Raw genomic sequence first — 118,738 nt, forward strand, 5'->3', positions numbered from 1 at the left:
GGGTGAGCGGGGCAGCAGCTGGGGAGCAGCACCCTGTGCTCTGGGATGCTGCCCTTCCCATGGGCATCTTCCTATTTATTTCCCCTTTCTTGTGGCTGAGTCAGTCCCTGTGCAAGCCTGGCACGATGACAGTGAACCAGGCACGTGAGCTCCTGCACAGGGCCTGCAGCCCTGCGGGAAGTGCCTCGGGGCTGGGATGGGTGACAAGCCTTTTTGGGGCACAAGGGAGCAAGCTGGGACACAAGCGATGCTGGATGCGCAGCCTCGGGTGGCCACACAGTTTGGTCCCCGCTCTGTGGATGGGCAGCCCGTGCTCTGCTTCTGCGTGAGGCTCTGCTTGGGGCGGTGGAAAGAGGCATTTGGGATGCTGAGCAACCCATGCATTTGCTGGGGTGAATGTGGCCAAGGCAGGAGCAAAGGGCTGGAGCAGGGTGGCAGCCCAGGGGTACTGCAGTTCAGCCTGGCTGAGGAGATCACCATTCCCCAGCCACCAAGAACAGCTTCCACAAGCTTTTTGGTGATCCACAGGCACAAATATGTCCCAGCCTCCTTCCAAGAGTATACAATTAAAAAGCAAGTTTGCAATTAGGTAATTCGTAGAGAAGAAATTAGTTGCTCCTTTGGAGCACCACCTCTCAGAGTGCTCACGTTCCCTCTCTCCATCCCAGTGCTTTGCATGCAGGCAGGTTTTGGGTGGTGGCTCCTGTGCTTTTAAGCACATGTGGAGGAAGCAGGAAAGGCTTATCCGCCTCTCCTGGGGGTGACAGGCAGCCATCGTCCCCACCCAGCAGGAACCAGCCCCACAACCCACCTCCATCTCTGCTCTGTTGGGTGCTGCCTTGGTGCAATGGCTGGACAGCCCACGGGGAGCAGGTCGGTGCCCATCCCGGTGGAGCAGTCAGTGGGTTGGAAAGCTGCACGCTGCGAAACCTGGAAATGGTGGGCCAGGAGCAGCGTGTGCAAATAGAAACCCTAGAGCGTGGCTGGGAGCTGCCCTAGCACGTGTCAGCCAGCTCCCCAAAGCTGCGGCCTGGAGATGGTACAGGTCTGTGCAGCACGAGCTTCTCGAGTGATGAGGCAGCTGCAGAAATAAAGACTGGGATAAAAGACTGAGTTTATGACAAACTGCATGTACATCAGGAGCCCACAGGATTGATGAAAGAAGCAGTGAGCAAATGAAGAAATCTCTGCATGTAAATCTCTGCAAATAAAAAGGCAGAGGGTGACAAATCATGTGGGCAACAACCCAGAAAAGAGAGGTATTTGATAAATATTTCTGTTCAGCATTTGGGAGGCAAAAGCCAAACGATGCAGCTTGTTATAAAATAAAATCCAATCATTACAAAACACTTTCTAACCTATGAGGGCTGCAGGAAGATGTTAAACAATAGCCACTGAGGTTAGATTTTTAAGCGGCAGGTCTGACACATTGGTGAGTGTAAAGGAGCTGGGTAAGGAGCTGCCTAATGAGCTCCTGCAGGTCCCTGGGACTTCCCCAGGGTCCCAGCACTGGCACGCTGCCGTACCTCCATGGAGTAAACAGGATGTCCCAGGACAGTCCAGCTGACATCAGTCCTGTGCTGCGGGGTGAAACGGCCACGGCCAGGTTCAGCCGGTAAAGGTTTGAAGTGGGGAAGCATCATTAGTGTCAAATAACACCATTTTATGGAAAAGAGATCTTGGCACACGTACGTTCTTGAGATTGCCCCTATCAGCCAGGCTTGTGACAGGGCTGATGTAAGAAGCTTGCGTAAGGCTTTTGGCACTTCCAGCAAGGAGTTAGTGCATTGGAAATCCAGACACTCCAGCGGTTCCCGAGCCTTGCTGCAAACACGGCACTGCCGCTTAGCCGAGCTGTTTTCAGGGGCCTTCGGCAGGGATTAATTCTCAGCCCTCCATTATTTAACACCACCTCGGCTTCTCAGCAGAGGCAGAAGATGCCCACGCTCTGTTGAAGTGGTCCTGGCACTGATACATCCCAGGGGCAGGCTGTACCCCTAGCACAGCTCCTAGCGAAGGGGGGCTGCACCCAGGGAGGCTGGGACCCCCCAAAACAAAGATACCTCCCTAAGGAAGGGCTTGAACACAGCCCCACAGGAGGGGCATTCAGCCCCCTGTGGGGCAGTGCCCAGTGTGGGTCAGCATTTCAGGAAGAGGCAGGAAGCTGGATAAAGTCCAAGGAGGAAGACAAGGAGCAATGGAGGAATGGGAAGACAGACTTTTCATGGAAAGGAGTTCCCTGGACACCATCCGTGTGGGCCAGAAAAAGAGGTTAAAGGGCTAACTTGATCCCGGCTTATTAAAGCTCTTTCTGATGTGATTAAATCTTTGGCAGTGCCTCTGTTTGGCAGACAGGGATGAAAGAAGGCTGTGGTTGGAAATAAAGCATGGATTTCAATGTGTGAAGGTACCTAGCCCCCAGAATGCTCTGCCAAAGCCTGTGGTGAGTTGCCCATCCCTGGCAATGCTTTAACCAAGGTTTGGGTGGGCTCAGCCTGGGTGCCGCTGACCTGGCTGTCCTGCTGGCTCGTCTCTGTGCATGAGACAGGTCTGATCAGAAACGGGGCTTGGACTCCAGAGCTCCCTTCCAACCCCCTCGATTCTGTGGGTCTGTGAAATCAGGTGTGAGTCCGTTTCCCCCACCCGGGGCAGCCAGTGGTGCCTGAGCAGGCCCAGCCCCCAGGGACGTCCCACTCAGGGCTCGGGCACTGCAGCTTGGATGAAAGCTCTGGCCTGTTGTCGCACCAGGGACGCAGCTGTTTCCTTGGGGATATATTGCATCCGTGTGCTGGGTGATGCGGCCGGAGGGCAGGACCACGGCTGATGTGGGTGCAGTCACCAACACCGGGGCACCATAGGAAGGTGAAGCAACCAGACGTGCACAGCGATGAGCTCCCGGGAGACGTGACACCTCTTCCCTGCACCACAGTGGCCCCCAGCATGACTGCTGTCATGGGGCTGAGCTTAGGTTAAACTGGGATGCACGTGTTTCAGGTGGGGCAAGGAGGGTGGCACAGCCCTGCAGCTCCGCTATGGACAAAATCTGTGCTTACAGACCGGTGTCCTGCCCTGGGCCTTGCCGGTGCCAGCACTGCTTGGTGGGGGGCACCAGGGCTGCAGGAATGCAGAGAAGCTGTTGATGGGCTTGCGTAAATACTGGCATAAAGACAGCCTCAGGGAGGGTCACGGGTTTATGGCTGGCCTCTCCCTGCCTGGCTGAGCCCGTCCTTCATCATTTACCTGGTGCAAAACCCCACGGTCCCTGTGAGCTTGTCGCTTGCTGTTTTTTATGGATGCCTCTCCCAGGCACAGCCAGGTGAAAACACCTGGTGGCTCCTTTTTGGAAGATATTTTACTGCTGACAAGAAGCAGTAAAGAAAACTTGGCTGATTAATAGACTGTCTTCCTTGACATGCGTGCTAGAAATAGAGGAGTGGATAAAGTGGTCGTGATAAGCAGCACGATTAGAGACCCACGAGGGGAAATGAGCACATACTTCAAATTGGAGGCAGCAGAGCCAAACACCTGAGCCGCGATTAAAGATGGATCTGTCAATCTGTCCTCATGAGGAGGTCACCGGCTTCTCTCTAATTTCGGCATTCAATTGGAGTAATTACTCAGAGCTCCCCCTTAGGAGCGTGGTGGAACACCGGGTCAGGTTGTTTCTCTGGTGATGCCGCAGCTCCTCGCAAAGAGCTCTGAAGTACAGGGTGTGATGCTGAAGCTGCTGGCCGCAGGCAGGGCAGCCCCATGCCACTGGGGCCACAGCTGAGCAGGGCTGTGCTGGCCTCTGCACCCAGGCTGTGAGAATGGAGCAGGAATCCCTCAGCCCAGAGCACTTGGCAGCAGCGGTTGTGCCCAGAAATCAATTGCCCAGCAATCATTTAATTCATGCTCCTCTTTCCCCCTCAATCCTCCACATCAGCACCTCTCAGCAGGCTGCCCTGCCCGTAATCCCTGCTCAGAGCTGCGGCTAATCCTTTCCAGCAGGCAGTCCCCAGTGCACACAAAGGGCCGCAGCCCCGTCCCCCAGCACAGCACCATGGGGGAATCCGCACCCTGGCCAAGGGAACAGAGAGAGGTTTACTTGCCCCCTTGGGAACATCAGCTGAGGAGTGTGCTTTGCAGGAGGCTCTGGGCAGGTCTGACCACTGGCAGCATGGAGGATGCAATGGCTGGCAGGGATGTTTCTGCCTGCCCGCAGTGACTGCAGCTGGGGCTTTGTCCACACCATGAATCCAGTGGGACAGTGAAGGGACAGTGAAGCAGGAACAGAGGGACCCGGCCCAGGTCTGTTCAGGCCTGCTCCAGCACAAACCAAGAGCAGCACTGACAGGATGAGGATGTGGGAGATCCCAGGAGGACAGGAGGGTGCTGTGCGTGTTTTGAAACTCAAAGGGTGGAAGACTGCTCCACAGCAACAGGGCACCGGCCATGACCCAGTTTCAGTGGCTCCTCTTCCCAATGGAGGAGCTCTGCAGCACTGGAAATCAGACTGTGACATTATGCAAGAGTTGTTCAGGGCTGCTTATCACCTCTTAGAAATACATAGCAACCCCACTCCCTGCGCCCCATAGTGTAGCCTGCTGAAAAGCATGTGTGCTGCAAACCATGAGGGCTCTCCCCCCCATGGCTGCTGCTCCGGGGGCACTTGGGACATCACCCTGCAGCAGGCACAGAGCCTGCTCGCAAAGTGGAGCTCACTTGGCCGGAGCTGATGGTGCTTCCCAGCACCGGATCAAGCGCAGAGCCCGTTTTCCTGGCTGTGGCGGTGCTCTGCCGGGAGGTGTTGATTAGCTTGGCTGGTTGCTAATTGCCAGGAAGGGCCTGGCACTGAGGTCTGCACGGGAAGAGGGAGGCCAGGGCAGCCCCCGTGTGGGACCAGCTCAGTTAAGCAGGTGGGCCCTGTATGGTGGGAAGGGGTCCCACCAGTGCCAGGGCTAGAAAAACCCTGCTGCTGGAGGATAGCTCCCTTCTAAACAACACGGATTGATAAAACACAGCCAAACCCTTCAAGATTTCCATCTGCATCTCACCTCACATCCGCACCTCCCATGCTGGAGGAAAACAAAGCCCTCAGTATCCAAGGTGCATTGAGACAGCACGGCCACATCTGCGTGGTGAGCTGCTGCTTGCCCCTGTGCATAACGGTGGCTGCCACCTCCTTTCTCCGCCTTATTTATCTATCCCCCCCCCAGTCACCTGCAGCTCTGCCCTAGGGCTCCTGCCTCAGCTTCCACAGAAAAACATCTGCACACGCACACACAAACACCCACTGTTGTGCTGCAACGCAGCCACATGTGCCCCTGTGCGAGGAGAAGCACCCTCCCACCCTCCCCTGCCTGCGCGTTAAAGGCTGGAGGGGTTGACATTAGAATGCACTCGCTCCGCTTTGCCAAGTGCCCCACAGTGCGGATAAAAGGGACACCCTGCGCTTTGGGCTGGGTGTTGAATGAAGCTGGTCTATGAGAGACGGTGAGAGCGTTTCAAGCTCTTTACGTATGATGTCTAGTAACGATAAGCCTCCTAAAAAGATGAAAGATGCCTTTTGGTGCACTTTGGAAGCAATAATAAGGCAGGAAGGAACGCCAGCCTTAAATTACTGTGAAAGCTGACGCCACCTTTTAACATTCAATGTGCAAAAAGCCTGTGTCCCTCTTGCGTTATAAGTGTGAGCAATAATGACTGGAGATACTCGGTGCTTCCTCCTGGCAGGTGCAAAAGCTGCCAACAGATATTGTCTTTCATGCTACCGTTTTTCTCTCTGGAGGCATAGGTTTGCAAGGTGTGGATGTAAATCCGCACAGAAAGCCTAGCTGATGTTATCCTAATGCAGCATATACAGCAGAGAACAGAAGCCACTGAGAATTCCCAGCCTGGCCTGGGAGCAAGGAACAGCCAATGTTTAGGGCTGTCACCCGACCAGGCAGAATAAAGCACCACATCTTGATTCATTTTGCTTTTTGATTTATAGCCAAGGCTCGTGCTGCGAAGTCTCCCATGCAACACACATGGGAAGTCTTTCTCCAGGGCTAAAATTGTTTACTGGACTTAATACAACCAGCAACAGCTTTTTAGTTTCCTCCCGGGATCTCAAGGCTTTGAGGACATCACGGTGGGCAGGTATTTTCACCTGGCATTGTTCTGAAAGAAGAAAAATAGCTGAGGCCTGAGGGATTAACCGCCCTTCCGCCCTGCCTCTTGGAAGCATTTATCACTGTTCATACAGCTCTCCTCTATCTTTATTTCTATCAAACGCCTGTGACCAAAGATCCCTGCCCTATCTGAAAGCATTTCTTCCCCATCAAACACAGATCGTGTGATGCTCCCTGGTGCATACAAATTCCATGTTGCTAGAAAATTACAGTTTCCAGATCAAGTGGACAAGGAATACTGCTGGTCCGTGTACTCTGTGGAGCACGATGTGCTGCTGCCACAGGGGAGGCTGAAGCAAGGGGAGGACACAGGGACAGCCAGGAGTGATGTCTCCATCCTCCTCTGCAGACCCCTGAGGGGCCCAGCTCCAGGAGAAGGGTCCTCAGCCTGGGTTTGCAGCCCTCCACAGCAAGATCCATGCCATGGGCCAGGAGGGCATCGTGGGCCTTTCCAAGGCATGCTCCTGGCGATGAGGAGCCTATCTGCTCCCTTGGCCAGTAGCGGTTCTCAGGAGGGGTCCCACAGGCCTGGCGCTGGTGCCACGGGGCTGGGCATGAGCTGAAAGTGCTGAGATCAGATTTCCTCCTAAACCAGTGACCCACACACTGCCTGTTCACCAGGGGTAAGGGATGGCCGTGACCTGTGCTCCTGCCCCGTGGTGGGATGCTGCAGAGGGAAGAGAAGCAGCCCCACGGCCTTCCCCATGCCATGCCATGCCAGCCATGGGCCGTGGGCTGAACAGGTGGTGGTGGGGACCCTTTCCTCCAAATACCCCTTTTCTATAATTTGCTTTGTTTTAAGAAGGAGGAAGCTGGTGCAAGCAGAGGCCCCACCAGAAAGCAGTCCCAAACAGCACCAGGGGACCTCGCGCCTGGCGAGGGAGTCAGGCTGGAAACCCCAAACCCCTCCACACAAACCCAACGCAAACCCCAGCATCAGCTTTCCTTCTGTGTTTTCCTAAGAGCACCCTGAGCCACTCTCCACAGGGAGAGCCCATGCCGGGATGCTGTGCTCAAGATTGGGCTTACCCAGTGAGGTTACCCCAGGTCTCTGCTCTTCACGCTGCCAATCCAGACAGGGAAATGGCACGGCAAGGATTTAGATTTATTCATAACTATAGAAAAAGCATATATGTGCACTCCTAAACCTGCAGAGGTTTATCAAGGGTCTGGAAGGCAATAGTAAGCCAGGTTTTGTAGCAGCTGGTGCCTCTGGGTTGCTGTAGGAGACACTGGAGTTGAGCAGTAGACAGACATGACGTGCGTTGGATGCAATACCTTAGTTCTTCTTTCATCTGGAAAATAAACTATGAAAGATTTGCTTGAAAGGGGCATTTTCTCTGATTGCCATCGATACTTTCAGCTGTAGAAGTATCAGAGTATTTCCAACAGTTGTTTGTTATGGCAGTTTGAAAGGAGAAGAAACCATCATCTGATTATTTCCAAGGCAGCAATGAGACTGAATTAACAATATTTGGAAATATAAAAAGTAAACTACAAGCAAATGGTTCAAAATTCAACAATATTTGCAGCTGATAATGATAATGTTCAACTGGTGAGACACTACTCTAATGACACATTCACGGAAAACGAGGAATATTTGCTTCCAGCTAATTGCTCAGCTTGTATGTCATGTAATGCCACAAAGTGCATTCTAAATACATCATCATTTGATCTTGAAGGTTGTGCAACAAAACTCCTCAATTGCCTTTTCTCATCATCAAAAGAATTTTGGGATGACAGGGGAGATTTTGCTTTTCCAGCTTTGAGAACATGGAAACGCAGAGGCAAGCCCTGGCAGGATGGTTGTCTTTATGCCGTGCCATCTGCAATGATCTTGAGATGTTTTCCAGGTCAGGCCCTTCCTCGTGTGTGAAGGGGCTGCGGAGATGGTGGGGACCAGGCAGAGAAGCTGCCACTGCCTCCCCAGCACTGCAGCTCCATGCACCCCTGCCCGGAACAGCTCACGCAGGATGGCCCCCCAGCCCATTGCTAACATCCCAGAACTATCCCTGCAGCTCACAGGTGTGGGGTAGCCACAAATGTCCTTCCCTTCAGCCCAGTCCCTGCTGCTGGCCCCAGCACTGATTTAGCTTTGGTCAGGTCCATGCCTGCATTACCGAGGCTGCTATTCTGCAAGCAGCTATAAAGAGCTTGGAGAGTATCAATTATGGTTTTCAGACAACTGATCTGCAGAAAGAAAAGTTATTTTGAGAAGGATAAATGTAGCTGAGAGCATTACATATAATTCATGTCTGCCCGCAGCATTCCTGCACTGCTGGGCGCGGTGGCACTTCAGACTCCATGTCCTGTCCCAGATGTGGCTTTGAGGGCAAGGGGACTTCGCTTTCAAGTGCTGCTGCTTGAGGACTTCTGACTGCTTTCCCCTCAGAGCCCTCCCTGCCACCCTCCCATGCCACTCTGCATGCCCACCATACCTGGTGCTTTTACAGGCACATCCCCAGCACCCTGGACCATGTCCTTCCCAGTGTGAATGTGATACTCTAGGTACCTGCTGAACTGGTCCATCCCAACCACAGCAGGGTGGGCATCGCTTCTCTGTGAGGGATATGAAAATGAAACGGAGAAAAGGAGCTGCATCACCCCAGGACACCTGGTTCCCAGGTCAGCATCCTGTCTCCCCTAGTCTGGGACATCTGGGACTGGCAGCTGAAAGGACAGGCTGAAACCCCAGCAATTCCCTTCTGGTTCCATGTCAGTGGTTTCTCAGTCCCTGCTTCTTTTTCCCCTCTAAAACCAGGACAATATGGCTCCTTCAAAGGGAGGCTTGGCTAAAGAGGGGCTGCAGGAACCCATGGGCAGGAGGAGCTGCAGAACTGCAGACTGGTAACTGGGTGCTGGAGACCACAGAGCCATTTCTCAGGATCTTGATGGGATGTTACTGCACCCACTCAGCCTGCCTGATGCTGCTGCCCAAATTCAGCCGACACATTTACTCATTAAGAACCTGGTACTCTGTTTCTATGGCAAGTATATAACTGCCTTGGCACTCCCTCCTCAGCCGAGCATTGTTTAAATACTTCTATTATTATTATTACTCAGTAATGAATCTTATTACACACAGCTCTTGAGGGAAGGAGAAGACAGAACAACTCTGCATTCAGTATCCTCATTCTTTCTTGGAGAAACTTCATTGGAGCAATGACTGGCAAAAGAAATTCAGTAGCATCTGCTAAAAGATGTTTGACGTTTACAGGTATATGGCTCACGGTGGAATATCTCATGACATTTGGTTTAATAGCGCTGACTTCTTGTATTCCCTATTTTTGCAACGTCTGCTGCTTTGAAAACGCAAATCAGCGTGTGTGTGTGTCAGCACAGGCACATTGCGCTGGCCTCCAGTTTCCCACTTTGCTACCTACTGCTCCTTATCAACCACGTTTTCTGCAGTCCTTCACACTCGCTCTACATTTCCCTCTCCTGAACAGCTCAGCGTCAGTAGCAGGTTCTGCCGTGTCACCATTATCCCCCATTTTCCAGATAATGGTTTTAGACTGGTTTTGCCGCAGGACCTGTCATTGCACTGAGCATCCTTCACCTGACAGCACTCCATGCCCCTGTTCCATGGCTGAGGGGCTCAAGATCATGTTTCCTTACTGCTGCTGCTGTTGTTAAGCATTCCGTATAAAACTTGTCTCTCTCGCGAGCTCGGCAGATCTTGCTGGAAGGGCACGTCTTTGCTGTGTTCCCCAGGTAGCCAGGGCAGTCCTCCAGCATAGAAAAACGATGAGTTTGAGAGTGAAAAGCATGATGCAGGAAAAAACAACCATCTTTTCTTCCTGACACAGTGCCGAAAGCACCATGTGCCACAGGGCATCTGCAAGTGTTTTGTTCCCTAAACTGGGACTGTCCTTAGTACTTCAAAGGGTCTGTTTATCCTGACCAGCTCCAAGGAGGGGACACATTATGACAAAGGCCCCAGAACTTTCAATAGCCGCAAAATGCACTTTGAGCAAGCGGTGTGTGGGTGGTAAGTGGAGATACTTCCCGCAGTGCCTGCCGTGAACAGGGCTCTGCGTGCAGCCCGCGGCTTGCGCAGCTTTAGGATTGTCACCAGCAGGGTCACAAATTGCTGCTGTGCAATGGCCGAGCGGGAGGGGAAGGAGAAGCTGGTGCTGGTGCTGTGCGGGTGACAGCCGTCAGCAGGGACAAGCACCCTGCCAGGGCTGCAGGGGACAAAATCCATCCAGAGTGAGCTGGGAGAGAGCTCGCAGGTACCTCTTTGGAGGGGAGCTGGAGCCACGGGGCACAGTTTCCTACCTCCCACAACAGCAGTGGCATCACATCTGCCCCAGGAAGAACACTGGCTCTCAGGAGCACCCCTCAAAGCGCTGAGCATCCCCTTCCCCAGGAGGACAACACTAAAGCCTCCTGGCAGGGCCAGGCCTGCAGCCCATGCTGGCAGCTCCAGACTGCTTTGCTTCCGCTTTTTCTTCTGACAGGCAAATTGCTGACTTAACATTGAGAATTAACACTGAGGTACCACACAGCTACAATATTCCTGTGAAATACCTCAACAAGGTAATTTGCTCCCCATCAGCAGCTGGTTAGCCAATAAACGATTTCCAGAGGAGAACTGCACAAACCGAGCCCTGATGGTGCTGAAAGCACTAACAGGACCGGGCAGCAATTTGTTTGCAATTAGTGATTAAAGCCATGGAGGTTCATGATGGTCAGAGGCAGAGCTCCTGAAAACCTGGCTGAAACTCTCACAGTTCTATGGAATGTGTCCTCTGCGGCTCTGCAAGGCTTTTGAGGAAGAGCTCACCAAACAATACAGCTGCCTAATGAAAACCTTCATTAAAAGGGAAACCCATCAGTCACCGACCCATGGTCCGAACTCACTGCTCCTTTCATGCCTCTTTCTGATGCTCTGGGGGCATATGTCTGGGTGGTGCTGCCGCCTGCCCGCTCCGCTGCAGCCAGGCGTTGCTTAGCAAAGGCAAAATCACAGGTTGGCTTCTTCTGCTGTTCTGCAAAGTCGGGAACTCCATCTCAGCTCTTAAGGCTGTTGTTATGGTTTGTGTTATTCTTGGCACGCCGGCCGAAGCGCGCTCCGTATGAATAGCAGAGAGCTGAAAAGTAAATATTGTATCCTCTGGGAGCAGCAGAGAGGGGAAGGTGGGGCTATTGCTTAATGGAGCACCCCCAGCGCCTGTTTGGGTTAGGCTTACAGTAATTGCTCCCTAGGTGAGTTTATACCAACAATTGATTGTTTCAAATGGGAAAGAAGTACCAGCGAGTAAGAGAATAAACACTGACAGTGTTATGAAACGCAGGCGAGGAGAGCAAAAATCCCATGCAGCTCAAGCGTGGGGCTGAAAGCAAAGCTGGACAGAAAACAGGGGATACTGTTTGCTCTGTGTGCAATTTCTCATGAATGCTGAGTGATACAAGGAAAGAAACTGAATTTTCTACTTAAGCTCAAGCTACGGGAGCTACTTTCCACAGCCTGATCTTCCTCAAAGAGTGCAAGGAGACTCCTGTCTCCTTCTCCATTCTGGAAGAACACGGCAAGCTGTGAGCGCGTGGTGAGAAGACAAGGAGCAGGAAGCCAACAGGCGTGATGGAGCAGCTCTGGGCTGAGTAACCTCAGTATAAAACCCACTGTCCCCGGTCATGGGCCCTGGCTGGGCCACTGCAGCTCTCCCGTGGGTGCAATGCCAGTGGGGTACAGCCCCATCCCTGCAGCCAGCCTGTGCTGGCGGGGCCCTGCTCCCCCCAGCTGTGTCCCCCTGTATCACAGCAGTGTCCCCCATCTGCTGCTCGCCTTTCTCCTGCTGCATTTCCAAAAGGGCTCCAACCAGCCCAGATCTAGTCTCTGGAGTCGGCACATCCCTCTGCTAGGCAGGAGACCAGCACTGGCCCAAGCACACGGTGCCAGCCCCAAGGACTGGGATCTGTCTGTCCACCCCTGAGCTGCTGCCACAGAGTCACTGCAGCAAACTCAGTGGCAAACCAGTGCTGCTGAATCATAGAATGGTTAGGGTTGGAAAGGACCTTAAGATCATCAACTTCCAACCCCCTGCCATGGGCAGGGACACCTCACACTAGACCATGTCACCCAAGACTCTGTCCAACCTGGCCTTGAGCACTGCCAGGAATGGAGCATTTACCACTTCTTTGGGCAGCCTCTCCCGGTGCTTCACCACCCTCACAGTAAAGAACTTCTTCCTTGCATCTAACCTGAGCTTCCCCTGTTTAAACCCATTACCCCTTGTCCTATCACTGCAGTCCTTGATGAAGAGACCCTCTACCAGCATCCTTGTAGGCCCCCTTCACATATTGGAAAGCTGAGTTCTCCACACAGACTTCTCTGGGCTGAACAACCCCAACTTTCTTAGCCTGTCTTCTGAGCACCTTTTACTGTGCTTGTGCTAGTAGTAGCTAGTGCTGGTTGCAATAGTTCCAGGAGGGGATCCTCAGGTTTGACTTTGTGTGTCTGGCTTCGGAGTGTGAGGAGAGATGGGGATGAAAAGTCCCCATTCTTCCAGGAAGTCCCACTGAAGGGAGGGCATGGGATGGCTGAGCAGTCCCCAGCTGGCTGAGCACCCAGTGCAGGAATGCCAGCAAGCTCTAAGAAGGGTGCTCCCTTCGAAAAGGCTGAGCTGGCAGCCCCACAGCAGCCAGCCCCAGGCTGCCACAGCAGCTTCTGCAGCTGAGCTCATTAGTGCCTGCAATCAGCAGGGCATGAAGGGGAGGTAATTACACAGGCAGCACAGCCCAGGCTGCGTGCAGGGTCTATATATAACTCTGTGCAGGTCTACACTGCCTGTGGTGCTTAGTCATGGCCCTGGGGACTGTGTGGGTCAGGATGGGGCAGGCACTGCTGCATGGGGAGCTGCTGCGCTGGGCTGCGTGTGGAGCCTGGAGAAAACCACCCCGAGCTGAATTAAATGCTTCCCTCACTACATCTTTCCCAGCTGAAAAAGTGCTGCGAGTTTCCCAGTGGAATGCCATTTCGAACAAAAGGAAAAAGGGAATGTTTTCTGGTGTTTGCTTGCTTGTTTTAAAACCTGAGGCTACAGTGGCCGTATGAAGGTGTACCCCTCACAGCCCCCACAGAAAGGGAAAGGTGCTCCCAAGCCTATGGAGAACATCCCCCAGCCACAAGCAAAGAGTGCCTGGCACAGCTCCAGGGGTGGCTGTGGGGCAGGGGGTCACCTGCCCGGGCTACTGGGGCTAGCAGCCTTGGTGTCACCCTGTGGCAATGCCATCCCAAAACCATCACGGTGCTTTCAGGCCAGCCTCGATACCCAGTGCTACCCTAGAGCTGCTCAACTCCAGGAAGAAGGCACGGTTTGCTCATCGCCCCACTGCTCCCCAGGACCAGTGACACGAGCTGCCTGGCCTGTATTTCTAGCACCGCTGTTTCCAAACTGATGGCAAAGTCCTGCCCTGGCAGGTGACATCCCACGTGTCGCTGGTGCCACCAGTGTGCCCTGACTGACAATCGCAGGGCTGAGTCCCCACAGCAGCATCGCTGGGCACAGCAGGGGCTGTGCATGTGGGGCAGCCCCAGGAGCCACTTGGCGCAGTCACAGGGGCCTCAGGACACACCGGGGTGGTGATGAAGCACCGATGCCAACCATGGGACCGCGACACTGCACCCACCAGGAGGCCCTGCCTCCTCTCTGTTTTTCCCAGCAGTCACACAACATGGGGATGTCCCCTTCCAGCTCACACCTAAACCAGAGGAGGCGCTGGCTGAGCAGACCCTGCCTGCCTCTGGAGTGCCAGGGCACAGCAGCAGCTCTGGCTGGCCAGGCCAGTGCAAACCCTCCTTGTCCTTCAGGGTGCACCAGCACTATGCATCACCCACCCTGAATCCCGCGCTGCTGCAGCCTCTAGCAGCCTGCCTGACCGCCTTGCCTTGCACAGCACAGCCTGATCACCTTGGGCTTTGGTGAAAATGGGAATCTACTGCAGCAGGCTACTGCTTCTTTCACTCACCCTCTTATCACCTCTTCCTTCCCTGGGGATCTGAAAACACTTAAAGCTGAGCTTTTGTGCTATTTGGAAATGGACAGGCCCAGCAAATGAAAGAAGGCAGTGTCAGAGCTGCAGCCCGTGTTGCGGCCTGCTGCTCCCCTGCTATCAGTCAGAGGGAAGCCTCTCCCTCAGTAAAGATGAAGGTTCATGGGCACAGGGCAAGAGCCCAGGAAACTCCTGCCACACACTGTGAGTGCTGTTATTAGGCTAAGCCGCAGTTGGGTCCCCGTCCCTCTCTCTTGCACGTGCATATTACACAGATGCACACACAGACACACCTGGCTCAGTGTGAAAACAAGCAGGGCTGAAAGTGGGTTAATGTGCTTGTGCAGCCCCGCTGACAGAGACCTGTACAGGAGCCTGCACCCAGCAGCCACACCAGCCGAGACAGGATTTACTGAGGGAGCAGAGCGCTCTCGCCTGAAGCCCGCTCACTCACAGCAGAGGCACCTCCCAGTGCCTTCCAAACCAACCTCTGATGATCTTGGTTCAAAATCCAGTTTCTGTGCTGGCCCGTTTAATTGCATCACTCGCTGGGGACAGATGGAGGATAAGTTATGTGGGGCACCACATTCAGCTGCCCAACAGATATACATCAGCTACTGTTTAATCATGACAAGAAGAGCATGAAACCTCCCATCGCACAGACAGTTGTGCCGCAGAAAACCAGCCAAGTGTGTTTCACATATTCATCTGCAGCTTTATTCTCGTATGAAAGGTTAAAGGCAAAGCTAGAAAAATGAACCTACTGGTACACACTCACTGAACGCTTCTAAGGCAAGATGGGGAGGTAAAACTTTTATTGCTACGAAGAACCAATGGAAGGCTTTAAAGCACATCTAGTGTTCAGTTTTTATTTGTAAGTAGCCCAATTTAAAGCAGCTTTTCAGTCTTTAAAACCCTCTCACCTTTCTGGAATGCTTCAAAAGGAAGATAACCTGAGGATGGTGTCTTCTCTCCAGAGGGATCAGACAGATGCTCTGTGTGAGGTGCAGAAATGGACCACCAAGGAATGCCAAATGAAACCGCTGCCTGGCTGGGGGCTCCTGCTGCTCATTAGACAAGGCAGGGCTGCACAGCACCCTGCCATGTGCAAAAGCAGCAGTCACCTGATGGCCCCTTGGCTGTCCCCATGCCTGAGTGGCTGTGGCACAGATGGGCACCACGCACTTGGCCCAAGCAGAGCCAGGAGCTGAGCTCCAGGCACGGTGAGTGTGAAATGTCCTGCTCCAGCTACTGGACTGCACTTCCTCTCAGAGGGGTGAGGCCACAGGCAGTGAGATACTGAACATTCTTGGGATCCTAAGGGATCCCCTGGGATGCAATGGATGGGGGCTGGCCATCCTTCCCAAGGGATTGCTGGTGCCGCCACTACAGCTCTGCAGGGCTGGCTGCAGCCCGAGCTGCTCCACGGGTGGTGGTGCCCTAGTCTTCAGGGATTGGAGTGTTGCAGTTCCCATGGTAAATTTTGACCTCACCCTTGCACTGGAAGTACTGGTCGAACACGTCGCTGTATCCATGGTCCTTCCACCATGTGCAAAGCTGCCGATTCCACGTACAGTCAAGTACATGGAAAAGCTCTGGATGCTCCATCCCCACCATGGTGAAGAAATCCTGGTCCCCGAGGTGGCCCTTGAAGTGGTACTTCTCTGTCAGATTCTGCACCATGGAGGGCTCCAGCAGCTGGTTGTAGAGCTTGGACTGCCTCATGGCTTCCAGGTTCAGGAGCAGGACACCGCTGTTGAAGCCAGGCAGCCCACCAGGAGGGGGCTCCCCCACTTTGGTTTGGGGGTTCTCGCGGCGGTACTGCCAGAACGTGTGCCTGCAAAGAGAGGAAAAACAGGAACAGGGGAGTCAGGGAGTGCAGCTCAAAGAACAGCCATGTCAAGTCTGGGCAGGTCTGGATCACAGCACAGGGATCTACCACCCAAGGGATCTCGCAGTGTTTGTCTTTTGCTGGCTGAAGGCACCCAGAGCAGCCTGCTGCTTCACAGGCTGTGTCTCTCTCCAACCCCCTGCACAGGATGTCGCCCAGACCTCAAACCACTACTCTGGGTCTCTCCTAAAGCCCCTTTTGTTTCCAACAGCATCACTCTGGTGAGCCAACTGGACACAGGATCGTGTGACAGCTCACACGGCTGTGCGGGTAGACAAAACCACATCCCCAGTGCCTAGGGGGAACCACCAGAAGGGCCCCCCTAGCTGGTACATGCCAGGAAAATGTCCTGCAGTTAATGGGATCTCAGCAGCAGAGCTCACAGCATCATTATTATTTGATTACGGAGAAGCTCCAGATCAAAGATCAGCCCCAGCTTGAGGCTATGCAAAAAGGCTTGAAGTAAATCTGAGTAGCAGAAACAGTTCTTAAAAATAGAAGAAGAAATCCAATGGCAACAGGTCATTAGCTAAGCGAGCACTGCTGTAGTAGCTCTAGCAGATGCAATCTTCACTAGCTAATTTCTAGCTGCCAAGAAGAGCAGTGCAAGTATAACAATGCACAAAACTAACTCCAGAGGGTGATTCAAACGGGAAAAATTTAGACTACCTGAGCAAGCAGCCCAAAAATGTCTTTGGCTCCTTCCTCAGCCCTGGGGCAGTGAACACACCCCACCATACACACACTGGCTGCTCCCACTTGCAGGAATTGAATTCATCCCATGCTATTAACGAAGTGGCTGGGGTTGAATCTGCCCCAAAAGATCACTCCCATTCAGACTGAAAGCCTTCTGCGCCAAGCAGCACCCTTTGCTGCAAAGCTGGGCAGCTGAGAGCTGGCTGAGCCTGTGGTTCAGAGGGCAGGAGGGACCTGCAGTCCTATCTCACCATTTGACAGCCCAGGCCTGCCAGCACTGGGGTTTTCTTCCAGCCCTAACACTTCAGGTAAAGCTACCGCAGTTTTGGGTTTTGGCTTTTTGCACCTTGCTGTGAAGATGTCAGGGAGAAACACTGTTATAAAGAATAAGCCAAGCCTGGCACTGGTTCCTCTCCAAATCTGTCAGGCACTGACCAGAGTCTCCATGCATCTCCCGGGAACAAGAATTTTTTGGTACATGGCGTGAATTTAGCACCCAAAGTTTTAAAGTGTTCCCATGCTTGAAAGCTGAAGCTGTGCTAATTCAGATGTAAGAAGATGCAGGGACATTAGCTGCTGGGACCCCTCCAGAGTCGCAGTAGTCAGTCCCCCACATTTAAATTGAAATCTTTCTTGTAAGAAGCTGTGCTCAGGTCCAACAGGCACTTGCTCAGGAAATCCTACAGTTTGCACAGAGATCAGACTATTAAACCCATCCTTCTGGCCTGTCCTCTGGATCTCCAGCATAGCACTGCAAGACTGGCCAAGGTGAGAGCCAGGATTCAACAGCCACCAGCAGAACTGTCCCAGCAGAAAATGTGGGTCTATTAATGATGCCAACTACGAGCACCTCTTCTATTCCCTGATCTGGAGCACCACAACCATCAGGCAGCATTGCTTCCTTACAGCTTTCCATTTAGATGCTTTAGAATCAAACCTCTGATATTTCTCATTTCAGGAAGCATCTTAACACTGCTCCCTTTCACCCAATTCAGGACAGAAGGGTTTTTTCCAAGAGGTAGTTTTCCATGGAAGGAGGGCTCAGACTTTGAGCAGCCATCTCCAGGCCTCCCAGGGAAGGGGAGCAGAGGATGGCTGCCTCACCAGAGCCCACAGGCAGCAGCGCTCCTTTGATCTAAAGGGCAGGGAAGGGATAAAAGGGCTCTGCCTCTGCAAAGAGCAGTTATATCTTGGGGAGAGGCACCAGGTCACTGCGAAGACAACTCGTGGATGCTCATGCAAAATGGAAGGCAAAATGCTCTCCACACTGCATGAGAGGGAACCTCAACCTGCAAAGACAAGACACAGCCAGGGGCTGATCAGCCTCCCAAGGTGCTCAGGTCCAGGGGACGGAGCAGAGACTCACTCAGGCCCACCTCTGCACACCCTGCTCTTTCTGCTTCTCCCTGTCAGTGCCAGGAAAGCCATCACCATGTCCAAAAATTGATGCTGGAATCTGGCAGGAGGGAGAGTGGGAGCAGTGCTGAGGAAGAAGGCACCTTTCTACCTCCACCAGAGCAGAGCTGACTCCTTCCACGTTCTCACCTCTAAAACACGCTGCCCAAACTAAGGGATGGGATTACAGCCCCTTGCAGTTAAGACAGGAAAAATGCAAGAGCCCAAGCCCTCAGCATTGCTAGGCCATAGTGGGGTGAAGCAGATCTGTATCAAATGACTCAATTTTTCAGCAGCACTGTTCCCCAGCGGATTACTCAGTGATGGCTGATAACAAGGAGGGAGTAACGTGCCCTTTTCTGCAGGGAGAGGAGACCGACTGAGAACTAGCAATTGTTCAGTCCTTCCTCCCAGCACTGGCGTGACGGGGCCATCCTCCTCTGGCTGCGCATGGGGACCATGGGGAAGCGAGGCTGGGTGGGGAGGACGGGGATGTCCCAGGGGAGTGATGCCGGGGCAAGATTCAGGATGCGATGAGCTACGGGCGGCTCCGCAGCACCAATGGCCCTGGAGCCCGCCTGCAGCACACCGCAGCCTTGCCAGTACTGGGCTTGGGCCAGCAGAGGGAAAGGTATTCTGGCAGGGACACTGGCAGCACCTGGATTTCACTTGGCTTTTGTCCTTCTAATGGAGAGTTTTGGTGCTGTCCTTCTGCTGGGGCCAGGACAGAGAAGAGTGTCGAAAAGCACCTCCACCCATTTGGAAGTGGAAAGAGTAGCGGGTACAAGAGCATTGTTTTCTTTGGACGAGATGGAGCTGGGGAAGCACAGCAACCAGCCAAACAACTAACCCAGCCTGTGCCCTTCACTGCTCTGTCCTGCCCAACATCAGCCCCTGGCACCCACCTCAAACTGTGGCACAACATGGAGGAAAATTCCAGGGCTTGATGAGTACGCTGCCAGGATGCAGGGAGGGGGTGTCGGGGCTAGCACCAGAGACAACCATTTAGGAACTGAACCCCAATCGGATACAATCGAGATGTCTCCCTGTCCCAAGCCCCTGGAGCAGGTGGGATCTCCCTCGGGACAGGCAGTTCAGGCAGGGCAGCCTGTCACCAGCCTTGGCTCTGGGGTGCCCTCTTCCCTGCCCCCCCCGGCAGTGAAAACCAGGGCAGGAAGGCAGCCTGGAGATGCCGGGATGCAACAGGGCCGGGATGTAATGTGGCAGGAAGCTGCTGGCCGGGAGGAGGGGAGGAGAAAGGAAGAGGAGGCATTTGAGGCTTTTGTTAACCTCTAGACTGGAGGGGAAAGAGGTGACCCTGGGCTCCAGCCCCTGCAGCATGGTGTGGGGGAGCCGTGGGGGCCGCTGCCGCAAGCACCCGCCTGCAGCCCCAACGGGCTTTGCTTTGAGGAGCTGTTTATAAACAGAGCCGGCGTGTGCTAGGAAACATCTGGAGAAGAGCATTTCCAAGCATTCAAATGCCGGGCCCAGGCAGCCCAGATAAAAACCCCTTCTTCCACAGTGACTTCCCTTGCTGCGTGACGCAGGGCGCTCCTGGCACCTCCTCTGCCTCACAGCCCAGTGGCCACGAGCTCAGGCAGAGCTGCCATCGCACCCTTTAAAACAGGGGATAGCTGCCAGGGGCAGACGGGACCGCTCCAGCTGTCAGCTGTATTTTGCCTGTCCTTTCCTTGCTTTCATGCACAGCAAGACGAAAACATTGGGTGGGTGGAAGACTTTGTCCAAATCCACGGACTTGTTTATTTCAGCTCTGCGTTATGGGACAACTTCGTTGGATGACTTGGAAACTGCTGGTAAAGCAGTAGGGTGCTCTTGCTGGAAGGAAAGGTGCCACCTGAGTGACCAACAGCAAGCCTGGAGCCCTGACCCCATAGGCAGCAGACTGGGCTTTTGTGCCTGTACCCATCTGAGATGTTCAAGAAGCTGCAGCCTTGCCACATCAGCTGTACAGCTGCCACTGGCCTCGCTGATGAGGATGTGGATCCTTCCCATTGCAAGATGGGTGGTAGCAGTGAGCCAGTACTTTGAAGACACGCTTTGTTACCAAGTCCCTTTCATGGGGATCAAGGCTGGGAGACCCGGAGCCCTGTCCAGCAAGGCACAGGGCTCCTGGCACAGAAGGGAAGCATAGGCTGCCGGCCGTTCCTCTCTGCGTCACTCTGGCAGCAGCCCTGCCAGTCCAAACACCAACTAAAACAACAAGCGCACGCTCTCGCTACCTCTAAATACGCTTTTTGGTTCCTGAGCCAGAAAACAAATGTCTGGCGGCATTATCCCCAGCTGCAGCTGCTGGCAAACGCTGCTGTTCCTGTGCAACAAGCATCGAGGCGTGAGCATGCTGTGCTCCTCACTCCATGCCACTATTAGCGCTCCCCTGGGAGGGCAGGACGATGAGGCAGGTGGCTGCAGTTCTGCCGTGCATTCCCCAGCCAAGCTGCCCACCTGCTGGTGCCCGGCAAGCTGGCTGAGGCAGTGGATAGGATGGGAAGTATGCAGTGTTCTGAATGGTATGGAAGACATGGCTGAAACAGAGGAGGGAAGAGCAAACAGAAGGGGTAAATAACTGTAAAGGCTTCTGGGGTAACAGATACACACTTAAAAGCAACCTTGTTCCCTGCAACCTGGATGATGGTGTCTTCATCCAGGGGATGATGGTGGCCTTTGCCCCTAATTGTCAGCAAGAAGTAAGAGCACAGCCAAGAAATCTCCTTGTACCTTTCTCATCTTGGCTAAACCTTGCTGTGGCAGGCAGCTGCCTGCCCCTTGCCACGACTCTGCTCAACCGAGACAAACCCTTGGGAAAAGGCTGTTGTCCCTTCTTTCAGATCCCTCCAAAGGCACTGCTGCAGTGAAGATGGGCCCTTCTGACTTTCTGCCACAGCTGGAGGTAAGCAGCTCCCCCAGGGCTGCACTCAGAGTAGCATCTGATCTACACTCCCCCTTCCCACCCCAGCACTGCCCGACTCTGGCTGGGGTGAGCTCAGCCCTGCTGCATACAGAGGCTTTGCAACAAAGCGGCCCTTGTTGCTAATTGCTTATTTCCCATGTGCAAACACTAAACCCCTTAAGGAGCTGGGGTGGCAGGTTCAGTACCAGGCTGGCGCAGAGAGCCTTAGCTGAGGCTGAGCAGCTTGTGTAACCCAGGAAATCTCAGCTCTCTGCTTCCTGGGAGCAATGGCATCACCAACACAGTGATGCCCCTTGCTCTGCAGTGAAAAACATCACCATGGTGCAAACCAAACCCAATTCCCAGCCCAGGACAAAGTGCAGGATGTGTTTGTTGGTGTGCACACCAGGACCACCTTACCCTTCTCTGATGAGTTCATAGCGAGGGCCCAGCTCAGGAAGGACTCCAGCCCTCCCTTGGAAAACGCTGACAAATTGCGTTCTTCAATGAAGACATCAGTAATTCCTTAACAGATTTCTCACGTAATGCACAAATTATGTCTCTACAGCACTGCTCCCTACTACAGCACCATCTGCATGCCAAACTTTTAAAAGGCCTGTATTTGGAGCAGCAAATTGATTCTTGATGATTACATTTCTGTGTGAACTTAAAAGTCCAAAAATGGGCACACTTAAATAGATGATCAGTAGCAACTTGTGAATGCAGCTTGCACACAAACCCCTTCCTTGGGACATAGATTTACAACTCCCCCCCAGATTTTTGCACCCCATGCTAGTGCTAAAATCACTCTCTGAACAGAGGTGCGACCATAAATCCTTGTCTGGGTTGTAGATCAGTTTCCTTCCCTCTGTCAAGCATGGCACTAGTGGCAGGGGAGAATGATTGGCTGTGTGCATCAGACCCTCTGCTCCTTCAGCACTGGGGAAGGATGGGGTCAGCCTGTTCATGGGGCACTTTAAAACACTGAGCCTAATTAGTGCCGGAACAGCAGATTTCTGTTAACAACTGTGAATGGACTCTGCTCTGGCAGTGCTCTCCTGCCTGCCTCAGAGGCACAGGCAGCCTGTTCTGGGCCACCCTTCCCCACCAACAGGTCTCTTGGGAACAGGGAAGATGTTCTCCCTTCACAGATGTTCACCTGGTGCTGTGGGGAGGAGAAATAAAAGGCCTCCATCCCCCCCTGCCTGTACAGGAGACTCAGCCACGGAACGCTGTGCTGCCACAGGGGAGTTCTGGCACTGGAGTTCTGGAGGGAATTGCCACTGAGCTTCAAAGAACAAGAGAACGTTGTGGGAACCCCTCCAGAGGATTGTTGTGAGCTTCCAGCACCGTATCACTCCACGAAGCATTCCAACTATGCACCCAAAACTCTCCACTTCCTGCTGTTTGTTTGTTCCTCCATCAAAGGGCTTCAGCTCCTGGAAGCTCCTTCTCTACTAAGTGCTGGTGAGGAAGCCCTTGGCTGAGAGGCCCCATCCGCTACTCCTTGGCCCACCTCCAGACGCTCAGCCCCAGCAGTCACTTTCCAGAGTAGACTCAAGAGCTAAGCTGGGCTGGTTTGAGACCTCTGCTACCATGTCCAGCCCAGGCTCCCCCCTCCACCATGCTGCAAAACCTTCTCTAGGGTGCAAGGAGATAAGAATGCCTGCACTGCAGAGGCCACTGCCCATGAATAGCATTTTTCTTAGCAGCCCCAAAAGAGGTTGTGACCTCCTTCACAAGCATCATTGCCCAGCATAGACCTGCTCTTTTTTCAGCACATGGTTTCCCATGGCAAAATGTAACTACTGAAGCTGACAGCAGTTGTGCAAGTACCCAGCTGGATCTAACCACCGGCTCACATTGTTCAGCATGCAGAGGCTGGTGAGCTACCAGCGCAGTCAGGTATTCCAGCAACCCCAAGATGTCACCAGTGTGACACCTCCCTCTAGACACCGAAACTGAGATGTTCAGGAACTGAAACTGAGCAGCTCAGGAGTTGAAGACAAGCGCAGGTACGGTAACTGATGCATGCTCACCTCATGCACCCTGGACTTGTGTGCTACGGCCAACAAAAAACCTCAAACCAAAACAACATAGCAAAGTCACAGCAAACTTCTCAGGCAGCCCTTGCAAGTAATCCAAAGTCCTTGGAAAGAAAGCTTGAACTCATTCTTGGAGAGACCTGACTGCCTCAACCAAACACACAAGGGTGTCTTGGCTACTGGAAAAAAATCGTGGCTGTAATGTCCAATATGTCCAAAGGGACAGTTAATAGTATTATCAATAGTATTCATGCTAATCGATGCATAGTTGTGGTTGTCAGATCTTGTCCGATTTATTAATTGGTTTAAAATGACATTTCAAGTTTGCTTGGTAATGGCAGTAAGTGCAACGGGTCCTATATATTTCTGATGTGCAGAGATGTAAACAACAAAACCCCTCACCTTTTTCTTTAAATTTTTTTAATCAGAAATGCCGCGTTCCTGAAATCAGTTCTGCTGCCAGTTCTTTACAGGTTCCGCTTGTTCCCTAATTTTGGCTGCTTCTTGGTAGCCATTGCCAAAGAATTCCTAGAACGGTTCCTTGTGCATCAATCAGCAGCACTTGCTACAAATGAAGTCAAAGCCTTGAAATGGTTTCAAATCCAAAGTGCGCAGGGTCTGGCTTGCAGGGCTGTGGGCAGACAGCACTGGCATCACCATGCCTGGTGGGGCACAGGCAAGGCAAATTCCCCTGCCTTCAGACTGAGGGGCTTGGGAAACAGCCTGTCATGACAGGCAGCTCCCTGTTCCCCAGGGGAGAAGCATTTGGGAAAACAGCAGTCTCCACATTAGGGCAACGTGCCTGCAAGAGGAGCTGTGAAACCAGGAGAACTCAGGCAGCAAGACCTGCCTGCTGGAGATGGTTATCTCCAACTCCAGAAAGCTCCATCCCAGGCAGCAGCCCACCTGCACTGCTGTATTGTACAAACACCACCCCTGCCTCAGCTGGTACTCAGGGAATCCAGCTGCTCCCCTTGCCTGCAGCTGTCTGCAGCACTCTGGGTTTTATTTAGATCCCAAGAGAAGGTACAGGACGTACTGTCTGAGCCCAGACATGCCGAGAGCCCTGCCTTGCCGTGGATTCAGCATTAGCCTGCTCGCAGCCCAGGATAATTCCATTCCTCTTCCAAACATGTGACAAACTGACTTAGCACCGCTGCTACTGAGCTCCCAGCAAACACTGAGTACTGAAAGTACCGTGCCTCTGGATCCGCAGGTTGCGCAGGCTTGCTTCCACTCATTAATGGACTTCTCTGGGTTATTTTCGCAGCGCTCAAACGAACAAAACCCATGCGACAGAGCACACAGCACACCTACAGGAGCTCTCACATGATCACAAGCAGAAACAAAGCTTTTCCTTTCACAAGATAATGTCTCATGCAAGCTCTCCCTAGGTTTTAGGCAGAAGCAAACGCAAATGGCCTTGCAGCCATACAAGGACCAAAGTGTTTCTCCTTTGTAGTCTGTAGCTGTCTCTTTGATGTAGATATCCTTTCCTGCAGGACAAACTTACATCAATTCCAGCACTGTGCATTCCCAAGATGCCTCTAGTTTTTATTAGCTTCTTGTCACGCGGGCAGCTGTGAAAATCTCTCCCAACATCAGGAATGGAGGCTGCAGCCACCCTTCCAGCCCCAGCTATGTTCATCCTTGGACCTGAGAAGGTCTGAGACCTCTCCTGAGGTCCACCATCACAGCAGTACCTTGCTCCAACCTGGAGCAAGGGGGTAAAAGCAACCACCTGAGGACCTCCTATGCTTTCTGTTGCCAGCAGACCATTCCTCTCCAATGAGAACTCCAAGGGAAGCAATGCAAGGGCAGCACTGATGGCCCTAGGTGGTACCAGCACTAGCAGGAACCCAGAGTTCACCACCACACGGCAATGCCAGTAACACCACCGGCATCACGTAGGAAGTGAAGAGGCCAGGATGGCACTTGGTATGGGATGGGGAGCATGGGAGGGCACACTGGTCTAGGGTCAACCTCAGGCTGCCAAAAGCAGCTGTGCAATCACTGTTCTGCTTCCTCTCACACACCACCAATGTGACCGGAAGGATCTATAACCAGGAAACCCGGTGAGAAACTCGGTAAAGAATAGGGGTTAAGCTCTGTCTTCTGTAATCGGAGAGTTTCCAGGACATTTCTGGGAGTGCCACAGTATTTCCCCTCTCTGTTCATCTCAGCCGTGGGACCGCTTTGAAATGGGCATGCTTCTCCCTTTAACACCTGGCAGTGCTGAGCTCCTGTGTCCGGGGACAAGTGCTGAGCCAAGCCAGGCTGGCAAGGAGACTGCCAGGGAGGTCTGCGCTGCAGCAGCATCTGCATGAGGATGCCCAATGGAGACCTCTGCTGTGCCTGGGGCACAGCCCCTGCTGCTCACGCCTAGTCAGGAGGCTGACCTGCAGCACGCTGTGTTTCACTTGGCCATCACCCAGCTCCACTGGAGGGGTGAGCATGGCCAAGCCACTCTCCAGGCCAGACACACACCCTGAATGCACACTGAGGACAGTGAGCTGCCTGCTTGCCTGGTAACAGGCTGGCAGGCTGCATCTGCAGTGCATGTTTCTTAGCAGGGCTAATTGCACAGGAGGACCTGGACGTCTCCATTTGACCAGGATCTGGCATGGAAGGCCCAATGCAACATGAATATTTACAGAGCATCATCACTCACCCTCTGTAGCCTGGACACTGCCAGCACTCCTGAGTAGTTGAAATGCTGCAGGGGACAACAGGATTTTTAATTAAGGTTACGACTCTGCACAAGCACTTCATACCACGGAAAGCCTTTTGGACCAAGCAAACTCAGATGAAGATTTTAATCTTTCCATCAAAATCATTCTCACTGAAGCAGGAGCTTCCAGTCTTGGCTGTGTGTGGATCCTGTGCAAGCAGACACACGAGGAACCATATGTCAGTGCTGGGAAGAGGCTCTGCCTGCAGGCCAGCATGCAAACATCAACCTGGCAGGAGGCATCCAGTGCTGCCATGGAAAGCCCACAAGTGTCTATGACCCTAGTGCATAGTACCAGTGACCCCAACAACCCTGGCAGTGGGGCAGCCTGCCTGTAACTCCATTCACAGAGGTGTTGACCATAACTGATGCAACACATCATATCCAGAAGCTGCAGGAAGGACAATACACCTGACCCATGGACAGAGTGCCGCTGCCCCCACTGCAGCTGAAGAGAAGCAAGCCTGATGCCAATGGCCTTGGGCCTCAGAGCAACTCCTGCACCTGCCATGGGCTCCTGCAACCTTCCCCTCCATACCCAGGACCCTTGCCAGACATCAGCCTGTGGGACATGGCCAGGAGGCTGATCCACAGGGCCATCCACATACAGCTTCAGCAGGAGCTACTGCTCTCCACAGGCTGCTCCAACCCACCCTGAGCAACCCCACAGGCTGTGCAACAGTTAAACCCCAGAGTTTGCCTTGCAGGAGGGCCAGGAGATCCTGTTGCTCAGAGAAATGCATCTGTCCAAGACAAACAGTGGCCAGGCATTGTTTCAGCATGAGTCAAATGAGTGGAAATGCTCCCTTGCCATCCTGTTTTGCTGTTTGGAGGTTTCTCCCTACCTTCAGGATGTGCAAGCAGGCTCCGGGATGTTTCCTATTTGCTGTTCTCTTACTCCTCCGTTTCCTGTAAGCATTTGCGCTCAGTACTGCTCAGTGCACCAGTGCAGCAGCATGGGCCTAGTGCAGTCCCAGCCTGTGCTGGGAAAGTCCAGCCTAAAGCCAGATAGCCAGCGAGCTTCTGCTGAGGACAGCACTGCCTCCCAGAAAACAGTGCATTGTCTACAAAATTTGCTGTTCTGCACTTATTTACCTTCTCTGATGTGCCAAGTAGGTAGCAGAGATCCAGCACAGCCAAGTGGACTGACCTCAATGCATCTTCTCCATTGCTATAGAGAGGGGACCCAGGCGTTTCTCACCCACCAGCTTACCCTGTCCTGAGGGTGCGAGTCCACAGTGCTGTGCGCAACCTCAAGAAAGGTCTGACGGCTCATCCCAAGCCTCTGGGGCAAAGTTTGTACTTCAGAGAGGGGAGGACAATCTGAGTGCCAATGGGGAGAAACCACCACTGCTCCATAACCCTCCTCTACCCCTACTGCCACTTTTCCAAGTGACGCTTCAAGCCTATGCACGTGTCAGATCACATCGAGCTGGCACCTCATATTCACACCTACAACACGTTTTTATGTTGCTGAAATTATAAAAATAGCAAATATATATATATTTTTTTTTACAAAGACACTTATGCTTTGTCAGATCGTGTTTTTGTCTGGAAACTCTTTTAGTTGCAAGGTGTGAGCCCTGCAGGGCGCAGGCTCGGCAGGAGGGCAGGCTGGCGTTTGCACAGTCTGTCCCGCACCGGGTAATTTGGCAGCAAGAAGTATCAGGAACTTGTTTTCACACAAAGATCAAAACAGCACAAGAAGAGAAGCACAACATAGCCCAAAGTGACCCCGAGTGTCAAAACTGCAACAACAGAAAGTTCAGCCCAAAAATGCAGCCTGTGAGGGCCGTTACTGCTTGCCTTGTTTGTCCCCACCACAGGTGGCAGGAGCGGGGAGAACACAGCTTCAGCTTGGGTCAGAAATTCCGTGCTCAGCCCTGCGGTCCCGTGCCTTGTCCCCTGCAGTGCTGGAGAGCTATCCCTCCAGCTGAGCACCCCAAAGTTTAACTTGGCCCCCTCCAGGCATGCCCAGTCCCACAAATCACATCCAGGCAGCAGAACACCATCCCTGCACCCTAGCTACGTGTGGAATATAATGCAAACGTGTAAAATAATGCAAACCCAATCCCTGCAGAGACAGAAACACAGCGATTCCAACATGGACTAACTAAACACAAACAAATGCTCCATTTATGCTGTTACAGGCTGCACTGCTAATGAGTGGGATATGCCCTGCTGGGCAGTGCTGATTGATGCTGAGAGTCCAACATAGCCCAGTGGCCATACTAAGCTGTTGCTTCCACACTGCTTTAAGCTCTAACAATTGGATATGATAAAGTAGGGCTGGATTTACCATTCTGTGCACCAAAATCCTGCCAGGACACCCAAACCAGATACAGGAGTCCTCCACGGACTGCAGACTGTATAGGGCCTATGGAGATGAGACCTCAGCATCCGTGTTCCTCTGGACCCATCTCTCTCTGCCAAGAGCGCAAGACAGGAAGGGAGGTGACACTTCTGCCACAGGCACAGACAAGTCTTTTTGCAGCCTGGGAACAGTGGTGATTTCTGCAGTTTGAGCAACCAGAAATGCTCTCGTGAGCATGCTCTCAGTTGGCTGGGGATTCTAGGAAGTGATTGGTGGTGATTAATGACCACCAGTTCCCTGCTGATGAACTTCTCTCTGTCCTTACCCTCATCCCTTGTTGATACATTTGCAGCAGGAATGGCTGCTCCAGATCTCTGCAGCTCAGCTTTTGCCTGAAAGTGCTGGTGGACATGTCTTAGGATGTTCAGTTATTGATCTTACTATTAAGGCTTCCAGTATGAAAGGAAAAGACATACAGAGCTCTTAAGCCTTTTTATCTTTCTCCAAGAACATCTCCATTAGGATTAGTGAATCCAGCCAAGCCATCTCAGATGCTCAAATTCTGCTCAGCTGAGAAGCCATTAATGTATCCTGTGCTGATTATATGATTCACCCTGGATTAAAACAAAACCTGAGGCCCATTCTTGGAAAAATGCAGGTTAAATTAAATCAACTTTTTAAAGCATCAACCTGGAACTATCTATGTCCCCGAAGAACACCAGTGGCTCCTGAATGGGAAGAGCTGGGCTCACCCCTTGTGGTTCCCACTACAGTTCACACACGCTGGTGGACAAAGGGTCTGAAGAGCAAGTGACCATGGGGCTATTCTCATGTTTGCAAGCCCAGGTCACCAACAGAGTTGCTCACTCAGTCTTGGCTGGGTGAATAGTTCTTCAGCAGAAGGTGTACTGACACTCCAGGGACACAGAACCTCACTCTTGCCCAGACTCAACCCCTACTCTCTACAATATTCACAGCCAAAACATCTGAGCCCTGACACACAAACTGATGCTCTAGAATGCAATCACAGCACCTCAGCAGGCATGGCTGGGCAAACACTCCTCTAGCAGATATACTATAATCTAGGTATGGATTCTGGCACTAATGACCAGGAGCTTGGCTCTGGAAGCACTGTGATGGTGCTTGAGGCCAAGGAAATCACAGGGATGCTGTACAACTTTGTTCGTACCTACAGTTTTCAGGTTAAGTCCCCCTGCAGGGATTAAAGCAGGGAGACTGCTTCCCCACAGATTTTCTTCCAAAAACCAATCTCAAGTGAAGACACTGCCCTCCCACTGCTTCCCAAAGGGAGGGGGCTGTACCTGTACACTGGCTGCATTTCCCTGGCAATCCCAATGACTGCTCCCTCTGGAAAGTTGTCAAATTCATCAAACAGGTCTCGGATGTTGGTCTTGTACTTCAGGTCCAAGTCTACCTGAATGACCTGTGTTATTTCTGAAAGCAAAAAGAGGAGAAAATCAGCTATATAAGCCAAAATTATAAGCAGTGATTACTAATGGCTACTTAATGAATTACACCCAATGAGGATTTGGTGCCATGAGCCCCACAGACAAATACAATCCAGCTTCAACCTCTACATGAAGCTACCAACCTTTAACCATCATGACAGCATTTACCACTGCATATTTCAGGAATTATTTACTTCAGAAACCATTTTGGGTGACCTCCTGCTTCTGTTCACTCCCTCCTTCTTCCAGAAGACTGGTTTTCCATATTACTGACAAAAGCAGGAGGTAACTTCAACCCTGCTTCCTCTCCCTTTCTGAAAGTGCTTCTGCAGGAGAAGCCACACAAAACCTCATGCTCACATTCTGCTACCTACTTCTGGGAAAAGCTACCAACTCTATGAGTGTTTCCCATCTCCAGCCTACATAGCATCCATCCCTGGCTTGAAGTACCAAACTGATTCCCATCACAGACATCAGTAATTCAGTCAGTCACATAGCACCCTTGGTAACACCTGCACAAGCTCATTAGCTGCCAGCAGTCTGACACGGGCTTCCCTGAGGGCAAAGATAACTTCCCCCTGCCTACACAGAACTGCTGACAGTCTGCAGCAGCCTTGAAAACTTTATTATTGCCAGCAGTATTGTTGGAGACAAGGAGGGTCAGGCAGACATGGAAGCATTTTCCACTTGCAGGGGGAAAGTCAAGAGCAAGGGGAGGCTTGAGGGCATCATTATGAAGGCCAGGCCTGATCTCATTAATAGGTCAGGCTCCTGCCTGCGTTTGTCAGTCTCTTCTGCAGCACATGAGACCGACTGATGGAGATGTTGCTTAGGAGAAGGTGCAGGAGATGTGTCTCATTGAGACTGTTTGTCCCAGGCAGATCTGGGAATGTTGTACAGATTGCAGCAGGCCAAGCAGGATGCAGCAAACAGAAACACTATGAGAGATCTGACCATCAGACTGCTTCCCCAGGCAAAGCCATGGCCACCTCCTGTCCAGCCATGCTCAGCCCTCCTTGGGGACCGTGAGCAGAAAACAGCCACCCCCACAGCATTACGTAATGCCATGCTATTTATGTGCGTTATAACAGCCAAGAGCAAGATGGCCAGGTTGCTTAGCCCTTGGCACTAACTGGATTATAAGGACTGTCAACCTGTTCTGGCCCCACTCATCATACACAGCTGCTGTTACAGCTTCCAGCAGGCTGCATGTACATGTCACCTCTGCCTTCCAAGCAAACCAGGCCCTCATCCTTCCTCCTGCCCTCCAAACCAGCCTGCCCTCATCCTCTGTGGCTATGGGCAGGACTTCTCATCAGGCTGGTCTCACCCTCCAGCCTTGACACGACCACTGTGCTTGGGACAGGCTGCTGGCCACCACAGGCCTGCAATCGCTTAGTTTTCAGCCTCCAAAGCCACTGTCAAGGCTAGCGACACAGAAGCACTGAGAGCAGCCAGGCACAGGCCACTCTCCTCCAGCACAGGAATGTAGCTTTGCCATTCCAAATGTGTTCATCACTCAGTGTTTGTGCATCAAGCAGTTGCTGGGCTGTACAGCAGCTCTGAATTTTTTGCAGATCCTGCACTAATCTGGGGCTCTTGGCAATTGGTTGTATCTACCACACTGTCCTCATTTAGAAGGAAAAAGCTCTGTGAGGTTAAGCAAAAAATATACTGCTTACTCTGCGAAGCATCCAAGCAGAAATATAAATCAAGGAGAAAGAGTATCTGAGCTTCAACCTAGGCTGTATCTCAATTTATTATTTTTAACATCCATCACTCCCTAGCTGCTTAGGGAAAGGCCACACTTCTTTCACAGCCAGCAGTACAGCAATCCCCAGGCCTACCTAGTATTTACCACCACCATAATCCTCTGTTTGCAAAGATTTAAAACCTAGGCATAGTAATTCACTAGAGGCTAAAGTAGGTCTTGACCTGAAAGCAATTTCCCTCAGCCTTCCTAGATACCTTAGAAATTGCTAGCACAACTCAAGCAGATGAACAGGCAGAATGAAGGCTTTATGCAACGGAGAACAAGACATGTATTGCAAATACCTCAAACATCCCCAGTGGTCCTTACAACAGTGGTGCAAAACCCCAAAACCTTAATGCTATTGCACTTGAGAACATCCAGACCTGTCACAAAACTCTAGGGTGAAGAGACCCCAAATCTACAGCACATGCTCAGCCCAAGAGAAGTGAGACTGGGGGGAGCCTGAACCTTCTGAGGTGCTGCCAAGGACAGGGAGAGGGAATGGGGCTCCCAGGAGGATCCTAGCGTGCTCACCCCAGTGCACAGCAGCCCTCCGATGCCTCATCGGGTTTGAATTAAATCAACCACTACACGTCATCCGATTGTTCTCTAATATTACAGATGAGTGCAAACTGCAATTAATCACAGTGGAGAATGAAAGCTGAGCTTTGGGGACGCTGCAGTCCCACCCCTGCCTCAGCGCCCCAGTGGGCAACAGGCCCCGGAGAGTCCCAGTGCAGCTGCTGAGAGCCTCGGGTGCAGCAGGGAACAGAGCATGAGTGCAGCTGCAGTGCTGGGCAGAGATGCCAACGCCACAGCAAGCCCAGCGTGGATAAACATGGCTTTTAAAACAAAGACGCTGGGTTCTCCATCCTGCCCTTCATTAAAGGCTCCCTGTGCTTGGCTCACCCTCCCTGTGCCCTGGCCCCTGCTGTGCTGGCAGAGCCCCCCAGGAAAAACTCATGACAAATTAGACCCAGATAACACAAAGTACTTTTTCCTTCAAGCACGAACTGCAACACTGAGACAAAAACGAGCATGGGTGACATTAAGCGCCACTTTGCCAGATGCAGCTTGCATGGATAGATTAATGGCAAAGATTATTTCCCTGCCTGGGACTGGCAAGAGGCCAGGCACTAATATTTATGATGCATCATGCTTTTTTTGCCCTTCTACCAAACACTTTGTCCTGGCTGCCATGTGGGGATGGAGGAATCGTGTGCTCTCCTAGGCACAAACTGCTTGGAGGGGTCCAGCTGGAAATGTGGGAAAGGCTGAGAGTGTTCTTCTCAGCAAGGAATTTTTCTGACTTTGCCGTGCTGCGTATTACCCCTTGCTCCTCTGCTCCTTTCAACTCTGGCTCTTTCAGCCACGGTGCATAAAGTGGAGTTATGCCACTCAAAGCGGAGATGATCTCCATTAGCAGTGACAGCTTTATGGCACAGGCTAGCCCCGTTTAAAGCTCATAATGTTTTACTGCAGCCTCATACCAGTAGCCACAGCAGGGCTGCTCTCCGGGCTTGCCTCAAACCCTCCCTCCAGCCACGTCCAGAGGAGGAAGACCAGCTTCAGGGATATGCAATCCTGCAGCAGTGTCTGCAGTGCTGAAAACCAGGAGAGAAAGGCACCACCAGTGCCTAAGCCACCCTGGGCACTGCTGCCAAAGAGAGAGAGAACCAAGGTTATCCCAAGGAGAGAGATGCCAGCTGCAGATCCCATCTTGTGCAGGTGCTCCCTCCTTCCCACAGGAGCCTCAGCCCAGCAAGGGGCACAGGCAGGCAGAGGTCACTTCCCTGTGCCTGCTGCCCAGCATTCTGTGCCAGGACCCAGCAGAGTGAGCAGGCTCCCCAGCTGTGTGCAGAGAGGCCCGTCAGGTTGTATGGATGCTCTGAGTGGAACTCAGGCGCTCATCTCCAGGGGACAGCTTCTGCAGCGAGTCTGATGGCCATTCCCAGGAGGCACAGTAGGAACAAGGCGGTATGGGGGCAGGCCCACCCCACCAACATGTGGTGTGACCCTTAGGAACAAATTATTCTTCTGCAGGCTGGGGAAGTGCTGGCCTCAGCTTCTTCCATACAAACCACGCCAGATCTGGGGCAGAGGCATGCCATCACTGGCAGCCACCGTTGCGCTACGGAGAGGGGAAAGGAGTGAAAATAACAACTTGTGTCAGGGAACAAATAGAACATTTGAGAGCTGCCATCACAACACAAAGGGCAGAAGCTGTCCAGAAAATGGTGTCGTCTTAATCACTGTTGATTGAGCAGTGGTTTAACAGCTTTAGAATAGAAGCAGCAAGAATTGGAACCTCCTAGGGGTGGTGTAGCTCTCCAGCCCATTGACAAGTTCAGTTGCCTCCTCAGAGTACAAAATCTGCCAGCAGCTGGTCTGGCAGCAGAGACACTGCAGGCGACAGTGGGATGGCAGGACGGGACAGGCCACCACCCTGCTAGCCTGCTCTGTGCCCAAATCTCACACACACTCCTGAGGCAACCGCTTATCACCAGTGCTGGTAGTGATTTGGCCCTGCTTCCACCATCCTCTGCACCAGGGTCTCCATCTATCTCAACAAACCTGTTTTTGAGGACCTAAGCACCCTGATAAACCATGCTAACGAGGAGAGACTCCCTGAACATAGAATTATTTAGGTTGAAAAAGATCTTTAAGATTGAGTCAAAACGTTAACCTGGCACTTGGCATGTATCTTGTGCTTTCCCTGCATCAACAGCAGTGACATCTGGGCCCAGAGCCTGGCACCCTGTGCCCATAAGAACAGAAGAGGTGAGATCAAGGAGGACACTGCTGGGACTGCCAACCTCACGTACTGTGGACCTCTCCCCATGGCACAGGGGGCAATGACCTCTATGGGAAGGGACAGACAGCTGCCTATGTGGAATGGCTCAGAGACCCTTCTGCAGGGACAGCAGTGGTGAGACAGCTGCATGACACGGCACAGTGAAGGGACAGGAGTGTCCCCTGCTGGCTGCAGCTCTGGGTGTTGTGGGGCTGCTGCAGGGGTCTTGCAGAGGCCAGTGGGTGCCTGTGCATTTTGCCACTTGATTTGAACTGTCAGAAGGAAGAGGGCTGGGTGGCCCAGGCTCTCCAAGCTGGGGTCAGCGGGACTGGAGAGCTCAGGTCCACTGGTCTGCAAATGCTGGGCATACCTGCACAGCTTCCCCACCACTGCTTTGTGTTTAGCTCTGACTACCTGACTTTGGCGAGGTTTTGTAGCTGTCCCCCTCACAACAGGGCTAGATTTCATGGAAAGCAGGAGCTGTGAAGGCCCAGTAGCCACTTTTGGATCACTGCCTTCGGCAATAAAGCTCCTGGATCAGGGTGGCAGCAGCCCTGCTCCAGCAGGCAGGGTGCGGACCAGCAGCAACTGAGGGCACTACAAAGCTGCCCATGCTGGCTGTGAAACCAGGATCCTCTGCCCTCGAGAGAGACGCATGGCCAAGAAAAACACCACTCCCACGGCCAGCACCAGGGCTGGGCATGGGTGCGGGGGTGTGACAGGGTCCAGAGGGTCCCTGTGCAACGCAGGGGGTGCTGCTCAGCAGCAGCCAGCCACCCTGAAAACTCTCTGGTGCAGCGGGGAGTGGAGCACGAGTGGGGCTGCAGTCCTGGGCAGATATGCCTGCACCCCAAGCAGCCTACTGTGGATACACACAGCTTGGTCACACAAACATGCTGGGTTCTCCATACTGCCCTTCCTTAGAGGCTCCCCGTGCTTGGCTCACCAACCCTAGCAATGCCAGCGGCCCCTGGCTGTTCTCCCTCCTGCTGTCAGCAGGGCTGTGAGCAGCTTCCTCTCTGGCCATGTGCTCCCCCTGCAAGGCCTTATTTTCTCCATGAAGTCTCCCTCTCTACTTCCAAGATTAATCACTGCTGCCCTGACAGCACCAGAGAGTCTCCCCCAGAGGAAGGCAGCCAAGGTAGGAGCATGCACATGTCTGCAAGCACAATTCAGGCTCCACAGAGCTTGCTGCCAGCATGCTGGTGACTGGGGGGACTGCAGTCACCATCCCAGGGCCTGGTGCTGCTCCAGACTCCACCCTCCCAAGAGAATATGGTCCTACAGAGCCCTGCACCGGCAGGGCAGACAGCTTGCCTTCCAGCTGCCTGCTTAAACACAGGTCCTTGCCTCTGCCGGGTGGCCAAGGGTCCCCTCCGTTCCTTGGGGCAGCCTGGCAACCTCCCTTCCCTGCAAGCAGGGCACCAGGGGAGGGCAGGCAGTGAGTGGGGATGTGCCCAAGTGCCCCAGCCGCTAACCAGGTTTCTGCAGCAGTGACGAGGCACCCAGCAGAGCACAGCAGCGCTGCTGCACAGCGATCCCAGCCTATCCGCTAATTACAAAATTAGGCTGCCTGCCAGAGACAGACGACAAATCATCACTGCCACCCACAATGGGCAGCACCCAGCTGAACTCGGGGGTCTGGTGCAGCAGCAATGGTCCTGGGTACCGACAGCAGCACTGCTCTGCTCGCCTTGCTCCACATCCCGTAGCCATATCCAGAGGGACAGGAAAGAATCGGCAGGAGATGGATGTATTTTGTTCCAGGAAATTAATTTTTCCTGTGCATCCTAGTGTCTCCTTGTAATCCATCAAGGTTTGAGGGACTAATATTTAACAGTGCTCAACACCTCGGCTCTTAACCAGACTCCAAGGCAGCAACACCACTGAGCATGCTACATCTTTCAGGAAGGAGCTGAAGGTATTGCCTGCTGGGGGGAGAGGGTGAAGACACTTTTTGGAGCTGCGGGAAGAGCAGCAGGAAACCTTCTAATCAGAAAAAGTAAGGTTTAATTCCAGATTGCCATAAATTACTAGGCAATGTGGATGGAAAGCTGAGAAGTATCAGGTGGATGAGATGGAAAGGGAAACAAAAAAGAGATACAGCAAAATAAATGTATTAAGGTAGATGAGCTCACATCCCGATTAACAGCACATGGCGGCGGAAGGGGCTGCAGGCAGATTTTTCCTTGTCTTTTCCTGCTAAGCATTAATGAGCTATGGCAGCAGGGAGCAAGGCCGTGGGGAGAGCAGCCCCAGAATCAATGCTGGGTGACCCCCAGCAGCTTCACCCTTTAGTGCTGAGGAGTGGGGCTGGCTGAGGAGGGAAGGGAGCAGTACCCACCACAGCACCGGATCCCAAGACCCTGATGCTCTGCATGGAGGGGGGCACAGCCCCCCATCTGACAGATCTAGGGCATCCAAAAAAGTAACCGATGGTGACACTGCAGCGAGGGGCAGAAGGATGAGGAGTGACACCACCTCCAGGGGCTGTGGGTTGCACTGGCCCCTAGCAGCAACAGTGCTGCAGGTAAGGGGCCTCTGCCGTACTGAAACACCCAGGGGGCTGCCAGGCACCTGCCGAACAGCATCTGCATCCCCCTCATCGCAGCAGCCCTTCCCGAGGGGCTCTCCTGCCAGGAGAGACCCATCCTTCAGGCAGCTGGATGGGGTTACCGTCTCAGTTTGGCAGGTGCCAAACTCCGGGGCCTTTACCTGGGGTGAACTTATTTAGAGGTTTGCTGTTGTCTGCTCCCAAAAAGCACCACGAAAATAACTCCCCTGGCACAACAGGCTCGCCCCAGCAAGGAACAATGGCTGGCACCACCCTCCCTGTTGCTCACAAATCCATCACTCCAGCCTCTTCTCATCACAGGATCTGACATGAGTGCGTGCAGCCCAGAGACACGTTGGGAAGGAATTTGGCAGCTGTGGCTGCGGTGTGAAGCAGGGAGGGAGGTTATGAGAGCACAGCAGAAACCATTAACACCCCCTCCATCCCTGTAATGATGGGAACATTTCTGCCAGAAAATAAACCCTTCAGCTACTGCAGCATCCTGTGGGAACTGTGGCTTGCAAGGATGTGGCTCTGGGGCCAACTCCCATGGCTCCACCACAGACTCCCATTTTCTGTGTCTCTTCACAACATCTCCACTTCGATAATGTATGATCAGGCCTGGAGCATCTGGGACACAGGCACTCTTCTCCTAGCACTCTCCCAACCTGCTGCATTTCTGCGTACCTCCAACATGGTGGGGGCTCAGCAGTGATGGCAATGTTCAGCCAGCAGGAAAGGAGTGATGCACTGAAAATGCTCATTTATTATAGTGTAAGACACTGAGTTTTGTGGGTAGCTGCACCATGCACCAGTAATTGCTCTACAGCTGACAGGAGGAAGAAGAGGAGTTGATGCTTCTCCATCTCTCTCTGCCAGGCTCCACCTTACAGACCTCTGATGCACATTTCCTTGTTCACTGTGTGACACAGGATTAGAGCACCATAACCCACTGCACACAGGTGTTGTTGAGGGGAAACATCACATGTAGTCACCTGGTAGCCTGTGGGCAAACAGAGCCCAACCTAGGCAATCCCATATTACAGATTCAAATGTTTCAGCTGCAATGGCAAACCCTCACAGGCAAGCACCTACAAATGCAGCAATGTTTTCAGGATGCTGCATGTCTGCTTTTACAGAGGGCACTAGCAGAAGACAGTTACTTTCCAAGGCACTGTACCAGCAAATAGACTATTTTCCTGACACCTTTCTGCTTAACCCATTCCCCTAGCTCCCAGGCTCTCCACCTCTATGGCCAGCAGCAGAAGTGCTCCAGGTGCCCAGCCCCTGAGAAGGCAGAGCTCAGCTCAGCACTTGTTCCAACATGTCCCCTCCCTGGCCTTTGCCCTCTCTCCAGCCCCGTTCCGTGGGAAAGGCATAAACTGACACTCACAGAGGCCGCTGTCTCCAGGCCAGGACTCCAGAGTAGGCAAAGGCTGATATCAAGTTTCATGAGAGATCAAGCCAGAGCCAGCAACTGGAGTCTGCTGCAAGCAGCATCAAACCCCAGGCAGCCTGAGGCTTGGTCATTAACAGGCAGCTTTGACAAACATCCTTATAATCTGGTCTATGCTTCATAATCAGTGCAGACATTGATAATGAGCTGCAGGAATTGCCCCATTCAGAGCCTGAGCCCAGGGAGACTGCTGGACATCCCATTTGATCCTGCTGTGTCACAGATGTTAAGTTCGGACACCTGCTGTGAAGCCAATGGCACAGCTCCCTGCTGGCAGCCATAAATTTCAGCAACACATAATGATCAGTCCTGCTCTATTCTCCTTCCTTGTCGCTCCTCATCTTCATTTAATCAAACAGAAACATAGCCTCTTCTCCCACCCAGCTCCTACTGCTCTTATCCATCACCTCTCATGAGCACTGCAACCAGTGATCTTAATAATTTAGTCATACGTCACCTCACCAATGTCAATAGTGATAATCAGTCCAGTATTTCCTCACCAAATGTTTTCTCCCAAATATTTTTTAATACATCCACTTTCTCACCCAGATTCCTAACACCAGAATAAACCAGACGAGGAACTGTCTCTCTTCCCCTTCTCGGTCCCATGTTTTCAAAGTATTTAAAATAGGTTGAGTGTGAAACAGCATTTGCCTCTCTCCGGATGTTAGCTTAGACACCTTCTGATGGCTCTTACCATGTACTCTCAGACCCTTCAAGCACACAAGTCATCTCTGGGATGAAGCAGGCATCAAAGCACAAGAGAGGCTGGGCACGACTAGGAGTCATCCTGTTGAGCTCCTTTCCTGGAGATCTCCACAACTAACTTTACACATATGCTTGTAAGAGATCCCATTAGCAGAATTAAACATTGCACTCACACCCCTCCTGCTCTGCACTCTTCCCTCCACTGCCTGTGTGAAGACATTAGGCTGAGCCACATTAGCCCGAGCAACATTAGCCCAAGCAGGGGACCATTCCTGCTGGCACTCTCTCCTTGACATGTCTGTAAGGAGGGTGATAAAAAGCTTTCCAGGTCCCCTAAAGTTACATGACTAAAAAGACAAGTAATTAGAGGGATCGAAGGCAGTTGGGAAGTGAGAGTTCACCTCTGGATGGGCATACTGAAAAGGAAAGTGAAAAGGTTTGAGTTCTTGTCCTCCTTCCTTCTAGCACTGCTCTGAAAGTCCCCAGATCATTTCATGCTGGCATCATCCTCATCCTGGCAGCTCCTCCAAAGCTTGAACTCTGCTCGTCCTCTCCCTGTGTAAATTTCCCATCACTTCTCCTTTGCAGAACCATTGTGATGCATGAAGCCTTCTCCTCCAGCTCCTCAGGCCTGGCCACACCACATTAAAACAGGATTTATGAGCCTCAAGCAGACAAGAGTTATGCAGTCTGCACTTCTGCATGCTGCATACCAAGTCCCCAGCTGGTTTAAATCAGATTAACTCCACTGATGTAAGACATTTAAGGCAAGAGCGTTCCATGATTTACACCAGCCAAGAAGCTGTTACATTATAGTTTGGCAGCTGCAGGTTTTAGATCTGAAGTTTTTCGGGCGAGGATCCCAAACAACAGTGAGAGACAGCAGCTGAGTGGCAAAACCCATTTATTCTCAGTGCAATGTGCTCGCAGCCAGCACGTGTTCCACAAAAGTCCTTAGAAAAAAAAAGAAAACTAAGCCTGGTGTTCAGTTTCTGGTCTGCAAAGTCAGTGCCTGTCACAACCCCAAGGCTCCACACAAATCCCTAAGTCATGATGCCATGGAAATGCCTCTCTTCGAAAAATGATAAATCTGGGAAACTAAAGCCAGGCAACTTTAATGCAAAGGTTGCCAGATATTGAAAAATCCCCTATAGACTGATCAATACAAATGCAAACAAACACACAAGAGAGTTTAATATTCAAATCAGGGCCTTCATTTCTGATGGAGGATGCTTAAGCTTCCAATCAGATCTGGCTCCCACAAAGAAATGGTGCTAACAGCATGGAGCCAGATATACCTGCAGAAATGCACAAGAAGATGCAGCATTCAGGGCAGGAGAAATGGCACAAAAATGTACCAGGAAACTGCCTGAAAAGGCAGGTTTAGTCCTTTCTCTTCCAACTCAGCAGAGTGACTTTTTTATGCCAGCAGAGGCTGGTTTGTCAGGGCCAGGAGAGTGGCAAGAGCCCAGTGCCCTTCCCACGCTGCCTGCAGTCTGCAACCGGGCAGCAGAGCTGCAGCCTGTCCTGCTGCCTCCCATCTGGTGCTGGCTACACAGGGAAGAGGCCAGGGAGCCCCACCAGCTCCATAAATCACCAGGCACCCAGTGCAGCAAACCTGACCGCCCTTGCAAAGGAAACATAAATCAGCTTTACTACCAGCTTCTGAAACAAAAAATAAGCTTCTTTGACTATAAAAATGCCTCTTTAAACATTGTGTGCCCTGAACAGGCCATTGAAAGCCCCATCAGGCCGAGGGAGAGCAACAAGCTTTCCAAAAGATGAGGCAACTTGCAGATTGACAAACTGAGAAAAGGCACTTCAGACTGAGCAGGCTCTTGCTGGCAGGCAGCATGACATGGGTATCTTTAGCACACAGTAAAGACAGGGCAGGGAATAGTGAGGAGTGACCTAGACAGCATTAATGCCATCGTTTGTATTCAGCCTACTTCAAGGCACCCAAAACGCAGACTTCATCAGACACCAAAATAACCTACCCAAGTCTAACGGAGTAAAGTACAGCACATTTGCTGGAGCCCACTGAGCAATCATCAGTAAGGGCTGGATGGGACCCTCAGGGCCACCTCGCTGTACAGGCTACCTCCCTGCCTGCTCTTCCTTAATGCCTGCCTGCACAACTTAAACACCACTGCCCCATGGTTTCATAAGCTAGCATGAGATGGTTGTACCAGGAGGACAAGGGTAAGTCCAGAGGAAGCCTCACAAACCAGTGCAGAGGCAGGAGCTACTGGGCAGAGACATGGCTCAGCAGGGGCACAAGGGAGTCGCCCACCCTACTCGTATCTCAGCAAAAGCAAGACTGTGCCTGAGATCCATGGTAGGAAGTCTGCAGGGAATATTATGGCTGGGCAGCGGCTACAGATGCAGAGGAAGCTGCATGGCTAGAGACTATGCTGGTCCCAGGAGAAGCACCAGTGGTACAGCTGGGAAAGGAAAATATGGCATCAACTGAGCCAAGCCCTGCTGCCAGCTGCCTTGTTTTCCTGTGATTTATTGTTGTTTCCACACTCAAAAACAGGCACAATGAGGAAACTTAAGCTATCAGAGGCTCCTAATCAGCAAAGCTTTCCAAGCGCTCACCAAAGCCAAGAGGAAAGGCTCAACAACCACTCTCTGCTGATGCCACACAACAGGCACGTGGCACCTCTTTCTGCTGACACCCCAAGGGGAAGGGGGGCTGTAAACACACAAGAGCAAGTATGCTTGCTCCTGTCTCACCTCCCCTACCATCTCAGGCTGCAACACCAGGGCCAGCTGGCATGTGGAACAGATAACCTCCTGCTACTCACACCAATGGAGACCTGGATGTGGGCAGTCTTGGACTGAAGGGCCTGTTACTCTGCAGGAAGGAGCAGAACCCCAGCAGCCCATCCCCAAAGTTTATTAACTTTCCTTGCATTTCAAACAGCACTGGATAACATCTCCATGCAGAACAAAAGGAGAGGCTGTGTTGCCAGAGGCAGCTGCTGCTGTAGCTCAGCAGCGCCTTACCTTTGGGCATGATGCGATGCATTGCCACTGACAAGAAGAAGATGGAGTCGCTGTAGTAGGTTCCTGATCCAGCGCTGAAGTGTTTCTGCATGGCTTCAACGATTGGAAACAGCTTTTCTGTCAGTTCATTCACATCGTGGACAATTACCTGGGAAAGACACCAGAAACACCACTGAGCTGCTGCTTCTGGGGATGGGCCCAGCTCTGCAGCCTCTGCTGAGCCTACATCAGCATGGGGTGAGGGGTGAGGCTGTTAAAGCACAAATACAGCTGGCGGCACTGCAGCTGCACAAAGAGGTCTGACTGCCCCAGTCCCTGCACATTCCCCTACCACGACAGCCAGCCAAGCACAACAGGGGAAGGAGGGAAGGATTTTTACAGCCATTTCATAACTGTGAGATGGGCAGAGGCTTGCATCCACTCACACAATCAAGCGTGTTCAATGTCTTGTGGTTTTTTTCCTGGTTTGTTCCCATTGCCTACTGCAACCACGTATCTGGTCTTCCATATGGAGTCTATCAGAAGAGGCGACAGTTTGCTCCAGGCTCTGGCATCCTGCTGCTCTGAAGCAAGCCAGACCACGTCACTTACCCTGAGGACCAAGACTTGCTCCCTGCTCCAAAGGCAGGCTGTGACAGGGACGCAGCCCGGATTTCCTGAGCCTCAGCCCAGCATGGAGGCAAGCTTTGTAGCACGTCCCACTGCAGCTGGAGGGGGAAAGGAAAGATGGGCCACAGCATGCCAAGGAAAATCCAAGCACCAGGAGTTACAGGAGAGCTGAGAAACTTCTCTAGATGGATCTCAGCCTACTTGTGCTGGGGCTTTCGTTCAGCCCTGCTGGAGCCCATGGACCAGCACCAGCCCTGGCACGCCTGTGCAGGTCATGGCTATGGGCCACAAACAGGAGCCATTGCAAATGTATCCTTGTCAGCTACTGAAATCTTACAAGCTTAGAATTAATTTTGGTCAAAGTCCAATGAACAGGAAGTCTGATGCTTGTTATACACACAGAAGGACACAGGTCACTGAATCACATAGGACAACCAGAGGGACTGTCAGGGTGATTAAGAGAGATGAGGGACACGACCCCGGTGCAGATAAGGGGGAGTGCAGGAACTCAAATATGGAGGTTGCGCTGCCTCCACCAGGCCAGGGAAAGCAGAAAGAGTCCTGGAGGAACTGAAGACCAGCGAGGACACAACTTTGAAGCAGTACTTGAATTTTGGAAAGGGGAGCCTATACCTCCTGTCTGAGGGATACCAAGGCACTGCCCCAAGCTGGCCCTGCCTTCAGCAGGAAACTCAACCCCATGATCTCCATAGGTCCCTTCCAAACTAAACTATTCAATGATTCTATAGTTTCACTCCTTTTCCCTACTAAAACTTTAACTCCTTAAGAGAAAGGAGCCCTGCATTATACACTTAAACATGCAGGTCTGTAATGCATGTAAGGCATTTGCCTTAAAAAAACCAATCAAACCAACAATTAAACCAAATCAAGTGCTTCAGAAGAAAAGGTAGCTCTGAGCTGAGGCAATGACCATCCTCTCTATGGGATGCACCAGGGGCTGCTCAGCAAGGCTGGCACAGAGACGGAGGCAGTGAGCAGTCTGGACCTTCTTCCCCCTTGCCCTTCTTGCAGAAGAAGTTACCCAGACAAAAGCACTCTCACATTAGAGCAGAGCTCACTGGAGGCAGGGAGCTGCTCAGGGGACCCGCAGTATGCTGAACGTAGCAAGGTGGTGGGCCCACCCTGACCATCTGCACGATGGCAGAGCTCATGGTGGGGTACATACAGCCACAGCAGAACCCCAAGGCCCCTGGCCTCGGGGGAGCACCCCAAACACCCGTCATCATCCGGGCACTATACAAGAGCACTTGCGCAGGCTCCGTGGCCAGGGTGTCCCTCAGTGGGATGGCCACCCTGCCGGCGTTCCGGCTGCTGGGCCTGGGGCCAAGTGCCTGCAGGAGGAAAAACACAGAACACCATGTACCAGGAAAATGCACTGGAGAGCTCATTGGCAGCCACACCTGGCTTTGGACAGCACAGTATATTCCCCAAGACACCATGGGGGAAGAAACACCATCACCAGTAACATTACAGCAGCCCTGCCAAGCTGCGTGCCGGCATCACCATCGCAGTTAGCATCAGCAGCACTGCAGGAACAGGCAGCAGAGCAGTTCAGCAGCATCAAGCGCTGCCGCCAGTAGCGATCCCAGGTGACCAAATACAACAAAACACCACCACTGCCCAGGGGCAAAGGCACTCGCCTATGCATGGAGCTGAGCACCACCAGCACCTCCACTACTGGGATGCAAGATGCTCTGTTCCCAGCCCAGCTCAGCAGGGATAGCTTTGGGGCCTGGCCAGACTGGAGAAGCATGGAGGAGAAACACAGCACCTGCACTCAGGAAAGGCAACCTGAGGTCTGCACAGCACATAGGAAACAGCTGAGCAGGGGGAAAACAAAGTCAAACTAATACTAGTCATCTCTCAAATAAGCAGTGCCAAGCACCAGCGGACAAAAACCATGGGAAAAATACTCCTGAAACTCCAGACACAGCATTATCTGCCTCCCATCCCCTGCCAATGAAAACAAGAAAATATGTGCCTTTTGCCCACCCTTTGGTTAGGCACTTCTGCAAAGCAAACTCCTGAGCAGCTGAATTTTCCTTCCGCAGCCACAGGCCAGCCTCTCCAGGACTGTGAGGGCTTCTCCTCTCCCTGCTGCTGACTTCAGCACAGCTTGTTGATCTGCTGCTAATTTTGTACTTTGTTATTTATTTGTGTAGCAGCTTTCAGTAAATCCCTGTGGCTAAATCCGACCATGTCTGCTGAGGGCATTAACGAAAGTTAAGTTCCAGGGGTTTCCTCTGCAAGCAGTTTTATAAACACATGTCCCACACACAGAAAAGGCCTTTTCAATTCATTCACTAGGAAAAAACAATCCACATTTTGTTTCTCTTCAACTTTCCCTCCTTCTCACACCAGGTATCTCTTTGGCTCTCTTGTAACAGGAGAGCCACAGCAGCTCAGTTACATTCACCTTAGCATCTCTTCTTACAGCACCAAACCCATGGAGGAGTCAGCGTTTGGCAGCATCCTCCACAGGGCTGATCTACACAGGCCACTAGCAAGAGAAGCAAGCAGAGCAGAGTTAATTTTATTCTCGCAGGGGAACGGAATAAATAAGCGATATGAATCAGCACAAGGAGTCAGGAGCACGCAGCCCAGAGCTGCAGGAAATGGGGCGAGTCGGGGCTCTTTGTAAGCACAGTATCGGTCACTGGGACATGCCCATGCTCGCCCCGGGCGTTTCCCACTCGCTGGGAAGCAGGAAAGGCTGCAGGATCACCCGCAATCCACGGGACAGGACATGCTCTCTGCAACTGCGAGTGGAGAAGCTCTGGTAAAAGCCCAGGCTCTCTGAGGACGAGGCACGGGCAGGAAGGCCAGGTCCTGGCTGGGCTCCGGCGTGCGGCAAGTCCCTCGTCTCGCACCGCTGCTCGCAGTGCTTTCCGGCCAACTTCCTCAGTCCGCACCGCTCTCCACCCCACACCAAGCAGCCGCGCGAGCACCGCATTGCAGAGCAGGAGCTCCATCTGCCGCTCGCCGCTGTCACTCTGCGCTCTCAGCTCCGCATCTGGGACACATCTGTACAGGCACTGTGGGACCCGTAACGTCATGTCATGACTGCCCCAGGTCTGCCCTGTCCTAGGGCCCAAGCTGCTCCACACACTCTACCGCCGTGCACCCCAAAGCCCCTCTGCTCTCTTCCTGGCAGGCGGCAGCCGGCTGCTTCCATCTCCAGGTGATTTTGAAGGATCCTGAACTTCCCTAGGGAAAGAGAAGACCTGGCCCATGACTTTCTCCAAGGGTTGGGATCCAGGTCTGACTCCTGGGCCTCACTCCAACAGGGGACCCAACAGATCCCAGCTCTGCTGTGAGGGGCGACAAGGACAGCTCCAAAGGGAAAACCCAAATCACAACCTCATGAGGAAAAAGCTGAGGGATTTTATCAATCCTGCATTTATCAAGCCTTGTCTCTGGGCCTGCTCTAAGAAACACCATAAGAACCAGTAAAGTGTCCTAGGGACACCAGGTGAACCAGGAAAGGAGAAGTCTCCGGATGGAAATGGGTTGCTACTGGAGCTATGATTCTACCTGAGCATTCAACATCTTTGTGGCACTAAAGGTCCAAGCTAGGGTGATGTTCACTGCTGATAAAGAGGAGTAATGAGGTAGGCTACACCAAAAATAAAGACCACCGTTGCCTACTCGCCCACCAGAAACTATGCAAAGTTAGGGGCAAGGCTGTATGCTCGAGCATCAGGGAACAGTGTCTGCTCTGCACTAGGAACTCTACCCACAAACAGGTAAGTGGATGAACTGCCTGCCGATCACAGGCTAGCTAATGAAACCAGGGCACATCAGGCTCTGCCCAGAGAGAGGAAAGAAGGTGTCCCACTGAGTACATCCCCATGAGATCTCAACTGAGCCCTGCAGACCATACTGCTTGCTTACATCCAGGAGATCAGCTCTGGCCCAAGACCTAATCACCAAGCTGTCAGCTAGGCTTTGCTGCGAGACCACAGCACCAAAGACGCCCACCCTGGAACAGGCACATTGCTGTATATCCCACCCCATGCACATTCAGCTCACGGGCCTGTGTCCCCCTGGAGAAGCCGTGCTGGCAAGGCTGCCCGCAGAGGAGTAATTTGGTTTCTGAGAAGAGCAGACAGTAGTAAGGCAGCCACGTGCATCAAGGGGTGTCTGGGAGGAATCTGCACACCATGGGGGGCCCACACCATGCGGATACAGTATCACAACCATGAGCGAGGGCGCCACATCCCGCATGTGCATTGCACTGTCATGAGGCAGCATGAGTCCACCCCGCTGTGACAGGCACACAGAATCACAGAGTCAGCTCGGTTGGAAAAGACCTTCAAGACCACCGAGTCCAACCGTTACCCCAGCACTGCCAAACCCACCACTAAACCATGTCACCAAGGGCAAACCGATCTCCCCTCAAGATCAACCCTTATGGCTGCCCCATAATGATCTCCACTTGTAGCCACTCCTCATCTACCCCCCCATAGTGGCCCACATTGTATAGCTGCTGCCCCTACCCCCACCATGGCCATCCCTCACATTCCACAGCTGCCCCTGCTTCCTTCCCCCTCATAACCTTCCCTCACGATCTCCCGACTGCCCCTCACCCCTCATGGTCACCCCGCACATCCCATGGCTGCCCTTGCTCTCCCCTCACGATCTCCCCTCATGACTGCCCCTTCTCTCCCTCACCATCTTTCCTCATGGCTACCCCTCCTTTCCCCTCACGATCTCCCCTCACAGCCAGCCCTCCTTTCCCTTCATGATCTCCTGTCATGACTGCCCTCCCTCTCTCCACTCACGATCTCCCCTCACCCCTCATGGCCACCCCTCGTCTCCCCTCATGACCTCCTCTCATGACCGCCCTTTGCTCCTCATGGCCTCCCTCATGTTCAATAGTGTTTAAATTAATATTGTCCCATTCTTGTACAACAGCCACACGTATGCACTGCAGAGCCTGTTTCCCCCTCTCCTCCTGTAACGAGGATTAACCATGCACTGTCTACTTTACTAGGTATACTCCCTTCCCTACTCTCTGTACTTCTGCCTCTTTTTTGCTTCTCCCACTATACAAACCTCACTAACTTAGCTACAAGGCCAGATCACAGCAGAGCAGACTCCTCCCTGCACTTCATGGGGGTGGGTGTTCAGCACGTTCTGGACCAGGATCTGATCCTCTCCAGGGCTCACCGCTGTGCACATCCCCTCCCTGCAGACCACGGAGCACAGCCAGCACTGTGCAGGTCAGCGGCCACGATACGGGCCCTGACCGGGCACCAGCACTGCTGAAGTACTGTTTAAAGTAAAGGAGAGGTGCGATTGTCTACCAATGCCAAACAATCTAGTATGAACAACACAGTCTACATCTCCAGTTACATCTCAGGAGAGTTCAGCTAACATTAAATACCTGGAAGATGAGAAATTAAAAAGTTACAGCGGAAGTAGAGGACGCTTCCAAGCAATACTCTGCAGCATCACCTCAGGACACGAGTCAAGTTACCCGAGCCCCTGAACCGAATGCTCCTCCAGCTTTCAGCCGCTTGTTTCATGTGAAGGAAAACTTCACTTTGCATGGACTGCACCGACTACATTTTTGGGAGGCAGAACCGCATCTCTGGCAGGTAGCAGGATGGAAACCCTCCAGCCTTTGCAGGCTCTCCATTCCCTTTACGGAGAGCCTCCAGCAGCAGGGCGAAGGCCTTTTCCAAACACAGTCCCACAGGATCACTTGGGAAGCCCTTTACACGCAAGGGTGCTTGTCCTGAGGGGCTGAACTGGGGCTGAAGACAGGGTCTCTGGAAGAGAAACTGCACTTCTCATAGCCTCTGCTGTCCTCCAGCACAGCTGGTTTACCGGAGACGCTCCCAGGCCATGCAGCCAGCCAGTCCTGGGTAAGAGAACCCCGGGGCTGCATCAGGACACCTCTGTGCCGGGAGCGGCAGCGAGCGTGAGGTCTCCGCTCACACAGAACAAGCCCTCCAAAGGCTTCCCTGGGGAGGGCACTGGGGAGAGCCGCAGCCTTCCCCAGCACAGACGGGAAGCAAACACCCTCTGTGGGGAGCTGGAGCAAGGGCTGTCAGGGAGAAAGTTTCTCTGTGGGGAGCTGCTAGACCGCTGCTGCCTCCGCCTAACCGGAGCACGAACGCTGCTGGGAGTCCCCTCACGCCGACCCCTGGCAGGAAGGGGCTGAGCAAGAGCCCAGAGGCCGCTCCACACCGAGGTACCCCAGCGCTCCGCGGCCGCGCCCCCCGCCCACCTCCGCCCCGCACCTGGTGCCGGAAGGCGGCGCCGCGCAGGTCCCGCAGCAGCTCGAGGCCGCTGTCGCGGCTGGCGCCGTCGGTGACGAGGTGGACGTGCAGCGCGTCCCCGCCGCCCAGCCGGCCGTGCCGCAGCAGCGACCTCACCGCCGCCTGCCCCTTGGCGCGCAGCGCGGGGCTCCGCTCCGCCTTGGTGAACATCATGAGGAGGTGCAGGTCGCGGCCCGCAGCCTCGCCGCCGCGCTGCGGGTGGCGGTGCGCCGGCGCGGGCGGCGTGGCGCGCAGGCGGCGGGTGGCGCTGGAGAAGGTCTCGCCGCCGCCGCCCAGGTAGTAGAAGGCGCAGACGGCCAGGGCGGCCGCCGCCGCCAGCCAGCACGGCTGCCAGCGGCCCCAGCCGCGCGCCGCGCCGGGCAGCGCCGCCATCGCGGGGCGGGGCTGCCGCCGCCCCTCCCGGTCCGAGCCCGCCCCTCCGGTCCGACACCGCCACCCCGGTCCGAGGCCCGGCACAGCATACAAAGGTTTAATCAAGTCCGGTATTTACAATCGTTACAGGATGTACAGTCGAGTGGCTACAAAGGTAATAAATGCGTCTGCTCTCATTTACAACGACCGGCTACAGAAAACTACATTCAAGTTTTAAATACAAAGTCTACAGACTGACTGAAGGGTTGTGAGTTCTTTACAGCTACGCCTTAAAGGGGAGGAGTGCATAGGAGACCACAAACATTTTCCTGCTGGAATGCTTAAAAACCAAGTACAGAGGGACACGTGGATGAAGGGGAAAAGATAAAAGTCATGCTTTCAGACAGAGCAACCTCTCCACTCAAGGAAATGATTTCTCAATGATTTCTAGCAAAACATGGAAAATCTGGCATTGTAACAGAAAAGCGAGTGGGTGTTTTTTTTTTTTTCTCCTCTGTCATCTCCTTCCATGGGAAGAGAAACAAGAAACTACTGTATGCAGAAAGGTAAAGCAAGCACGTGAAAGGGGCTAACACACAGTGGTATAGTCATCCTTTTCCCCAGTATTGCCTTGCTGCAGCTGTCCCCGTTCTAAAAATGTGTTTCTGCGTGAGCAAGACCTTGGTGGTTCTCAGGCTGCACGAACAAGTGGCATGAACTCTGTGAATGTGCAGAGGCCAGTTTGCAGAACTGAAAGTACTTTCAGTGTATTAAGTTATCAGAATAATGCACTCTGTCCTTTTGACAGTGTAAAAATATGACATCCTTAGAACTTGCACATCATCTGTAACTCTATCAAACGGTCCTTTTGCAGACATTGTGTCACTTGAGATTTTCATGATGAAGAAGCAGAGTTAACATCCACACTTCAAAACAGATGGCTGCAGAAAAGCACCAAAGTCAACCTATCCTTAGTCTAGTTCTCCCCTTTTTCTTCAGTGCTACAAAGTCTTTGCTCCATCCAGGAGAACTCTCATAATTTGGACAACATTTGTGTACTGACGGCATACTGCAAAAACAGGAGAAACTTCCTCTTGTATGGGGGTTTGCCGACAGTGATTGAAAGGTCTGGTTGCATTTTCTAGAACTGTTTCAGCTCAGTATAAAAACAGGTAAAACATAAAACCCCAAAGTGAAAAAGGCAGTATTCATACAGGTCCTTTAATGCACCGACAGTAAAAGCTACAGAAGGTACAATGCTGCTGAAACCAGGGGGGGAGAACTGCCACTGATTTCAGTGACTTCTTAGATTAGGTCCCAACTGCTAAGGAGACTGAAGTCCACAATGTGCTAATGAACAACCAAAACAGGCATTCAGACTGCAATATTTGCAGCTTGTGGAAGCAAAGACAGACTTCTACAATTTAACACCTTCACCCAACTTTATAGGAACAAATTCCACCATGTCTAATATACTTCAGTGGCGTAATTCAGTATGATAACTGTACTGTACTGGCATTAACATAAAACATGAAACCTTATGAACAATCAGAACAATGCGGACCACTAAGTAGATGCCACAGACACCAACATGCAATGAAAGTAAATTACGCCTCTGAAATCAAGGTGCATTAGAATATATGTTCAGCTCACGGACATCGGTCTTCCCAAGAGACTTTTGGGACACATGATCTAACTCTGGCTGGAAAAAAATATATAAAGAAAAATAAATCATATTTCAATGGACTATCTAGTAAATCACTAAAAATCCACGTGAAAGCTGATTTTAAACTGTCATGCATCTACTGCTCTGTATCTCACCAATTATAACCTACTGTATTTCATACCTACATAGAAAAATGAACTGGAATTGAAGCTTTTTAATATCAGGTACAGAGCAGATGTTAACCCACAAAAGAGCCTGTCTACTATTCTAGTTATACTCAGATTTATATTGTAATAAAAAGGGGAGTTTCCTAATGTTACCGAGTAAAAGATTAACACTTGAGAATTTGATACGGAATCCAGATCTTCAGCGCCCCGATGATAATCGTACTTTGTACTATTACTGGGGGTTAAGTCCTGTGAGTTAGAGGCTTCAGAGCACTGAGCTGGCCCATGTCTGGTAGGACTAAGCCCTCAATACATTTCATGTAACTTAATGGCATTTTTGCTGATGAGCAACATACTAACATGTATTGCACCTGATCTGGGGAAAAAAAAAAATAAAAAGCTGTAGCTAAATGTAAACAGGACATCCTCGCATTCCTGTAAGGATTGGGGAAGAAGGCTGCAGGATCAGAAGTGACACACATACTCCCTGAACCATTAAAACTCTGGAGCTCCTGACAAGAAGTAATACAACCTGTGGGTCAGGTATGTTAGTAGTCCTTTAGCATAAATAGAGTGACACTGCTTCCCAGACAGATGGGGTTTGGGAATGAAGCACATTGATCTGCAGAGCTACAGGAAAGAAACTTCTTTGTCTACAGGAAGTCATCCTGCAAAATTTGTCACAGATTTTTGCAGCTGAGAAGGAAAATACTGGTGGAGATTTGAAATAAATGTCTCAAACATTTTCCAGCAGTATGGCTTGAGATAGCGATTATGCCATTAAGTTTTATATAGCTTTACATTACAGCCAATCACACTACCTATGGCATGCCTGTCATGTAGGCTGCAAAAGACAAATCTCTAGAGAAAACTATGTCTAAAGTGTATACTATACATAGTTACATTGTCCCAGCTGTACACTGGGAATTTTACTGTCTCTAAGGTCCACTAAAACATCCACTGCTGCTAAATACTGCAGATTAGGAAGTATATTATCATTTCAGATAGCTATTTAACTTACTTGAAATTACTACTTACAGGTCATATTCCTAAATTTCTTACTATTCAGACTACATGGACTCTTTAAATGGGCAGATTCTGCTTTTCCTAGCACAATAAGACCACACATGAAGCAACAAGTGGCTTGTAATATTCTTCTCCTTGGAAAAAGAATCTATTGGACAATTCTAAAATGCTATTAACTTGGCAGCAATAATAATCCAGATGTGATGCATTATTATATTTTTGATGCAAAATTATAAATATTTGAAGTGCCTTGTTAAAATTTAACATGTCAGAAAGTTTAATTTTACCATAGGTTACAGAATTTTTGTACCCAATTTTGCTGATCTTAGCCAGCTTGGAGGAAAAAAAATAATCATTTCCAGACTATATTTAAATAGCAGGTTAGCATAACGCCATGGCTGTTAGGATTATTAAAACCTCACATTGATGTCATGCTGCCTAAAAATTCTCTTTTGAGTTGTCCACAAGGCAGACAGAGCATAAAGAATTGCATTTGCTAGTTTCGGGCTTCAGGTTATTACTATCCGGGTATTAAATAACCTGACAAGCACGTACCTAGAGACACCATTTATGCATGCACATTGTCAGAGTGGAGCTCACTCCTGAATCAAGCAGGTTGTGTTGCTGTCCTTGGAACACAGCTGGAGACTGTGTTCATTAATTTACAGAACATGCAGTGAAACTCCTAGGTTTTCTTATGTATATTTTAGTTTAGACAACAGATATACATGTACATCTTTGCAGATTATATAAAGGATACTGCTTCCTGACGTAAATGACTGATTGCCCTAAATATAGGGTGGCAGCATTACATGAGAGATTTTATATATTCAGCTTAGGGCTAGTAGTGAAGACATCAAAAAGTAACAAACAGCCTTCCTACGCTTCCTAGGTTTGTCCTACACAAACTCCATTAGCTCAATATTTACCTTCGTGTCTCAAATTTCAAGTCTTAATGTCAAAATACTACAAATCTCCCATCATGTCCAGAGAATTAAGTTGATTTTTCACTAAAGGTTCCACATACTTATTTAAAAGTATACTTGCTGCATGGAAAGCTTCATTTAAGAGACAAAAGGGAAATAGACTGCTCCTAAAAGCTTGGTCCTCCAGGATATATACCTATTGTGACTGACCTGCAGCCACTAGCATAAGGGCCAGCCTGGTGTAAAAGCTTCCACTGTGAAAGAGCTTGCAAAAGAGTAGGAGTTACCACATCTTGTTACTAATAGCTTACCTCTAACCAGGGTCAGCAAAGGAACAAGAGAATCTATTAAGTTACAGACCCACAAACAGAAGGATAACCAAGTCAGTCATTACCTGATTTCCCTTCCAAACAGTCCCAGAAAATGCAATCCAGACCTTCTTGTCAGGGGCACATTCTTTACAGCAACAGGGAGACAGACGACAGTAGGCAGACACTAAATAGCAAAGCTGGTCTGATCATCCTGCCATCCGGAGTCTGCAATGCATGCAGCTTTGCTCTGCTACCTTATGGTACGAACCACAGACAAGCTTTGCACTTGCTAACAGGTACTGTTTTTATACTGAGCTAGCAGGTATTCCTTTTTATAAACATTTTCTTCAGCTGCTGAGGTATACATACTGTAGAACATAAAACAACTCATACTTTCCCCCAGCTACCACAATCTAAAGCTACACTGGAATGGTCATTTTATCCAAACTATCTAACAAAACACATATAATTCATTCTGTTAAAGTAAAAAATGACTTGCACTACAAGGATCACGTTATTTTTCTTCTTGACACTTAAGACTTCTGGGAATCTGACTGCTGGAAACGGTTTAGCTTCTCTGGATTATTTGATGCCATTTGAGAAAAGTCACGGAAAATGTCCTGATAAATTTCATCTCCTAGGTAGAAAAAGAAAAGAGTTTTAAATACATTTGTGTTAGTTAACATACATCACCCACCACTACACAAATGCCCTATTGTGCTACCAGTTACTGTGCAACACTTATTCATGTCTAAAGATTGCTTAAAGATGGAATGATGCTGATGTGAACTCTTTGGGACTGTTTACTTGCATGCATGTTCTGTAGAAGCAAATTAAACAAAGCCAAACTATACCTGAAAGTGTATACCTCACAGGCAGCCACACAGAGGAAAGTTCAGAGTTAGAAAGGAAAAAATGAAAGCATTTTAAAGCAATGTAAAAAGAAAAATGTTTATTAGCTATTAAAGAATAAAATCCTTGTTTTTGCAAGGAGGTGCTAACCAAGATTCTCTTCAGAAAAGTTGAATTATAGCATAATTTGTAATGTAAATAAGGTTTACTTGGAAACATAGGTCAGAAGTCTTACAGACAGAATTTTCTATGAAAGAAACAAATCAGCAAGCAACAGTATAAAAAAAAAGCAATCCTAAGCATAGAAATTATTGTTCATATATTCTTTTGGTCTATTACTTCAGCAGATATAGATTTTTACATGTATTACTGAACATCTCTAAAAGAGGGATGATATTTTCCTTAAACGTCTTTACCCTTTGTGCTTAAACACAACTTGACTACCAAGGCATATCCCAAAATGAGGGATAGCAGCAATTTCCACCAGGCCTATCTCCCTCCCCCTTCCTGTCTACACAGGAAAACACATTCAGGAATGATTACTTCTTGAGCCCCTGCCAACTCATTCTTTTGCCACTTTAAAACAGACATTTTTACATTCATCTGCTGCAGCATTTTGGGCCTTGAGTTCAGGTTTCATTTTAAAACATTAACCATACCCTATTGCCCTTCAAAGGGAATTAAATGCATAAAACATTTGGTCTGGTCAGGAACTATGCAGCTATCCAAATTTTACTGTCCCAACTCAGATAACCACAGAGGACACAAGATCCCAGCATTACAGTTTCTTGCTGACAGCTTGATTAATAGCATAACAAAGAAATCAACCCAAAAATCTTTCTCACCATCTATTTGAACATGAAAATTTTATCTGCCACCCCCCCCCCCAATATGACTGCAGAAGTATTATTCCAGAACTTTTTTCCCCAAGTGGCAGTTCTAAAAATGATATTTTTGTGTTTAAAAGTTTGCACTACAGTGAAAAGCTGCATTGTCTGGGTATTTCCATCTTTTAATGCACATTTCCAACAACAGAACAATTATTCTTTTAGAGATGAGATTCATTCATCTGAAAACACTTTCAGAAATGATAACTGACCTTTCAGATATATTTAATGTGCATGGCATGTGGGTTTATATCAAACTGTAATGACACAATTCTTCCCAGACTTCAAAAGATAAAATTTATTCCATTCTGCTTTACCAGGAAAAGTCAGTTCTAGTGAAATTCCCTTTTGGTTTTCAGATTTAGTTTCAAGTACGTTCTAGAGATGAAGCAGGCACAGGACATGTTTTACCATAAGGGTTTCTAGTTAATACTTGCACTGGGAGATAAGCGCAGAATGGAGTTGTAACATTCACCAAGAGAACAGCTATGATGAGCACGAATCATAGTTAAGCTTGTATGATTAAAGCCAATTATGCTTTTAATACAGAAGTGGGTTCCACTGGTGAACTAGTACTGTAGGTCAGGTTGCCATATTTGGTTCTTTCAAATCAAGTTGAAAGAAAAAACAAAAGCTATTTCTGCAAGATACACTGAGTGTCTGGTTTTAGCTCTATTACATAACAAAAATATTACATACAAAAATAGACTAAAATAAAGTGCCCCTTTAGTTTGTATGCTGCATTAAAATATTTAATACCGTAAACCTTATAATTATTTTAAAATCCTACTTTAAAATTGAAATCTGGAAATTCCCTTTCCAAGCAATGTTTTCTCTAAAGTGCAGATTTTATGTACAAAAATACTATAACACTGCTTTACTGTGTAACACCAGAGTAACTCAAAAGGCACACATTATACATTCAAGAAAAGATAGGAAGAAAAAGTAGCATTACTAATATCAGATAGTTAGCAGACATACCGTAGCACCAGAAGATGAGCACTCCAGTATTATACAAGAAACAGTACAATGGTGCATATGGCTTCTACCACCAAAAATGAGCTTTTTTGTGGAACAAGCTCGTTTCAGCTAGCTCCCGTTCTAGGAATATTTGGAAGACCAACTGTACCTTGCAACGCAATATATAAACATTCTCTCAGTAGCTCCCACCAGATGGGTATATTTAAATTAGATATGTTGATGCCATTACCTACATTAGTAATTGCTTCTCAACTGCATTACTAAACTGGAGAAACAGGCAGCTGGCTTCACTCTGACGACAGCAAACTCACACATTGATATTTACCCTCATGTACCTTCCAGCAAACATACAATTGTCTTAAAAAATCCTTATTTTCATCTAGAATCATAATTTTGGAAAAGAGGAGTTCTAAAATAAGGGCAGTGCAGCTAACACGCATCTGCAGCGAGAAAGACCTGCCTCCTCTATGACTATGTAAAGATATCATACCTCACAAGAGCAGAAACAGGTTTTGTGCTTACACTTACGTGCTGACACAACTGTTCAATAGCAGGCTAGCACACATTAACATTTAAAATGCTCAAATATTTGCTTCAACTTCCAGAAGAGACTTCAGCAGCAAGTAAAGAATCAAGCAGAGGAAGAGCTATGCTGGTCAAAGATACAGCAAGATCTCCTGGCTGGGACACTGTGCTACAGCTTGTGGCCTGAATTTAACAATAGTTCTAATGCTACCCTTCCCCTGATTTTGGGCAAGCTTCACCTATTGTGGCAGCTCTACTCGCCTTTGTCAATCTCGCCTGTTTAGAAGGATCAGATACCATCTGTAAATACCTGGATGAGATTGTATCAGCTGCAGTCTCTAGGTTCTACTGGAATACAAACTGACGAAAAAGTCACAAAGTTTTGAGTGACAGACTTATCCAAGTCTTTATTTCCCCTACCTAACTGAAGACTGTCTAAAAAACCATTTTAAGCAAGATGTCCAGTTTAAACACGTTCGTATTTCCATGTAAGTACTGCCTGTATTTGTTATGAATGAAACATTTTACTAAATATTTTGTTTAACAACCAACTAAGGCTTTCTGTACAGACTACAGTAACACATTTTCTGGTTTATAATAATTTTGGATTTGTGACAGGTCAATTAAGTGATCCAAAATTTTAATTAATGATTTATCAGAGCTTTTGAACCAAAATACCTACCTCCCTTAAAACAATGGCATCTTACTATCTGAAACTGGTAGCTACTAGTTCTACCTCTTAAAATAAAAATGAGGAGACTCAAAAATACTTCAGTATTTGTTATGTTCAGCCTGTCAGTGACGTAGTATGCATTATATCAAAAAACAGCTCTACATTCAAAATGGCCAAACTGCAAAAGCCTCTTTCATATACATAGCCTGCTGCATTTATGAGTGTGGAATTTTTCCTCATTTAAGCTCATAATCAAGGGTATACTTTTAAGTTATCTGTTGCCTTATCAAAGAAAGCATTTGAATGTCTGAGTGTCTATAGAACTTTTACTGCTTTAACCTGAATTTCCTAGAAGATCTGTTTAAATTTGATAAACATCTCTTTTTAAGGAGAAACTAAATAAATTTGGTTTATTTAACAGAGTTAGTCTGGGATATCAACATGGCACTCAGTGTTGCCCCTTGAGTATATTCCAGCCCCAATCTGGTAACAGGCATACGCACACACAATCCTTGTGAATCGATGGGAAATACATAAGGGCTTTATAGGAGTGAGCCAAGAGTACTGAGCATTCAACCTTAAAAATAAGGCTTGCCTTTCGCTACTGCCAGGTACAGCAGTGTGTTTTTAGCTGTCTAACTTAACAATAAGTGTGCTTTCATTACTGACATTTGTAGGAGACGAAATTCGGTTCCTATGGAAGCATACCATAACAGAAGAAATGGTTTGCATAAATATCGTGTCAGAACATAGTGTAAATTGGGACTGAGTGCCTGAGAATACAGTTTGTTTAATTAAATAGTTTGTTACTTTCTTGTAACTGTTGGCTCGAATGTCTGCCAATTTTTATTCTTTTAATCAAATGGTAAGATACTATGCATACAAAAATACATACTTAAGAATGACTGTTTTGTTTCTTATTTGTAGCTTAACAAAAAATATTTAAAAATAAAATCTGAGGAAATAACACTTTCCTATTTCTGTTTGGAGTAATTTTGAAATATATGATGTACATTTTTACATTGGTGTGCAAGCATTTTTTTTTCTTAAAGAAAAAAGAAGAGCATTCCACAGGAAGGAAAATGATATCCTGTCATAAGATGAACTCCTCAACTGCCTCTGAGCAACCTGGGTCAGAAGGGTGCTACTGAATAATGTCAGGTAAATCCCAACATGACATGAGTTTCAATGGAACAGCAATAGGAGAAAACTGTATAGACAGCTAGCAGCAAAGAGGTTGGTAATGGCTGTAGTAACATACACTACTATAATAATGTACTTTAAACACTCTCCTTTTAGGTCCCCTAAATACTCCGACAAAGTCACACCAGCAAATTTCAATGAAGCTTTAACGTGTCAGTTGTTGATAAAAAACATTACTGTATGAAGCTATTTTAAATTTCCTTCAGATCCTAAGAATCTAATTGTAAACTGATAAATTCCTGAATACACTTCTTATACTGCATTTCAGTATGGTTATTAGTAGAGTATTGACCTGGCTGTCCATAGAGTCCTTCTGATTCACGCATTTCTTCATTCATCCTTGCTAAACGCAACCTGTGATTCAGAAAACAAGAGAACAGTGTCATATTTGAAGCACAAAGAGACTGCAATTCAAGAGCTACAATGCACTTCTGAACCTCACACCAGAGGGGGTATCTATGGATTCTACACCCTCATTGATTTTTCTTTTGCTCTGCCCATTTTTATGTAAAGGAATTCTGACATTTCTTTTATTTTTAAAGTTGAAACAGGAAAGGAAACTCTAGTTACCCGGTCAGAAACAGGAGGTACAACTTACAATGTTACGATATCTGCATTTGCAGCTTCTACTGCTATAGTTAATGGATCCTTCCCATCTTCATCAGTGGCATGCTGGTTTGCTCCTCGTTTTAGGAATAAACACACTTGTCTGTTTAGAAAAAGCATTTAGAAATCATTTCCAGAACAACAGAGGAAGAAAGCAAATAAGCCAAATACATTGCATCCAGCTTGAATTTAAGTCACTCAAGTTTCTTGAACAGATCAAAACAGGGCTGTTCATCTAGAACAACTAAGATGTTAACACAGTAGTAAGCAAAACCTTATATAATCCACATTACAAAGAGCCTAACTCAAATCACGCCAGCACAGCAAGAAGTTGAACCCTTCAGAAGCAAGACTTTACTCTCCTGTATTACCCTCAGGTTGTAGAACCAAAAATCTCATCCCTTTCACCACAACAGACAATAAGCTCTGAGCAGGATAAATCCATACAGGAAAGAATACAGCTCACACATGCCTGATTTACCCAACAGAAACTGATTTAATTTTTATTCTGCTATTATAATTCTACATCTTTATAAACGGGCAAACTGACCAAGATTACACCTTGAACTCTCCCAAGCTGTTGCACTGTACTTAGAATTTATGAATGCAGTTTAAGCACTACCAATCAGATTGTTGTGTCCTCAACTGAGCTGAACTGTTACAGGGTTTCAGTTAAAAGCCATGATTCCAAAACTCAAGATGTAATGTAGTACATTTTGAAATGGGATAGACTGTCAATGCAACACACAAGTGGGATGAGTGAGTAAAAGCCTTGGCTGTCACACACCATTTCTCCTATTTGTATCATATTTCCTGAGAAACTAAGAAAAATCTCATGAGTCTTCACCAGAAGTTCACGCTATTTCAAAGCATTATTAAATACATGTTTTAAATTAGACTAGAGTGTGTTTAAAGGTGTGCTTTGCTAGCAATGGGACTGCTAATTCAAAGTGTTATTTCCTCTCTCTTCACAGAAGTTAAGAAAAACCTAGATCATGAAATATACTAAAATGCCAGAATATTTGGGGAAATGAAGAAGCTTCACATTAACAACTATATTAAAGGATGGCCATGTACAAATCTTGGAGCAGTGAGTTACCCAGTGTGTCCTAGAACTGTGGCGTGGTGCAGAGGTCCCCTTCCCTTGATGTCCCTGATGTTCACATTGGCCCCATTCTGCAGCAAAAACTCACAAGTAACCAACGAACCCTATGGAATAAAAGCAAAGAAACAATTCAGCACCAGATCTCTAGAATAAGAGCCAAACGTGCTCTGCCTTCTCACCACTGAGTCATGCGGTGAAAGGAACAAAGAGAATTTGCTTCCATATCAAATTTAAACACTGCTAGGTTATACAATTCCAAACAAATCATTAACAGGAAAAAAAAATCAGAAACAACTTTGAGAGAACACTGTATAGACAACTTCAGCACCACATTATCATTCATTAGCAAAGCAGGCAGTTCAAAAGGAACAGTGACACAGAAATATCCCTGTTATTCCACTTCCCCTCCTCCCACATCAGTTAGTGCTGTACATCACATACCCCTCGCACTGCCTGAATGAGTGGTGTTGCTTTGTTCTCTTCTAGGTTGACCCAATTTACTTCAGCTCCATGAGCCAATGCTTCCGCCATATCAGGAAGATTCTTCTCAAAGGCAGCTCGATACAGCTGCAATCCTGGACTAGGCTGCTTGGAATCGCAGAACACAGAAGACTCTTGCTTGTCTCCTTCTGGAGGGAAAAAAAGTGCTTATCCAACCTCTGTTTTTATTAGGTACCTCCTGGAATTCTGAGCAAAAAAATGTCATTTCTCTGGTGTAAGCTAGCTCTGGTCTTGCAGAACACTGCACTGTTGCCTCATTCTGCCAGGACAAGTCACAGATGCCTTTAGCTTGTTCCAGCATTCAGGCATGGCCACTTCACAGAATTATTACTGCCTAGAAAACATTATCTCCCCCAGTATTGGCATGTGTGCATATCCTTCAATCTACATATTCCATATAATTTTTAAGAAATTATTTCAGGTTAGCAGTGTGGTTTACCTTATACAGCAAGATATAAATAGAACTAATTTCCTGCAGATAGTCATACAAATGTACCTTCATCTGCAACAGCTGGATAGACTTGAATATGAGACTAATACTGTTCTGACCTGATTTTTGTTAAAAGAAAGCATTGTTATTTACTGATTACTTGTGCTGCTATAATCTTTTGGACTAAAGCATAATCTCTCTTATCTTGATAAGTTATACAGAATGAAGTCTGGGAGATAAAGACTTTGTCATATATAAGCTTCCATGAGCTACAGCATCCTAAGTGTTTCAACACCACAGTCAAAAAACCCATCCAAGCCTCATGCTGCTTGCCTACAAACCACAGCTGTGAACTACTGGATTTAAAACATACCTCAGAAGAGTGCTTTGATGTAGAAGAGTAAGTTTGCTTTACAAATAAATATTCTGGATATTCTGACAGACCATACTCAATACCTCTGTCAGACCAGAATGCTAACATTAGATAGCAAATAATTTCATCAGTAAGTTTATAAAACATTCAGTAAAGAGGGAGTAATGCTTAAAGACATGGTCGATTCCACATAAGCAGAAAACAGAACAATTAAGCAAGAATACTCAAACAACACGTAAAAGCCTGTTATCTGTGACTTAACAGCAATTCCATCACCAAAGATTTAACTATTTATAAAAGGATTATGCCTTTCTGTGGAGGCTTGTCTATAAAAATGCAGCATTGCTCTGCCCGTGAAAAAATGCAGTTCTGGCTCAGTACCATCTGACTGGAAAAAAAATTACTCTTTGAACTTATTTAGAAGGATTCAAAGTCATTGTTTCTACCAAGGCCAGAGGACAGAAAGGCCACTCAGGCAATTACCACCAGATAGAAAAGACATGAATTGTATCACCAAGTACTAATCTCTTTTACAAGAACATGCTACCAAGAAGTGACTAAATTTTCATTTTACAATACAAAGCTCAACACACCTGGTTCATACAAGCTGTTGGCTGATATAGTAGAGGCAAGGTGTTCTCTGCTGTCATTAACACTCTGCTGGATCCCACTGTCACTGCTTTGCACTGTTTTGGGGAGAAACTGTGATTACTATGCAGACTGCAAGTTACCTACTCTTCACAGATACCATGATAATAAAGCAAACTCTTATACTTGGTTCCTGAACATATAGGTTTTTTTTTAATGACTAGTAATTATTCGATAATGCATCCACAGAAAAATATGAAGTCACATATTGCAACCATAACATCTGTAATAATAATAAGTGTCCAAGATTATTAGAAAGGAAAAGATAAGTAAAAATGCTTAAATTATTTCACGAAAACACTAAGCAATGCAGTAGCCTGGAGGCAATAGGTTAAAGGCAGGGAGATGGCCACAACACACAATGGATCACTGGTGCAAACACTGAACACGCCATAGCTGTAGTACTTACTACTACGTAGTTTTGAAGAGGTATCAAAGTAGGAGAAGAGTGAATCTAGTTCATCAGGACAGAACAGAGACTCCCGCCTCGCCTCGTCGCTACTTACAGCAACCGCTGGGACATGCAAGTTAGCAAAGCACAAAGCAGGCAGTAAGGAGGGAATAGGGCAGGAAAGAACGTTATTGGAAAAAATAAGAAGAATGAAAATATGGAGGAAAGAAGGTTAATATGTTTCTGAATAAGCATCCCCATTCCAAACTCTTCCCCTCCTAAAAATGCACGTCTGAATAAACCTTTTCTCCCCCATACTTTTGAACTAGGCTATGACCTATTTTAAATCAGATTCTGGTTTCTCTGCAGGAGGCAGGAAATCAATTAATATAAAAATATGTTACTTAAAGAATGTGGGTAATGTAGCTAAGGAGAGAAGTGTGTAAATACCTTTATGGGCTGCCACACCTTCTTCCCCTGCCAAAAGGGATTTTTCAGGGCCACTGTGCCTTTTCTCTTCCTTACTTTGAGGCAAACCTTTTGTTCCAGATCGAGGCAGAGATACCGATGCAGGCTGCTTCTCTACAAACTTTCTTTCCACATATTTTGCTCTGATGTATGCCTCCTTCTCCTGCCTGTCATATAGAAAAACACTAGTTGATAAGCTAATATTTTAGTATTAAAACCATGTCCACTTCATACTAAAGCCATTATCCAAATGTGGATTGCACGTAAGACACATTTTCAGAAATATGAAAAGCACACTGTATAACTCCTTCCGGATTCTTGACTAAATTTCGCATAAAGCTCAAAAGAAAATGTTACGTTCGTATATGTTGATTTTGTTCTGGGTTTTTTTTTGTTTGTTTGGGTGTTTTAGGCAGAGGCCTTATGAAGTGGTACGTGGAAGAAATAAGCATTAATTAGTGTATGTTACTTCTCAGTATTAATCCTTTATACATATTTTACATTGTTAATAACCAATTAACACAGCATAAATTTAGTTTCTTGGGTAAATATAAATTGCAGCATTTGTTAAAGGAACATCAAGACCGCACAAGAAAACAGTAACAATAATAAGTCTCAGGTAGGCACAGCCACCAGCTCCCTAACATATAGGGAAATATTTTTTCTTGTAACCTGAGGTTATCATCTTGAAACACACACTACTTGTAACAAACTGATGAAAGGGGGTATACAAGTATTAATATAGAAACTCCTGATAAGCAGTTATCCCTAGAAAGAAAATATAGCAGATCTCCTACACTATTTATGTTATCATTGTCTCCTAATTGGCAACACTTTATAAGCCACTGTTTTCTATACTGCAAAAGGGGAAAGCTGTTAAAAACCAAACTTCTAAAAGAAATCTTATGCAGCAGAACAAAACATTAGGAAACCACCTTCAAACACAAATTAGCGGCAGAGAGAAAGGGAAGACAACAGTACAATCATAAGAAGGTTGCTGTAAAGCAGCAGTACTCATGTACAATGTAAACAAAGAGAGCATTCTGGGGATCAGGGAACAAAAGTTGAACTCAAAGTCACTGTAAACAAAAGGCACAGCCACAAGCTCCTTCCAGGAGCCCTCACAGACCAAGTACAGCTGGCTGAGAGGGTACAAAGCAGACAGGAAACAAAAGCAACATGCCACATTGGTGAGACAGAACAGGATGCTATAGAGTTGTCATCAAAAGGAGAGATCAAGATCAGAAAACAAACAAACAAACAAACCACCCACATGAACAGAAACATAAACGAACATGAAGCAGACAGGGACCAACAGAAGGAATTCCCAGTAAAGACAGAAAGTGAGATAAAAGGGAATGCAAAACATACTGGTGATGGGGGAAACAGTAAATAACAGTTAAACACAGTCAACTGACAGTGTCTTTTAAAGCTGGAGGCTGAATGAAGCCACATGAAAAAGAAGAGGCACTGCTAGTAAATTTCCGGCATCGAACTTTCTGATGCAGAGGCTTTAGAACAACAATTTAAGTACCAAATATAACCTCATTTCAAAGCCTACCTTTGGCTTCCATGTTGTGGCTTCTTTACTCCCGCTTTTTCCAGCTTGGCTTCATAAATTCTATTTATAACATCATTTCCCAATTCACACATAAGCTATGAAGCAAAATAAATAAATTCAAATACAGTTGCAAAAGGCTTCACCTACTTGGTTGTTTTTAACCTCACTCAGCCTATTTTTACAACTTAGTATTTTCATTGGTAAAAGCACACTTACAAAACTAAACATGGGTTTATATCATGATAATGAAACAATCAGTGAATAGAGAGCCTAAATTCTGAGTAAGACAGCAAGAAAACATGGTCACTCTTAAAGCACCATTCCCTTCCGAAAAAGGACTGCAAAAATTACCATCTGTCACTCAAGAACTTTTTTTGTGCAATCAGAATGACACCTTCAAGCCTCATTAACAAAGGTACTCGTTTCCACCAGCTGTGCTAGTACCTATTCCTATCCCATCAGCAAGAGACAATTAAATCAGTTCCATTCCATCTTGTCCCACAGACAGTTTTGCTAAACCATAATGTGTTATGTCTACAGAAAAAGACCAAAGGCAGTAAGTAAGCCTGCAGACATTACTTTGTGGAGAACTTGGCCCAAGAAGTCCAACTTACTGATGGCAACCAACAGGCTTCTTGCTTCCAATACCAGGTAGAACATTCCACTCTGGTATTTACATGAACAGGACAAGGGGTGTCGTTTTGGGTTTGTTTTTTTCTTCTTTTTTTTTGTGTCCTCAGAATGAACACATTGATACTAAAATTATTTAAGGTTAAAACACCCCTACTTACTTTGTCTTTTGATTGTTCAGAATGGAGAAGCAATACCTAAGCATCAGAACGTCATAGCTAGAAACAAATGCTTTGCATTTGTTAGCCAATTGCCCACAAGCATCCCATGCATGAGTTCCTATTTCGGTATTTCAAGGTTACCTGATTTTCATAACCATGTATTTCAAGCTAGAATTTTGGCACACGAATGCACATGAGCAGTTGCACAGGTGTTCCCCTATAAGCCAGGACAGTACGGAATCAAGATTTCACTGTAAGAGCTGGCATTTTAATTTTCAGCTATGACCATGCTTTAGGCTGATGTAACACTTCCGAAAGTTTTCAGCCCACTACATTATTGGTCTGTAAACAGATTTCCCTTCTTTATATTGAAGTATCAGATGAAACTTACTACCCAAAGTGCATTTGCAAACTTGAAGGTGTCACAAGTTCTTCTGACTTGCAAATTTGTACCAGGAATGACTACTGCTACCACATGTATTATAAGAAAGTGTGAACAAAAAACCCCAACTATGAACATTTTCTACTCAAAGGCACAAACATGCACTGGGAAAAAATGTGCTTCCCGCATTGAACTTTCTGATGCGGAGGCTTTAGAACAACAATGTAAGTACCAAACAGAAACTCATTTCAAAACTATCATACCTTTAGAAGTTCAGGTTCCCATGAATCCAGTGTTAAAGATCTTACTTTTGAAAAGTGGACTCCCAAGCTCCTAAACAGCATGAAAAAAATACTAACCTGTAACTACACGCTATGTCTTACCTCAGACAGTTTTACCATTAATTTATGCAAATAAAGCAGTTACCTTAATTCTGTTTACAAACAGGGGTCTCTAATCATGCTTCAATATACATTTGAAGAGGCAAACACCACCCTTCCTAATTAAGTCAATGCATACATCAGATACAGGTCTGAAATGTTCCCCAACCTGTGTATCCCAGAGCACTCAATGCACAGCGTGATTCCTAAGTTGATACTGGCCCAGCGAGGATCTGCCAAACCACAATCACAGCAGGCAGCATTACCAGGAATACACTGGACTCGCTGCAGAGCACTTTCTCCCTTTACCAACTTCTCTTTTGTCTCACTCCCAGATTCTAGGCTTCCAGCAGAAGGGGATGATTTCTTTTCCTGTTTCTAAAAAAGGAAACAAACAAAAACGGAGACACACACCAAATTAAAGAAATAGAAGTCCTATGGATACTGACTGGGCACTAGGATCTTAGAAAAGTAACTTCTGCATTTAAGGCCAAGGAGAGCGAGAAAACTGAAAAATCTATTTTAGAAGAAATATAGAACTAAATATAGGAGTAGCCTATGAATTTTAATCACACTACAGAAAAATCTCATCAACACATACAGGCCAAAGGAACATTATTAAAGTTAGTAAATACAGCTGTGAAAGTTTCACTGCATTTCCACTGGAAGAGAAACAGTGGATTCTTTTTGTTCCTCTCCACTTGTGAAAAGAGGTTTTCTCTGTTTTTAATTTCCAGGATCTAAAGGGGTGGTTATTGTTCGGCTGATTTTTAAACTTACCTCAGATTCATCCCCTTTCTCTCTATATGCTGTAGCAATACTGGTCTGAACAGCTTTAATCCATGCCTGCCGCAGCTTTTCCGAGTCTGCCTGAAGCATGCAGCTTCTGTGACAAATCACATGTGTACTCAAGATTCAGAGACTGACCAAGCAGCTAACATCAAACAACAAATCGTTCAATAAAATGGAGAAAGTCTCTTTTATCACAAGTAGAGTGTTTAGCAGGCATTATCTAATACACCCATTTATTTTGAGAGAACAAAACAGTTAACCCTTTATAAATGACAAACTCTTCAAACCTATTTGCAGGTAGTGCTAAAACATAGATATAACTCTTCAAATAACCCAGAGAATGGGTTAGCTTCCTACTCCCTTTCTTCTTCCAAATTTTGTCATTTTTATATGCGCACATGCATTTTACCTCCATGACTACTTACACAAGACAAAGGTATCAGTCCTTACATATACAGTTTAATTAATGTAAACCTAATTAATTTACAATTTAATTAATGTACATATGGTCACATCTCAAAATCATTAATGAGAAATCCACATCCTGCCCTTGCTGTATGCAGCTGGACTGACGTACTTCTCCAAATACAACTGATAAACTGCACTGCTAAAGCTGAAAGATATTTTGATTTGGTAGCTTCATTTAGTGCCTTATGAAATGTAATTTAACATTATTGAGACAACAACTTATTAGTATGCTTCTCTCTCAATACACCAATCAAATCTGGAGAAACTGAGATCTGTTTTTACGTTACTGAGTAGCTCGATAGTATCAGCAACTACTAAGTTACAACAGCTCCTCACAAGAATGCATGTTTATTTTAATGCCAAAAGTGAACTAAACACTAGGAACACTTCTCACAGCATCACTTACTGTTAGCCAGAATTTCAGGGAACAGAATTGTTCAGATACTTTTCCTGTTTTAATCTGTCCCAAGAGAAATGTTAATCTCCCATTTCAAGACAACTGAGTGTAACTACTTCTTTATTTTTAAATAAACATGCTCCATCTCTTCTTACTTTGTTGGAGAAACCACCTCAAAACAGAAACGTCTTTCTATGTCTTCACAGTGCTTAACTGTGCAAAGCCGCAAGTCTTCAACAACAACTGTGGGATTATCCTAAGAGATAAAAATTAACAAAAAAAGTCACAGAGGAAAGCTAAAGTTGCCAAGAATTCCATATTACCTAGAATTTAATTCCATTTGCTTGTTTACATTTTTTTTCTCCAAAATATTATTTTAATTAGGTGGAATCAGAGGTACTTTGCAGGAAGTATTTAGATACATTTTAATGCTTAGTTATATTTAATGAACATTTACTACAAACTTTGTAAATTCCTTTTCACCTACAATCCACTCCACTAAATAATCAACACCTTATTCAAAACAACAGTATTAAAAAGAGTTCAAAGGTACTTTCTAAGAAATACAATTAACTCACAAATAAATAACAAATATTATTTTGAAATTTTGAAAATTTTCAAAATTCTGAAAATTTTCATTTTGAAAATTTGATTCAATTCATACAAATCCTGTTCTAAGCTAACAGCCCTTCAAATGTGTATTAAAAAAGTAATTGGAATTCACAAACGCAGAACTCCTAACTCAAATGTGCTCATACAAACTCAACTGTTTCTTTTCCAACTACAAAAATTAAGATCTTTGATTTGTTACCACCAGGTAACAAGGGACAGGCTCTGAACCTGGTCTGTTAAGATCGAAGAGAAATGAACTGTCATAAACTCTTCCTTCCCCACACCTGCCCCCGCCCATACAGTTCTCTGCTTTTTTCCAGCATGGAGAACAGTTACAGCTATGTGGCACAAAAGCAGATTCTAGAACAGTGAACAAAGGGGCATAGGCCCAAATGTTGCTTGAAAAGGCTGGCTTTACAGCTTGGGGCAGTGCTATGCTTGCTGCTGTAATATACAACTGTACTTTCTCACCAGCAAAAAGACAGATACTGCTGAACCACCCAACATTTTCAGTATTAAATACACGTATATGGTATTCCTGACTGTTTCATGACAAATTATTTCATGGCATTTTTAATCCTCTGCTCCCTCCCCAGCTGCTAAATTGGGTATGTGAACCCAGTAAGTAACTGAAGGAAGCAGGTCCTGAAAGAGTTAAACACAACTGCTCAAAGAAGGGGATGGAGTATTTCCCAGTCAGCAAGTGAGTACAAGCCTTTTGGGACCAACAACTTTCAAGGCTCTTCAGAAACCTTTTCTGCAACAAGGTAACAAACCCCAAGCCAATAATTATGTGCTTACAAGTCACTACACAGGAATCCCAAAATCTGTAAGCACAGCTATTAATCTAATTTTACAAAGGAGAAACTAATTTAGAAACAGCAGTAGGTTATTGAAGACCACACAGGATGCCAGCATCAGCACTGTTTCTCCTTCCCCAGCCAATCAGGAAAACCATCACCCAGGCCCCAGACTACCCCAGCTTTTGATACCTACCTTAAATTTCTTCTGGTACACAAGTTGGTTATTTTGTATTGAGAACCAGCGCCTATTCAAATGAAGAGACATCCAGAGAATATGTAACTAATTTTACAGTGCTTATTTGACTGAAATGTGCTAATACACAGTCTACAGAGAGACTGCCTAAAAGAATTCACAAAATTAATGCTGTAGTCAGTTTTGCCAAGTATTTTGACAGAACAATGAAAAAAGGTAAAGCAGGGACAAAACAGAAAAGAGAGCAAGGTTCAGATAATTTGAGTCATAAACAAATACATTCATGTTATGACATTAGTTAAGATACCACACAAAACACTTTCATTTCAAAGAACATGTACTTCTGTATTTCATCAGCAAATTACATTTTAAAGTAATTGTTTGATAAGACAAATTCAGACAGTTTGAATAATAAAAATCCTTGAACTATGTGAACTACTCACTCCTGAACTACTTTTGAGTATAACTAATAAATAGCTAAGGCACTAAAATTCCTACCATTGCTATCCCATGCAGGTTTTAAGTCTATCTGCAGTTAGTATTGCTTAAAATTTTAGATGCTGAAATTAAAAGACTGCATATAAAACCAAAGCAAAACCAAGAAAACCTTTCGTAGAAAAATATCGAACAAAAGATTTAATGAAGGCAGCCTATAAAATCCAAAAGATAATGTAACACTTACAAACTCCTCTGAACTCTATCCTTCCTTGTCAAACTCACTGTCCAGATAGGATACTGTTCATAAAGAATGGAAATAACATTCATGTTTTGGAAAAAACTGCAAGCCCCTCAGATCTCTAACAGGGCATTTTATCAGACCGCTAAATATAAAAAAGCGGCAAATATAACCATACATGTCTAGCTCTTCTGGGGATGAACAAAATAAAAGCGAATCAATCATCACTGGTTTTGAACTGACAAAACATGAAGGGAATTCAAAACATAACTGAGCCCTGCAGAGAAATGTACACTTCTTGGTTTTGTTCCGGTTTATAATGTGAACCTGTGTTTATCACAGCACAATTCCCCAGTGCCTCAAATACTCCACTTACACCACATTTCACTTCCCCCTGCACTGCAAATAGTTTGAATGGCAACACTGTATAAAACACTGAATGCAACCTATCTTGTTATTCTCCACAGGCTGTTGAACTTGTAGCTACAGGTTACTACAATTAGTAACAAGAAAGGTCCATGTAGTTTTTAAACCACCACAAGCCATTCATGAAAAGAAGCAAAGATTAAGAAAAATTTAGATAAACAAAGTTAGATTCAAATCAGAAATTCTAGTATTTGTTAGAAAAGTTAGTACTTCATAGACAGATGAGATTCTACCTTTTAAGAATATTTTCAAATGTTGTGCAGATATATTTAATTTTAAAAGTAATTTTAAAAGCAACAACAGGATCTTCTTTCAATACCAGATTTCAAACATAATAACAGACATCTTTCTGCCTTAAGGTAACTAAACAGAATAATGGAAAAGTTAATTACTTCTTTAATTTATTAACAGTAATAGTTTTGGTCACTGCTATTTAAAAGGTATCACCTTTACCATCTATTTAAAAAAAAACCAAACCCTACAGATGCAGTAACTAAGCCTCAAATATGAGCATAAGTTAGGTTACTACTAATATTTAAATACGTAACTTAAAAAGTAGACTAGAAAATAAACTCCAGCTTTTTTATGTGCTTTTATCAAACAGAACAGCAAATAGAAAAGCATGGAAAGCAGTGCTTAAGTGATAAAGGGAAAAAAAAAAAAGGAAATAAAATTAAGCCTTGCCCCAAGATAACATGCAACAGAGCAAATCCTTAACAATAGCCTTAGGTGGTGTAATTAACTTCATTAACGTAATGCTTCATTTATTCTACAGCTAAATATTTAGTGAGTTACTAAAGTAAGAAAGCTCCAATCGGGTTAACTGGATATAAGTGAGCACACAAACTGTAAAACAAATTTGTGCCATCTTTAAACCCTAGTCTAGAAATTTTCAAAGTATTTCAGACCCTTTTTTCCTATTAGAGAAATTAAATCTGTGTAAGAGAACTTTCAAGTCCAACCAAAAGAGGGGGAGGGAGTCAGTATTTATTTGTTTTAAGGAAATATATTGAACAAGATCAACAATTTAGAATGTAGTATAACTTGAAGATCACACTTCTGAAGCAGATGTCAAAAGAAAAAAGTTAATACATTTTATTGTATGCTTGAAAAAATAGAAGTGTCAGACTGCTCTCCAACACATGTGCACCACAGCAGTTCTATTCAGGCCAAAATCTTTCAGTTATTTCATATTAACTATGTACCATCAAATTCCATTAACTACTGTAAGGAAAGAGACTGCTGGGGGTCTACTGCAGTAACAGCCAAGAGGCTTTCAGGTACAATAAATGTACAGAAGGTGCTATTATACAGTATACAATTTCTATCCTGTTGTAGGAACTAATGTTCATAAACCTTTAGGCAACATGCGCGTATTAAGTACTGACCATTGTCTAAGTTTCTTTAAATGTGTCATTCTGTCAGTAACAGAAGAGGAGCATGGTGAAGGAGATAACATACTTGGGGAATCTTTGAGTAATTTGCACTGCCTCAGTGGTGCTTAAATATAGCTGTTTGGGTTTAGGAACTGAATGTTTTCCGACATTTATACCCACACAATTAAAAATTTAAATCAAACCAGAAACAATAAAAATTCATTGAAAAACATTTAAAATTTTTGAGAACAGTAATAAAAAAAAATCCAAGCCCTTAAATTTTTACAATTAAAAAAATTAATCATGCTTATTGACTCTCAAAAGGAGATCTTTTTCTTCACTACTTGCTATCAGCATGCAAATAAACCAGAGTGATTAAGAAAGCACAACATTTAAAAGTCACATCTTTATTTACAATGCAGTTGGTAAGAAAAAAAATCTCACCAACTTCAATTGGAAAAAGTCAAAACACTGATCATATAACGCTCACAAGTTTGAGTGCAGAAACTTTAATTCCTTTTCAGCTATATCTAGCTCGATCTTTCTTATTCTTTTAAAGTTGTTGAGCAGCAGGTATACTGGGGCATCCCAGGCAGAATCCTTCTGTTATTTTCTTAGACTGAGCCATTTATACATCCATTGCAAGTAATCAAAATTAAATGCAGGGTTAATGAAGAGCTTTTTGCGTGCCAAAGAAACATTGGGAAGGTAAAAAAGAAGCTGGTTGGTACCTGATGTGATCTGGCTTTTTCCTGTCATGTGAAAAAATGGGGTAAGATTAAAACATAAGGGAAAGAAGGAGAAGGAAATGAAAAATGCAAAATGAGCAAAATAAGCAAAGAATTAGCATGATCTGAAAATACAGCAGAATTAAAAAGGAAAACATTTAACGCATCCAACCTAAAACCTATGCAGATTATAGCAGTGCATGCTAAATGTGTTTCTCCCTACACACGTTTATTTATGTATATCTTTGTTCATGATACAGACTTGTTCATTTTAGTTTCTAGGAACTAAAACAGCTTTCCACCTGCTGCTCCACAATAATAAATGCACCTGATTGCATCTCCTGATGCCTGAAGAAAAATGGTATACAATAAGAGATATTATTTACAAACAGATGTACTTCCAAAAACCAGGTCTCCATTCCTGTTGCTGTAAGACCTTCCAGTATAAAGATACGATTTTAATTCCACTAAAGTGTATTATCTGAATTACTCACAAACATTATATGCTATCCATTTAGTCACAACAAAATGAGCTTGCATAATCTTCAGCTCTTTCAAAACACAGCAACACTGAACTGCGAATAGCTTGTGGTTTACTTTGTAGCCTATTCAAACACTTTGTTTCTCAAGCCAGTGTCATGCAGAACTATTCCAAGAGCAGGAAATTTGATGCAATAGCCCAAATAACTATAAAGTCTTGAGACAATGAAACCCAAGATGCCAGCTGATCCAAGAAGAAACTATATCATCCTAGCAAGAAATTAGCTTGGATTGAAAACAACCCAGGTCTTCATTTATTAGAACAATTTGCCCCACTTCAATGGGCTGCATTACATGTTTTTGTTTTTAATTTCTCCCCCAGCAACTGGACTTCTCCCCACATAATCCACTATGGTGTCCATAGATTCATTGACCAAGACATGCATGAAGAATCATAGAATGGTTAGGGTTGGAAAGCATCACAATTTTCTAGTTTGTTAGCTAGAACCGTACTGATGTGTGTCAAACCCAGACAAAATCCATTGTAACATTTCCTTTTATCTTATGTTTTTAATGCTGGCAAGTATATACTAATAGTGGCACTTGCAATGAATTTTGGTATCCTTCATTCTGTCTTAAAAGAGTACCTGAAAATGCCTAGAGCCATCAAAATACCAGCTGATACCAACCGAGGAAAAAGACAAGCTATCATTTCCAACACACGTTACTACTGACAGTGCAATAAGCAGTTAGCAAGGAAGATCAGTGCCATCACCCTTGGTTCAGAACATCAGAAAATTCCAGTATTTCTTTCTAGGCTAGTTTTGTTTCAGGTGGTTGATTTTCTACCCCCTTCCCAAAAAGACAGGGCATAAAATGAAGCAGCGAACTACCTATCCAATCAGAACACTGAAAATATCTTGTCTGCCTTGTGGCCTTTCACTTCAGCTCTGAATTCTCTCACATAAAAGTATGTAATTCTCTAAATGTTCCCTCCTTTAGTATGTCATTGTAAATTTTTAAGCACAAAGTGGTTTAATGCAATGACAGTCCTTTCTTCTACTCTGCCTAGTGATGGGAAAAACACCCACCTCTAATACATGGTAAACTTTAATCAGTATTATCTCCCACCAGCTGAAACTGCAATAGTACGTACATAAAGCATTCCATCAGTGGAAATCAGTGCCTACCATGTAGCAAGCAACTACAAATGTTTTCAGAAATACAAATAAGATAAAAACACATCTTTATTTTTAGTAAAATGGGGCTAGATTCAGAAATTAATTTGTCTTCATTAAGATCTTAAACATGTATTTTATGTATTATAAAAGTAATTTCATAACAATTAGAAATGGTTTGTGAATGTGAAATACAAAATTAAGATGACTGACTCAATTTCGAAACTGTGCTTATAGATAGCTATTCTCTGCCTAATTCTGAAGCATCCCACTAGCCTATTGCAGTGAGATAAATTATCAAGAATTCACATTAACAAAAAATTAAATGTTTAGCTTGATTGAATACTCCTGTGACAAGCAGAAGAAAAAAACTATAAGCAAATAAAAATTATATAATAAAAGTAGGTAACCCTGACTCATTACTGAGCTGTTTATTTTGGCTCTCTTAAATACTGCTTTTATATATGTTCAAACCCATAACTTAACCTGAAAGAATGCCACTGCGTATCTTAATTATGACTTTCCCATATTCATTTTGTGTCCATTCACACCAGGAACCTAGGAAGCATATCTCCCAGTTTTTTCCTTCCACCATCCTTTGATGCCTGGCAAATTTGTTTTTGAGAACTCTGAATTCTGCTTGGATGAAACTAATCTAGAAAGTACATTACAGATGGATAATCAGACCACAGGACCAGACTAGAAGTAGTCCAAAGCAAAATCCCTTATACTAGTTGCACATGACTTGGTAATACAGATACCGTCTTTTTGACACCAGTGGCCCTTGCATCAGTCTATGGGTTTAACTGAAGCAATCCCAATTTGTCATAGACTTGTGGTGTTCCAAGATGCTCAACAAATTATAGAATAATTAAGATTGGAAGGGACCACATACCCAAAAGCGTATTCTGGCCTTTGAAACACAGCAAGTAGTTTAACAGAAGCACTGCTGTAAAAATTACAGAGAATAAGATAGTAAAAAGACCTCTATATCACAGTAAATTAATTTTGAAGTTCAAAAACTGTATCCAACTGTACTGTAAAAGCTTCAGCATATATATATTTCCTTGAAAAAAGCTTATACCTTTGGAAATACAAATGAAATCCTGTTCAGGGAGAAAAATATATAAATAATCGTAAAATATACATTGTTAAAGAGACATGACTAACAATGTATTTTGAATTGCCAACTGGACATTTCAAAAGTACTAAGCAGAATTCACTGCACAAGACAGGAATTGTAAAGGATAACAATTATGTGCTTATCTTTCACGAAAAATAACTAGAGTCTTGAGTCTTTCATCAGGTTTCCCTGCTTCCAATGGCTATCCAACTTCCATTTTATTTTATCCTCTAATGCTTATTTTCCAAGCACAGAAATTTGCATAGCTTATTCCATACAATCATAAGGATTGCTCCGTTTTAATCTCAAAGTAAGGCCAAAATGCAATTACAGAGCTGGACTGTACACAAGAAGACAAGCTTTCTGTACATAGGATTTCTCCAGATTAAAGATAACACTTAAAAATGCTTGCAAACAACTAGGACATAGAACAAGGGAAAAACATTCTTGAAGTATCATCTCTACATTAATTAACAGAGGCATCCAAGTGTTCTGTCAAAACTGTGAAATCAGTGAGTTGCATAGATTATAGTCAGACCAGAATTTGGCTTAACAAGCAGTATCTTAATTAACTAGTAAATAGAGGTTCTGAATAATTACCTGTTCCAAGTCTTGAAGGCATTGCTCGCTCGCTTAAATAGATAGCCTTCCATAACAATACCATTGGCTGCATCTACATTGTATTCTAGTTTAGTATCATCACTGGAATAATCCTAGTACAAAGGAACAAGACAAGAAAGAGACATTGCAGTTTCAAATGAGACTTCCAACTATGGACAGTATTAGTATCAAAAATAGTAAACACCTAGGAATAATGTTTTGCTTGCAACACTCCTTAGTCAAGCCATGACTGAGCCCCAGCATTTGTTTTTTAAGCATTTTTAGGAGATCAGAATGCTGAAGATTTTTACTTTACCTGCACACAAGGGGAATTTCTTGCTCAGGTATGGTGACCTCTATAGCCAAGTAGAGGGTAAATATTACTGACAGAGCATCTGATGCTTCAACTGTCTGCTCAAATGGTCTCACATATATTCCAAAGAAAGGGAAAAGTAAGGTAGAGGAAAGCAAGCAATGGGAGTTCAGAGTCAAAACTGAAAAGCAATTGCAGACAACTGTATAGAACCAGTCACGCTTTCACATTTTCTTCAGTTCTGTGATCTTGACAAGTGAGCCAGATTGGAACTTAGAGGACAAGTAATCAAATAAAGATGATGCTATCAGTTATCTCTAAATTAAAGTGGTCAGGGTGCTGACAATGACAGTAAGAACTTAGCAGTAATTTTTTTTAATGATCTTTGATAAGAATACAAACCTAGAAGTAGGACAAGGGAATACACGCATCAGTCTAGTAACAACGACAGTTAATAACATGTGGTGATTATTTGCTTTCCTATTATCTGAAACAGCATGGACTCTTCCTGGGTTGCTACAGAGCTCAGGTATTCAGTGAGTGGGAGGCTAACAGCTACTAGGGGTGCATGAAAACTCCACATGGATATCATTTATCATAAGCTATGTCCAGAGATCAAAATAATATATTAAAAAATTTTATATTACATAATTATGTAATATTATAATAAATATGTTATTATTTAATTTCACTGTTAGTAAAATATACCCTTACGGTAAACTAACAATATATGGCTTCTTCCCCCTAATTAGGGCAGAACAGACAAATCAGTGAAAATAAAGTTTCAGAACAAAAGACCAAAAAAGACAAAACAAAACAACCACCAACCCCAAACCCCACCAGGTTAAATACAGGACACTTCATAATGTTACTCTGCCACACCTTCCGCAGGTGTTTTTTGTAAATGGAAATATTAGCTTTACATAAAAAGTAAATCTGTGTTTTTTATCTTTCTCCTTAGGAATTTGTCTACAGTAGGGGACAAGAAGCTATACTAAACAAAAAAAAAAAAAAAGGTAAGTTTCAAAACCAATGCCATTAACCCTATGTAACAGTCCAGCCCCCCCAACAACTTCTCTTCTACACACATTTACTCTTATACATGCAGATAGCTTGGTCCTATCCAAGGTTAACTAAACAAGACAGCGAAGTGGTTACAAATATCAAAACAGCCCTTTACACTCCTAGGCCAGCACAGCACCAAATTCCATAAATCTACAGAGTTTTCAGCCATTACCAGTATCTGAACAGACTAACTAAATCTGAAATGTTAAACCTAGATTGTTATTAATTCACTGGCAGAAGATCAATGCAAAGGTAAGAGTTCCAAAACAAAACAAACTACAGTATCACTGCCATGTAGTGATCTGAATAAACATACAGGCTGCAAATAAAAGCTTCTCAAAACCCAGATTTGTGCATTTACTATTCAGTATTTCGTAACTCTGATTTTTTTGCCTGTTTTCTAGATCAGAACATGCTGAACATTAAAGACTTTGTGTAAGCACAAACAGCCATATATCACAGTGCAATTTTAACTTCAGTATTTCACAACTTATGGCACACACACACACATCAAAGTGTTAAAGGTCCTGTTTTTTTCTTACCCTCTCAAAAGAAGAAGGGGGGGAACCTCTATAAGCACAGACTTAGACATGCCGATGTCACATTCCCTCCCTCCCCAAAAACCTGATAAATTACTCTAACTTACCAGCTCCCAAACATAATGAAACCTGCTAAAGATTTGCATCTTCCTGCCTCAGTGATGCCTGCAACTCCTTGTCTAGTGAAAGACACCTTACATTCCCTCAGTCTTTTCCGTCCAAACTACCATGTAATCACATTTTCCTCCTGGTTTGGAGAACTGCTGCAAAAAACCTAATTATCTTTTTCCAGTGTATCCAGATTTACACCTTGAAGACATACACAAGCATGACAGAAAAACTCCTTTGGATCATTTATCACACTACGCTCTCAGTCCAAATTGTCTAAAATACCGAGTCTTTCTCATGAAGTACACTCAGTGTCATTTTTAATGGCTCCCCTGATTGACTTCCACCTTTATACAGCAGATAAAGAGACAAGAGTATACAGACAGGTGTTTAATATTTTCCTAACTACACACAGCAGACTGCCAAGGGGGCTGGGGTGGTAAAACTTCCATATATTGATAAAATGGTGGTCAGGAAAAAGAAACTAAAAAAAGAAACAAACAACGCCACACTTAATTTCAGTTAAAAGGATAAAACTAGAAAAAGGAACTAGATAAGCAGTCTCTGGTATTTTATAATTAAAGAGTAGGAGAAAAGCAGTCACATTATAGTTTATTTTTATATTGGCACATGGAAAAGTTTAGTGAATCATGAAAAATAATCAGGGGGTGGAGAAAAATACATCCATATCTTTCCAGTATCCTGCATAAGAGAATCACATGTCAATAAATCCAGTCACTTTATGTGATTCAGAAATTCATATTCCTTAAGCAAAACCTCATGATAAAGACTGAATTTTAAACATTTATTTACTAATTAGATGTCAGTTAGGAGTAAAGTACCTTTCACCTAATCAGAACTAAGAAAATTAAGCCAGTATTATTAAAGTTACACTGAAATGCTATACTGCACATTTCACTCAGATCTGAAGGAAGGAATATCTATGGCTTCTATTCTGACGGTTGCCCAGCTACTGGAAAAGAAACACATAGAAGTGTATGTAAGTGAAGCAGACAGCATGCTTTCATGCCTGGTGTTTTCTTCTTTAAATGTCCATGAGGCATAGCAAACTAGCTGGCAATGGAAAAACAACTTTCACTTCCACAATTAATACTAATCTGGTGGGTCACAGAATACTTACTAGTCTTGATGGTCTTTCAGCGAATGCATTTTCATACAAACTTATCAATTTATCACACATATTGGATTAATTTCATAGCTTGCATGTTTTCTGTTTCTCTACATATAATTTTCTTGTTACCAAAACATAAGCCCTAGTACTTTTTCAGCAGCAGCAGTTTTCAATTTACTTTCAATATGAAGGTTGCTAGCAAGTCATGAAAGCTATTCAAGCCATTTTTCCATAAAGTTTAGGGACTGTGAGTATCAGCATTTTAATATTGAAAACATATTCAATATGAGTTTCATTTTAGAGAAACAGATTGTTTTAAATTTTTAAAAGGCAGTAAATGGGGGTGCATAAGTACCAAAGAAAACACTATTCTGAAAAGTTACTCCAGCACATACTAAATAGAAGACACTGTGTGACCCTCCCATTTAGAAAGTTGCTTCCATTCCCTTCCCATCAGCAAAAGAATGTCATGCTTAAGTTGAAAGTCCCTTGAGAAAGGACTTAAAACAACAACACACACAAGTAACAAGGCTTACAGTCCAAGATGAAGTGAAAGAAAGCAAGATAGTCACTGAGTATACACGCCACTTGAAATACTGGCACATCCTTGCTTTTTTGAGACAGGATTTAGTTTGCATTACTTCTCAAGAGCAGCTCTGGTTTATGCCGGCTTTCTGACTGCAGTAGCATCTGGTTTCCTATCACCTTGTTTATTCTAGATGTTAAAATTTTTCACATCACTCTCACTCCAGCTGTTTCCTGAGCAACTCTTTGGAAGCAGATTTTTTTTTTTTAATGACAAAGGGATTTGAATACAACAAAAACTATTTCAAATTGAATGCAAACATTTTTCCTGTCACATTTCCCTCATTTTAGAAATATCAGCTTTGTCCCCAAACCAAAAGCCATAATGCTGTTTACATGTCCAACTGATTTTTAAATTATTTCTTAATTCAACATGTTACTACAGCAATGGGGTGCAAACTGCTCAGAAAACAAGAGTTCTAAGTCTTAAGTGATATTGACACTGTGACCACTGTGACACCACTCTTTAGATACAAATCTTTCCCTACGAAAATATATGGCAAAACATTCCCAGAATGATCATGACATTTCTAGATTAATTCATAGTATGTGTTGCTCCAGATTAATACAGCAAAATATAATTTCTTACACTAAAAAGTCTCCTGCATATTTGCTGAGTAAATAAGACCACAAAAGTTGAACAAAAAAATGAGACATCAGTTCTCTGAAAATTGAAGTCAGATTATAGTGGTGACCAAGCCCTTCCACAACTCTTGCATTAGCTTCTCAGACAACAACCTAATTAAATAGGATGATGATTATAAAGAAAAGTGAGATGAGTTAATTAGTGCAACTATTCTGCATGCATATGCACATATATGCAAACACAGGTAGTGTGTGGGTAGGTGTGTGCACACGTGCACTTACCTAAACATTTCAGAAAGGGAACTGTTCTTTATCCACACAATGAAGAAAAGGCATCATTCTGAAGCATTAGATTAAAACTTCAGTATATTAAATGCATATATATACCTCATGGAATATTCAAGACAAGAAGCAGAAGTTTCGGTAGTTATAAAACATAGAAGGATTTGGCACTGGTTGATTTGGGAATATATGCCTAGAGGCAGCCCAGTGGAAAGCAACATGACAAGCTGTGAGAACAGAGACCAAGGTTGCCATCCTGGTCAGGTTGACCAGATAACAAATAGAGAACAAGATCCAAGGTCTAAAGCAGTTAAGATTCTGAAATCCTGATGAGCTGGAAGCAAACTTGGTGGTAAGGTTGGCAAAAGCAGGTAGGAAGAGACAAAAAAAACCTAACATGATTTGAATAAGAAACCAAGAAAGTTATTTGGCAAGATGTAAGAGGAACCTGCAGTAAAGCATGCCCTCCAAAGCCCAGATACATTCATCTAGGCATTGTCATCACAAAAAAGCATTGGTGACTTCACTGATAAAGACAGGAGACAACATACATAACTTCAAACACAGAACTTCAGAGGACAACATACAACACAATCTGACTGCCTTGATTATATTTTAGAGAGTGTAAAATTGTCATTCACCTAAAATAAGGAACAATATAGAAATGACCTCAGTGATTACAATTTGTACTAGAAAGCAAGAATATTTGTACTATGCAAAAGATAGAATTTAATTAGTTTCATGAAGCTTAAAAGTTTCAATAACCATTGATACTATTAGGAATATTTTACCTGTAAAGCAGCCTTAAGCAGCATTTGAAGAAAAAACAAAGACTGTAAACACCACTGGCAACAGCAATTACCATAATTCACAGTAACAAGTTATTATTTCTATGGCCAATTAAAAGAAAATTGAGCATAACTTACACCCTTCACCAAGCACGGTTGTTCTATAACAGTAAAATCCTCAACTACGTCCCAATCCTGAAACAAGGTCTATTCAGCCCAAGCGAATTAAAATTTGAACAATGTTAGTTCTCCAGTTCCATCTCTTTCCTATTTTCCTTCTTTCTTCCCATTCCTCACCTGTAGTTACCTTCTGTCTGCCTCCAAACAGAGCACATCAGCACTGCCCTAAAATCTATCATCGTATCTGCTCAATTTCACAGCAATCCTAATGCTTCCCACCAATTCCAGCAGACATGATGGGATGAAGTGACAAACCCATTTTTAGCAACCAAAAGCATTACCTTTTCCCATCAGTATTAATATTCTTACTAAAGCTACCTAATTTATAGTCTTAACAAGTTCTCATTCCTGAATTTACTCATCAGATTTCATCTACATTAGGCTTTTGTTTTTATGCCACCTGAATGGATACAGAATGTTTTTGACTGAGAGTAAGAAGTGTTGCATTACCTTTAAACTGGTATCTAATCCCTTCCAAAACTACCTGCAGTATTAGCTCACTACTGGAGAGTTCAGTGGAAATATTTTTAACTTCTAGCATTATACCTGCAAAACCAGTACTGACCTAGAGCTTCTGAAACATCCAAACAACAGAAATCATTGCCCCCCAATATGAATTGCCAAAATTGTTCTCAACAAGCAAAAATATTGCACATATAAATCTCCTCAAAACAGCAATTTATTGTTACCACTTTTTTTGTACACAGTTGAACACCGTACATTAGACAGCCTTTATGAAAGCTTACTTACGCTCTTTCTATGCAACAACAGCTGCCACACTACCTCAAAGTGCTGCCTTTTTATTTGGCACAGTCCAGAAAGCAATACATGACTGAAGGACTGTACAGCATATACATCTCTTCTACAGACACACAGGAGGGAAAACCAGCAACTTTTACAACTAAATTCCTATTACAGCTTGGATTGAATAAGGAGTTCTATTGAAATGTTAGAGTCTCAGCATTCAAATATATTTCACTGTTCTATATATGCTTCCTAACTAAACAATCTTCTGTTCTGTAATACAAAATCAGTATCTGCAATCCAACCCTAAGCTTAATGATGCATAAGTCTCTTTCTCTGCACTAAAGATACCATCCCTCACTGATGCAAAGATGCACTGCTGGGGAGAAATGCTAGAGACAAAAACGTGTGTGCAGTCTGCCTTTTACATTCTCTCAAGTACCTTTTGTTGAATAGTGGAGTGCTTTTGCTCCATATCTCTCTTCTCCTTTGCAGCATCTACAGCCAACTGATCCAGCTGTAAAGAGAAACAGAAAATCTTATCTTTAGATATGAAATTTGGCTCAGTAGATTTCATAACACTGACAAAAAAAGAACACATTATGTCTAGACACTGAATGACTTTTGTTTTATTTGCATAGTATAATTACTTCTCTGGTCAGAAAGTGTTTACCTTGAATAACCACTGAAGCCTTGTTGAACAATGCACTGCACTACCATCCTGAATTAACCTCTATGAAAGGTATACATTTCTTGTAAGCCTTAGAAAAAATGTTTCAAAGAACAGCATGGTGCCAAGCATATGCGACTCTATACCGCATTGGTGCTCAGACTCTGAGGAGAATGACTCATGCTTTAGCTGCTCTGGCTGGCTGGCCTATGCAGCAGCGCTGGCATTCGCAGCAAAAACCAGAGGGAGCAAATGCTAGTGATTTTTCCCCTCCACAAAGTGGAGGGAGAGCCCCAACCAGCCTTTTGTACTAATAGTTTTTATCAGGTCACCAGCAGCACTTGAGTAAGTCTCCTTGAAATCTTAGGTAGAGCCATTCAAACTGTTTCTAATTTCAGAAGAAACCCTAATATGATTTTGCACAGAAGAGAGACTGTCACCACAGAGAAGGATTCAGTTAGCATCCTTACAAAGTCTGATGATTGAGGAAAACCTCACCCCACTACCAAAAACTTATGGCAGTGCTATAGACAAGCTCACATCAACTTTTTCCTTTTAATACCAGAAGGGGAAAAAAAAAACAGCAGGAAATTTAAGATATCCTGTAAGAAAGTTGCATTTGGGGTTTTTTGTGGTTGTTCTGTTTAGGGTTTGTTCATTTGGTTTTGGTGTGGTTTGTATTATATTTTTTTTCGGGGGGGGGGGTGTTTTTTGTTTGGTTGATTTTGTAGGTATTTTTGTTGTTGGTTGGTTTTTGGGTTTGGTTTTTTTTCAGACTTTGATGTTTAAATCAGAAATATGGTGAACTGAAGGAGCAGATGCTGCTCAAACGACCAGCAATCTTTGTACTTATGTGACATGCTGCGACATCAGATGAACTCCTCCTTATCCAGCCTGTAATACAAGACTGCCATTAACTCCAGTCACTGCATCTTACTGAATAACAGTGTAGATGCAATCCTGAACACAGCAGTACTTCCTGAAGCTTTACGTCTGTGGGACAGACCTTGCCCCACTCCAGGCCTAGAACAAGTAAACCAGGAACAGCACAACAGCAGCTTTCCAGTTGAAGTGAGTCATGTGGCAGAGGGCACAGTATGACTAACAGAACCTCTAATTCGCACACAAATAGCACTGCCTCCACCTACTCTCATAACCACAAGTGGGAACCCCTGCCAACTCTGGTCATTTTCCTGTGCTGAACTTCTCCTGCTTGAAATCATAGAACAGAATCACAGAATATCTCGAGCTGGAAGGGACCCATATGAATCATTGAGTCCAACTCCCGGCTCCTCACAGGACTACCTAAAATTAAACCATGTGACTAACAGCACTGTCCATACACTCCATGAACTCTAATGGGCAATGATACCTATGAGATTGAAAAGGGACAATAACTGGCTCTTACACCCTTGTGCTAGACAGTCTCTAACAATTATGGAGCCATCAGGCAGTCAGGATATCTGGATCTAATTCCATATTCTGTCACTTTTCTCAACTCTTCTCTGGCTAAAATGGCCATTACCAGCACTTTCACACCTTACAAATATTTGTGAACACAGACATGTTAAAGACTGAAGTGTCCAGCCATCACATTTATGTAGCTACATGACTTCAAAATTATAGAAGAGCCTCTAAAACAAGCTGTGCTACCACTGTACTCAAAGACAGTTTTGCACCAAGAACCCTGGAAAACCCACTCTTTTGTGATAAAGGTGAGAACTAGCCTGAGGGCTGCTCAAGACTTCATAGGAATCAAGTTTCTTACTAAAACCTCAGATTCAGGAATCTGCACATGGCCTCCAAGAAATTCTTCCTCCTGCCTTGCTAGATCAAACAAGATCGCCACGTTCAGATTAGGGTAATGACCTCTAATTTATCTTAAACAGAAGCGTTTGAGGATACATATACCACAGCATAAGTGCCAAAACAATGTTCTTAACAGCAGTTTGCTTCATCATTTACTTTTGCTATCAAGACAGCATTGCATCATTCCAGTTTTCAAGCTCAGACCAGAATTTCCTCTTCTGAAGTGACCAGCACATTAACTGCCTTAAACAAAAATGACCAACAGCATGCAACTGTCAAGAGCTGCGGCCAATCACATAACTGAGCAGCCAAAATCCCTGTCATTATACCACTACTGCGTAGTCTCCAAAAACTAGGTATTTTTTTCAAAATACTGCATTTACTGATATATCATAGATTCCTGGAATGGTTTGGGTTCATCCAGTTCCAACCCCTTCCACGGGCAGGGACACCTTACACTAGATCAGGTGGCACCAAGCCCCATCCAATCCAGCCTTGAACACTGCCAGGGATGGGGCAGCCGCAACTTCTCTGGGCAACCTGTGCCAGTGCCTCAACACACTCACAGTAAGGAATTTTTTCCTAATGTCTAATCTAAATCTCCCATCTCTCAGCTTAAAGCCATTTCTCCTTGTCCTATCACTACATGCTCTTGCAAATGTAATTTTTTTTATAAACATATAGTGCTGTAAGTGGTATTCCGTAAAGAACTAAGTCAGGCATAGTCTGGCTGTCTATTTAGCAAATGTTTAGCTTTTTGAACAGTCGTCTTGGAATGAAAATTCAAGTAAGTTTTCTTTTTAAACTAATACCACATTTCACATGAAAAATGCCAAATACCACAGTTTCCATGCAAAGGTTTATATTACACTTGTGTGCCATTAAAGATTCCCCTACAATGATCTGATTCACAAGTAATCCTACCCTGACCTAAAATATCCGGAAAGCAAAAATTGCTCAATCCTATTTCATCATGTAAACCAGTTACTTTGAAAATGTAAACCAGAAGAGCTACAAAATAACTATCCTCTTTAAAATTACTTCAATTTTAATGTCTCGGGTGCTGTCAAACCTTGTAATTAAGATCATCCACAAAATTTACCTGTGAATAAAAACTCACCAGCAGAAACAATATAACCGTATTTTCAGAAAAATCTAGCAAATCCCTGTTTTATGTCACAACATACCTTCTCTCTGACCTGTTAAAGACAGAAGCTTCAACCAGTGCAAACTGCAAAGCCATTAACTCCTAAACTTCCAAAAGCTATTTACAAGTCTGCTTCTGTCATGAAAAACATCCAATCCTTAAATGCCAAGGTCTGCCACAAAAGAGTACTTCAGCAAGGTGTACAACTCCAGGGTCTTCAGTCTACCTTTGTTCCAATTGTAATATATTTTAAACATTCTCGGCTCTGGATTTTCTAAATTAAACTCCTTCAGTTGCTATGATACCAGCACCGAAATGTGTTACACAATGCTCCTTACCAGATCAAGGAAAAGGATGCCCAGCCACTTGAAAATAACCTTTTGTTCCTTGCTTAAATAATCTCAATTAAATTAAAACATTTAAGTGTAGCTGGTAGCATAAACCACTACCAACTCCATAGGTTTTGTCTGCTTTCCCCATCCCCTCTTCTGCAGAGGTACAGGACACACATTCTATACTACCAAAACATGACAGTTCAAGAATTACAACCCAAAATGGAAGGATGTGAATGAATAAAAGGCACAGCTAAGGACAGAGTCATGAGCACCTGAACCTTTCAAGTGCCACTATTACACCACAGAGGTCTGTAGCTGTACAGTCACTTCCCTTTCTGATGGCAGTGCCAGCTCAAGCAGCCTGTCTCTTTTCTCAGCTCAAACACTTGCCACATGCATGCACACACACACAAGCACACACCTCCCTGACATGTATTTGTACAACTAATTAAGGCTCACAGTAACCTGACTGGGGACTAGTCTAGCAGAAAAATAACTATTTAAACATTTGATTGTTGCAGTTATTTCCTGCAGTTCTGATCTGCTTCACTGCACAGACACAGTAGAAGATTGAGAGGCAGGAGATGACAACAGCGCTGTGGCAGGAATAACCAGCTCAGAACAATGTCATTTCTCAGACATTCAATTACATATATACTTAAGATGAAGGCAAATAAACAGTTGCTGTCATTTATTTCCTTTTGTATCTGGAGACAGAATTTGGGTTGGCTTTGTTTTGCGGATCAGTTTCAGAAGTGGCAAAACAGGGCTTTGCATCAGTGCAGCTGTTGCAAGACCTTGGATAGAGGCAAAAGGTGGGGGGGGAAACTGTACAAGTATTTCCAGGCCCATTCAACTTGCACTGAAAACAAGTCAAGACACCACTGAGTCTTCTTCCTACACCACAGACAGATCCTTCAGTTGAATACTGCATGCTCTTATTCTATTTTGCATAACCATTTTCCATGTCTCCCGTGTGCAGTTGGCTTTGGTCCAACCTTTTTATGAGTCCATTACTGAACACCCAAAAGCTGAAACTGTGTGTTCTTAAACAGCAAAACTGCGCAAGAAGGATTCAATGTATGGACTCATTTTGCACTACTTAATAAAATCAGATTTCTGTTTTATGGTCTAAGCTGCTAATACCAATGTGTTTTTTTTTTTGTCATATTGCCTAATTTATACAGTAAATAATGTACACAATTAGAAGGAAAAAAACCTAATCTACTTCTTATCATTAAATAGATTTACAATATGTCATATACGAAACTTCTTAAAATAATCCAATGTCCTGAATAGAGTTCTTCAAAATGGCACTACATGGCTATGTTAAAATATGTACTACCTAAACACAGTATTTTAGGAAACAACTTTCAGTTTATAACTACATTCATTTAAACCACAATGTATTTCTAATGCTTTGCCTTTATCACACCACAGTCCCCTTTTTGTTGAATAGATCTACAATGTACCTGATATATATCAAGTTTTCATCCATTCCAGCTTACAATTATGAATTTTTAAAGTCATTTATTACCTGTGCACCAAGATCTTTCATGTAAGGCTCAAGTTCACTAAAAAGATCATAGCCTTGATGGAAAAAAGCCAGATGGGCATACATAAATGATAACATCTAGAGAGAAAAAAAAAGTATATTTCTTAAAAGGATAAATGTTTATGAGCTATCACATAAACACATTGCTTAACTAGTCCACATGAACAAACTTACAATACAGTTCCAAGCTTAATTTCTGCTTTCTTGTGTCCTGGCAATTTTATGTCAACATCTCACAGAGCTTCTAATGATGTACACAAACATGCAAGGTAAAGGCAGCAAAGAACCGAGCCAAAAATCTCAGAAGTTAGTTAACAGGATTAACCCCACTAACAAAACAAATCTACTTAAGGGCAGAAAATTACTTCTATTTTGGGTCCCCTGAAACTTTTATCATCTGTTTAACTAGAGAAGGACTACAGAATGTATTTACTAATGATCCAAAGCCATAGCCCTTATGAACATGTAGGAAGAGCTGAATCTATCTTCAAATAGATTCTAAGTAGTACTTATTGTTTATAAATGAATCTAGCAGACCTAAACAGCAGAATTCTTGGCAGGCAAAATTTGATATTAACCATGGAACATATACCAAAGAGTCCACAGCAGTGAAAACCTTAAAGTTTCACATCTGAACCAAAAGGATTGACAGAAACATTTAAGCATTAATGCCCACTTATAGTAAAGGCCAAACTGATTGTCACCAAAGGGCCAAATGTACTGATAATGTTTTGAAGGACTAAATTTTTAATATACTGCTTTTAATCACATTTTTCATTTCAGATGTATTTACATATTTTCTATACAGAAAATAAACTATATCTTACCGATTTCAAGATTTCTGCTCTCCTTTTAGACTGAAGAACATTGATCTGGGAAAAAACAAAACAAAAAAAACCAAGCAACTTATTTTATTCTACTTTCGCCATAGAAAGTAAACTTCAAATTACTTTCAAATAATCATATCAGAGCTTAGAACACTGAAAGGTCCGTATCAGACCTCACAAAGCATGTTTAGAAGATGCATGCTAGCTTTGTCGTGAGATTAAATGGATGCAATTAAAAAAATCTTGCAAAGTTAGAATTTCACAGCAGTAGTCACAACTTTCATATATTAGAAGGGAAAAATAAAAGACACCACATGCTAGCTAGAAGTAATATAACACACCTTTCAAGAGACTGAATTCAACATGTTTGAAATACCCTTTCTGACAGTATGAGCTAACCCAGCCCCCAACTTCTGAAAGGAGCTGCACTCCACACACTGCAGTCTCCTGACAGGGGAGAAGAAAGGACAGGGCCATGTTTATTTTTCCCCTATGCTGACATTGTCTAAAGTATCCCAGAACAGGGATATAAGCCCAGCCTCTGAAATAAGCAAGATCATACTAGCTTCAATAATTAACTTCTCATATATACTTGCACTTTTAAGCTAACTGAAGTCACTGATCAATAGTTTTGCCCTAGAACTCAAAGAATTTCACATTCTGTAGAAAAAAGTGATATGATGATATTTTACATTCAGCTAGTCCCTCTATCATTTTTGGTCCCTAATCTTTAAGGCTGCCATCCAGAACTACAGATTTCACTTTGAAGCCCCATTTAGCAGAAACATGCATGGTGGTGTAATTTAACACCTCTGTATCAGTTTAAAATTCCAGCAAAAGAAGTAAACTTACTGAAGCTCTAATCAAAACCAGATTGTACTTCAAAATGGTCAGTAATTTTGGAAAACCTTCTGCAGCAAAAATAATCAAGATTTGTTTGCATAGAACAAACCTTCAACTTGCAAGGCAAAAAAAATGTTGAAATAAAAGTGAACACAAAGGTTCTGAAATACAGTTTAAAGCCAATATAACTACAAAGAAACCATAGTTGTGAAACCACTGTTCGAGAAGAAAAGAGTCACCCAAGTAGAACGAAATCCTAAAGCTGAATTCATTTTAGCCTGCATTAATTAAGAGATGCTGAAACTTTTCCTTGTTATTTTAAATGCATCTTTATCACAGGAACTGCTCGTACTTTGAACATACGCATTCCAGGAGGCAAACAATTTGCAGTCCAATGCATACACAAGGAACTGTCCCAAAGTAATGACTGCCAGCTTCCCCCCCACTATTATTTGATGTTAGTACAAATAATTTAGTGGTACATAATTCCCATGACTTTTTAAACATCAGAATGAACTTTGTCCTTAGTGCACAAAAGGCATGAGTGCAGCATTGACCACTGACCACCATATCTGTGCCTGGGCTGATCCAATCAATTCTGCTTCACTTTACAAGTAATACGTGCAATTTAAAACAGTTAACTAAGCATTAAGTAACTGACTGTCACAAATCAAGATGATAATGTCCAATATAAAACCAACATAATTTTAAAGGGTTGTTCTGTGCTTGATCATAGGAGAAGCCAAGACCCTTTCAGGAGCCCCCAGCTCCTCACACCATCTGAGTCGCAATAACCCTGTTTGGCTGTAGTTGTGGGTAACTATGAAAGAGATGAATGATAACTATCAACAGAAAATATGTTAGTATTTCACAAGATTCAAAGTAGTAGGACAAAGAACACCTTCAACACTCTAGATGTAGCTACTCCTTTGCTTTTTAGCGCACATTCTTGATTTCACCTATGGCACAGTGTCAGACTCCAAGGCTGCTAGACAAGTAGGATTTGTTAAATGAAACCCAATGCAAGCAGCTGAAAATGTAGTAGTAGCCAACACTCTAAATCAGAATTATTCAGGTAATTCGTATTTCCTAGGCTAGGTTATACTTTTTAAGTCAAAGATATAAGGAACTACAGCACAGCCAATCGTGAAATACATTAGGCAAGTATCAAGCAAAAACTGCTTTCTCAAAAATAATGTTCAAGTTGAAAATTAAACTGTCATTACAGCAACAGCAATGAATAAAGAAGCATTAAACAATAAGAATGCATCATTTACATTAATTTTGCTTAGATTTCATTCAAAAAGAAATTACTTGCAGGCAAAGTTAGTCCTTTTTCACTTAAATCCCCACAGCTTCTAAGAAGCTTACAGCAAGAACTTCTAAAGGACAGATCTCTTAACTATATGCAACAGATAGTTTTGAAGAATATAACTTTACTTACCTGAAGAACATAATCCAGAGCTATGTGTCGAAAACATTTCCGTGTTGCAGTCAAAATATTGGTTGCTTCCTCTACTTCATGTTGCTTATTCCTTTGAACTTGTGCATTTTTCACTAGAGCATTCTCTTTTTCTTCACTAACTTTTTCAAACTGTTTCTTAGCATCTTTAAATTTCCTAATATCTCTAAAGAGAAAGGAAAGACATATAACAAATTAATTCCAAAGCATGGAAAAAGTGTTTAAAGACGAACTAGACAAACCATGCTCATGACTGTTATAACTATTTCTTTTGTTTTCATACCCTTCAACAAAGGCTTGGATCAAATGGAAATCATACAAAGTATGATGGAAGCTTTGCTGTCTGAGGAAAGGACAAAATTAAAATTTAAATAAATGCATCTCATGAATACTGTGGAAAAGCTCGGGTAAGCACTTTTCTGCTAAGCTTAGACTACAACAACATGTAATTAAGATCAGTAATTCATACTATTTCAACATCTCTGCAGCTGGAACTAAACCCTCACTGATTTGGGATGGTTTTTGACAAGCCTTAATACGTACTTTTCAATTTATGGCTAGCCATTCTCAGGAAAGATGTTTCACCAACTCACTCAAATCAGATGTTCTAAAATTCTATTTTACCTATAATTTTCCCACTGTAAGTGCAAATTAACTTACTCTTTAACAAAAGTCTGAAGCTGTGCTTTAATTGATCTTTGGGTTTGGTCAAACAGGATCTGAAAGAAAAGCATTACCATGTAGGTCAATAACTTTGGGGTATTCATCACTTTCAACTTTAGATATACAAAGTTACTATGCAGTATTAGATAAGAATTAGAATTAAACCAATGTGTGTCTTATGTTAAAAGTTAAAGCCCTTCAATGTAGTTTTAAATAAATAAATAACAAATAAAATAGGGAAAATAATACAAACCCAACAAGTTTTGCTGGTCTCTTTTAAAAGACTGTGGTTATAAGGAGAAAAAATAGCTTCTGACATCTTATTCTTTAATCCTGACAATGCAGGACATGCCCATTCTCATAGAACGTGTTTATTACGATTATTAAACAGTCAAGAATATTGCTGTACTAACAGCCTTGAAGCAACAACTTTGAATGTTAAGTAACCACTTATTTTATTCTTACAGGCTTCCACAATGTAAGTAACTACTAAAAGACAAATGAAACCACAGAAAGAATATGCCTTTAAGTCCTGGCAAAAAAAGTCCAGACTGAAATTAATCCTGAAAATGTAACATACATGAGTAATTAGTACTAGATCCTTTACATAATATGTTTGTAAAAAAACCCCAAACCACCCACTGTTGAACTAAGAAGAATGGCTGCTTCTTTTGCTAAGATTAAGTGTTCTAAACCACACTTCTCAAATTTCTTATGATTTGGCGAGGCTTGGGGGTGGGAGGTAGCACAGAATATAATTTACTAATTCAAATCATAAAGCATGAGAAATTTGTTACGTTTCCAAGGCCAAAGCACACCTGAACGTTAGACAACTTGTGTTTTCTCTTATAATCCCAGAAATTCTAATAGATGAATGAAAATGCACATTCCTTCAGCTTCATATCAGTCCTCTGAGTTACAGGACAAAATGGAAAAGGTCAAGGACCATGGGACAAATACTTTGCACTTCTCATTTTGCAGACTACAAATAATGCCTTAATTTCCAACTCCTCTACACCTCCTGTTCTGCACTGTTGAAATATACAGGGCATGATCACAAAAACTATGAAGAGGTGAAAGAATATATGTAAGTAGCAGTTGGCCCAACTCTACAGAAGCTCTTCCAAAAGGTAAAGATATTTAAGTGGTCAATAATTTTATTCAAAGAGCTAGTCAGGCACTTGAATCTTCAGGTCAATGCTTTCTTTAAACATTCCATCTTTTTTTTTTTTTTTTTAATAAAAAACTTGGGAATGACAAGCCATGCAATGCTAAGCACTGACAGCAAAGCCCTTACCAGCTTGTTTCTCTTTTCTAGAAACACTAAATGAAGGAAAACATGACTGAGTTTAAGTCAGTCATTAATAGTGGTACTATAGCCTCCATCCAGTCTCCATTTTTGGAGGTTTTCAAGACCAAATGGGGTAAAACCCTAAGCAATCTGCTCCAGCCTCAGAGGTGACCCTGATACAGCAGACAGTTGAGCCAGACATGCTCTGAGGTCCATTCCAACCTCAGTCATCCCATATCTAATAGAAAAACATGGAAGATCCTGTTTGTATTCCCACTTTGGGAAAACAGAAAAACAGACAACTAGAATAGATAAAGAACTTCTTGACAAGCTGGAAGTCATGCCGGGACTACTCCCACTGCTGACATTTAAGCTTGCCAGTGCCTGAGGAGTACACCAATCAAGATCAATACCGAAAGTGTACAACCAGATGGGATACGATTAGTGGACTCCCAGAAATACAAGCCTTGCAATTCTGCTTACAGTAATGACGAAGAAAAAAGTGCTAGGCAGAAAAATACATACACAGTTTTCCCCAAGAGAACTGAAAAAAGTACCCAGACGATCTGACTAAATTTACAGCCTTTCCAACACATCACCTTTCACGTACTCCAAACCAAGTCTAAGAAAGTTGCTATTTGACATAAGTTGTCAAAGATACTCCCCCACTGCTGAATCAGTGAAGATGCTGCATTAGTCTGGTTTCTACCCTTATTTCACAGAATCATAGAATGGTTTGGGTTAGAAGGGACCTTAAAGATCATATAGTTCCAAGCCCTCTGCCACAAGCAGGACAGTTTCCACCAGGTTGCTCCAAGCCCTGTCCAACCTGGCCTTGGACACTTCCAGGATGGGGCAGCCACAACCTCTGAGCAACCTGTGCCAGTGCCTCACCACCCTCACAGTGAAGATTTTTTTCCTAGTACCTAACCTAAATCTACCCTCTTTTATTTCTAGCAAAGCTTTCTATGAGAAAGCTGACAGCCATCCAAACCTCAGTGGGACTATCTCTTCCCTCTTCCCACCTTTCTCTGGAGGAAGCCCACATCTCCTCTTTCTTCCTCTAATTTTTTCTCATGATGGCTTTCCTGCCAACCTGATCAACAACAGAGCTGACACTCTGAACTAGTAAAGTCCTGCTTAACTAAACAGACTCAGAAAAGCATCACAGGACTGCAATGTGTCTCGCAAAGCTCTACATCAGAATGCTGTAGCATGCCTCACTTCTCATAATTGTGCTTTTTCATAAAGGACACTGTTCTACTTGCTATACACAGAGCAAGGAAGTACAGGGAAGAAAAAACCCCAAAACCTCCCAAACAAAAAGCCCCACAAATGATCCTACTTAGATCTGCAAAGAAATCTTTTAGTATGGTTTATTCTTTGCTTTCTACCTTCAAACTACCCTAGAGGGACAGCTGTGCTGTGCCAGATTATACCTAAATACTGCAAGCCACAATCACACAGGACAACAGCAGCAGCAAGAATGCAGAACCTTGGTCAGATGTGTCAAAGAGCATACCATATAGCAAAGATACGGTTAAGAGGATAACCATCATCAAGAACTGCTTGAACTGCATTCTCTGAATGTCATTACATTTTAAACTCCTAGAAATATATTAAACAAACAAACAACAAAGTTAAGTGTCCTGCATATTCTCAGCACTTTTAAGACATTTCAGTTGGTTTCCAGCAATTTGCAGGAAAATGGAAGAAAAGCAGCAGGGGGAAAAAGAAAAGGAATAAAATAGAATGACAAACATCCTTTTGGCTCTCAGGATACAAGACTGAAGTCTTCAGAGCAGGGAATACAAAAAAAAAAAAAAAAACCACACCTAAAAATTCAGTTTTCCATCCAGGCAAAACGGAGCTTTCTGATGATGTCTGACATGCTGGAAACCAATATTAGCTCTAAACCTCAGCATTTTCTCCTTTCTCTACACTTGTCTAAATCTGTCACATTTCCAAAGAGAAAACTACTCATAGATCAGAGCTGCTTCATTTTGTGCATCATAAAGGATGAGGTAAAAGTAGAAATCATGCAAAAGATAATAATTATTTCAGTCCAGCAAAAAATATGCTCATAGTTTGCCACTGCTGCCCATCAGTTTGATTAAAACTGATAAACCAACCCAGTATTTACCCTGCTTTACAGCACTGGGTTTTAGCAAAGCTTACAGACTCCAAGGAAAAAAAAAACCTGCAGAAAAGGGGATATTTATAAATACTTAGTAATCAAAATATGAATAAGATATTTACAAGTATAAAATGAGAGGTACTCAATATCACTTAAACCATGACTTTGTAAAAACTATCAACATCCATTTTGGCATTATTCTGTTATCAAATATAACTGGAAGTCAGTGTCATATTTCAACTAGAAATACTTACATTGTGATAATTGATCATTTCCTGTAAGGTATCAGAGAACTTTGTCAAGCTGGTCTGTAAAGAGAAAACCAAAGTGGTTAAAGTTAAACCCTACCAAACACACAGCACAAAAGCAACATTTCAGAGGTTTACAGCTTTAATGAAAAGAACCTGGGAAATTATTTTCCTTAGCATGATTGTAAAGTAAAACCATCATGCTAGAAGGAGAACATGGGGGTAATAGCAAGTAAATCCGTTAAAGCTATAAGCTTTAACCTACCTAATATAAAGGGCTAAGCAGGAGCACAACAGGAAAAATTCAAATTAAGTTGACTAAACTGCAGGAAATTCACATAATTTAACATATTAATTTAAAATATTCAATATTACAGTACTTATTATTCATTAATGTTTAATACTCCAAAAACCTGGTTAACATGTTGTAATCATCAGTACAACACATATTTACTGTAGGAACTACTGCCCCACAGCTGACATGCTTAGCAACATCAATCCGTAGAATCAATGTCTTAAACACCATTAGAAAACAATGATCCCTAATATGTTAAGAAAAATGCTTAAGCTGCGTTTCTAGCATGTAAATTTCCAGACAAAAGCAGTTTCAGTTACACACAGACTATACTGAAGTTTGCACCGTATCTATTCCAACTAACATGTGAAGATGCATACATGTAATTAATGTTCTATTGCAGAACATGCATTCAATATATACTATCTACACTGAAACTTGCACATAATTGTACCTGCATATCCTACAAATTCATACTTCATTTAAAGTAATAGACATAATATTAGGTGTTCCAAATTAGCCTAACAACATCAGCCTGAGGTTACACCATCAAAGTGGGCTCTGTACATTTAAAAATTTGAATTTCAATTTATTAGAAAGTGCCACTGCCAGGACCCAAGAGATCAACTCAGGAAAGTTCAGTGCAGAGAACTAAAACTTCAGCAAAATCAGGGCAGAAGTTCATAGCTTCAACCTTTCTCCACTCCTCCCAAGATGACTATTCCTAACCTAAACCACGTTGTCTGGAATTTAGAGAAGCCCTGCCATCACAGGTTAAAGCTGATATTAAACTTTAATTTCAATAAATAAGACACTTGCAGTGCACCACAATCAAAAGACATCGCAATGAAAAAGGAATAAAAAGGCAAGTAGCAGTATAAACTTCAAAGACTTCTCTTGCTAACTGCTATATTTCATACCTTTTAAGTTACACTTTCCTCCTTCCATTTTCACCTCTTAAAGAACTTACCTCAACCAATGCATCTTTACAGGAATATTGTGCAAGGTCTCGAATTCCATTCATGAACTGCTTGTTGGCTGTACAGAACGCTTTCCCGGTATCGATCATTGCAATACAAAGCTTCACGAGCTAAAAAGAGGGGAAAAAAAAAAGAAAGTGGAAGTTTGTTAGTTTTGTTTTATACACCCCCATATAAACATGAGATACATTGAGCTTAGTTAACTCTAAGAAACAAAGATTTCAAAAGCTAAATTCTAGAATTACAGAGCCCCACATTTATGAAAAGCTTTATACTGTACAGCGATAGCTATAAAAACACTGTTCTAGGTCAACTGCTATGCCACTGAGGAGTTTACTACTTTTTATAATTTTTTTCATTATGTTTTGTTTTATTGTTAACATTGCACATATCTCAAAAGGGTACTACATGAGGGCGAAGAGCACAGCAACTAAAACATAACTGGTTAGAACCCAAGCAAATTACAAGCAGTTCGTGGCTTCTGAGCCAAAAAAAAAACCCCAACAAACCAAAAACCCAAACAAAACAAGCCCATACCACTTGTTTCATTCGGAACACAGGCACAAGAAAGCGAAACACTGAGCACAAAGCACAACTGAAGAGATATGGTTACATCTCAGAAAGTGAAATAATCGTGTTTTCACTCATACAACAGACTAGACTTTTTGTGATGGGTTTCCATTGTTATCACTCATTGCTTCGGTCAGTGCCTTGGCACATCAGACTTCAGCCATTAGTATTGTGTAATGGATGTTTTCCCATTTTTTAAACCACTTCTGCATGGGCTGTTAATGAAAGAATGATTAGTGCAAACACTTAGATGCTTTCTTGAGAGAGGGCATATTATTATCAAGCTCCCCAACCCTAAACCAAACTGAGAATAAGATCAGAAGATTGAACCTCTCTCTCTGAAGGACTTTTCAAGGATGTAGACAAGCTTTCATGAATAACACCAAAGTACTTGATCCTACGTCGGGAAAAAGAAACCACCTAAATGACCATCATGCCTTATTTACCCAGTAATTTTTCCTAAGAGAATCTGAGTCAATGTAAGAGGAAATCTGAGCATCTCCCACATTCTGACAAATGGCCAAGTTGATTGAACAATGGACAGAAAAATCAGCGACAATGTGATCCTTTTTCCTTCACTTTTGCTTACAGTTCACAATCCTGAATCCAGTGTCCTTTCTTCCAAAATGAAGAAAAAAAGAAGAAAGAAAAAAGCAAATAATATAGCCCAAAGTCACAACTGTGGGATAATAAAACAAACTTTAATATGAATAACTGCGCAGAAAAAGTTACCAACCAAGTCTAGACAAATCATTACCCTCAGGCCATAGTTACTTCAGCTCACACAAGAAGCCTGGCTTTCAACTTAAGCATTAAACTAGATCACTTATACATCACATTACAATCATACTACTTAAATACTTACCTCGTGCATTTGCTTTCTTGTCAAGGGAGCAAATGTGTTTGGGTGATTTTTGTTTTGAAGAGTACTAGGATAGTCTCTCAGGGCAAAGAGCTACAATTACAGCTTTTACATGCTAAAATGGTATATTTGGTACAGGCCTGCTGCAAGACGCTGGGGGCAAGGCACTGAGTAACACCCCTTAAGGAACTGGGAATTCTTTTCCCCCAAAATGACCCTTTTAGACTGGTGGAAAACACAAACTTACAAGATAGACTTTTCAGATCCTTTAAATACTTCCATGGTTTAATCTACCAAAACAGATTCATCACACTTACAGTAAAAATGTGTCTTAAACCCATCAGTTTCACCAAAATTCACACCAAATCAAAGAACTTAAATTTAATTCTAAAGAGCACATTGTTATATTATTAAGTACAAAAGCTAGAAATATTATTAGAAGCAGTAACAAAAAATCTTCAGACTTAACGCTACATTGGACACTGACTTTGCCTCTATCTTTCTGCAGCCAACTCACAGCTGCAAGAACAAAAGCTTGTATTCAAAAAGTAGCTAAGAAGGTAAACAAATGACATCTGCCTCCCACATTAACACACAGGCAAAAATAATTTTAAACATTTAGCATAAAATGCTAAGGAAAGGAGACTTTTTACAGATGTAAAACAAAAAAATGCCACCTTCAAGATACTAGCAAAGAAAGAACTAAATCCTCCAAACACTACTGGTTCAGGAACCAGTAAATGGATTGTAATGCATTGAAAAGATACTACAAAAAAAATCTTATATATACATGCACAAAGCATGACACAAAGCTTGATGAATTTTACAGGAGGTTGGTCCTCCAGACAAAAGTGTGTGTACATATATATATATATATATATATATATATATATATATGCTGTGACTGTGCTGCAAACTACCAAAGACAGAAAGCATTGACATTAAATCTCTAAAACACAGTGTATTCAGATGTGCTTGCAGTATGCTGCTGTCGTCATACAATATAAGCTCTCACTGCAGGGATGGCCAACCCTTGGCTTTTAACTCACATGAAAATTGAATTAGTCTGCATACAGCTCCCACAGTGGGACTGAACCACATGACTGCAAAGGGGCCACGAATTCAGGAGGGTATTGCACAATCACAATCCTCAGCTGGTGGAGAAAGGGAATTCACACTGGATCTTGCTGCTCTTACGAAAGCTTGGCCCTCTGAAGCCCAGCTGTGCACTGGACCCAGATCTATTTCCTCTTCAAGATCTGAATGTTTGGTTGGCCGCTGCCACTTCCCAGCTGTGAACTTTAAAACAAAACCTAAACACATATTTGTATATTTTTCAGAACTGACATTGTTGAATTAAGCTTACCTTGTCAAGTTTCAGTTCCAGTTCTGTCACATCTCCTTCTACTTCTTCTAAAGCTGCCCTGCATGGATGAAAAACTTTTCCATTAAAATTTTCCTTTAAAACTTTACACAAAATTAGTCTGGAACTGGAGAGAAGGAACATTAATTTAATTAATTTAATACATTAATTTAACCCATATACTGCCATCATAGCTTCACTTAAATTTCAAATATAAGCACAGATTTTAGAGAGCCACAAGAAATGCAGAAAATTTAATGGTAAAAAGAAGGAAAACTACATCATTGATAAAACAAATAGCTTAGTAATAAAGCTTTCAGATGAAATTTTATTAATCCTAATGTTTGTCACACTGAAATAGTTTTACTTAGTTCTTGCATAGCTGACAGTCTCTATGTTTGAAGGTAATAAAAAAAGGAAAGAAACTGAAAGTCTGAGTGAATTTTCTTAAGTAATTCCTTTGGTGACTCTCCTGGCTCAAAACTGCAAACCTAAAAACCTACAGCTGTTTGAAAAATGACCTTGTCATTAGATTATGAAAAACCATAGCATTTGCCATGAGTCAACTGACTTATCAGTAACTTCAGATGCCACACTTGATTATATCATTTGCCTCTAGTCTAGATTGGTTGCAACTTTCAGGCCACATTTTACTTGCCACTGTAAAAGTTGCTTTCCCAAAGCATTTCAAAAACATAACTTTGCTCGAGAGCTGATGTTTCCTTTGCCACCTCCTTCCTTGCTTTTGGCTACCTGAAAAAAACAGGGAAAGACTAAGAAAGGGTGACACTTAGTTCAGGGAATTTATGAACACTGCTGTTCCATCAGGCCATTGCCTCGAGAGCTTGAATGTACTAATTTCTGGCAACAAATGCCCTTGCTCCCATCAGAAGGTACCTCATTCTTTCAGTCATTCCAATATAACTGCTTGCGGAGCCACACTGTTCACCAGTAGTAGTCTGCCTTGTAAAAAAACTAATAGGAAGTTTTCCGCAATGCTTTCTGGAAAATTGGATCAGATGCATTTCACCCCTACAAAAAACTCTTCCTGGAAAAAGTGAGACAAGCAGGGAAGCACGATTTAGACCAGGAATTTCTTAAGCCAGCTTTACTGCTGAGGAGAGAGTACACAGACCACAGCTTTACTGACTGTCTCTTGCTAATTCCGTTCTAGTTCACATGAGTTCAAGCCAAGAACAAAAAAAAAAAAAAAAAAAAAAAGACTGGATCAGGCCCCAGGCTCAGGAAAAGCAGTTTTTACAAGAATAGTTCTAAAAAACACTGCCAATTGCCCGCAGTTCTCAAACGACAGGCATGACATTCCCAGCTTTTGCAGATTTCATTACACATAGTTGCATTCCAGCTTTTGTATCTAAAGGCATTCCCACAGTTACATCTTAGGTTTTGTATCTAAGCACATTCCTGTGCAGTTGCATTTCGGCTTCTGCCTCTTCTCTAGCTTCAGACCATGAAGTATGAAGGAATTCAGGCAACATCAATTTCTCTTTTATTTACTTTGTTTTCTTCCATATTCAATTAACTTCCATTTAATTAAATTGGAGTATAGTGTACAGTTCTGGTGTCCTCAACATAAAAAGGACATGGAACTGCTGGAACAAGTCCAGAGGAGGGCCACAAGGATGACCAGGGACTGGAGCACCTCCCGTATGAAGATAGGCTGAGGAAGTTGGGGCTGTTCAGCTTGGAGAAGAGAAGGCTGTGTGGGGACCTCATAGCAGCCCTCCAGTATCTGAAGGGGACCTATAAGGATGCTGGGGAGGGACTCTTCATTAGGGACTGCAATGACAGGACAAGGGGTAATGGATTAAAACTTAAACAGGGGAAGTTTAGATTGGCTATAAGGGGGAAGTTCTTTACTGTAAGGGTGGTGAGGCACTGGAATGGGTTGCCCAGGGAAGTTATGAATGCTCCATCCCTTTGCGGTGTTCAAGGCCAGGTAAGACAGAGCCTTGGGTGCATGGTTTATTGTCCCTGCCCATGGCAGGGGGGTGGAACTAGATGATCTTAAGGTCCTTTCTAACCCTAACTATTCTATGATTCTAAGTCTCTAAAGTTAAATCTTATTTTTCCAGAGAGCATTATGGAGAATAAAAAAACCCCAATCCAACACACACAAAGGAAAAGTATCTCAATATTCAGACTGCAGTTTTTATTTATTTGTTTTTAATCACATTGCAACAAGGTTTTGTTTGTTTCTTTAGTGTTACTATGAAAGCATGATTAAGTAATTTGTTTACAGAACTGAAGCAAGACCTGATAAGAATTGTTTTTTTTAGTGTCTTTAACTAGCAAAGAGCTCCAGCTCCACAGGAATTAATGAGCTAAAAAGTCAGATTCATGATAAAGATGAGAGAGAGGAAGTTAGAGCAGGCAGAATGACACATCTGCTCAGTAATTAAAGCTCTGTTACAAGAGGAAAATTTTAAGAGAGAATAAGCTCAACTGAAAGAGAAGTAACAACAGAACATCAAAAGACTGAAAAGATGAGGGGCAGGCCAATAAAGAAGGCTAAAGCAAAACAGAAAGAGATACCATGCAAGAAAGGAAACACACAGCCCCTCCACCACCAGATTCATTGCAAATCATGTCTGAACCACCACAGGCCCCTGAAGCACCAGGCTGGTTCTCCAAGTTATTTCCCACCGCTGTCACATGGAGGGAAGACACATCTGGCTGGCCCTTACAGCTGGATATAGATCAAACGGCTGTTAGGTTCCAGCCAAATCCTGTTTGAGCTCCTTGTTCCTTTGCATAGAACTCTATATTCTCACTATTTCCATTAGAAACTAGAAGAAAAGTTATTCTCATGCAAACATATTCACAGTGTTAGACCAACACTGGATTACAAGCATACGAACAACAGAGAGATTGCCCTCAGACTATCGGAATACAGTTAAATACCTATAGCTAATAATTTATTAACACCAACTAGTCACAACGATTGTTTTCATACTGGGTTAGGGAACACATTAGGAACAGCTGATCTGAGCTGTGCTATGTTTAACATTATCCTTGTTTTCCTTCATACTTTTTGAAGCCACAGAATACAAAAGTGCATTTCTTTCTCCAAAACATCTGTGTCAGAAATTACTTAAAGCTCACAGAAAATTGTCATAATTCCAAGTAAATCTCACTTCCACAGCCAAGACCCAACGTCCAGCTATAAACACAGGAAGTGGTCATAAAACAGCTGAGGACCAAGTCCAGACCTGACATGTACCAAAAATGTTGCTCCTTAGTGAAGTGGGAGCTGGGAGCAGGGTTTGCATCAGAGTAATCTTAGCCAGAAGGCTCTGGCACTGGGAATAGAATCAAATCTGCCTCAGTACATGAATCAAACATCTGTGGCTTCCCAAGATTTTCAAACACTGCATGGCAATGCACAGAATCAGAACAGCTGCTTAAGGGTGGAGGACAACTTTTATAAATGACCCCTCTCCCGTACTCTTCACGCTCCGTAATGCGGACTCTCAGGAATGTGTTTCTCCCCTCTGCTGCTCCTCCTCTCCTGCATGCCCCCTCCTAAAACACAGTTAAGTTTGCTAGATACAGCTTCCTGCAGAACCACAGCTGCAGCGCAGTAGGAATAGAGAACATGATGGAAGAAAACTCAAAACTCAAATTCACAGTCTTTTAAAAGGAGGATAAAGTCACCAGTTAGCTAGTCCAGTGTAACGACGAAGGAAAGCTGAACTGTAGTGTCCATCACATCACTCCCCTCAACTGACCAATGAAAGTCCTTCCTCCAGCTTAAGGTGTAAGGGGGCTTTAAGAATCGCAGGAACCAAAGAGAAAAGTGACAGCTAAACTCTCATGTAGAAAGAGAATCAGTCCCTCTTAGGCCACAAGTTGTGGACACGTGCTAAGGAAATAACCTAGTTTGGACTAAACTGCTACACGCTGCTGACCATAATGCCAAGCATACTGTGGTCACTGACCAGCATCTGCATAAAAGGTGGTGACGGTGAATGCTTTTAAAGTCAGCTGTTCTTCAACTGTTACCTAACTGCCATTGAAGCCGCTTCCTGGCTTTAGTCTTTCACTCATTCATCATGTTTAGAATGTGTTCCTGAAAGTGACAAGGCTGGAATCAGTAGTCATTATAAATTAGATGCTGACAAGCAACCAATTGGAGAAGTCAAAAGTGATATGGATAACTATCAATTAGTTATTGTTAATTCTCGAATTAACATATCTCTCTCTAAAAAAAAAAAAAAAACATATTCAAACTAACAGAAGTCCATTAATGAAGTATTTTCCCATAGTTCTGTTTGGGGTTTTTTTATTGTTGTTATTGCTTTAATATTTTTATTTTTTATTTTAATTGAGGATCTTCTCAAGCCTAAATCTTGGATCCACCTCTTGAGTATACTTTCAGAAGAATAGGAACAAGTACACAAAATCAACTGCTATTCAGACTAGGACTTCTGAATACATTCATGCATTGGACTCATAACATAGGTGTAACAGATTCTCACCATAACACTTCTAATAACATTAAAGTCTTGACTTCAACTGGGAAAGACAAGGCTCCCCTAGTTGCATGTATTCTATGCAGAATAGCCCCTTGATGCACAACTTAGATTTCACTCCAGGTGACGCATCCTTTCAGTTATCATCTAGTGCAGTTCAACAGCATGAAGCTCACATTCAAGACTAGCCATACACTATCAATAGCTAAATCAAAGTATCTGAGTAGTCATATTAAAGTATGACTACATGAACTTTTTCTTTCATTTACTGCCATATCTTTTCACAAAACCAGCTGTGTATCAGAAGAGTACATAAAGAAGCATTACTATGCCAGTGGAGAACAATCCAGCCTTGGAGAGACAGAGAACACTAAACACGAACCAAGAAGCAAATGGTACTGTGATTAACTCCCCTTTGTTCTCTTCAATTGCATTTAATTTTAAACTTTGGGGACAGTAGGAAAACTGAAAAGCAGTTACAAAGATACGTACAACTTCCTAATTGCAATGGTCAAAGCTGGATAAAGCTGGTATATAACTGGCTGAAGTAAAAGCAATTGATCATTCTAACTCTCACGTTAAACACAAACCCCATACAGACACTAGTAGAGATTAGCTGCAAGCTATCTGTGTGTCCCACAGTGGTATCACAGATTAAGATTGGGGAGAAAAAAAAAATTGAAAAAAGTAAAATCAAACTATCAAAATTACCAAGCACTCATGCTGTAGCTTTATGTGATATCAGACTTAGGTTTCAACCTGTGCTGCCCAAATTCAGACAAAAAGGACAGAAAGATAGTGACTTTTAATCCTCTTGAACCCGATTGTTAGACTGAAATGAAGCCAGCAATGGAGTTGCTTACGAACCTCTCCTGGCAGTGACTGTATTCAGCATTCTCAGTAACAGAGGGAAATAGGAGTAAATCAGTCACCAAGTTTCTTAGTGATATAAGAGACTTCAAAGCAAGCTAACTTCAGAGCACCTTAAAGACAGCTTGGGAAGGGGGGGGAGGGGGGGGAAAATAATAAAATAAAATAAGAAAGTACCACTGAATGTGAAAAACTGGATATAACATAAAAAACTGAAGTGCAAGATATGAATATGCACCTAATGATATCCAGCAATGTCTCGTCTATGCCAGAGCCTACCAGGGAACGGACAGCTAAAAGGCTAGTAGACATTAATCAGAGGAGGACTACAAGTGTAAGTATGATGCAGGTATGCCACACAAGATATTATACTGGCTCACTTACTGTTCTGCTCACTTGCTCACTCTTTCTCCACACTCACATAGCAGTTGTACCTTGGTATCACACTTCAGATGCTAAGCAACTAGTTACAGTTTGTTTAGAAACAGACTAACTGCTGTGGGTAAAATCAGGCCAGGGCAAAACACATACCATGATGAATGCCACTGTAGAGAGAAAGACAACACTGACAGCAAAGTCCTCTAAATAGAAATCCATTGTGAATGTCATGGAAAAGACAAAATAGCAATACCATACCAAACAAGTAAACAGCTTTATTTGAGACATGTTTCAAGCCTCTCTACCTCATGTGGCCTCTATTAAAACATCCAAGGAACAACACACACTTCACCTATAAGAGATTGTAACATAATGCTGCTATGACAAAAGCACTTTTTAGTGGTATAATTTGATGACATTATTCCACCCAAAATAAGTTGTGAGTGCTTTCCTTCATTTTGGTAATATCTTTGTTTCACCAGTAGGGCCCCAAATTGGTCATAACACTCCAGACTTAGCCTTGTGACAGCTAAATACAGTGTAATCATCTTTTCCCTCAACTTGCCAGCTATGCTCTTGCTAATGCAGCCCAATATACTGCCAGTTTTCACGGCTGCACAGGCATGCTGCTGACAGATGGTCCATTTGCTGTTCACCAGGATGCAAAGGTCCCTATCTGCCAGCACAGCTGCATGGGGTCTTTCCTTTTCAGAGGAAGTCCTCACATTTGTCTTGGTTAAACTTCAGGAGCTTTCTAATTTTACTTTCTTCTACCGTGCTGAGGTCCTTATGAATGACAGACCCACCCTCCAGCATATCAACTGCTCCCTCCAGTCACTGTGTGCTTTTTTTGATTTTCTTCATCTAAAGTTAGATATAACAAGATATCTAGAGGCATCTTAACCAACACACTGACAAGGATTACATTTGGTACATGTATAATAGCATCAGACAACCACAGATCAAAAAAGAAACATGACATATTGAAGGACAAAAAAGTCACACACTGAAAAATAAGACCTAGTAATCTTGGATAACAGCACAGATAAATACAAGGAGAGTTTTATAACTTATGAGATGTGTCATATGGTCTGAAGAACGTACACTATTGCAGCCTGTCACAGAACTCATTGAAGGCCTGGTTTGGCACCACAAAGATTTTTCCCTGCTGGCACAGAGCCCCTCCACACTGAGGGGAAGATGATGAATGCTCCCTGACGTGCCGAGATAAACTTCCTCATTCATGCTAGTACTCCTTACGTTATTAATTCTTCAGTCATTGCCACAAAACATTTTATCAATAGCTTGGAAAAACCTCATAACATGAACAGTAGGACTTTCAATCTGAAAAGTGACATTTGCTTCATCCCTACTATGAAATCCCAGGCACTTTCTATGAGCTTGGTGGACTGAAGTACAGAAATGCATTTCCTGAACCAAAGATTATCGTATTGGTGATTAAGACAAGTCTTCTTGGGCCTATAGCAAGCACTATCCACATTTCAAATTTCCCCAGAGAAGAGAAATAAGAATCAAGACCTCAGTATTAGAAGAGCCATTCTTCACTCCTCCCAAATCAGACTTCTTTTATAAAATAATCAAATTAAATAAGACAAAAGTATTTACTGAATTCACCTAATCATGAAAGCAAAAGTCTGCTTGTAGATACCAGTTCTTAAGGGCTTCTTCACCTACAAAATTTAATTAATCCTAAATCACAGTCTCTGCTATAACAAGCCAAGAAACAGGACAAATCCCTTTAAGGTGCATGCTTCACTTGATTCATTCTTTACTGCAAGACTACACATGGCTCAAAAGATAATGAACATTATAAGCAAATCAGTCATCAAAAAGGAAGAAGTTCTATTGCATTTAATATACATGGCTGAAAGTCAAAGTGATTACCACTAAACTTGCAGCAGAATTTAATGATCATACACAGCCTGCAAGGACATCTGTGCTACCTGCTGGCCCTGAATTGTCAGGCTTTTTTTTCTCATTACTCTTTTGCAGTAAACTGCCAAAAATGCCCAACAGTATTTTTTCCCCAATAGTTTCGCCTAATATTCTTCCGCTAAACTTCTTTACCTCAAGAGAGCCTGACAATAAACCTATCTAAGAAACCAGCAAGCCTTCCACAAAGATTCTGATAAGCAGGATTTTCTTCATCTTTCAACTTCAATGTTTTGCTCATGGTGGGACAGTCACTAACAAGATGAGGACACAATGCTGACCATGAAAGCTTCAGAGACAAGAGGTTGATTAAATTGCTAAATGTAAATTCAGATAAGAATGCAACACATCACAATGCCCGTCCTAAACAACTTCGACTAGTAATTCCAACATCTCAAGAATGAGTCAAAAGCTTTTTAGAAGGCCTTACTATCAGATAAGGAAGTAGGACTGCAGTATCAAGATATTGCAACAAAAAAAGAGCAGCAGAAACAAGCTGAAGAAACTAAAGCGCAGTGCAGAAACTTCTTGTTGCTGAAAACTTGCAAACATTACAGGGCTCCTTTAATCTTAAAGCTCAGCAACCACCCAGGAGCTTGAACACAGAAGCAGCAGCAGGAATGAAGGATTTCAACATTCAAAAACTCAAATATGTAGTAAGGTCAGGAAGTGGAACCACAAATATAACCATCAAGCAGCCCAATTGCAAAAGATACAAGGTAGGACATCCCTCCATCTAAATGCTACAACCTATCAGCCTCAACAACTGGAGTTAACTAATCAGATGCTAAGGAGGCAACCTTTCTTTTAAAAGCTACAAGTAACAAAATCTGTGGAAGAATGACGAAATTAATCCCTGATTGGGAAAGACACCTCTTACTTATCTCAAATGCAAGCAATACAAAAAAACAGGGTAGCAGTACCTGGAAACTCAGAGAATGATTACCCCAGTACACAGTTCTCAGTATCAGTATGTTCTGAACTGATAGAGCAAGACTTAACCTCCTGTAGAGAAAAACTCCCATAAAGTAGAGGAAACTGAAGATCAGAATACCCTATAATTATCTAAGAACATACTTTACAGGTATCATATAATCTTAAAATGAGCCCTGCGTTTACTTTGATTTCAGAAAAATAAGGCAATATCTGTCCCTTTCCTTTTGTCATTTCATAGAATCATAGAAGAGTTAGGGTTGGAAAGGACCTCAAGATCACCTAGTTCCAACCCCCCCTGCCATGGGCAGGGACACCTCACACTAAACCATGTCATAATTTATACCTACTACAGTTAGAAAAGTACTGTTGTGTCCAAACTACCATAAGACAGCAAACTTTAATACTGATCACCACGTTTCAGAAGAACTGAAGTTCAATAGCTCTCTACAATTACATCAGGTGGGTCTTCTCTACCAAAACCAGAGGAGAGTTTCAGATTTGCTATGAAGACAGTCCTCAGCAAGTATTCACCTTTATTGTCCATTTCAGAAGCTGAGTATTTTGGTAATACACTTTCACAAAATCAGAATGCTCTATTTGACAGTCAGAGGGGAAGTTGCAGCTTTGTTGCAATAGACAAATTCTGGATTTGATTTTTTTGTTTAGCTATTAGGTGCATACACAGATGCCTATCCCACAGCTTAAATTCTACACCTCTGTTTCGCCAGGCAGAAGGGATAACATTCACAGCCAAAAGTCAGATTCTGAATACAACAGGCCTTCCCTTTGTACTAAAGGGGTGAGTTCAATTCAAACATCAATCCACAAAATGTCATTTTCAACATCAGTACACAAAAATCTGCTACATGATACACAGCAATACTTAAGTTATGCATCTTTTTAAAAATAATTACAAGATCACTAACAATTGATGACTAGGGTATTTTAAATGCAGAGAAACACTGAGTGTGTTCGATACCTAAGTTTTCCTACTTAAATTAACATCTGGCACCCAGAAAGATGGAAATCTGAAACTCTTTTACAGAACTTTTTTTTTCTCCCCACTCCCTCCCCAATTTTGACAGAATATATTTCACTACATATGGCAATTTCCTCTTTATCAAGCTTAAAATAAAATAAAATTAAAAAATACATTTTGGAAGTTTAGAAACTTAAAAATCACAATGTGCAAACTAATCACTAGCTCTGCTTTATGTTTATTCATGCAAAATTGCCAAAGGAGGTCTTCCCTGAATGGCTGTTATGGAAGTTAAATCAAAAATTCATGAAAAGAGTAAAGGTAGTTTGTGCATGTGCACTAACTGCTGTTTGTGCAAAGCCACAATACAACTATTTATATCCCCATTACTACTGACATATGAACTCTAAAAATTATTGAAGAGCATCATATCTGCATACTGTAGTCTTAGAATTTCAAACATAAAACTTACAAGTATCAAACAGAAAGCCTGATTCACAGAAAGATTGTTGTCACACAAGCCAGTCTGCCAAGGACCTTTTTTAAAGTCTGTTCTTGCACCTTGTCAGTTTCAAAATGTATACAGGACTTCATCCCATAAATTAGTTATTTACAGTGCATCGAAACAACAGTTTGCCGATGACACCAAGCTGTGTGGTTCGGTTGATGCGCTGGAGGGAAGGAATGTCATCCAGAGGGACCTTGACACACTTGTAAGGTGGGCTGATGCCAACTTTATCAAGTTTAACTATGACAAGTGCTAGTTCCTACACCTGGGTCGGAGCAATCCCAGGCACAGCTACAGGCTGGGCAAAGAAGAGATTCAGAGCAGCCCTGTGGGGAAGGACTTGGGGGTGTTGGTTGATGAGAAAATGAACATGAGGCGGCTTCAGTGTGCACTTGCAGCCCAGAAACCCAACCGTATCCTGGGCTGCATCAAAAGGAGCATGACCAACAGGTCAAAGGAGGTGATCCTGTCCCTCTACTCTGCTCTCGTGAGACCTCACCTGGAGTATTGTGTGCAGTTCTGGTGTCCTCAACATAAAAAGGACATGGAACTCTTGGAACAAGTTCAGAGGAGGGCCACGAGGATGATCAGGGAGGGGACTGGAGCACCTCTCATATGACGACAGGCTGAGAAAGTTGGGGCTGTTCAGCTTGGAGAAGAGAAGGCTGCATGGAGACCTCATAGCAGCCCTCCAGTATCTGAAGGAGACCTATAAGGATGCTGTGGAGGGACTCTTCATTAGGGACTGCAATGACAGGACAAGGGGTAACAGGTTAAAACTTAAACAGGGGAAGTTTAGATTGGATATAAGGAGGAAATTCTTTACTTTCAGGGTGGTAAGGCACTGGAATGGGTTGCCCAGGGAGGCTGTGAATGCTCCATCCCTTTGCGGTGTTCAGGGCCAGGCTGGACAAAGGCTTGGGTGACATGGTTTAGTGGGAGGTGTCCCTGCCCATGGCAGGGGGGTTGGAACTAGATTATCTTGAGGTCCTTTCCAACCCTAACTATTCTATGACTTACCCTAGGTCTGAGACCTGGCTACTTTTAATATTCAGAAAGTAAATGTTATCCATAAAGTAACTATTCTGCCACACATGCAATAACTCCTCTTGAAGGGATCAGCAGGATGGAAAAAGTGATGTTCTAATCCATTTTACTGGACTGCTTAAAATTGTTTAGTTTATGATCGTAATGACAATGTCTACTATTTCTCATGTTCTTGATCTAATCTTTTAGTCATATGAAAGAGTGGCAACAAAACCAGGACTTACCTTGTCACACAGAAGTAGCAAAAACTCCTGCATACACTAGAAATTATGTTACAGTGCATCTGTATTTCCTCATAAGGTCTTCCACTGCATACCGCTATTTTAGCTGTTGTTTTTGTTACAAGTCTGCCACTATCAAAAAGCAAACCACATCATTCATCACCTAAACTCACAAGGTTATCTAAACCTCAAACAAACAGCACAGTATCTGCTCAAAAAGTTCACAGATGCACTTACAGTTTAAGCATCTATACGTGTTTTTAAACTGAATTCTGCATTACAAGTGAGAGACAGAAAAAAAACCAAGTAACTAAATCAGTCAGAATTTATTCTTCTATTTCCTACCCATGTAAACCTAAGGCGCTGTAAGACATAATATTAAGTAACCACGTGGGGGTTTTGGTGGGGTTTTTTTGCACTCCCTTATGACACTTCTGCATTTGCATCTCCTTGAAATACTAAACTAATTGATTTAGTCAGAAAGGCCTGCACGAAGACCCAGGCAAAGGGTTCTTGGCTCTCTAAGCTGTAATTTCAGTGGGAACATTTCTGTAGTTAATGAAAATTGGATATTTTCTTTTTTTTTTTTTTTGTCCCAAAGCAGGTTTGGTTTTCTCCCAGATCAGGACAGATTTCGCTTTGGAGACTTTTCAGAGTAATTTTCTATAGTAAAAAATTACCAATAACTTACGTCATATTGTTCACTGCATGAAGTAAGAACAGGAAAAAGTGCTGACTCCACATAAAACAGTTCTGAGTACAAGGTTGTCAAGAAGCTAAGTCTGAAAGAAGATCACAGGATACTGCTAACAGAGTCAAATCAGCACATTTGCTGTTCAGTGGCCAACTATTTCACAGATGCGTACAGGAAAAAAACAAAGCTACCCCAGCCCCATCTAGACCAAGATAGACTATTTTGTAGTTGCCTCTTCCTTAATCAATACTCTATTCAGTAACCCTGCTTTCCAGAGATTTTAATATTGATATTCCCCCCCCCAAACATAAGACTGTCGTCTCCATAACTTTAGTTCATAATGTAATTACATGGGATGAGCTTAGCTGACAAAAATGAGACACTCCAGGCTAAAGAACCAAACCTCTTAAAAATCTATATTTAAAACCTGAATGACTATATGAGCTTGTATAATTACAGTTACATTGTACACATATAAATAAGCTGTCCTTCTAATACTGCAAGTACTCATTAAAGAGCAGTTGCACACGCTTAATTAATATCAGTTTTTCAGCAACTGATCCTGTGCTACAGCAACATTATGAAAGCTGGCAGATTTTGTTAGTGCTTCCCCTGTAAGTACCCTTCTCACTGTGGGTTTTTTTTAAACATGCCTAGGGAAAAACTTAAGAAGACCAAACCCAAGGAAATGAACATTTTAAGTTCCTATTAGCAATCTGAGATATAGTTAAGATTTTTTAGTTTGCTGCTGCCTCAGGTAACTCATAATCAAACAACAAAGAAGTAGAATCAGATTCGCCATTAAAAACCCCAACCTTTGTAATTTATAACAAACAATTTTGTTATAATTTTTAAAAAATAAAGAAATTAGGTGCTCAAGACGACCTGATTTCAGGACACATTTATCCAACTCCCATTTGAGAGGACTGTAACAACTTCATGTTAATATGAAAAGTCTTTAAAAGGTTTCAGCATGATAGATTATGATGAAACTTCTTTAGTACGATTGGTGGTGTAAAAGAAAACATTCTAACGTTGGGTTCTATCTTCCAATACACCCCCCTTTCCTAGATCAATTATTTTCTTAAGGAACTTGTGAAAGAGGTAGTCACAGATTTAAAATAAAAAAAAACAAATCAGTGACTAGAGTCTGAGTAGAACAGCACATTCACTTTAATCTCCACTCTGTTTAACTAACTCCATGAGACTCCTAGCAGTGTGGACTGACATGGTACATGTGTAACTCACCAGCATCCTGCCAAGATAGTCCTCCACGTCACTACACTTCAGCTATGAAAAGTGCTGCTCTGCAATCACCTACTACGAATTATAAACATAACCGCATTAAGTATGAAAAGTGGTAAATGCAAACTTATAAGCAAATGCTTGGCAGCTTTCCCTTTGAACTTAACCTTTCTTTTCCTCTTCTTCAGCAATACTTTCCACCCTGCTTTGCCAAGTAAGTTACAAACTCGCTTTTCAGTCCCAAACACCAAGGGCAGAAAGCCCAGACCAAACATTTCTTTGGAAAGTCCTCCTAAAACAGCTAGGTAAGCCTCAGGAAAACAGATTTTGCATGCAGACACAGCTCTTGGTCACACACCTCTTAACACCTTAAATGCTGCTGAGTTTACCCATGTGAGCAGCCTCAGTGATTTCAGCAGCACCATCACCACACACAGATTATGTGTGCTATAACCCACGCTGAATAAGAGGGGTTTATTTGCTACTTGTAGTACTGCAATGAAGCAGGCTCAGAAGCCTGCACTGCAGCACTGGACCCACTGGAAGTCATTGCAGAAGGGGCAAGTTTACTGATATTCAAATTCCTACATTTTCTTCAGAAAGAAACAAGCAGACCAAAATATATGCGTTACGCACATATGATAAGTTCTCTGACTCCTGGACAAGCCCTATTCCAAATAGGCAATCGCTTTCTTATATTATTCATGTTTTAAAGTGAAAAACACTTCCTGTTACCTGGGATGCTTAATGACTAAACTTTGGTTACACAGTACTGAAGAAGAGAGAAAAGAAAAATCCTAAGTCTAGAAAGCTATAAAGTGGCATGAGTGAGCTATTCAGCCTGCATCCCCTACATAACCCTGAGGTACATCTCAGCTGGCCCCATGTAGGTAGGCCAAAATCAAAGCCACAGAAAACCAACACACATACCAGGGAACTTCAGTAACAAGCCAGTCAGTGGAGGCCTGCCTACAGAAATCAGTACTTCAGTTCAATATAAATGGAAGACTCCTCAGACAAGTCCCCTTGAAGGAATACACTAGAACCACCAGTTCTACACATAAGCGCTCCAAGATATACTTTTACTAAGAATGGCAATTTGCACCAATTTCATTTTATATTCTTTCACCTACCTCGCTCCTCCATCATCTGCTCTGCAGCTGGGGTTTCAGCAAGTGAACACAAAATCAAATGAAAATAACTTAAACTTCAGCAACAGTAACAGATAAGGACAAAGAAATGGTCTCAAAAATGCACAGCTTTTTACTGATGCTTATTTAAAGACCGGAACAGACTGAAGGCTCTTCTGTAGAGTTCTTACAATTGCACACATCTCAAGCAACAGAATTTCGCTTTTCTATTGTTTGTTGTTTATCAAGATCGCTCACTGTTGCCCGCAAGCTGATGTATTTCCACAGCACTTAAACTTGCTTCTACTTTCCAAAAATTTAGGTTCAGAGTGATTCATGTGGCTGCTACAGTGCGTACCTCATTAGGAGAAAATGTTCTTTTGGTACAAGAAGAAAAAACGAAAATGAAACACCAATACAAAATCCTGCGCCATTAAGCACTGCAACTTAAATTCTCATGGTTTCAAGATAAGGAGAAAGTATAATTTCACAATACTATTTGTATAACAAAAAAAAACCCCAAAAAATCCCACTCCAGGAATTCCTAGTTATATACATAGAACTTGCCAGCACAGCTCAGTTCTTAGTACTCAAAGACTGCTCCAAGGCCGCTCCCCAGGCAACTTCTTCATTTGATGGGAAGTTATGCACACACTGTATTAGAACTGCAAACGCACTTCCTTGCTAGATCTTAGGTCTGTCCATACTTTAAGAGGGGAGTCATGAGGGAAAAGCATGTGATTTCAGTGAGATTATATTTCAAAGTGAATTTAAAAAAAACATGATTGCAAACTTGCAACAGTGTGCCTGAATTCACACCCTTTTCAAAAGCAATTTCTAAATATCAAGTTTCCAATCCCAAACTGACCTGGTATAAACCTAGTGATGCAATAGGCCATCATTGCTTCAGGTTTTATAATTCAGAGATATCTTTTTCTACTGGGGGAGGGGAGCATGCCTTACTATTAAACAGCCCACCATACTTCTGACATGAATCTTTATAGCATTATCTAATCACATATCAGCAACTCAACAGCGACAACCCATGCTCCCTCTATATGCACTTCAAGCAAGCAAACAAACCTTTATTTCTTTGATTCAGGTAACTATGATATTCCCAATTATATCTCAAAGCCAAAAGACATCAACATGAACTTCACAGGAAGCAGATAAGAAAGTAGGCCATGTGTCTGAAGGTGTATGTAGTGGTATGTTTTAAAAGATTTAAATCGTTCCCTGTGAAAACAGGGATTTGGTGACTCATGAACTCCGACTCACCCATGTCCTCCCAGTTGTCTCCACAACCATAAGAAACTAAACCATGACATTTCTATACACTCTATGCCTCCCAACAGGTTTATTTAACTGCTCCAACAGGTATGCTGATGGGGAGGATGAAGACTACACCCACCTGCTCAGCAAGATCAGGAGGAAGCTGCAGCTCTGCTTTGTTATGAGGAACACAGCACGGGAAGGTGTTTTATGTCCACACTTCTACCTTCAAGAATGCCAAGACATAATGACCTTATTCTACATTAGTCTCTCTACCATCCCTTAACAAAAACACTGCAGTAAAATTAATTTGGAAGGTTTCTAGTATTTGGTTTAGGTACATGAAAAATACTACAGGATGTTTACTTCATGGTTTTAGCCACTTCCTCTTAGTTAAAGGTTGGAAGGATATTTTGGTGGCATCAGTTAATCACACCATGATGTTTTCTGCAAGTTCTTCAAAGGCAATAGTTTCAGAGACTGTCAGAAAGACCATAATGCACTATACGACTCCAACAAAGAGCTTTCCTTAGTTTCTCTCCTTGCAGTAAAAGAATCAGGAGGGGCAAAAGGAGAATGATACAAAGTGAGTTCAAAGTAACTAGTATGTCTTAACCTGAAAAGACAGCAGCATGCTTCTGCTCACAAGTTTTAGTCACTATTTCTTGCTTTCAAACATGTATTCTACACTTCAGCAGGTATTGATAATTTAAAGAAATTATACTTAATGGTATAGCTCTATGGTTAAGCTAAGCCAACCTAAGATTGCATGGTCACCACAATGGACTCAAATTAAACATACTTGTGACAGAAAGTACATAAACTAGGGAGCATGTTCAACTCAGGGCAAAATTTTGTGGATCTGCTATACCAATATAAAAGCTGCCTGCTGCCTCAGGGGAGGTCTCACTCCCCACTGCCTTCACCTAGTCTTGCTTCTGGCAGTGAAATTTCCTCTTCCTCCTCCCAGTAAGCTTTAGTAGGTCTCACACCCTTCACAATGCTGACTCAACTCACTAGCCTAGCAGATAACTATCCAGTCTCTTCTACCAGGGCAGAAAGCTCACAAAAAGGTCCAACAATACAAGTCACCAGAGAAGCCTGTGGCAAAAGCAGCAAGGGACAAGCTGGCACAGAGACAGAAGAGGGAAGAACAGGAAGTCCACCTTCTGCCAGGGGTAAGCCATTCAAACCCTCTCCAACTTCCTCCACATCACAGAACCACGCGATTGCTAAAGCTGACACAAAGAGGAGGCGTGAACGCACAGTCAGACACCAGAGGAAGCGCAAGACTATTTCCTTCGACAGCCAGAGCTCACCCAGCCTGTGCAAACCACAGAGCCACAGCCGCTCCAAACATGGGCTCAGCATGGGCTCAGCATGGGACAGCAGTGACAGATCTCATCAAGTCACAGAGCTGTTTGCCTCTCCATCAACTAGAAGGGCAATACCAGGCACAGACAGCGGGTCTGTGCGCACAGATCAGCCACACATCCAACAGAGCTACACTGAGTAGACACAATGGTGCAGAATACAGAGAGAGAATGGCTAAAAGCACGGGGACAGGTAAAGGAGAAAGTTGCCTAACACAAGCAGAAGTAAACCTGCAGGACTGAAAGTCACTTGAGTGGAGAAAAAACAAATGAGCACATGCCTTGGTCTGACAACAGGAAGTAAGATTATACCGAGCTTGTTTAGTACTGGCACCCCAATAGTGGGCAGATTGAGCATGGACAGATGCAGTGGATGCAGGCAGGAGACACTGGGAGCTGAAGTGCAAGCACAACCATGAAGAACTGGAGATGGACCAAAAGGAGTCCACACTCTTGAGCTGAATCGAGCATTGCTTCAGCTACTGATCGTTTCCCGCACCAGCTGCCTACCACCCTCCATCTGCTCAAGGCGGGTGACCCCAGCAGCGCTCACTGCAGACTGTGCCACCGCCGCCCCAACCCCAGTCCACCGTACCACAGATGCTGCCTCTCTCCTTCAACTTCCCAGCTCCCGCACCACCCTCCTCGGAGCGCCCTCACGCTCCAGCAACGCCCTCGTCCTACAGAGCCCCACAACAAATCCCTCCCGACCGCCCCTCACAGCCACCCCTCCACACCCTCTGCCCCTGCCCTTCCACCCTACGCTCCCCAAACCCTGCCCCTCACCGGTCCCAGAGAACACCGCCCCACACAGCCCCGGCCCCATCCTAACGCTCTCCAAGGGGCCGGGCGCCCACAGCTCCCCACCACCTGTCACCGCCAAGGTCCCCACGCTCCCGGCCCGCCCAGCAGCCCCCTCCCCGCCCCGCTGCGCGGCCTTGCCACCCCGAGACACCCGCCCCGCCTCCTGCCCACCGTGCTGCGGCCCCCTCCGCTCTACCGCGACCTGTCCCCCACCACGACCCCGGCCCGGCTCGGCCCCTTCCCGGCGGCACCTGAAGCGCGGCGAGTCCTTCAGGCACTCCTCGAAGTCCACGGTCACCTTCATCCTCTCCTGCCGCGGGGCGCGCCGCTGCCTCCGCTGCCGCTGGTGGCGGTTGTGGTGGTGGCAGGGAGAGCCCGAGCCGAGGCCGGAGGCCGGCCGCCGGGCGGGGCTAGGCGGAGGCGGCGCTCATGGAGGGGCGGTGAGAGCCGGCGGCGGGACGGCTGCTGCGGGAGCGCCGCGCCGAGCCCCGCTCTGCCCGCCTCGCACGCCCAACCGCGACTGACGGCCCGGCCAGCCAATGGGCGGCAGCAAGCAGCAGGAATAGCCAACGAGGCGCGGGCGCAGGCGGGGCTTCCTCCAACCCATGGCGGGGCCGCGGAAGGGCGGCCTGCCCACCCGGTCGAACAGCAGGAAGGCGCTCTGGCCAACCACAAAGCGAGGCGGGTGGGCACAACGGGACGACCGCCCTGGACGACCCAGCCAACAGCCGGGCGCCGCAGGGACTACTCCCTCATAGGGCGTCCCTAAGAGTGACAGCCTGGGAAGCCAACGGGAAAACAGCCTTTGGCCTCCCACCGATCGGCAAGTCCCACCGCCACGGCTGCGCTGAAGGCCAATCCCATCGCTGATAACACCGAGGGGGCCGCTCCGGCGCTGCGATAGGCTGCCCTCTTGGCACTCGTGGGCCAGGGCCGGGTGGCGGCGCGGTGGTTCGTGCCGGTGCTGCCGGGCCGGGCCGGGCCGGGCCGCTCGGCTCCTCCGGTTAACCGTGGGCAGGTGATGCCCAGGCACCCGGCCGCCCGTCTGGGGAAGCCGGGTCGGCTGTAGAGAGCAGCTGGCCCCGCCGGGCCGAGGCGCGGGCAGGCTGCCGCTGCGCTGGGAGCTCCCCCTCTGTCCCGCGGGGAGCCGGTGTCGCTGCCGAGGGTGCAGCAGGAAGTGCTGAGCCACCGAGGGGAAGCGGCAGTTCGGATGCTCTCCGGGGTGTTGCAGGTCCCGATCCTGGCGGTGGCCGGAGATCTGTGTCGCTCTGCGGGAGGGAGGTGAACAGCAGGGCTTTCTGTAGAAGGAACGCCAACTGTGCGTACATGGGTTTTGCACGGAACGTTTGCCTGGGAATATTTACTGAAGGATTTTCGGGCAGCAAAGGGGCTGTATCATAGAGTGGAAAGGACCGTGTTGGTCCTCTCCCGCTTCATAGGGAAGGGCAACAGAACATCGTAGATTACTGATCTCTTAAGAAAAAAAAGGAGAAAGATCGGCTCTGGCACTGCTTTGTGTTCCCAGGTGTAAAAATGACAAAGGCACGTCAGCCATCCACACTCATCCTCGAAGACAGTGACCGAGGAGGACAACTTACCGTT

General features: G+C 44.5%; 2 protein-coding genes across 4 annotated transcripts; both read right to left on the bottom strand.

Moving 5' to 3' along the window:
• Positions 1 to 14,847: 14,847 nt before the first annotated feature.
• Positions 14,848 to 49,186, bottom strand: XXYLT1 (xyloside xylosyltransferase 1). The gene is made up of 4 exons (XM_065674859.1): positions 48,761 to 49,186; positions 41,880 to 42,027; positions 29,456 to 29,588; positions 14,848 to 15,990 (listed from the first exon to the last, which is right to left on the bottom strand). Exons 1-4 carry the CDS (start codon positions 49,169 to 49,171, stop codon positions 15,594 to 15,596), a joined length of 1,089 nt encoding a protein of 362 aa, XP_065530931.1. The 5' UTR covers positions 49,172 to 49,186; the 3' UTR covers positions 14,848 to 15,593.
• A 61-nt stretch (positions 49,187 to 49,247) lies between these two features.
• Positions 49,248 to 117,644, bottom strand: ACAP2 (ArfGAP with coiled-coil, ankyrin repeat and PH domains 2). Of its 3 annotated transcripts, none has more exons than XM_065674857.1 (24): positions 117,388 to 117,644; positions 99,237 to 99,294; positions 96,429 to 96,548; positions 95,170 to 95,223; positions 91,485 to 91,543; positions 90,807 to 90,990; positions 88,520 to 88,564; positions 87,675 to 87,770; positions 82,619 to 82,693; positions 75,856 to 75,968; positions 72,478 to 72,498; positions 69,269 to 69,320; positions 67,816 to 67,916; positions 66,784 to 66,889; positions 66,173 to 66,381; positions 65,887 to 65,956; positions 64,451 to 64,545; positions 62,872 to 63,056; positions 61,976 to 62,068; positions 60,520 to 60,704; positions 60,073 to 60,182; positions 58,966 to 59,076; positions 58,660 to 58,721; positions 49,248 to 53,883 (listed from the first exon to the last, which is right to left on the bottom strand). In XM_065674857.1, exons 1-24 carry the CDS (start codon positions 117,438 to 117,440, stop codon positions 53,780 to 53,782), a joined length of 2,361 nt encoding a protein of 786 aa, XP_065530929.1. In that variant the 5' UTR covers positions 117,441 to 117,644; the 3' UTR covers positions 49,248 to 53,779. The 3 variants fall into 3 exon arrangements, with proteins under 3 accessions (XP_065530929.1, XP_065530928.1, XP_065530930.1); XM_065674856.1 differs by having other exon boundaries at positions 60,520 to 60,707; XM_065674858.1 differs by lacking the exon at positions 72,478 to 72,498 and having other exon boundaries at positions 60,520 to 60,707.
• Positions 117,645 to 118,738: the final 1,094 nt, after the last annotated feature.

Source organism: Lathamus discolor, chromosome 3, assembly GCF_037157495.1.
Source record: "Lathamus discolor isolate bLatDis1 chromosome 3, bLatDis1.hap1, whole genome shotgun sequence".
In the NCBI taxonomy this organism is placed as follows: Eukaryota; Metazoa; Chordata; class Aves; order Psittaciformes; family Psittacidae; genus Lathamus; species Lathamus discolor.

Excerpts from the sequence above, each read along its gene's own strand:
- XXYLT1 (XM_065674859.1), bottom strand. The coding sequence starts at position 49,171 with ATGGCGGCGCTGCCCGGCGCGGCGCGCGGCTGGGGCCGCTGGCAGCCG. Across the intron at positions 29,589-41,879 it reads GCATCGCATCATGCCCAAAG|AAATAACACAGGTCATTCAG; the intron begins GTAAGGCGCTGC and ends TTTTGCTTTCAG. Across the intron at positions 15,991-29,455 it reads GAAATGCAGCCAGTGTACAG|GCACACGTTCTGGCAGTACC; the intron begins GTACAGCCCCCT and ends CTCTCTTTGCAG.
- ACAP2 (XM_065674856.1), bottom strand. The coding sequence starts at position 117,440 with ATGAAGGTGACCGTGGACTTCGAGGAGTGCCTGAAGGACTCGCCGCGC. Across the intron at positions 64,546-65,886 it reads GGGAACCTGAACTTCTAAAG|CTTATGTGTGAATTGGGAAA; the intron begins GTATGATAGTTT and ends TTTGCTTCATAG. Across the intron at positions 60,708-61,975 it reads CAACAGCTTGTATGAACCAG|AAGGAGACAAGCAAGAGTCT; the intron begins GTGTGTTGAGCT and ends TTTTCCCTCCAG.